Source organism: Primulina tabacum, chromosome 17 (genome assembly GCF_025594145.1).
Source record: "Primulina tabacum isolate GXHZ01 chromosome 17, ASM2559414v2, whole genome shotgun sequence".
Classification (NCBI taxonomy): Eukaryota; Viridiplantae; Streptophyta; class Magnoliopsida; order Lamiales; family Gesneriaceae; genus Primulina; species Primulina tabacum.
Genome location: NC_134566.1, coordinates 30,249,632 through 30,393,810, shown reverse-complemented (window position 1 = coordinate 30,393,810; position 144,179 = coordinate 30,249,632). Strand labels below are relative to the sequence as shown.

At 34.0% G+C, this 144,179-nt stretch overlaps 14 protein-coding genes, 2 long non-coding RNA genes and 2 pseudogenes across 39 annotated transcripts; 7 read left to right on the top strand and 11 right to left on the bottom strand.

The window, feature by feature from the left end:
- Positions 1 to 2,916: 2,916 nt before the first annotated feature.
- LOC142531552 (uncharacterized) lies at positions 2,917 to 9,809 on the bottom strand. The gene is made up of 16 exons (XM_075637729.1): positions 9,493 to 9,809; positions 9,229 to 9,390; positions 8,579 to 8,758; positions 8,351 to 8,408; positions 7,916 to 7,966; positions 7,464 to 7,546; positions 7,049 to 7,136; positions 6,537 to 6,578; positions 6,374 to 6,448; positions 6,156 to 6,224; positions 5,563 to 5,678; positions 4,965 to 5,077; positions 4,154 to 4,233; positions 3,851 to 3,971; positions 3,306 to 3,372; positions 2,917 to 3,210 (listed from the first exon to the last, which is right to left on the bottom strand). Exons 1-16 carry the CDS (start codon positions 9,792 to 9,794, stop codon positions 3,078 to 3,080), a joined length of 1,740 nt encoding a protein of 579 aa, XP_075493844.1. The 5' UTR covers positions 9,795 to 9,809; the 3' UTR covers positions 2,917 to 3,077.
- A 1,267-nt stretch (positions 9,810 to 11,076) lies between these two features.
- Positions 11,077 to 16,573, bottom strand: LOC142531120 (succinate dehydrogenase [ubiquinone] flavoprotein subunit 1, mitochondrial). Its single transcript, XM_075637162.1, has 16 exons — positions 16,307 to 16,573; positions 15,744 to 15,911; positions 15,260 to 15,347; positions 14,702 to 14,848; positions 14,484 to 14,624; positions 14,120 to 14,205; positions 13,921 to 14,013; positions 13,740 to 13,803; positions 13,482 to 13,625; positions 12,762 to 12,949; positions 12,516 to 12,690; positions 12,260 to 12,430; positions 12,092 to 12,161; positions 11,875 to 11,995; positions 11,749 to 11,786; positions 11,077 to 11,431 (listed from the first exon to the last, which is right to left on the bottom strand). Exons 1-16 carry the CDS (start codon positions 16,400 to 16,402, stop codon positions 11,329 to 11,331), a joined length of 1,893 nt encoding a protein of 630 aa, XP_075493277.1. The 5' UTR covers positions 16,403 to 16,573; the 3' UTR covers positions 11,077 to 11,328.
- A 2,775-nt stretch (positions 16,574 to 19,348) lies between these two features.
- LOC142531597 (cholesterol 22-monohydroxylase CYP90B51) lies at positions 19,349 to 24,222 on the bottom strand. Its single transcript, XM_075637792.1, has 8 exons — positions 23,889 to 24,222; positions 23,462 to 23,786; positions 23,234 to 23,386; positions 22,907 to 23,143; positions 22,289 to 22,372; positions 22,120 to 22,198; positions 21,855 to 21,961; positions 19,349 to 19,874 (listed from the first exon to the last, which is right to left on the bottom strand). The coding sequence occupies exons 1-8, from the start codon at positions 24,080 to 24,082 to the stop codon at positions 19,602 to 19,604; spliced, it is 1,452 nt and encodes a 483-aa protein (XP_075493907.1). The 5' UTR covers positions 24,083 to 24,222; the 3' UTR covers positions 19,349 to 19,601.
- A 16,688-nt stretch (positions 24,223 to 40,910) lies between these two features.
- LOC142531556 (uncharacterized) lies at positions 40,911 to 44,744 on the bottom strand. Its single transcript, XR_012816323.1, has 2 exons — positions 44,480 to 44,744; positions 40,911 to 41,173 (listed from the first exon to the last, which is right to left on the bottom strand). It is a non-coding gene; the product is annotated as an uncharacterized LOC142531556 (long non-coding RNA).
- An 8,765-nt stretch (positions 44,745 to 53,509) lies between these two features.
- On the bottom strand, positions 53,510 to 58,102 carry LOC142530912 (proline-rich receptor-like protein kinase PERK15). The gene is made up of 9 exons (XM_075636833.1): positions 57,963 to 58,102; positions 56,912 to 57,628; positions 56,142 to 56,702; positions 55,956 to 56,042; positions 55,360 to 55,430; positions 55,171 to 55,247; positions 54,543 to 54,690; positions 54,306 to 54,467; positions 53,510 to 54,018 (listed from the first exon to the last, which is right to left on the bottom strand). The coding sequence occupies exons 2-9, from the start codon at positions 57,564 to 57,566 to the stop codon at positions 53,734 to 53,736; spliced, it is 2,046 nt and encodes a 681-aa protein (XP_075492948.1). The 5' UTR covers positions 57,567 to 57,628; positions 57,963 to 58,102; the 3' UTR covers positions 53,510 to 53,733.
- A 268-nt stretch (positions 58,103 to 58,370) lies between these two features.
- Positions 58,371 to 61,040, bottom strand: LOC142530913 (plant-specific TFIIB-related protein 1). The gene is made up of 3 exons (XM_075636834.1): positions 60,385 to 61,040; positions 59,360 to 59,518; positions 58,371 to 59,262 (listed from the first exon to the last, which is right to left on the bottom strand). The coding sequence occupies exons 1-3, from the start codon at positions 60,964 to 60,966 to the stop codon at positions 58,474 to 58,476; spliced, it is 1,530 nt and encodes a 509-aa protein (XP_075492949.1). The 5' UTR covers positions 60,967 to 61,040; the 3' UTR covers positions 58,371 to 58,473.
- A 2,930-nt stretch (positions 61,041 to 63,970) lies between these two features.
- LOC142531483 (uncharacterized) lies at positions 63,971 to 69,065 on the top strand. Of its 3 annotated transcripts, XM_075637614.1 has the most exons (4): positions 63,971 to 64,508; positions 64,970 to 65,198; positions 66,865 to 67,003; positions 68,094 to 69,065. In XM_075637614.1, the coding sequence occupies exons 3-4, from the start codon at positions 66,956 to 66,958 to the stop codon at positions 68,955 to 68,957; spliced, it is 912 nt and encodes a 303-aa protein (XP_075493729.1). In that variant the 5' UTR covers positions 63,971 to 64,508; positions 64,970 to 65,198; positions 66,865 to 66,955; the 3' UTR covers positions 68,958 to 69,065. The 3 variants fall into 3 exon arrangements, with proteins under 3 accessions (XP_075493729.1, XP_075493731.1, XP_075493732.1); XM_075637616.1 differs by lacking the exon at positions 64,970 to 65,198; XM_075637617.1 differs by lacking the exon at positions 66,865 to 67,003.
- Positions 69,066 to 73,423: 4,358 nt separating this feature from the next.
- On the bottom strand, positions 73,424 to 78,091 carry LOC142531604 (uncharacterized). Its single transcript, XM_075637803.1, is given in 10 exon segments — positions 73,424 to 73,586; positions 73,589 to 74,004; positions 75,075 to 75,168; positions 75,543 to 75,629; positions 76,278 to 76,343; positions 76,544 to 76,606; positions 76,756 to 76,812; positions 76,908 to 76,996; positions 77,193 to 77,241; positions 77,890 to 78,091. Coding segments are annotated over 10 exon segments (1,086 nt in total). The 5' UTR covers positions 77,995 to 78,091; the 3' UTR covers positions 73,424 to 73,526.
- Positions 78,092 to 79,014: 923 nt separating this feature from the next.
- Positions 79,015 to 83,884, top strand: LOC142531164 (phragmoplastin interacting protein 1). The gene is made up of 5 exons (XM_075637228.1): positions 79,015 to 79,273; positions 79,908 to 80,528; positions 81,738 to 81,906; positions 82,827 to 82,873; positions 82,945 to 83,884. The coding sequence occupies exons 2-5, from the start codon at positions 80,002 to 80,004 to the stop codon at positions 83,693 to 83,695; spliced, it is 1,494 nt and encodes a 497-aa protein (XP_075493343.1). The 5' UTR covers positions 79,015 to 79,273; positions 79,908 to 80,001; the 3' UTR covers positions 83,696 to 83,884.
- A 1,113-nt stretch (positions 83,885 to 84,997) lies between these two features.
- On the bottom strand, positions 84,998 to 93,096 carry LOC142531738 (uncharacterized). Of its 22 annotated transcripts, XM_075637975.1 has the most exons (17): positions 92,605 to 93,096; positions 92,414 to 92,482; positions 92,170 to 92,277; positions 91,775 to 91,843; positions 91,533 to 91,691; positions 91,156 to 91,191; positions 90,138 to 90,244; positions 89,970 to 90,044; positions 89,241 to 89,292; positions 88,174 to 88,781; positions 87,435 to 87,644; positions 87,211 to 87,331; positions 86,521 to 86,651; positions 86,192 to 86,406; positions 86,018 to 86,045; positions 85,623 to 85,688; positions 84,998 to 85,528 (listed from the first exon to the last, which is right to left on the bottom strand). In XM_075637975.1, exons 1-13 carry the CDS (start codon positions 93,004 to 93,006, stop codon positions 86,577 to 86,579), a joined length of 2,091 nt encoding a protein of 696 aa, XP_075494090.1. In that variant the 5' UTR covers positions 93,007 to 93,096; the 3' UTR covers positions 84,998 to 85,528; positions 85,623 to 85,688; positions 86,018 to 86,045; positions 86,192 to 86,406; positions 86,521 to 86,576. The 22 variants fall into 22 exon arrangements, with proteins under 22 accessions (XP_075494090.1, XP_075494085.1, XP_075494093.1 ...); XM_075637970.1 differs by having other exon boundaries at positions 84,998 to 85,688; XM_075637978.1 differs by lacking the exon at positions 85,623 to 85,688.
- A 275-nt stretch (positions 93,097 to 93,371) lies between these two features.
- Positions 93,372 to 96,069, top strand: LOC142530684 (uncharacterized). The gene is made up of 7 exons (XM_075636499.1): positions 93,372 to 94,386; positions 94,466 to 94,636; positions 94,717 to 95,371; positions 95,468 to 95,566; positions 95,628 to 95,724; positions 95,785 to 95,866; positions 96,058 to 96,069. The coding sequence occupies exons 1-7, from the start codon at positions 93,394 to 93,396 to the stop codon at positions 96,067 to 96,069; spliced, it is 2,109 nt and encodes a 702-aa protein (XP_075492614.1). The 5' UTR covers positions 93,372 to 93,393.
- A 23-nt stretch (positions 96,070 to 96,092) lies between these two features.
- LOC142531841 (uncharacterized) lies at positions 96,093 to 97,051 on the top strand. Its single transcript, XR_012816386.1, has 3 exons — positions 96,093 to 96,233; positions 96,323 to 96,784; positions 96,880 to 97,051. It is a non-coding gene; the product is annotated as an uncharacterized LOC142531841 (long non-coding RNA).
- Positions 97,052 to 98,085: 1,034 nt separating this feature from the next.
- Positions 98,086 to 99,381, bottom strand: LOC142530683 (uncharacterized). The gene has a single exon (XM_075636497.1). The coding sequence runs from the start codon at positions 99,379 to 99,381 to the stop codon at positions 98,086 to 98,088; it is 1,296 nt and encodes a 431-aa protein (XP_075492612.1).
- Positions 99,382 to 107,030: 7,649 nt separating this feature from the next.
- Positions 107,031 to 110,639, top strand: LOC142530682 (zinc finger protein GAI-ASSOCIATED FACTOR 1-like). The gene is given in 5 exon segments (XM_075636496.1): positions 107,031 to 107,862; positions 108,614 to 108,781; positions 108,915 to 109,311; positions 109,416 to 109,650; positions 109,652 to 110,639. Coding segments are annotated over 5 exon segments (2,259 nt in total). The 3' UTR covers positions 110,279 to 110,639.
- Positions 110,640 to 110,753: 114 nt separating this feature from the next.
- On the bottom strand, positions 110,754 to 112,802 carry LOC142530681 (vicilin-like seed storage protein At4g36700; annotated as a pseudogene).
- A 1,103-nt stretch (positions 112,803 to 113,905) lies between these two features.
- LOC142531605 (pentatricopeptide repeat-containing protein At5g15010, mitochondrial) lies at positions 113,906 to 115,979 on the top strand. The gene is given in 2 exon segments (XM_075637804.1): positions 113,906 to 114,341; positions 114,344 to 115,979. Coding segments are annotated over 2 exon segments (1,785 nt in total). The 5' UTR covers positions 113,906 to 114,062; the 3' UTR covers positions 115,850 to 115,979.
- Positions 115,980 to 119,807: 3,828 nt separating this feature from the next.
- LOC142531169 (homeobox-leucine zipper protein ATHB-40-like) lies at positions 119,808 to 121,244 on the bottom strand. Its single transcript, XM_075637235.1, has 3 exons — positions 121,044 to 121,244; positions 120,599 to 120,927; positions 119,808 to 120,156 (listed from the first exon to the last, which is right to left on the bottom strand). The coding sequence occupies exons 1-3, from the start codon at positions 121,138 to 121,140 to the stop codon at positions 119,950 to 119,952; spliced, it is 633 nt and encodes a 210-aa protein (XP_075493350.1). The 5' UTR covers positions 121,141 to 121,244; the 3' UTR covers positions 119,808 to 119,949.
- Positions 121,245 to 135,230: 13,986 nt separating this feature from the next.
- On the top strand, positions 135,231 to 138,224 carry LOC142530906 (uncharacterized; annotated as a pseudogene).
- The last annotated feature ends 5,955 nt before the right edge of the window (positions 138,225 to 144,179 follow it).

Below are 144,179 nucleotides of genomic sequence, written 5' to 3'. Positions count from 1 at the left end.
ATAACGTAAACGTGTCGTGTAAAATCATATGCCAACATACCTTTCATGAACTTTAAAACATGAACATAAACGTGTCGTGTAAAATCATGACGTGTCAAAACAGCTCATCGTTAATCATCATTCATCATTCATCGTTTATCGTTCATTATTCATCGGTCATTATTTATCATTCATCGTTCATCATTCATCTTTCATCTTTCATCATTTATCATTGGTGAATTCAGTTCATTAGAGTTGACTATCGTACATCATTCATCATTTACGATGGATCCATCGTACATAGAACCGCGATACCCGGCGGCTGTCGGACATCAGTGACAGGATTACCCATCCACTATGCCTAGGCCTCATCATCATCATCAGCATTTACGTATACGTCTTAAACATTTACATATACTTCGATAGCCACAACTAAATCTCATTATTCAAAACATTACCATTTTCATCACTTATAAAAATCATGAATAAATGCAATTTTCTTAAATCCAAGCATACGACGTATATCTTCATAAATTCTTAAAATCATGATCATGATGCATAAACATTGAAAATATAGTAAATTTGTGCTCAGGACGCTGCCAGGACCAAAATCTCACCCCCGGTGCAAAATGACCATTTTGCCCCTGGAAACCCAAAAATTACTGCTTTGCCCCTAGATGTAAAATTTCACCTTTTTGACATTTTTTTAATTCCATTGACTCTAACATGTCCCAAATAATTACTTAAGCCTACAAAAATTTTTCCATATTTTTATTTGGCTTAAATCGATGACTTTTAAATTAATCTTTAACTATAACATATTAATTCGTTTTAAATCCCGAATTAAACCAAACCTTAGCATAAAATTCCCAATTTAAAAACTTAGACTTCTAATAATTATTTGAGCTTAAATATAATTTCCCATCATTTTATTAAGCTTAAATCTAGGCGTTTCATTTAATCCTTTAATTAACGTTTCGTGCGTTGAATAAATCCCGGATAATTCCAAAACTCATTATTTTGATCCGAAGCTTACCAAACTCCTAAAAATATCCCAAAACATATTTATAAGTATTCCTAGACTTAAACTCGAGCTCATTTCATAACTTAACCAAATTGTTTTAAAACTTGGACCGAAGTCTCAGTTTTAACCGGAATCGAACCGAAACTTAATCAAAATTTCCCCAAACTTTTTACCACACTTACTAACCTCATTTACAGCCTATAAACTTCGAGATCTAACCCTTAAGCTCCTGGCTAAACATCATCATGCTGTAAAATTTCAGCATTCCCCCTTGTACAATTATATTCCAACATATGGCTACAATCCTTAATTGCTTCGGTCCACCTTCAACCATCACGTGTCCAGCTATTAAGACTCACCATTAAGGCAATAATGCACCGCCTAAACCAAGCCTAATCCCTGAAAACTGCTGCTAATTTCCTCAACCACAATATTCGATCTCCAAACCCATCGCCCATACACGTTCTTGTCCCTAGCCCAAAACCAAGCGAACCATCTCTTGACCCACCTCTCCTAGACCATCCTAGGACTCTACTGGACCCAAAGGAACCACGGCTACACTCCCATGCAGGAAGCACAGCTCGTCTGCTCGAAGTTCCCCCTCAAGCTCACCTCGCGCCCAAACCCACTACCTCAAACCCGATCGGCTACAAGGCTTGTTCCAGCAAGGCTCGAGCCTTCCTAGGCAGTGGTTCAGACCCACCAGGACCTAGTCTAAGGCTCGGCTAGATCCCTGTGTTGCTGGACGGCCCTTGCACGCCGCTACTCCAAGAATCGAGCCACACCCGTGGAATAAAACTCTCGATCTACAACCCAAACTCCTTAAATCTCAACTCCAACACCACATCCCCTAACTCAAGACATGTCTTGGTCCCCTAGCAACGAAACTACAGCAGCCCCTTGCAACAAATTGGAAAAGAATGTGAGCAGTAACATAAGAATGCAAGAAACCCATGAAAATTTGATTATCCTCCCTGCACATGCTTGGATCGAGAGTTTTACATACATAAACACATATATATCAGTAATATAACGTGAATGATGCAGAAATAATGATACAATGTGTGCTTTGATGTATTAGACGCGAGAAGATCGAAGAACGACCGCCGGAAGGATTTCTTTTGCAAACACAAGAAGTAACCGAGGGACTTTCAGCTGTGGGAGGATAAAAATGATGGAACCGTGAGAATAATGAGGAAATAGAGAGGGTGTCGGTTGGTGGATAGGATAATTGGTGTAGGGTAGGTTTAGGTTTAATTTAAATATAGTTTAGGTTAATTAAAATATGTACTAATGAGCCTCAATTAAAATAAAAAAGGTTTTAAGCTTTAAAAGTTGGTCCATTAATTCCAAACACACTCCCGAAAAATATTTCGTGTTGAAAAGTTTTTGAAATTATTAACCAAACCCTCAAAAATTCCCCCGATTCGATAAAATTTGCGCACCGTTAAAAATTAAAATCATGCGGATAAAAATACCCAATAAATCTCAATTCTTTAAAAATACATTTAAAACATCTTATGTTAATTAATAAAAATTAATCGTGTAATAAAATAATTTTTTCTGAAAATTCTCCGGTCTCCGTTCCTCGTTCGAGCACGAAATGAAACTTAAAAATCTTTAATGCATAAACCTTTAAAATTTCGTGAAATAAATTCTATCATGCATGAATTAATGAATAAAAATAATTAAACACATAATTTATGAAATAAACATGCATTTAATGTTTTAAAACAAATTAATAAAATATCAAATAAATTTAATAACTTGCATGCATGTGATTTACGTGACCCCTCAAATTCTCGGGACGTTACATTCAGTCTTTGACTTAAACGTCGGAGGGATTACTAGACATCTTTCTAACAGTTTGCCCGTGATTTCAGATTTAAACCATGTCCGGATTGTAAGAATCGGACCCAACATTTTTAGTGAATATCAAATATGAAAATATGAATTGCGCATTGGAAAAGTAAAATAACGAACAAAACTTGTATATCCTAAAGTGGTTCCGACGGAGCACTTTAAGAGACTAAATCACAACGATGAAGGTCGCATAAGGGAGTTGACATGAACATCAAGACTGGTGTTTGATATCTTGAATGACCACATGTGCGGCATTGCGTCCTGGAGCACCCATTACTCCGCCTCCTGGGTGGGCACCGCTCCCACACAGATACAATCCTCTTAGTGGGGTTCTGTAATTCGACCTACATTCAAGTTGAAGCGAGGATTGTTACTGTTTACTGCCTTGAATGCATAGGCTCCTAAGCCAGAAGATGAAACAATATAGAGGCGACGTTACCATCTTTTCACGGGACGCATCAGAAATAAGGAATCTAATCCCATTGCACCATGAAAGATATTTCCTCCTGTCAAAATTAGCAAAGGCGGAGTTGCGGTAATATCAAGAAATCAGAATAAGCAAAACTATAGAGAAAATTAATTTAGCTAGGAAATTATTATTTTTAATTTAGCTAGGACATTAATTTTAATCAGAAAAAAGCGTGTCAATTGATACCCTCGTGCTGCTTCCAATGACAACTAATCACAACATCTAAGAACAGTAAGCCCATATTTTTAATCTGATGGCTATAGAGCAACCAAAAATACTGACTCGGGAGGAGACGAAATAGGAATGCCTAAATGAAGATTGAGGATGGTCATGATGCGCAGACTAATTAACATATTGACATACTAAGCTGAAGAGATTCTCAAAAGTTCAAAACATATACGTGCTTTGATGTAATACAGCATATTCAGAAGTCTGATGAGATCACACAACTGAATACTCATCTATTTATGGAAAGATCGTTAAGCCTAATTCCTGAAGTAAATGGCAGCAGTTACCTGTTAAACCAATTTCTCTTTCAAGATCTGGTGGAGTTAACATGTCATAGTCGATAACTGATGAACGAAAACCCGGGGCATATTCATCAACTAGATTAAAGCATCTTTCAGCAAATAATTTCTGCAGCAAATATTTGTGAAATGAGAAACAATTTCAAAGAAATGAGAATGATAGAAGATATATAGTGGCATAGGAACAAGCTGAATTCCAAAAAAATGGAGTAGCAGAAACCCGTAATTCCATGAACTATAATTGGGCTAAACTTTTGAAAGTCAAATACAGTAAATACTAAATAGACTAACCCGGTATGCGGGATCTTCCCAACTCCCATCCGCTGGTGTATAAGGTGTGTACTGAATAAATAGGTTAATGACATGTTTGCCTGTTAAGAATTGCTCATATTCAATTAACACAATTCTAACTGCAAAGTAAATACAGCTCGTATTTGTTGTTATTTGCTCATAAAATGGGAGGAAAGAGATTAAACAAAGAGGTGGAAGAGGACGGTTCGCAAAGATAAACTGAAGCTTTTAATCTCGAACAATACATAGACGTGTATACAAAAGTCATTATTGTGCAATATTTTGTGCAAGGCATGAGGCTAACCTGTAGCTAAATTGTCAGTTGACAACTAGCTACAATTACCAAAATGGAAAAGTTGCTCAAAAATTAATAATAGTACAAGTAAATATGACACACCTTGAATACCAACGAGCAAAGCATAAATGACCTACAAACTCCCAAACTAAACACTTTCTAGAAAGTTTAATAGAAGTACACTTGAATGATGTTACACATCCAAAGTCAAAAACCCACAAACCAATTCCATTTCGCAAGAAAGTCCGTGTAATTCCCCTGCTAAAACCTTTGTCATTTGCTAGCATTCCTATTAAAGTGAACAAATTTAAATGCACTATATGAATAAAAAATCCATCAGGAAAATATATATGATGGATTTTTTATTCATATAGTGATATATATATATATATTTTTTTTTTTTTTATTCATATAGTGATATATATATATATATATATATATATATTTTCCTGATGGATTTTTTATTATATATTTATATATATATTTAATCGGCAGTTGTCAAGGATATTTAGGTACCAGGTGGCGAAATAGTCTTGTCCAGCACAGAAGGGATTGTCATCTCAATTACAGGTCTTCGAGAAGGAATCCCATTCAAAGACTCCTGACAAGCAGAGTTGATCTCGTCCATACTGTTTGAGTGAAAAAAATCAGGAGATTTAACCATGTTCATCAACCAAGAATACTAGAACCATCCAATTTTCCAACTATTCCCAAAGTTTTGAAATTAATAAGACAAAAAAATGAAAAACAACGGAACTTATGTTTTAAAATACAGAAGCACTCCAACCAGGAAATGTGTGATACATACGTGAAACTTGTCACAAATACGAGGATTAACAATACTTGGAATCATCATGCAACAATAATTAGTTGAAATGACTCGGTATCCTCATTTGGAGTCTCATTCCTCAGCCCTTCATAGCGGTGAGTGCTGGACTTAAAAAATTGAACCAACCAAGGTTTTGGGCCATTCCAAGTAAATATCACGTTTAACTTGGCATCAAATGATCCATTTTCTTCTAGACTAATAACTTTTTTGGAGGACATACAACATGTGGCAATAGAATGATAAATCTGACATTTACAGCAGACAGAACTAGAATTAGTGAAATACCTCTCAGAACCAATGTGTATAGTACCCATATGCTGAGGACCAGAATCAGGACTACTTATCTTGCAGCATTGAAACTGAGGCAATTTGTCAACAGCCAGATTTATCTTTGTGGTTGCCTGTTACAAGGAATAATGACACCCTGAATTTCCTTTCACTTCATACAAACTTGCAAAATCAAAAACAGTGACAGAAAAAACTCCAGGGGAATCAGTTTCATAGAACTGCAATTGAGCTTTATCAAGAAGAAATTACGAAAACGTTTTATAAAGAAGATCAGTTTCTGGAAGATGCTTCAATGCTTTCAAAGATACAACTATGGTGAATTGCAAGAAAAAATTGAGAAAACAGTTCCAAGGAACTACTACTGAGCTTTTATAGAGACCATAAGTTGAAAAATATCCAAATTTAAATAGTTATGGATTTCTGACACAATCAATACACTTTTGCAGAAAAATCAACAATGAAGAATTCCATGAAAAGCATATAAATAGTAAATCCTACCAGCAAATAGGTAGTGTTAAAAGAAATCATGTGCATTTAGAACCTAGTTTAATGCCAATGGATAATCATTATTCATTGCCCAGTAAACTTACAGAACTGTAATCTGAATTCTTGATGGCACGAAGAAAATCGTCAGGAAGTACATCGTGTGGCACAAATTCCTGAGAGATAAATTGTAGTCCGTGTTATTATTCACAATCACCTTCAAAAGTTCATGAACATATCTATTGCATGTATTTCTCTCTATAGGAAAAATGAATGCTGGAACCACAATATGCACAAAAGATATAAATAAAGAATAAAAGTTCACCGTGAATGTTCTGTATGGAGTAGCATTTGAAAGAACGACTGAGGAATACACTTGTGTATCATCAGCCAATAAAACCTAAATGACCGAAAAAAGAACCGAATTTCAAAATTTGTTAGGATATAGTTTTGAAATGAAGCAACAGGAAAGTCATGTAGCAAACTACCCCGCACGCTCTGCCCGAGTCCTCAATCATCAATTTTGAGACCTAATGGTAGAGAAGAGTAAGAAGAACAAATTTTAGTACACCAAGGAAGGAAACATGATGATCCCAAAATACAGAACATGCAAAGAATTTAATAATTGTCACTGGTGCTGGTTTACTCATTCAATTCAGCAACAGAACAATGAATGCCATTCCATCAACCAAAATAAGAGAATGAAAGCAGTTGCAATCATTGGCAGTGGATGCAGCAACAACGATGCAAATAAGAAAGAGCCGCCAATTTTAATTCATGAACATGGTACTGTTATTGATCACAATAAGTTAAAAAAAAGGCTAAAAAAGCATTGTAGTGAGTTGTATTAAATTGTAAAGAAAAATTCACCAATAATTTTATGTAAATTAGGTCAATGATGTCAGATGTTACAAGACAAAAAAAAAAGTAAGTAATCATCTTAAATATGGTTTTTGATACAGTTCAGTTGAGGTACAGATCTAAGTCTCCACAAACTTACTTCAGCTTCTGTTACTATCGTGGCACCAGCTTCTCTAGCAGCCCTACTTATGGCCAAAGACACAGAGCCCATCCCACCTTCAACATAGCTGCAATATATCATATAAGAAGTGAGAAGAGAACGAATGCTAAACAGTGCAGCCGATTATAAATAACATCAGAAAATTTGGTAATTTTCGTTTTAATTCTAGGCAAGTGAACAGGATATGATAAAGATTAAAATATCTGACAAAATAAGTTATTCACTCTTAAAATATCAAATGTATCTTTCTACACTCTTTTCCAGAAAATGAAACAAAAATCTCATCTCAAACATAAAATACCACAACTTCCAGAAGAAACAAACGGGTGAATAAATCTTTGCAATATGTGTGCAATTTCCAGTGACCTCGTCATGCCTTTAAAGAGATACTCACGACCAAATTGCTCGATCACCATCAGTTTCTCCCATCACATGATGCAGCAAAACATACCCACTTCCGGGAGTATTGACACTTCCCTGTGATACAAATGGAAGGAACATATCAAATAAAGCTACACCAGTTTTATAATGCCTACATAGCGTGAGGTCTGTAATTGTTGAAAGTGAAGGGACGTAGAGGGATAACTTCAGAGAGGTTTTTATGTTTTATTTTCTCTTTATTAGAGAGAGGATTATTTTGAGATGAGCAGGAATCTTACTCATCTCACTTTATATTATTTTCTTGAATTTAAATGGCAAGGTAAAACTACTTCCGATGTTATATCATAAGACCCTTGTTGGTGATTAGGAAAAAAGAAGAATTGTAGGGATCCTTGATCAAACTAAAAGCCATTGAATAAATTGGCTTTGAATAATAAATAAGCAACTGATTAAAATATATCTTACTGTGGTCCCTATAACTGCGTCTGTTCCAAGTGTTGCCTTCAGGACATCACTCTGTAAATAATAAGTCAAAGTCAGGCATTTAATAGTGCGCCATAATTCTTTTGTTTCTAAAATAAAAATTACAAAAATCTTATATCATCATAGATATTTAAGCATGTGGAAATTCATAGGTAAGTAGCCCTTTTAGGTTATCAGTTACAAGATGTATAAATAAAGATACATAACAAGTTCAACCAGCCATCCAGGTGATTATCTTCTGAAATAAGGACATGGAAAGGAAACGACAGATTAAAAAGCACTCCATTAGGTAATTTTAGTATTTTATCATAAAAACTACACAATTTTGAGCAGTACCATGAACTAACACTAAATATGAGCACAATCATTCACAAATATAGAGCATTTTAATAGAGTGTGACATTATCATTTGACTACCTCAAACCAGTTGTTTAAAACCTTAGATGCAGGAGACAGTAAGAGGTCCATAAAATCCCTGAAATGGCCAAGAGGTTTGATTAAAGTAAGCAAATATGCTGGATTTGTTGTAATGGTTATCCAGCCTCTTCTCTTTGAAATGCGATAGGATCCGCAAAATGGAATGCTTTTATAATCGATAAACAAGGCAAGATATCAAAGAATTTGAAAAAAAGAATGTAGACTCACAGTAATTCCTGTTGCCCCATGGCAAGCGCTCGTCTCAGACAATGAGCCCAAAAAACTGATTTTTCTAATTTATTCTCCATTCGAGCATTAAAAGATGATATTTCTGGCAAATTTTCAGGTGGTGATGAATCCAGAAGTGGGTCCATGAATCTACAGAACTTCTCTAATTGATTTTCATACCTAGAAATTAAGTGTAAAGTTCAAAACAAATATAGCTTATATTACCCAAAAACAAAAATAAGAGAAGAGGATTTCAATTTACAAGATAAGTTTGCACTCAGTTAAAAAACAAAAAAGGAGTGAAAAGTTAATTCAACTTGTGAGTCAAATTACCAACGTCAACAAAATTAGTGACAACTAGGTGATTGAAAAACATAGCCGACCCATGATTTATGGGCAACTTAATCCGGAAAAAACTGACAATGTCACCTTTCTGTCAAACATAAATCGGGATTTAAGAGAGAACTGGTATGTTGACTGTTGTAGGCAGAATAATTTCATGAGACCTCCGTTTTCAGTGATCAAACCAACATAACTCACATTCCAAACAAAATCCTATCCTTCAGCTCTGGTAAACAGTATTTCATGGTATTGTATCCATCAAAACAGGACAAAAACTTTCAATAAAAGACGACAACGGGCAAATGTACCTAGGATAAGCCTCCGCATCGCGTTTGGAGAACTTGGAAATCTCAGAATAGTTAAGTTCCTTATCAGGACCAAGCAAAAGATAGCGCCCGTCGAGACAAGGAGTAAATGAAGATGGATTCCTCTTCAACAACTTCAATCCATGCCTCGCTAACTCCAATTCCCTAACATGTCAATAACAACTCCATAAATGAAAACAAAACAACTTCAAACAACAGAACAGAACAGAACAAAAATCCATCTGATTCAAGTTAAGCGAGAGAGACTTGATAACGGATGGGCGGAGGAGGCTCTGGAGGTAGCTACAGCGGGAGAACTTAAATCCAGGGACGAGTTCCTCGGTAACCGCCGCTCCGCCTATGACGTGGCGGCGCTCGAGGACTGCGACCGATAGACCCGAGCGGGCGAGGTAGGCCGCGGCGGTGAGGCCATTGTGACCGCCGCCGATGACGACCGCGTCCCATTTCTTCTCCCGCAACGCTTGCGTGGACGTCGCAGCCGTACTGAGGTGCCTCCACATTTCACCACACGCTGTCGCTTTCGTAAAATCTTTTATGTTTTTTGCCATTTTAGTCTATGGTAGTTTTTGTAATGGCTCCACAAAATTACGTAATTATGGAATATTTAGTTTAAATTGATTAATTTCGTCTTTTAATAATGGGATTAATAGTTATATCTCATGTTCATCACCCCAAGTAAACATGATCTTAAATTATTGATATAATTATAAAATTTATAATTATATTAAGAGTATGTCTCTTGTGAGACGGTGTGAGACGGGTAAATCATACAGATATTCACAATAAAAAGTAATACTCTTAGCATAAAAAATAATATTTTTTCATGAATGACCCAAATAAAATATATGTCTCACAAAATATGATCCGTGAGACCGGCTCACACAAATTTTTGTCTTATCATTAATAGACACACATGCATGTCATCAGAGAATTTTTGTTTTAAACACATGGTTATAAAATTTAATATAATAATATTAGTCATTTTATTATATGACTTAGACAAAAGCACTAAGACTAACCATTGACTCATAGTTACATAGTTACAGGAATATAATCAGAATTTCACATTCTTGGAACTATTTGATGTTTTATATTTTTCTATTTACAGTGTATTAAATTAATTTTGACTCTAAAACATATATACTTGAATAGCATATTCGAATTATGATTTATTGAGAAAATGTTCCTATTATCTAATTATTTTTAAAATATATATATATCATTCAAAATCATTATGTGATAATTTGAAAAGCACTTGAGAAAATCAATACCAAAAAAATAAAAATAAAAAACTTTTAGAATTAAATAATTTTTTTTTTTAAGATTATCCGATGGAAAAGTTATTTTATTCCCAAGGATGCAGAATATTTTGATCAAATGTATGTTTTTTTTGTTTTTTGAGAAATAACCCGTGTATTGAAATATAGGAAAAAGACTACTATTCTTACAAAAATGCTCCCCAAAGATATCACATTTTAGGGTACAGACGCTTGGTCAATGGCACTTTACTCTTCTGGCAAAGAAATGAATAATTTCATGTGAACAAAACTAAAATGAAATGTATGATCACTTTACTTATTTTTATAACAGCAATGTTTAAAAAAACAAAAATTACATGCACTGTTTTATTATTATTTTGTAAAACATCATTCAAATAATTATGAAAAAGACCCTTTACTCTCAGCCTCGATTTATTTAATCATTTATTAACATTTATCGATTCGTAAATTATTTGAAATTGCATGTGTCAGAGGTATATATATAGATACAGGTCAATCTCCTAGATTTCTACATAAATAAAACCATGTAAAGTGACCTTTCTATGAAGAATAAGGAAAAACACCTTTTTGCGCGAGAATAAGCCCATTATTCGTCTGCATGTCAAGTTAAAAGGGACAAAAATAGAAGACACACGAAACCACACTTAGCTTCGAGATTGAGGCTCACTTCATGCTGCAGCTGATCAGCACGAGTGAAAACAAATACCATGATTCGTCCTTTATTAATTTATTAAATTACATTATTGCGCAAACTCTGTCATCAGTAACAAAATCTCCGCTGTGCTCGATGGCAAATGGATTATCAGTACACTCGAGCTTTTGGTGGGAATGTTTCGATTTCGTCGTCCAGTGTGTTCATGTGAACTGGCCTGTAGTCCAGTCGAACTTTCTCATTTTCCCAGTATCTGCAAACCAGAGAACAAGCTTTGTTAACGAGAATGGAAACAAATCAACTTGTAGGCTATATAGCATATCATAAAGCATCTGGAGATGAGGGGTCAGGGGTGGAAGAGGAGAATCCTTCTAAAATGAAATTCTTCGAATTTTATTACTATGATTTTCAAATGACATAAGTTTCTGCCCCTCCCCCAGAATTTTTTTCGTGTCACGATCACGGCTTATATAGTTCATCAAGAAACAACGAAAAATGTGGACTCTGCAGTCAGATAACCTAAAAAGAAGTGCAGAAGCAAGCGAGGTTAAGAGAAAAAAAAAACCTCACCCTACTGTATGTTTCATCCAGTTCTCATCATCTCTTTTCTGCAAATTGGCATACAAGATTCGGTATTCTAAAATGATGAAGAAAAGGGAAAGATACATGCAGCAAAAGGTTTAGATTAGAACTAACCGTAAAATCCTCACGTGCATGAGCTCCTCTACTTTCTTTCCTGGCTTCAGCAGAGTGCATGGTGATGCATGCATTGATTAAAAGGTTTTCCAACTCAATTGTCTCTACTAAGTCCGAGTTCCTACAAAGGTTTAACCAAACAAGAAATGTAAAACATGAACACACCAGTATTCAGTTAAAACATTCAATATAGGCATATTCCCAAAAATTAATGTACCAAATCAAGCTTCTGTCCTTCAATTTCACATCATCAAAACTCTCCCATGCCTTATCGATCAACTGACAACCTGGAACAGGCAAAAATTTAAGCAACGAGAATGAGGAGTTCAATGTTCTTTGCCACTTGGACTTGCATGCGAGTGGAACTGTTGGAGATCTTGCATACCTTCCTCCAGTGTTTCCTGAGTCCGAAACACAGCAGCATTGTTTTGCATTATCCGCTGCATGTTCAGCCGGATTTTTGAGGTAGGGATGGAGCCATTTGAATTTCTAAGCTTGTCTAGCCATGCAATTGTCTTCTGTCCTGCATCGTTTTCTAGAGGGTTTTGTTTCTCTCCTACAACATCGCAAGTAAATGTATCTCAATAACATAGTCATGGAGCACAACTTATCGACCAATAGAGCAATGAAAGTCTGGGCACCTGGCCTGTGGATTTCTGCAACCCTGTTTGCACACGCCCGTCCAAAGACCACAATATCCAGGAGTGAATTTGCTCCAAGTCGATTGGCCCCATGCACTGATGCACAGGCAGCTTCCCCAGCAGCAAACAGTCCAGGAACCACGGCATCGGGATCATCACCTTTGATGGTAACAACCTATACAACACCACAAAATGTAGAAAAATTTCCATATTGTTGATGAGTTATTCAATGTGCTTCAATTGTACCTCTCCATGGTGATTCGTTGGGATTCCCCCCATATTATAGTGGACAGTGGGTAAAACAGGAATTGGCTCCTTCGTAACGTCAACGCCAGCAAATATAGCAGCAGTTTCGGAAATACCCGGAAGTCTCTCCTTGAGGACCTCAGGGGGCAAGTGGTTCAAGTGAAGGTAGATGTGATCTTTCAAGGGTCCTGTTTAGATGCAAGGTATAATGTATCAGACATATAATGGAGGTACATGGAATTCAAGGAGTATCAAATCATTTTCCTCGGCCAAATTTTCCTTTTCTTCTGCTGCTGTTCCACCTACCCACATAATGGCAATTTAAACTGAAACAATTTTGTTTAATCAGCAACCATGGGATCAGAGGTAGGCAGCAACAGCACTCAAACCAGAAAAGGATCTATAAATTGTTATATGACATGGAATCACATACACTAGTAAGGTTGATAGACTTCAACAGGGAATTAAACCTAGGGCTTTCAATTGATAAAAAGCACAAGATCAACTTTTCTTGCTTGTCTAGCATACAACATTCATCACATAATTTCAGAATAATGGAAATTGCTTCCTCTAGGTTAAACATAAAAAAATTTACTTCTAGCTATCATTAAAAGACTTGAAGCAAACCATTTGATCATGTAGTCTTATGCAGAAATGAAGTTATCCTGGTGTATTTTAAAAGAATTTAACCAGATTTTCTGCACAGTAACAATAACGTACCAACACCACGCCCTTCTCTGATCTCCATAGTCATAGATCTTGATACAACATCTCTAGATGCAAGATCCTTAGCTGTTGGGGCATAACGTTCCATGAATCTCTCACCTTCACTATTCCTAAGTATACCACCTTCACCTCGGGACCCTGACCATCGAATGGACAAGGTACATGAACAGATTTGAAATGTGAGGATAGAAATAATCGGTGCTTGACGCAATGGAAGGATTATATGTCATATAAAAGTAACAACATATGAACCTTCGGTGATCAGGCACCCAGCACCATATATACCAGTAGGGTGAAACTGAACAAATTCAAGATCCTGCAAGCGAAAAGCCAAAACAACAGTAGTTAGAGAAAAGATTATTTTTTTCAAATGAAGCTCCATTTCATTATCCTTCACACCAAGATGGCATCCATAACAAACATTTATACAGACCTCAAGAGGCAATCCCGCACGTGAAACCATAGCATTGCCATCTCCAGTGCAAGTGTGAGCAGAAGTTGCTGAGAAGTATGCTCTGCCATAACCCTGAAAGGAATACAACAAAAATATTTCTCGGGTGCTGTAATAAATATTATAAAAAGAATTTATCATGTATCACAATTATTTCAATTATGCTTCCAGAAAGAAGTACCCCAGTAGCAAGGATTGTGGAGGCAGCACGGAACCGGTGTAAGGTCCCATCCTCCATATTTAAGGCAATAACACCATGACAGCTACCTGATAGACATAAAGTTTCGAACACATTGATAAATAAAGAAGTGAGTGTGTTCATGTTGATTTGTTCAAATAGGATTAGAAGAAATTTAGAGGGAACAAGATCATGTTTTTTGTATTAAATTAAGTAAAAAGAAACTTGGAAGAATTGAATGCATAGAAAATATAAAAGACACAGAATAACCTTAGAAGTGGCATGAGGATAGGTATGAAAGAAGGAGATGCACATAATAAAATTAATGGTCTAGAGAAATATGTAGAAGGAAAACTGGGAAACCTACCATCTTTCCTCATGAGTAAATCAAGGGCAAAATACTCCACAAAAAATTGGGTATTATGCTTCATAGCCTGGCCATATAGTGTATGCAGCAAAGCATGACCGGTTCGATCAGCAGCACATGCACAACGATATGCTTGTCCACCTAAATAAAATAGAGATTCCGTTACTGGAAGAAAATAAAATCCTATACTTTGTTTCAGCTGTAGTTTTCAATCATACCTTTCCCAAAATCCAAGCTTTGACCACCAAATGCCCGCTGATAAATTTTACCATCCTCGGTCCGGGAGAAAGGTAAGCCATAGTTCTCAAGTTCTATAACTGCTTTTGGTGCTTCCCTACACATGTACTGAATAGCATCCTGATCGCCTAGAGAAACATAATAGAAATTTGTGTAAAGATAAATACCGCCATGGGTCCTGGGTTCATGTCAAACCAAATGTCCATGCATATTAAAAAGACATCGAAATTATTATTTTTCATCTTGCACCTCTTGAAATTTCGGTTCCGTTCAAACAAAAATTAAACATTTAATGCAGGACGAGATTATTATCATCTATCAGACTTTCTTCCTCACAAGACCCCTGCGTTTCCTTTTCCTTTTCCTTTGACTTTGAACTTAATCCACTCTAGAATGGTTTCAAGTATGGTTATATATCACTGTGGAAAGACAAAAAAATTGGTTCTACACTCTTCTCATAAACAATGACACAGAAATCAAACTTTGTTCTAGAGGACAGCGAGAGGAAGAATAAGTAATGTGACGTGAAGAAACTGTACCCAGCCAATCGCTTCCCTTTACTGTATCATACATGTGCCACCTCCAATCATCCTCAGTCATATTTCCCAGAGCAGCGTTTATACCGCCCTACACAAAATACAAGGAGACGTATACTAGAATCACAGAAGATGAAAGAGCATAAAGGTTCATCATTGACAGGAGCAGCAGAAATTTTGTCTGCACGGTAGCACAACACTGTCAAAGAAATCTATATTGTGAATGAGAACGCTTCTAATTTAATAATTTACAAACCAACATGCAGGTCAGAACAAAAAAATAAAACAATAACATCCCTAGATCTCGAACTAACGACATTAAACAGTCAACTTCTCATTCCAATCACTCTATAACAAACAGAAATAAAAGACATCGTCAAAAACTAAGAGAAAGATTGGAAAGAACATACTGTTAGGCTGGGAAAGTAAGATTGGCTTCAATGTACATGCAATTAGCTGAATATTAAATCGAGCCAAAATATAGTACCTGAGCTGCAACTGTGTGGGAACGAGTAGGGAAAAGCTTGGTAATGCAAGCTGTATTGAATCCATGCTCAGACAACCCTATTGCTGCCCTCAGCCCCGCACCTCCTGCACCCACCACCACCGCATCATAGGTGTGATCCACCACTGTATAGGATGGCCGTCCATTATTCTGTTCAAGAAATAACCTAACCTAAGAACTCAATCAAAATAGCACGACAAAAATAAGATCTATAACACCAATCCAACCAACCCGATGAACTGAATCTCAAATTCACCTAAAATAAAAGATTAAGCTCCATCTCGAACTCACAAATTGCAAAAATCAACTTTTTTCACGACAAATAAGCATCAATATTCTAAAACAACCAGGCACCAATTGAATACCTCACAAAAATCAATCGGATTCGAGCTGAACAATCAATAACTATCGCAATTATACCCCCACTCATCGATTCGCGCTATCCTTTCTCAAAGCTTATTCTACCACCAATCCAAAGTGAGGACATCAAGCCAAAATGGATAGAACAAGCAATCAAATTCGAGAAAGGCGATAAGAAAACGTGCCGGCTGCGTGGAAAAGAGACGGCGGATTGAAGCCGCGGAGGCAGAGGTGGATCCCTGAGAGTGAATGCGGAGGCCACGCGACACGCACCGCCACATCGCCGTTCAATTCCGGTAGCTGAATGAATCTATATACTTTATCAATCAGTGAGATTAATAGGTTTGAGTGTTCCAACAAAATTCGTAATCGAGATTTATCGTCTGTTTGGACTGTCACTAAAAGAGAAGAGAACGAACAAAAAATCAAAGGGAAATGTTCGATTAGTAGTTTGAGCTGCATGTTTACTTGGAATATTATTTAGTTTTTTTTTCCCCGCTGACTTTTTAAAAAATAATTATGTAACAAAAATAAATTCATATTATACACAAAAATAAAAATCACACATTCACAATTTTTCTGACTAAAACCAAAAACAGACTAACTTACAAGATTAAAATTAAATTTTTTCCGGATATTAACTAAGGAACGGGAAAAAAGGTGCATTATATTACCGAAATGCCATTTTCTTAATTATTTTTAAAAAAGTGTATTATAAATGAAAATAAAGTTTTATCATTAAAAAATACAATTTGTCAAATTTTACTAATTTGATTTGTTAGAAAATAGGGGTTTTATAAAAATACGGTAATTACTTAATCCAGTTTTATTAAAAATAAGAAATGGAAAGATTTCGTTGAAATTGTTCGAGATGCATTTTTTCTAGCTCCCGAGAAAGACATTATGTGGACATTGAACCTAGATTAAATCAATTTGTAAGTGTTAACAAATTCAATCTATTATATCTGATATGGATAAGGGGAGAACTTCCATCAAATAATTAGATTTACCTTTTAAAAACTGGAATGTAATTAATAATTTATTCATTAAAATAAATTAAATACATTTAAGAAAAATATTTCTAATTCGATAAATTGGATTTTCGGGTTAGAATTATGAGAAAATAATAAAATTTTAATGGTTACATAATTTTTTAATATATGATTAATTTTAATTGATTTTATAGTCGAAATTTGTTTTCTAATTTTCCCACTCGATATCACTGTTTTTAACCCCTTTCAGCCCACAACTTTTTTATTAAGCCTGACACGTGTTGGGCTATTCATGTGGCCAAGTAGTGGCCGCTGTTAGAATGGGCTCAGTCGCCATGCCCAGTTAGATTCAAAATTAGGGGTAAAAGAGTCTAATTATTTGAATAATGTATGATATAAATTATCACAAAAACATTTTGTGAGACGTAGTTATTAGTTAATTTTGTGAGACGATTATTTTATGTGAGTCATTCGTGAAAAAATATTATTTTTTATACCAAAAAATATATTTTTTTTTTGTAAATAATGGACATGGTCGACTGTCTCACAAATAAAAATTCGAAGACATATACATATTCATAAATTACAAGCCAATTATATTTGTATTTTTTTTTAGAAAGAAATTATATTTGTATCTTAAAAAAATAAAAGATATTTAATGAAAAATTAACATTTAATTTATATGTATGACGTGGAGTAAGATCTACAATCGTGAGCAAAGACATCTTCAATTTAATAATTAAAAATTAAAAATAGACAAAAAAATTGTCCTGCTTAAACAATTATTTTAGTTAATTATCAAAAAATCCGTAAATAAATAATTTTCAAAACTCTTAAATTGCAATACAATCTCTAACATTTTTCCACAAAAATCGCTTAAACTTGACCAAAAACATGTCACAATTCGCATAGTAAATATCTGATCAATATCCTTTATCAAATTATCTAAAATTCTTGCGGACGCGACATTTCAGTTTAATTTTTAGAGTAAGTCTTTTGTGAGACGATTTCACGAATCTTTATCTGTGAGACGGGTCAACCATACCGATATTCACAATAAAAAGTAGCATAAAAGTAATACTTTTTATGGATGACCTAAATAAGATATCTGTCTCACAAAATACGATCCGTGAGATCGTCTCACATAAGTTTTTGCCTAATTTTTAATAGTGTATGACACAATAGTTGTTTTCATATAATTAATATGATTTATACTTTATTTATTTTTTTGTGATTCACAAATAATAATAATAATATATAAAGTTGAAAAAACCTTTGTGGCATCATATCTATATTTATTATATATAAAAGTTGCGACTCTTATTAGTTTTTCTTTATAATATCAATTAGATATTCATTTAGATATCTAACCACTTTACAAATTCAAAAATTCACATATTATATCTACAAATCACATATTTAATATAACTGCAGTATCTTTATCCAGATAATAATTTAAAACTATAACAAAATTTTACGAAACAATTCAATCTATTAAAATAATCATAATCATGATTGATATACGTAACATCCGTTATTTTATATATGCATCACTTGTACATTATTAGCTGTTATATAATAAAAAAAATATGAGAAATTAAAAGACAACACACAAATTATGTGGAAGAATAATTATTATGCGCAATAATTACTCGAGGGGGTTAAAAGTGACACAAATCCAATAATTAATAGCACAACCCAATACCACATATTAGAATTGACATTATTGCTATTGCCTTAGTGGACGAGAGGAATTGTTTGGGTGGGCCTAAAAATTAACTATAGGAGATAAGAAATGAATTGTTGCCATTCTACTACACCAAGAGATTTCATAAATTTTTTCTTCACTACAACTAATAAGTTTGTGGCTTCAAGACTTGGAAATTGATAGGTCTTTTTGGTTTAGCTGGTAGGACGAGTTAATGAAATATGTATGATGACTCTAATCATTTTATAGAACCTGAGTCAATCGTTTGACGAAACAAATGTATATAATCCACTAATATCTCATCTTTCTCACCCAACAGATATATAATCGTATGATCACTTACAGGAGGACGACGTGTATCAATCAATGGCTATATGTGTGTGTGCCTATATATATATATTCAACATTAGGATACATGGTGTACTAATAATGATTACTTAACATGTACAACTCCACTCACTAATTTTTAAAAATACAAACTCCATTCATAAAACTAATTAATGCAATGTACAAAGGAGAAAAAAAATAATAAAAATAAAGATGGCTAATTAAAAATTTGATGATGGTTGGCACATACATATGTGGTCCTAATATTAATATACACACATCAATGGATCTTTACATGTTTCCTTCCATAATCAATCCCTCATGTGAACCTAAAAAGTGAAGCCAAAAGAACCGTTTGATAATCCAATAGAAACCTCACTTTCGGCATACAGAATCCTCATTTTATTCCCTCCCGCAACATCCATCCACCCCCCACACAATGCATTCATTCTATTATTCCCTCGATCTTTCCCTTTCCGCGGCGAAAGCGAGGTGTCGGACCCTTATGTGCAGGCCTCCGGGGAAATCGACGAATGGGAAAGCGACGGCGTGATCCGGCTCGGCTAAGATCCACCGAAATCTGAGGACTAAATGGTGAATGAATAAGGCCATTTGTAGCTTGGCCAGTTCGGAGCCCGCACACAGGCGTGGTCCTCCACCAAATGGCATGAATGAGAGATTGTTTGTGGTGCTTGAATTCGATGATCCTCCCTTGGTAGTGTTACTCTGTGACACAAAATTAAATAAATAAGAATATTATGCGGTTTCTGTTCGGCTATATTATGTCGATAGTTATATTGTCTTGGTGGTTTAAGACAACCGAGACACCAATAGATCTGTGTAATTAAATGAAGATGGCGACTTTCGCATTCATTCGAGGAAAAAGTGGAGCCTTGTGATTTTTTGTGGAATCGGTAAAACAGTCGGGACTCGGTTCATCTAATGGTTGTAAAAGAGTTACACGTATTAAAGATAGAATCGAAGTAACCAGTAAAATTTGAAACTAAGACATGTATCGATAAATAATAACCAAGTGAGTGATAAATGATGAACTTATTTGGTAATTTTATCAAATAGGAGTGATATATTAGAAAATGTTTTTTTAAAAAAAAAAAAAATAGAAAAAAAAATGGGTTAGAGTTGTTGGACCAGGGAGAAGAGGGCTCACTCAACAGAGAAAAGCAATCGTGCAAGCGCACGTGCAACCCCACAATCCACATGGGGACTTTAATTATCGGTCTTCCACTCCCCCCGCCCCACACGCACGTGTGGAAGGCAATGATTGTCTATGTTCGCACCCACTGTTTTACGGTGGGCCTCTGGCTCCGTACGCGTTTTTGCAACATCCATATTGATCATGACTGTTCATTATGTGGGAACCCTAATCTTCAAGGTATTCTATTTGGATACTACTATTATTATTATTATTATTATTATTATTTGTTAAATAAATAGATATCGAGTTCAAAACTCTACTTAAGTATTAAAATAACAATGATAAAAATGTGTGTGAGACGATCTCACGGATCGTATTTTGTGAGACAGATATCTTATTTTGTTTATTCATGAAAAAATATTACTTTTTATGCTAAGAGTATTACTTTTTATTTTGAATATCGATAGGATTGACCCGTCTTACAGATAAAGATTCGTGAGACCGTCTCACAAGAGACATACTCAATAACAATTGCATTCCGAGTATTATAGATAGTTAATTTTTTTTATAATTTATATTTGCAATAGCAAAAATATATATAAGGAGATGGATAATTTTGATGTGTTACATATATATCGTGCACATATATATGAGCTTCGAAGGGGGGACAATCATTTATTAGATGTACAATTTTGATATGTTTTATTACATCTAATAGATAAGTATCATCTCATCGATATTCGCGTAACACAGTGAGTGTATGTGTATATACACACCCCCTTAGGAGAAGCAATCTCAAACCAAGGGCTTTGGTGAATCTCTTATCCATTTATTTATCCACAAAAATAAAACAAGGGGGGAAAAAAGAAAGAAGAAAAAGATATTAACCATTCACATAGTGTTGGTCAATAACTCAATCTCAATTATTTTCATTGGCACCACATACTTTTATTCCAAATTCAACGTTGTATCTTATTTCCCATATTTGTCTATAATATTTAAGTACAAATCTAAAAACGACTAGCTAATAAATTTCATTTATTTTATAAATTATACCACGACAAAAAAAAAATTATAATATTATTTTATATTACACAAAATTATTTGCATATGTAATATATTTTCTACATGACAATGCACATGTATATCATGAATAGATATAGTCCAAGAATAGAATTCGCATGCTATTTTTGAGCTCTCCCATATCTCATATGTTTCAAGACAAAAACTTGTGTGAGACGATCTAAAGAGTCATATTTTGTAAAACATATCTCTTATTTGGGTCATCCATGAAAAAAATATTATTTTTTATGCTAAGACTATTACTTTTTAGTGTGAATATCGATATGATTGACCCGTCTCATATATAAAGATTCGTGAGACCGTCTCACAAGAGACCTACTCATGTTTCAATCATGGTGATATATTTTCACAAAATTAATTTATTATGTAGTTTCTAATTATTTAAATTAAAATCTATATTATCAAACATACATACATATATATATATATAGCATAAAATATAGATTTTTTTTTTTTGAATAACAAACCTGCCATCTCCATGGATTGAAGTCCGAGGGTTGGTCAAAAAGTGAGGGATCTAAATGCACAGCAGCAATCACAGGCAATACCTTCCACCCACATGGAATGTCATAACCTTTTCAAATATCACCAATTTTTGTTTTGTTAAAAAAAAAGTATATAATTTTATTTATTAAATATAAAAAGTCAAAGACAATAATTTTCTGTTTTTAAAAAATAAAATGTGTTTTTTTTAAAAAAAAATTTATAATCAACGAGAAATAATACTATCACCTTCGTAGCAAACGTCTTTCAGGGCTTTTCGATGCAAGAATCTTACAACATTTCCAAGCCTTAATGTTTCACTTATAACCTGAAATATTTAAGCACACATCGTATCTCTTTCGTTTGAACGTAAGCATATAATTCTGTCGATGAATAAAAGTAATCTAAGTAAACTTACGCATTGCGTGAATGTCATTTTCTTGTAATCGTCCCAAGTAAGTTGAGTCTCCATTTTTTCTCCAGCAATTTCCAAGTGTTCTTCCTGATGAAAATATGAAATACTTGAAAAATCATCGAATTGTGTAGTTTTTATGATAAAATATATATTTAATTAATTTTGTATCGAGGCGAGGGAGGTAAGTGTAATGGCTATGTTTTGAATTCATTTTCCATAACATTTTATATATCAAGAAATTTTTTAAAATTCGATATAAAAATATCTTATCATATTGTATGTTAATCCGTAATATGGTAACTATGATAAAAATTATGCATCTTCCGAAATAAAAAAATTATAATATAGATGATATTTTTTAAAATAAGTTCCAAAAAATGTTTGCCCAGAAAATTTATCTATTTAACCTTTCTGGAATTAATGTTTCCAGATATAAATTCGTGAGATGTCTTGCACTTAATATCTTATATTTTGTAGGGTAATTAAAAGGGCCAAAAATTATGGAGAAAAAATAAATAAATTTTAAATTTTAATTGGAAAGAAGACTGCTGACCAAGAATATATCAGAAAACCATGTTCATAATTAAAGAGAAAAATAAACTAACGACGATGATGCTTTACTCTTAATCGTTGAACTGCAGTGGGACAACTCTGCAGGAAGTAGATTGCCAAAGCTATCGCAACCGACGAAGTCTCGTGTCCTGCAAACAGCAAGCTCAACACAAGATCAAGAATCTGTTCTTTCGAAAGATTTGAATTCCTCAGCACCCACCCGAGCAAATCATTCTCTTCCTCGATATTTTTCTCCATCCTCTCCTCCATTTTCTCTTCGATGAACTTAAGAATCGTCGATCGAGACTGTGTATGTATCAGGAAAGACATGAACTTTAAGCAAAGCCGGAGTTATATGGTTTCGTGATTGTTTTGAATATGTATATTTTTTGGTACCTGTAATGCTTGTCTGTAAGCAGTCCCGGGGAAATTGAGAGGAGCAGAAACTACACCTTTCATGAATGTGATGTACTCTTTCTTGAGCTGTTCGGTCTCTGTTTTTCCGGGCTGTAAGCTCATTATATGCTCTGCCATTAGATTGAATGTGAACTGCGAAAACAAAAGCATCGATCTTTAAAGCAAGATTCGCGAGCGATTAAATTCTTGATATTCGATTTATTCTACCTTCTTGGCTTGATCTTGGGCGCAGATTACAGAGTCGTCCGTCCAAGAATCGAGAACCAACAGGGTGTGCTTTTCGACTTCGCGAAAGAGATGGGTTTTCAGCCTCGCATTGCTCAAGAAATTCAGAGAGATGATCCTCATATCCCTATGCATTTCTCCCACCAAAACCAACATCGACCATTTCCCGAGAATCCCGCCGATACTTCTCGGGTAACTACATTCAAACAGTTTACCTTCGTTCTGCAGAATGAATCTGTTCAGTCCAGCATCGGCTGACACAATTGTAGGCTCGCCAAATAGATGGGATTTGTAGATTTTCCCGTATCTGCATGAAACAGGAATCATCATCAAACCCGAAAAATCAAACCTTTTTGGCTGTTTAACTTGTGGGTTTCGTCTATTGACAGAAAATTTAACCAAGAATAACCTTGAAATATGTTCCTCCATGAATTTCCCAACTGTGGTGGCCGAATACGGCTCCAAATAGGCGATTGTTTCACCAAGAAAAGGCCAACCCATGCTACCTGGTGGAAGATTGAAAGGTTTTCGTCGTCTTCTACGGAAATTGAAGATAACCAAACCGATGCTTACAAGAAACAAAACGAATTCCAAACCAAACATGGTTTCTTGTCAAATTTTTTTTTCCCCGATGAAAATATATTGCTTTTGAAGCTTTGAAAAGGGATCTCCTGCTTTCTCCAATAGTTTTGCTACATCAAGCAGGCGGATTGGAGAGGAAGACGAAAGTATTTGAGTAGCTTTTAACCCAATAAGCTGCCATTTATAGGCATTAGTATTCAACCCTTATTCAATAATATAATAATAATAATAATAATAATAATAATTGTTATTATAAATAATTTCGAAATTTTATTATTATTATTATATATCAATCAATGCAGTAAGATTTGATCTCTTGTCTGTGCTTGCCGCTTACATCCAAAGGAGCGTAACATGTCAAATAATTAAAACTAAATTTTTTAAATGTTTTTTTAATAAATATAAATTATATTAATTATAATATAATCCACAATATCAAACTCTATTTGCTTGCTTATTCTAATTTAAAGTTTATGGAATGTTTAAGGCTTCAAAAATAAAGTGATTATTGATTTTTTCTTCCCATTTTTTGTTTACCGACAATTTAAGTTCGATTTATTCATTCATAAGATTCGATCAGATGACCTTGTGTAAATGGTAAAAACTTGTGTACACGGTCTCATGAGTCATATTTTGTGAGACGGATCTCTTATTTGAGTTATGAATGAAAAATATTACTTTTTATGCTAAGAGTATTACTTTTTATTGTGAATATCGGTAGGGTTGACCCGTCTCACAGATAAAAATTCGTGAGACCGTCTCTCAAAAAACTTACTCTATGTAAAAATATAGTGCAAAAGGAATGAATATGAGATTTTTAATGAAATAATTTTTTGTACAATAAATATATAATCAAGTACAAGAATCATTTAATGTTATTTTTTATGTAATTAATGTTATTTTAAATCCCGAGAAAATATACATTCTAAATCCAAGACTAAGAAAGGTGAATTAATGTAGGGAAGTAAATTAAAATGCTTGAGTTGCATTTATTATAATGAAATATTTATCTTCTGAACCAATAACAAAAATTCATATGAGACGATTTCACAAGTCGATTTTGTTAGACGAATGTCTTATTAAACCCGACGTATGAAAAATATTATTTTGTATGTAAAAATTTTTACTTCTCATTGTAGCTATGATTCGATCGACGTACATGTCTAACATATATAGGTTCATGAGATCGTTTCACTGAAAAACTACTAATAAATATTTATTTTATTATCAGTGATTTTTTTTTAAAAAAAACACCTTTTTGCTTTACGTTCGTGCGGTCTTTAAGACATCGTCATTTTGTCCATTCTATTATTATAATTAATTTTTTTTAGATTTTTAGTTAATTAATTAAAGAAAAAAACAAGTTGAACTCACTAAATAATTAAGAATATGTAAGAAGTATTTCCCATCGACTGTCAACTTAAATAAAATGTAAAATGATGAATGTAATATATATATATATATATATATATATATATATATATATAGACCACATATGCTAATGACCATATATATATACACACAAAAAATTCATCATTACTAAGAGGAATCATCCAAAGGATACATATTATTAAAAACAAAGACGAATATTTATCAATATTATCATAATCGAACCCGTGAATTTATAATAGTAGATATAATAATTATTTCCGTGCATCCATAAAAATAGCGTGAGATTATCGAAAAATGACACTGTGTAATATAAATGATAAAAAAATTTGATTGATATATATATTTTATAGTGTGATTAATTGTATGGTGTTTGAATTGTAAATTGAATGTGTGTTGATCAATCACAAGGTTTATATGGTGCAAGAACCTACAGAGGCAAAGTCGTCGGTTTCTTTTTATGATTTTTTGGCAATATTTAATTTATCTTATATATTTTTTTTAATGTCACATATATATTTATGCAAGATTTTCAATTTACAACGGAAAATATTGGATTTTATTTCTATTTGATTTTTTTTGCTGCATGTTTTTTTTTAGTTTTATAGACATTTATTTATGGGCAAAAACCTGTGTGAGACGGTCTCACGTGTCGTATTTTGTGAGACAGATCTATCATTTGGGTCATCCATAAAAAAATATTATTTTTTATGCTAAGAACATTATTTTTTATTGTGAATATCGATAGGATTGACCCGTCTCACATATAAAGATTCGTGAGACCGTCTCACAAGATACCTAATCTAATTTATGTGTTCAACATATCAAAACATCCACCATGTATACCTACGTGAGCACATATGAAGTGACATTCACCCATCAAATATATATATATATATATATATATATATATATATATATATATTGCTTATTATCCATTGGCATTTGGGCCCAAATTGCCAACCAATGACAAGAAATATAGGTAACCACTCGTGTGGGTGGCCCACTTGAAGATGAATACGTTTCCTACCCAATCATTGCCCCAACTATTTAATTTAAATGTTTCCTAATTAAATTAAAATCATACATTTATTTAATCCATATTTATTATCAACATTTCAAGTCGTCGATTCTTCTACACATGTCGATATAAATGAGGTACCAACTAATGTAGGCCCATAACTGAAAGGCCCATTACTACCAAACCCTTTGATTAGACAAGACTATCACAAATAATGAAAGCCCAATGGGACAAACATTCTTGATTCTACTATTTCCAATTTTAATACAATTTCTTCGTTTTGTATGGACCCAAAGGTCTCTATTAAAAATACCTCCTTTCCCATCTCTACCAATATTTGAAGGGACATCTCCGTATTTAATTTCTGGTTGAATTTTTCAAAGGCGCGTTTGTATGAATGGTTTTTTTTTTTAATGTATACGACAGGATGATATTTATCTCGTGCAAAAGTTCTGAATTTCGATTGGGAAGATTTATTGAATGAAATGATGGATTTCTTTGTTAAGATTGAGATTTTGAGCTAATTCAACCATAAAAGTCAGCTCAAATAGGGAAGATTCTACAGTCCATATGTACAACTCCTGTGAATTTTATGTAATCGACGTGGGACAACTAGCACACCTCTCACGCACAAGAATGAACATTTGGAGCGTGAAGTTTACAAATGACCTCAACTATGGACATAACGGGTGGTCTAATTATGGACAGTTCAACATATAACGATAGAAATTGAGTTCTGGTACCATGTTAAGATCAATATTTAGACCTAACTAATCCAGATTATCCAAGTCCATATATACAATTCACAGTGATTTTATCCAACCGATGTGAAACAACTAACACACACTCGTACGCCCAGAAATGAACATCTAGAGCGTGAAGTTTACAAATAACCCAACTATGGACATAACAGGCAGTCCAACTATGGACAATCCAACACATAACAGTAGAAATTGAGTTCTAATACCATGTTAAGATTGAGACTTGAACTTAACTCAATCCCAAAAACTAGCTCAAGAAGATAGGATTGTCAAGTCTATATATACAACTCTCAGAGATTTTATCCTATCGATATGAGATAACTAACATTCTTTTGCTTTGTTGGGATTTTGATTAATTTGATTGTCTTGTCTTGTCTTGTCTTGTTTTCTTATCATCCAAACAAAGCACAAGAAATTGCAAAATAGTAATTGTTTTTTGGGATGGAAGGACTTCAACCACACTTGTAACTTGAAGCTTGATTAAAAAATTAATGAAAAAGACAAGCAATCATTATAAATGTTAATGCAATTTTGATCACTTCATTAATTTGATTGATGTGAAACTATAAAATATCTATAGCAAACTCTTTCATTGATGGGAATTTGAGTCGTCAAATTTTTTTTAAAAATTATTTCAAATAATTGATTTAATGTAGTCTTACTAGCTGCTGAAAGCCCTTTCAAAATAACTTTTTTGTCCATTCCCAACAACTGATCATTAACCGGGATGAATATTAAATTTGAACAAAATTATGTAAAAAAAAATTTATCATGCGTTTTTATAAATTTTTCAATTATTCAAGTGCTTCAAAAGTGTATTTTCACAAAATTAAATTACATTTTTGTTTAATCAATTTTCCATATTATCAGTAAAAAAATTCATCACATTTATAGCATAGTACGCAAGGAAATTTTAGCAAAACAACCTATATTTGGTCCAAATGGAGTTTTTGTAAGAAAATTTTATGAAATGGATATTTAAAAAATAAAATAAAAATTGATCTCGTGAGTATTTTGGATAGCAACATTTATAAACTGAAATTAAATTTTGCGACTTCTAGCTTATATATATATATATATCTCTCTCTCTCTCTCTAGTTCTATATATTGGACATTTGAAACCAGATGAACTTCAAATAATCAGCTAACTTACTTAATAAAATCATATCAAATTTTCTTATATTTGTTAAAGCAATAACATGACACATCAACAAACTTGTTAAAATAAACATTTCTCAATTATCAAAACCAAATGACAAAAGAAATGCATTCATCTTATATCCATTGTTAAATTCAAAACAAGGCTCCTAAAAATAAGATCAAAATGATATATTCTTTATCTTTTTGTACCATTTGTCACATCCAAATAGAGACAAGAGGATGCATAACCAAACAAAGTAGTTCTACTTTGACTTGTTGAGATGGAGGATATATACTACTAATATATGGCACAATTAAGTTAGGAGACTCAATGTACATGAACAAAATCTTTGAACCTAAACTCCCCCAATCAATGCAAGTTCTTTGTTTGTTTGTGATTGAGAAGAAAATGACATGGGATTTTGGCATCATTATTATTGACCATATGATTAATTAAGATACTTGGAGAGTATTTACAATTTAGCAAGATTCTAAAGCAACACCTTATTTTAATCCTAAACTCATCATCTTTTAAAGCAAGTTAGATATGATTGGATTACATTTTACAATCTTATGATCATTATGAGTCATCTGCTCTAATTCATGTATCATTATGAGTCATCTGCTCTAATTCATGTATTCATGTTACAATTTGGTGATGGATCGAGTAGTCATGTTATTACTAGTACAAATTTTTGTTCACATTAGCCGACAGCTCAATGAAAGATCAATGTCCAATTAAGGTGCCAAGTTAGAATATCTATATGGAGAATTTTAAACAAGAATACAAAAAACAAACCCGATAAATATTTTTAGTTTTCGAAAATACAATCATTGTAAGGCCCGAGATGTTATCAATTTTATGATACCCCGAAAAAAAAAAATATTATTGATGGCAATTTTGTAATAAGTGGAAAAATACTTGATTTAAATTTGATGGCAATTTCGTAATTATTGAGGGCTGAATTGTAAATAGTGAAGAATTCAGGGGCTAAAGTGCAATATTGGATTGAGTGGGACACTTGTCACCACCATTCACTTTGATATATATAAATGTCCAATTTCCTTCATTTCTTCAGCCAAGAAACCGAGAGTTGTTCCTGGAAATCCTTGAAGTTTTCTTACACGTTAGAAAATTGATTTTGCCACATTCGGTTATCAGAATTTGAATCCGGACACAGTTCTGTACTCCTCTCGCTACGAGCTACAACTGGACGTAAGTTTTATTGAGTTCTGCTATCATTTGAAAATATGATGTTGTAGGAATTTGATATGATTCATATATGGTGTTTTGGATATGTTAAACATCGTAGAATCGAAGTCAGATCGAAGAACAGATTGATTATGGAATTGTTATGAATTTCTGATTATATGGACTGAAAACCAGAAAGATTTAGATTATTGATTGATTACAGATTGTATCGGATATGGGTTATGATTTTTAATTGCTATTTGTTGATATGGTATTTACGGGGATATTGAGATTGCGCCGTTATGCCGATGATTCGAATTAAATTCAGATTAATCAGATTCAGTATTGAATTGAGAATGGAAGGTTGATATTATTATTCTTGATATGTCATTTCAGATTTACAGAGACAGTCTTGAGTTCAGAACTTCCGTTTCTTCAGACCGAGATTACGAACGAAAGGTATAAGTCAATGTGGCATTGGGAGATCGACTCAAGTAGGATATACTTGGGTTTCCCGAAATCACATACTTATTGTTATTATATGCATTGATTTGATTATTATATGCTGTTCTATTGATTTATAGGAAGCATGTAATAGATGAGTATTAGACGAGTGATCTTGTGACAGAAGTGCCTGATAGTGGTGGAATCGCCACGAGCACATTGCACGATGTCACAAGATAGTGTGTTGGCGATTGTGCCACAGTCTGTGACGGATAAGTCAAGACACTGTATGTTTGGTTATATCGACGTGGATAGAATCGGAGTTCTTCTATTACTGTTGGTCGATATAGGAATGCCAACGTCTGGAAACCGGGATCCCTAGACTAGGATTGAGTCTAGTCTGAGTCGTGGAGTCACGATCATTGTCAACAGTTTTATATTGATTATGTTTCAGATTTTGATACATATTGCTATAATCTGTCCATGCTTTTATGTTTATCATATGATTGCATGTTCGTTGATTTATACTGAGATTATATTCTCACCGGAATTATCCGGCTGTTGTCGTGTTTGTATGTGTGCATGACAACAGGTGGGACATGATCAGGGTCGAGGAGATGACGAGAGATCATGAATAGAGTGGAGACCACGGACTTTGACGTTGCTGTAGATAGGGTTTGGGCACGTGATAGCTAGTTGTTGAACCTGAGTTTTGAATGATTGTATATAGTACCAAACTTGTGCTTGAATACTGATATGTATATTAGAATGATTTCCATTATAATTTAGACCATGTTTATTATAATTGATTAAATTGTCCCAATGACGATTATGAACTTGATTAGCGTCCGGGTCCCCGCAATCATTATATTTATAATTAATTTTCAAATATATATTTTAAACACATTTTTACATACTAGCAAGAAGCACGTGCGATGCACGTGAATATTAATTATTTAATAAAAATTAAAATTTGATTTTTTTAAAAATAATTTGAATAATTTTTTTAAAATTTATATTGTGTTGGTAGAATAAGATTCACAAAACACGTTTTTAGTAAAACACATTTTTCTTATTTTTAGTTTAGTATAAATAGTTCATTTTCTTCTTTTGGATACAATTTTGGAAGCCCATTTATCGCGGTAAACCGAACAATGAAACCTCTCCATTTTCTGAGAATGTTCTTATGAGTCTTAACATATTGGTTTAGTCTATTGTCATATTAGACGAATAAATTAATTAAGAACGTATATACCTTACTTTCAAAATTGTTTCTCAAATTAAAATTCAAGCAATTGATTTTATGTTATATAATAAATTATAATGAGTATAATATATAGAACGAATTTAACTGAAACAAATTTTGAAAAAATATATATCTAAGCACCACGTATAAGTTATAATAACCTAAAAATCAATCAAATTATGGATTTTATAAATACATATATAATAATTTATATAAGTGAAGCACACTAAGGACAAATAATTATCAATTTAAAATATTTGTGACTAACTCATCAAAATATTATCAAAACTAATGAAATAATAATATTGATAATAAAATATAACCCATAATATTCAATTTAAATATTATTTAACTTCATACAGAATTTTTTTACCTTTTGCTTTAGAATTATATATTATAGATAAATTAATATATATATATATATATATATATATATATATATATTATGTATTTGTATGTGTTTAGTGATTGTATATTACTGGGATCAGAAAAGAATTTAGTTGGGGTGAATAAACTCTTTTAAAAATATTTGCTTTTAAAATTTGTCTTCAATCGTTTTTAGGCGGTTGAAAGATTTTCTCAAACAGTTAGAATATGAACCACGTGAAAAGTGTAAAAAACGATTCAATATTTCTAATATTTTCAACCGGTTGGCAATCTAGACAACAAGATATAGTTTGAAATGTAAAAACTTGTGAAAAGTAAAGACATGAGAATTTTATGGATGTTCGGAGAAAAACACTCATACCCCTTCTTCCTCTGTATGAAGGATTCCACTAAAACACTTGTCTGATATATATATTTTTTTTAAAAATTGCTACTAAAATATTTAAATTTCTTATTATAGCTAGCTCTCTTAATTTTTCTATCAGATTCATATTTTATGATATTATTAGTATATTAACATTCATGATTATTAATATAAATTATACTAAATAATTTATTAAATTATTTACTTTCAATTCTTAGTTAAAAAATTATAAATATATTATTATTAAATTTTATATTATTATATACTTATCATGTTATTGTATTATTGCATATATAATTATTTTTTCTTATATCTTCTTGTGATACTATGATTTATTATTTAATCAGAACTACATTAAAATATAATAACAAAATTGCGTTAAAATCATAAAATAACATGTAGAAAGAAAATTAAAAGGATAAAATATTTAAAGTTAGTATAAAGATGAAATATTTGAGAAAATTAATATAAGAGTTACATTTTATTCTTGAAGTGATATAAATTATTACAATCAATGTATATTGTAGTGATAATTTATTAACATTTGTTAGACTATTAATTATATATTATGTGGAATAATTATGCTACTAATTAACTATATATTAGGCGGAATAAATAAAAAATTTTGATATTTCATTTTTACACTTGCAACAATTAGAAATTTACAAATATATCTTTATTGAATCTAGGATTTGTATTGATGAGGAGGTCATTTTTATTTTTTGACAATTGAAAAACATGGCTAATGATCTACACTTTTGTAGGTATATAGATAAAAAAATATTTTTTTATCAAAGATATATTAATTTTTAATGCATAGATTTCCTATAAATTGTATAGAAAATGTCCATGCAATTAATCTAACAACACACAATTTAAGGGGGTAGTAGAAAATTTACAATGAAAAACTTTGTTATTCTTTTTACACTTTTATAAGTATAATAGTTAAATATATATTCTTTTAATATTTTTAATTATTTTTTAAAATTAAAAAATCTATTCTTTTAATATTTTTTCTAAGAATTATGTATCAAGAAAATGTTATTTCTCTAATGTATTTTTATTATCAAATATCAATTCAATTTTTATGTAACATTATTTTTAAAATTTATTTTGTTACAAATTTCTATTAAAAAATAAAAATACTATTATGATCTTCATGTATTTAATGATTGTGTAGAAAGTTTTTCATACAATTAATCTAACAACACACAATTTATGGAAATAGTAGAAAAGTTACAATGAAAAACTTTGTTATTTTTTTACACTTTTATAAGTACTAGGTAAAGACACGTGCGGCGCACGTAAAAATATATTTCTATTATAAAAAATTGTTGTGAAAGAAATGAGATCAGAAGAGATTAATTTACAAAAAATTATATATTAATGATTTCATGCTATATTATTCGATAGAAAATGAGTAATGCTACATGTGCAACCAAATTTGTACAATAATTCTTACAATTCAAAAAAATTAATACATAAATTTCATTTATAAAAAACTCATGATAAATTAAATATAAAATCTCATTAGATAATAACAAAATCTCACGATATAATTGTTGTAAATATCGCAGTACGATATATTCGTTGTAAGTTTAGCATTATCCGTCATACAGAATTTTTTTACCTTTTGCTTTAGAATTATATATTATAGATAAATTAATATATATATATATATATATATATATATATATATATATATATATATTATGTATTTGTATGTGTTTAGTGATTGTATATTACTGGGATCAGAAAAGAATTTAGTTGGGGTGAATAAACTCTTTTAAAAATATTTGCTTTTAAAATTTGTCTTCAATCGTTTTTAGGCGGTTGAAAGATTTTCTCAAACAGTTAGAATATGAACCACGTGAAAAGTGTAAAAGACGATTCAATATTTCTAATATTTTCAACCGGTTGGCAATCTAGACAACAAGATATAGTTTGAAATGTAAAAACTTGTGAAAAGTAAAGACATGAGAATTTTATGGATGTTCGGAGAAAAACACTCATACCCCTTCTTCCTCTGTATGAAGGATTCCACTAAAACACTTGTCTGATATATATATATATTTTTAAAAATTGCTACTAAAATATTTAAATTTCTTATTATAGCTAGCTCTCTTAATTTTTCTATCAGATTCATATTTTATGATATTATTAGTATATTAACATTCATGATTATTAATATAAATTATACTAAATAATTTATTAAATTATTTACTTTCAATTCTTAGTTAAAAAATTATAAATATATTATTATTAAATTTTATATTATTATATACTTATCATGTTATTGTATTATTGCATATATAATTATTTTTTCTTATATCTTCTTGTGATACTATGATTTATTATTTAATCAGAACTACATTAAAATATAATAACAAAATTGCGTTAAAATCATAAAATAACATGTAGAAAGAAAATTAAAAGGATAAAATATTTAAAGTTAGTATAAAGATGAAATATTTGAGAAAATTAATATAAGAGTTACATTTTATTCTTGAAGTGATATAAATTATTACAATCAATGTATATTGTAGTGATAATTTATTAACATTTGTTAGACTATTAATTATATATTATGTGGAATAATTATGCTACTAATTAACTATATATTAGGCGGAATAAATAAAAAATTTTGATATTTCATTTTTACACTTGCAACAATTAGAAATTTACAAATATATCTTTATTGAATCTAGGATTTGTATTGATGAGGAGGTCATTTTTATTTTTTGACAATTGAAAAACATGGCTAATGATCTACACTTTTGTAGGTATATAGATAAAAAAATATTTTTTTTATCAAAGATATATTAATTTTTAATGCATAGATTTCCTATAAATTGTATAGAAAATGTCCATGCAATTAATCTAACAACACACAATTTAAGGGGGTAGTAGAAAATTTACAATGAAAAACTTTGTTATTCTTTTTACACTTTTATAAGTATAATAGTTAAATATATATTCTTTTAATATTTTTAATTATTTTTTAAAATTAAAAAATCTATTCTTTTAATATTTTTTCTAAGAATTATGTATCAAGAAAATGTTATTTCTCTAATGTATTTTTATTATCAAATATCAATTCAATTTTTATGTAACATTATTTTTAAAATTTATTTTGTTACAAATTTCTATTAAAAAATAAAAATACTATTATGATCTTCATGTATTTAATGATTGTGTAGAAAGTTTTTCATACAATTAATCTAACAACACACAATTTATGGAAATAGTAGAAAAGTTACAATGAAAAACTTTGTTATTTTTTTTACACTTTTATAAGTACTAGGTAAAGACACGTGCGGCGCACGTAAAAATACATTTCTATTATAAAAAATTGTTGTGAAAGAAATGAGATCAGAAGAGATTAATTTACAAAAAATTATATATTAATGATTTCATGCTATATTATTCGATAGAAAATGAGTAATGCTACATGTGCAACCAAATTTGTACAATAATTCTTACAATTCAAAAAAATTAATACATAAATTTCATTTATAAAAAACTCATGATAAATTAAATATAAAATCTCATTAGATAATAACAAAATCTCACGATATAATTGTTGTAAATATCGCAGTACGATTTATTCGTTGTAAGTTTAGCATTATCCGTCATACAGAATTTTTTTACCTTTTGCTTTAGAATTATATATTATAGATAAATTAATATATATATATATATATATATATATATATATATATATATATATATTATGTATTTGTATGTGTTTAGTGATTGTATATTACTGGGATCAGAAAAGAATTTAGTTGGGGTGAATAAACTCTTTTAAAAATATTTGCTTTTAAAATTTGTCTTCAATCGTTTTTAGGCGGTTGAAAGATTTTCTCAAACAGTTAGAATATGAACCACGTGAAAAGTGTAAAAGACGATTCAATATTTCTAATATTTTCAACCGGTTGGCAATCTAGACAACAAGATATAGTTTGAAATGTAAAAACTTGTGAAAAGTAAAGACATGAGAATTTTATGGATGTTCGGAGAAAAACACTCATACCCCTTCTTCCTCTGTATGAAGGATTCCACTAAAACACTTGTCTGATATATATATATATTTTTAAAAATTGCTACTAAAATATTTAAATTTCTTATTATAGCTAGCTCTCTTAATTTTTCTATCAGATTCATATTTTATGATATTATTAGTATATTAACATTCATGATTATTAATATAAATTATACTAAATAATTTATTAAATTATTTACTTTCAATTCTTAGTTAAAAAATTATAAATATATTATTATTAAATTTTATATTATTATATACTTATCATGTTATTGTATTATTGCATATATAATTATTTTTTCTTATATCTTCTTGTGATACTATGATTTATTATTTAATCAGAACTACATTAAAATATAATAACAAAATTGCGTTAAAATCATAAAATAACATGTAGAAAGAAAATTAAAAGGATAAAATATTTAAAGTTAGTATAAAGATGAAATATTTGAGAAAATTAATATAAGAGTTACATTTTATTCTTGAAGTGATATAAATTATTACAATCAATGTATATTGTAGTGATAATTTATTAACATTTGTTAGACTATTAATTATATATTATGTGGAATAATTATGCTACTAATTAACTATATATTAGGCGGAATAAATAAAAAATTTTGATATTTCATTTTTACACTTGCAACAATTAGAAATTTACAAATATATCTTTATTGAATCTAGGATTTGTATTGATGAGGAGGTCATTTTTATTTTTTGACAATTGAAAAACATGGCTAATGATCTACACTTTTGTAGGTATATAGATAAAAAAATATTTTTTTTATCAAAGATATATTAATTTTTAATGCATAGATTTCCTATAAATTGTATAGAAAATGTCCATGCAATTAATCTAACAACACACAATTTAAGGGGGTAGTAGAAAATTTACAATGAAAAACTTTGTTATTCTTTTTACACTTTTATAAGTATAATAGTTAAATATATATTCTTTTAATATTTTTAATTATTTTTTAAAATTAAAAAATCTATTCTTTTAATATTTTTTCTAAGAATTATGTATCAAGAAAATGTTATTTCTCTAATGTATTTTTATTATCAAATATCAATTCAATTTTTATGTAACATTATTTTTAAAATTTATTTTGTTACAAATTTCTATTAAAAAATAAAAATACTATTATGATCTTCATGTATTTAATGATTGTGTAGAAAGTTTTTCATACAATTAATCTAACAACACACAATTTATGGAAATAGTAGAAAAGTTACAATGAAAAACTTTGTTATTTTTTTTACACTTTTATAAGTACTAGGTAAAGACACGTGCGGCGCACGTAAAAATACATTTCTATTATAAAAAATTGTTGTGAAAGAAATGAGATCAGAAGAGATTAATTTACAAAAAATTATATATTAATGATTTCATGCTATATTATTCGATAGAAAATGAGTAATGCTACATGTGCAACCAAATTTGTACAATAATTCTTACAATTCAAAAAAATTAATACATAAATTTCATTTATAAAAAACTCATGATAAATTAAATATAAAATCTCATTAGATAATAACAAAATCTCACGATATAATTGTTGTAAATATCGCAGTACGATATATTCGTTGTAAGTTTAGCATTATCCGTAGGAAATTCAATGTAATATAATTTGTACTACATGTGTTATAAAATGAGTGCAAAAGATATTTGTTTAAAAATTTTATGTGTTAAGCAAATAAAAACAAATAAATTTGACATTTCTTATTATCAATCATAACTCATAAGGAGAAATTTTTTGTATTTCAATATTCTCAAATTAATATTTTGCGGAAAAAATATTTTCAATTCATCTACAAGAAAATAAAAACCAAAGAATTTTGTAGTTTCAATCTTCTTGACAACTTGATCATTGCCTAGCATACGTAGATTGATAATCTTGATATCATCATAATAATTGATTTTACAAAAATTTTCTCACCAAATTAAAGATAAACTTCTTGCATATATAAAATCATTCAAAAGATTATAAATCTACAAAATAAAATAAATCACATTCAAACAAATATTTTTGTGAAAAACATTTGTTCACTGCATCAACAAGTAAATAAAAACCAAATAACTTTGACTTTGTCTATGGACAAGTAGTGAGTATTGCAAATGAATAAATTTTATAAAAATTTATTTATCATAATTTTAAAAATTTACATTCAAATATATATCTTTTAATGTTACAAAAACTATAACTGATTTGTCAATATATATCTCTTATAAAAATAATCATTCGTTAATTGCAAGAATCTCTCATAAAATAATTGTTATAGTTTCTAGCCTTTAAAAAGAGAAAAATATAGTTAAAATTAATACAAATATATTATTCAATCTTATATCGTTAAATTTTCATAATAAACCAAGGCTTTGAATAATATTAGTTGACTTTCTTTTTGATAAAGAAATATTGATAAAATAAATATCAATGAAATATTTATTAGGATTATCTATATTAATATCTGATAATTCTTGTATCATTTTGTAAATGTAATTAAATATCGAACCTTCTTCATGACATCAACCTTGTTAAAACAAAATTAGTTTAATTATTTGGCTTCATTAGTTTAATTCTTCATTTTAAAATAATTAATCTTAATGAACGTAAAATAAAAGATATTTAACATCATATCGTTATACAAATTAAGTTTTTGTGGGAAAAATATTTTCATTTTATTTACAAGAAAATAAAACAAAAGAATTTTGTTATTTTAATCTTCTACAAATTAACTTTTTTGTGAAAAAATCTACAAATTAAGTTTTTTGTGAATAAATTCTTTTTCACTTCATCTATAAGCAAATAAAACCAATATATTTTGGTATTTCAATCTTTTCAAATTAATATTTTTGGTGAAAAAAGTTTGTTCAATTCATCTACAAAAAAATAAAAATCAAAGAATTTTAAAGTTTCAGCTTTTTTGGCAACTTGATCATTATCTAACATAAATGTAGTTTGACAATTATGTCCTTATCATAATAACTGATTTGACAAAAAACTCCTCACTAAATTTTTTCTGTATGTACAAACTAAGGACAAAGTTGACAATACACAATAGAAAAACTTTGACCCTGTTTCACACTTTTATAATATGTATAGATATCACCTTTTCTTGATTAAATTACTTAAAACTGATAGCCGGTGACAATTTTCTTAAATTGTATTTGGATGGATGGATTTGAAATCCGTTAATTTCGATTATAGTTTTATGTTTAACGATGAAATAATATATATGATCTTAAATCCATATATCACTTATTTACACATTAGTTACACAAAATAAAATAGATTTCAAATGCGTCAATATGGAGCTCCCTCTTGCATGAAGCGGGATGGACTAAATGAATCCTCGTGTCATTGTGCTGACTATCCCCTACTAAAAACGTGATTGATCGTATGATAAATGAAATACATAATATTGATATTTTCTATTCAACGTTCCCAGTTTGGATGGTTTTCGTGGCACTTCGATATTTTGTTTATTTTGTATAGCATTATCCCTTTCGATAAAGTACCATGAGCAAAAGAAATTTGCTTTTTGAGGGACTCCGGAAAGATATTATAGAGAACATGGAGCATTTTGGGCTGGCGATGGGACTTGCTTTCAGCTGCGTAGCTGTGTGTCCCTGTGCGTGTCACATCTCAGTGGCGGTGACTTGAGATGAAACAAAGACAACCATTAATTGTGGTTTAACTTTAATCAAAAAATTTAGCCTCCAACTATGTTGTCTTAATGATGGCATTCACTTAGTTTAAACTCAGTGGAGTTTTAACTGGCCACTGATTTTGGCTTTTTAACACAACAATTGCTAAAGGAGCGAACACATTCAAACAAATACTTTCCAATCTTCTATATAACACTTGATGAAAATATGAGTTTTCACTTGGTTTTTTCATGTATTAGTGAGCTATTTTTTAGGTTTTATACCTCATGTAAGAAAATAAATAACCCCACTTGGCAAAATTCTTGAACATGCAACTTAGAAAGCAAAAGAGTAGTTTCACACAAATAGAGCTATAAACTTGAGACTCGAAAAATAAAAGAAAAAGATTGGTACCCGTTGCACAAATTTAAAAATCATATGAGACATCATGATACTATTTTATATCCCAATCAGAAAAACAGGACAAAAGAGTTGTTGCTTTCTTTTACCAAGTTGTATTCAAATAATAAACCCCATCCCATGTCCATTGTATCTAGCCATGATTTTATACATGCATTTGTCCCAAACTAGTCGAAGTCAACTAGAGATCTAGCTTCTCTGTTTTAAGTAGTTTTAAATTAAAGTTTCGTTGGTTACACTTCACAATTATGTGTTAAGTTTAAACTTCACCTCCCCATTAAACTCAAAAATGACTTTGTACCGGACCAAACCTCTTGATCATTCAACACCGCCGGACCATGTAGTGTACAGACGTATAATTTCAGTAGCACCATATAGGTAGAAGAAGAATAAGACAATGCAACAAAGAAGAACTAGATGTTGGCTCAATCTTGCAAGTGTTATCTAGGAGAAAGAAAGAATCTTGACTCTACTTGGCTAGAACTTGGAGTGTTTTCTTAACTACATACAAATGTCGAATTTCACAAGCTACATGTGATTTTTCAGACTGAAAAGTATAATTTCAAATAATTCAACATTGAGGCCCAAAAACTCGCGGATTTGCTCTAATGATCATCAATTTGTTGTTGGGATATTAATTAATTGTGAAAAGGATCCTGAAACTGCAGTATATTGTTGAGTCACGGAAAGGCAAAAAAAGAATAGTACCATTTTCTTGAGTAAGGCTGGCATGTTCACCTTACTGAGGTTGCAACTTTGAGCTCTGAGCATGTAATCAAGAACCCCTTGGGCCTTGTTAATATGGGTAAATATGTGCCAATTATCTGGGAATTGTTGATGATGAGAGGTTCACATAGATAAAGGCAGTAACAATCTTCTGTCCCTTTTTCTTGCAATTGACTGCCGTGAAATTCTTAGGATATATGGAACAAGAATTGCAAGGAACATAATGCCGAACGACATCCAGTAATGTTTCAAGTAAAGGGTAACATATGATGATACTAGAAGCACAGTGAAGAGAAAGGCCCAAAAAATAGCCACTGCAACATCAAACCTGAATGAAGTAAAACATGATATGAATAAAAGACATTGAAAAGTTATTGAATCTAGAGCAATAAACAGCAGAACTTGGCATGTGTAATATTTCAACCGAATTTTGACTTGGTTGAAATCTAAAGGAAAGTATCCTAACTGCTTTAGCATTCTCATATTTCCCATATCAACATCCTCATTCTGTTATTTTTTTAATTACTTTGTCCGTAAGTGACCTCCTTATAAACAACTCATTACAAGAACCAAAGATGAGACATTTTAAGACAATCTACTAATTGTCAGGTACCTTGGAAAATGTATCTATTAAGAGTTTTGCTACAGTTAATCAACAGAAAAATGATCCAATTTTTATCTATAATAATGTGCAAATAAATAAGTATTTTTTTTAAATTAACGCAAAGATATGAGTTAGATCTTCACGGTCAACTTCTAAATATGAGAAAAGTGAAGAATAAATGAGCATCCAGAAAGGATGAGACAGTCATGCATGAATCAAGTATTGACATTATAAGTGCAAACCAAAGATTTGATACACATGCTACAAAATGACTTCTCTGTCTTGGAGCCTGTTGGGTTGCCTGAAGAAGATATGATATAAGTTAAAGCTCAGCTCTTTGTACGAAATCACTTAGCTAAAACCCAATACTAATCTTATCTCCAACCATTAAAATTCTTTGACAAATCCATAGAGCGAACCGACAGGCCCATACAAAAGACACCGACAAAACAAATTCTCGGTCAAGATTTATTTCAGGAGAAGAAAAGGAGTTGTTGATACAGACCATCATAAAAACACCAAAAATACCTGCCATTTCATTCAATGGTAACAGGCTGACAGCAGCACATGGAAGGCTAAGGTTGAATAAGCAAAAATTATCATTTTGTGAACCATCTCGATCATTGCATAGAAGGCGATCATCCCCTTTTTATGTCTACACGAAAGAGATAATCTTGCAAAAATTCGATACCAAAGATGTCCAAAATACTAGTACTAGATTCTTTGGTTGCGCCACTTGCCTGGATGATTACTTGATTAGCATGCCATGCATTCGCTTTCCATTGTTATATGATATATTTCACTGGATTAAATGTTGAAGTCAAAGATGACTAACTTCCTTGAAGATATCAAATTTTTTTACCTAGGTCTATGCAAACCATCAAGTTTAGAAGTACATTCTAATACAATCCAAGATAGTGCACGAGAACCCACGCCAAAGTTGAGCTATATCAGCTACACTAGTTGCTGTTGTGTTGTTCCAGTATTGCCTTGAATAGTTTAACAAATTTATGTATAATGCTTATAGCCCAAAGTTTGAATGGATACCAGAATCCACAAGATGCCGCAACTGTTCAAATAAGATACCGGTACATACGCAGAATATTAAGAGTTTGGTGGCGGGCAGAAGGAATTTAATATTGTGAAAACCAGTGACTAGAAGCCCCTATATGAAGCACACCAACCTGAGGCCCTGTAACTTCCCTACCAATTTAAGGAAGTTGAAGGTCCTGTAATGAGACCTAATTGGAGAATAATGGCAGTATTTATCAGCCATTATCCAAGGTATTTATGCATTCCTTTAACATCGAAATAATGGGGAGTAAATGGAGGTTAAATTCTGGGTTAAATTTCACCCGTAGAAATTCCCCAGCAAAGTCTAGTTTTGAAGCTTAAAAAGCTTTACAAACATTCACTGCGTACCATATAACTACATAAGTTCTGGCACCATTTTTTTGCTAAGACACCATTTCCAGGAAACACAAGTGATTTCCGGCAAGGCACTTTGGACGAAGAAAAATTGGATACTCACACGACACACACTAATTGTATTCAATCACTTCGAAGTTACATTAGCTACATCGGCAAGTGTTACTGATTTCTTTTATTTGTTAAAATCATTTATTTATTATTTATACACACATACGCACATATATTATCGGGGAAAACATATTTATTCTTTTAAAATAAAATTACAAAGTTAAATCTGAAAAGAAATGAAGTAGCACAATAATTTTATACCAAATGTTTGGAAAATGTATTCCGAACTGTGGTATATTATAACCCTAATATGGTGAGATATAATAATCTTATTCTATTATGACATGGTGGAAAAGTATTGTTCTGTTATTTAGAGCTGATACGATGGATGAATCATTGTTCCAACCTCCTTCCTAGATAGGTTAGTTATAAGGAACTTAGCCACGAAAAACCTTAGTTTTTTAATGCAAATAAATCATTTTGACAGATTACAATTGTTTCTGTTTTTCAATGTATGCTTTACGTCTGGAATTGTCGTTGAAGTTTATGTTTTATGCTTAAAACTACACTTTATTCTAACTGTTCATACCGAGAAGAGATTCCTATCACTCACCCTTTATACCACTCCCAAATGAGACTGCAATTGAGTTGAAGGGAGACTGATATCGAAGTGAAGGAACATTGGGAATGTTAAGTTTCAGACAAGAGATGCGTGTCTGTTGCTGCTGTTTGGAATAAGAAGTTTATAACAGTTGTTTCGGAAAATAGATTGATTTTGATATTTCAGGCTTAATATTCTTGTAAATTTCTTTCTGAATTTTTGAAAACATTGCCGTTAACATGCTTCGGGATTCAGGAGTGACAAGTATTAATGAAAAAAGGTATTGGAAATTGCAAGGGAATGTTGGTTTATTGGTGGACATTCTAGACGAAAAGGACTCAAATACAAGGAATGATCCCTTGTTCAAGTAAAGTACTTACTGCATCTTAGCAACTGTTTTTGGTTAAAAAACTGATCAAGTTAGATCAATTAAAGATTCAACCCAAGAAAACTTCAACACCCGGAGAAAATAAACCGCATAGTTTGCTCAAGATCCTACATTTCATTCTGCTAGACTTCATTTCGATTGAACAAAATTAGCCACATTTTATTTAATCTGCTGAGCAATAGAGAATTGTCTAACCAATAACATTATCTCCATTTCATTAGAACCACGCAGCAAAAGCACAAACACAACAAATATGTTATTTTTAGAACCAATAATCTGGAGAAATGATTAGCAGTAAACTCAAGTATTCCTCTAAAATAGGATACAGTACACGCTACACGGAACAAAATTTAAACAAGTGTGCTTACACATTTCATGCTATCAATCATGTAACACATCACAGGCAATTCTAACCCAAAGTAACACCAAATCACACCGAATCTGTTTATAAAACGTCACTGATCAAGGAAACTCAAAAAATCATGTCGCGACATCAAAATCCTCGTCAATGATCTCAATTACGAACCAGATTAAGATAGAGAGACGAATAAGCATGGCTTACCAGGTAGAGAGGGAAGGAGTGGGAGAGAATACAGTAAGAGCGGGGCACTTGTGCTGCGATCGGATCTGGTAATCTCTGAGCTGCTCCACCAATTTCGATCGAGTTATCATTGGATTTCTCCCTCCAAATTCCTAAGTTTCAGATCGATTTCCTATCAATCCTGTTTTATTCAGAATTTTCCAACAATAAACGAGTGCCTGGGGCAATCCTACTTCTCCCCGAGCATTTCGCGGCCGGGTGCTATATTTGACTTTCCGCATCTGTATCTATGTTTTTATATATTATTTTGTCTCAACGTAAAATGATATATATATATATATATATAATTTTTATATATTATTTTGTCTCCACGTAAAATTATCAATATATATATTCGAAAAAATTATAGTTGAATTACGATAATCTTGTCGTGAAAAAATAAAAATTTATGATAAAAAGTAAAAATCTCAAACTCTCAAAATTTACCAAACTACACATTTTATAATATTTTTCTCTCTACTCAATTGTGATTTTATTCACAAATGAGATATCTATTTATAGGAAATCTTTACAAATAATCCAAAAATAAAATACATCATTACCTACATCATCACACACTAATTTTCAATATTTACAACTCTTATTTTCAACATTCAAATATTCAACATTCAAATATTCAATACACACATTTTAAATATATTTTTCAACACTCCCCCTTGTGATGATGATCATAATGATTGTCTTCATTACGTGTTTTTATACTGCCTCGTTAAAAACCTTACTAGGAAAAACCCAGTGGGATAAAAACCATAGCAAGGGAAAAAGAGTGCAGTCACGTAAACTCCCCCTCATGTTGACACGAACAATTCTTCACAAATGTCGTAGATTGCGCATCCCAATATTATATATATGCTTTCTGAATATTGACGTAAGCGCCTTTGTGAAGAGATCTGATGAATTTTCACTTGATTGAATGTGACGAACATCAATACATTTATTCTTCTCAAGCTCCTTGGTGAATGCGAAGAACTTAGGAGGAATATGTTTAGTTCTGTCGCTTTTTATGTATCCTTCTTTCATTTGAGCAAAACATGCAGCATTATCTTCATATAGTATCACAGGCTTCTCGTCGAATGATAATCCGCATGAGATTTGGATATGTTGGGTCATTGATTTTAACCACACACATTCTCGAATTGCTTCATGTAGTGCAATAATCTCGGCATGATTTGATGAAGTTGTTACTAGCGTTTGTTTCTGTGAACGCCAAGAAATTGCAGTGCCTCCACGAGTAAAAACATATCCAGTTTGGGAACGTGCCTTGTGTGGATCAGATAAGTATCCAGCATCGCCATAATCAATTATACTTGGATTAGCATCTTTTGAATACAAAAGTCCCAAGTCTGTCGTTCCTCGTAGATAACGGAATATATGTTTAATTCCGTTCCAGTGTCTCTTTGTTGGATATGTGCTAAATCTTGCCAACAAATTTACGGCAAAAGATATATCAGGCCTTGTACAATTTGTAAGATACATAAGGGCACCGATAGCACTTAGATATGGTACTTCTGGACCAAGAATATCTTCATCTTCTTCACATGGTCGGAATGAATCCTTTTCTATGTTTAATGATCTAACAACCATTGGAGTACTTAAAGGATTTGATTTATCCATATTAAAACGTTTAAGGATCTTTTCTGTATAATTTGTCTGGTGAACAAACATTCCACATTCTTTTTGTTCAATTTGTAAACCCAGACAATACTTGGTTTTTCCAAGATCCTTCATTTCAAACTCTTCCTTCAAGTATGACACAACTTTTTGAATTTCCTTATTCGTTCCAATGATGTTTAAATCATCAACATATACAGCAATAATTACGCATCCAGATGTTGTTTTCTTAATGAAAACACAAGGGCATATTGAATTATTTACATATCCCTTTTTCATCAAGTGATCACTTAGTCGATTATACCACATTCGACCAGATTGCTTTAACCCATATAATGATCTTTGTAATTTCACAGAATAACATTCTCTGGGTTTTGAACTTTGTGCTTCAGGCATCTTAAATCCTTCAGGGATTTTCATATATATATTACTATCAAGTGATCCATATAAGTAAGCTGTAACAACATCCATAAGACGCATTTCTAAATTTTCAGATACCGCCAAGCTAATCAAATACCGAAACGTAATTGCATCCATGACGAGAGAATACGTTTCTTCATAATCAATTCTAGGCCTTTGAGAAAAACCTTGTGCAACAAGTCGAGCTTTATATCTCACTATTTCATTTTTCTCATTTCGCTTTCGAATAAAAACCCATTTGTATCCAACATGTTTTACACCTTCAGGTGTAAGGACTATAGGTCCAAAAACATTACGTTTATTTAGCGAATCCAATTCAACCTGGATGGCTTCTTTCCATTTTATCCAATCCTGCCGATTTTTACATTCACCAAAAGATTTTGGTTCATGATCTTCATTATCATTTATGATGTCGATTGCCACATTATAAGAAAATATATCATCAATTTCTTCTATATCTTTTCAGTTCCATATTTTTCCAGTATTAATGTAATTGATAGAGATTTCATGATTTTCGTCAGTTTGTGGTTCTGACAGAATATTTTCATCATCATGTGTTTATTCAGGAACACCATTCTCTATTTTGTGATCATCATGTGTTTCTTCAGGACATCATTCTTTATTTTGTGATCATCGTGTTTCTCTATAAATTTTCTTTTTCGATGATTTTTATCCTTGGAACCAACTGGCCTTCCACGCTTCAGGCGTTTAATGACATCATGAGTATCTTCAATTTGTTTCTTTGGAATTTCAATTCGAGCAGGGGCATTTGCAGCATGTATATATGATTTAGTTACCCCTTTTGTGTCAGCAAATGCATCTGGTATTTGATTGGCTATTCTTTGCAAGTGTACAATTTGTTGTACATCTTTTTCACAATGTTTTGTTCTTGGATCCAGATGTAACAATGATGATACATGCCATGTAATTTCCTTTTCGGTATGTTTCTGTTCTCCCCCTAACATTGGGAAGATTTCCTCATTAAAATAACAATCAGCAAAACGTGCTGTGAACACGTCGCTTGTCTGAGGTTCAAGATATCGAATGATTGATGGACTATCATAACCGATATAAATTCCAACCTTTCTTTGAGGTCTCATTTTCTTTCGTTGCGGTGGTGCAATAGGCACATACACCATACATCCAGAAATTCTCAGATGAGAAATGTCTGGTTCTTTACCAAATGCAAGCTGCAATGGGGAGTATTTATGATATGCACTTGGTCTGATGCGAATTAATGAAGCAGCGTGTAAAATTGCATGTCCCCATATAGAAATAGGGAGCTTTGTTTTCATAATCATTGGTCTAGCAATCATTTGCAGACGTTTAATCAATGATTCAGCCAATCCATTCTGTGTATGTACATGAGCAACAGGATGCTCAACAATGATTCCCATAAACATACAATAATCATTGAAAGTTTGGGAAGTAAATTCACCAGCATTATCAAGTCTAATTTTCTTGATTGTATAATCGGAAAATTGATTCCTCAATTTTATTATTTGAGCAAGTAATCTTGCAAATGCAACATTTCGAGTTGACAATAAACATACATGTGACCATCTGCTGGAGGCATCAATCAATACCATAAAGTATCTGAATGGTCCACATGGTGGATGGATTGGTCCACAAATATCACCCTGAATACGTTCAAGAAACATTGGTGATTCAGTTTGGATTTTGGCTGGTGATGGTCTTATAATAAGTTTTTCAAGAGAACATGCTTTACATTGAAACTTATTATTCTGAAAGATCTTCTGGTCTTTCAGCGGATGACCATGTGTATTTTCTATAATTCTTCGCATCATTGTTGAACCAGGATGTCCCAATCGATCATGCCAATTGGTTAATATTGAAGAATTATCAACTACCATGTTTGATTCAATCGGACTTATATGTGTATAATGCAATCCAGTAGGGAGCATTTGTAGTTTTTCAATCACATATTTCTTTCCTGATTTATATGTGATAAGACACATATATTTCTTATTCCCTTCATTCATTGTTTGAGTATCATACCCATGAGAATATATATCATTAAAACTCAACAAATTTCTTTTCGATTGTGGTGAATATAAAGCATCATTGATAAAAAATTTTGTACCATTAGGTAACAAAAATTGTGCTTTACCACATCCTTTAATCAAGTCTACAGGACCTGATATTGTATTCACCGTTGTTTTTATTGGTTTTAGTTCCAAGAAATATCTTTTATCTCGGAGGATAGTGTGCGTTGTACCACTATCGGGTATGCAAACTTCAGCTTTGCTCATAGCATTTTCCATTTTTTGAACTTCAAAAAAATATGCAATGAAATAAAATTACTGGCAATATATATTTAAATATAACACATATCATAATTATACAATAAAACATTATATGGATACATGAAAAATAAATTATTGTACATTTATATTCTACCACTATATTGTTCATTTTCAGAGAAATCATTGAGAAAATCTGCAGCATCATTATTGTTCATTTCTATCCCACCAACATATTGATCATTTCCAGAGAAATCATTCATAAAATCACCAGCATCAAAATGAGTTGAATCACTCAAATGGTCACTGCGTTCAGTGAAGTTGGTCTCCTTTTCTTTCCCCTTTAATGATTCTTTATAAAGTTTACAAAGGTGTTCAGGGGCTCGACAAATTTTGGACCAATGTCCTGGAGTACCACATCTGAAACAAGAACTTTCATATCTTTTTGAGTGATTCTCATTAACACTTGTATTCTCATGATGCCTTTTCTGTGGATGGTTTGGGACGCTCTTTTGTGATGAATTATAAAAATAACTATCTCTATTGTTTTCAAAACCACGGTCTCGACCACGACCACGACCACGTCCACGTCCACGTCCACGACCACGACCTCAACCTGGACCTCGACCTCGACCAAAACCTTGTCTTTGAATTTGATTTTGGTTTCCAGGTTTAAATTCATTTTTACTTACAGCATTTACTTCTGGAAATGCTGTTGATCCAGTGGGTCGGGACTGATGATTTCTCATTAATAGCTCGTTGTTTTTTTCCGCCACAAGAAGACAGGCGATGAGTTCAGAATATCTCACAAATCCACGTACTCTATATTGTTGCTGTAGAGTAATATTTGATGCATGAAACGTGGAAAATGTTTTTTCAAGCATTTCCGATTCTGTGACCTCATGTCCACAAAATTTTAGCTGCGAGATTATTCGATACATCGCTGAATTATAATCGCTGACTTTCTTAAAATCTTGGAATCTTAACATGTTTCATTCATCACGGGCGGTCGGAAGTATAACTTCCCTTATATGTTCAAATCTTTCTTTCAATCCTTTCCACAAAGCCATGTGATCTTTTTCAATTAAATATTCACATTTCAATCCCTCGTCGAGATGTCGACGCAAAAATATAATGGCTTTTGCCTTTTCTTGTGATGTCGATATGCCATTTTCTTTTATTGTCTCACTTAGACCCAATGACTCAAGATGCATTTCTACATCGAGAGTCCATGGCATATAATTTTTTCCCGTGATGTCGAGCGCAACAAATTCGAGCTTTGTCAAATTTGACATGGTGGTACTAAAAAAAATTACGATGCATTTTATTAGTTAATGAATATTGCAATACAAAGTAATGGATAAACAACAAGTACAAGCATTTGTAAAAATAAAGAAAACACACGAGGAGGATATTCTCCGATAAATAAAAGACTCGTGAGTATGATAACCAAAATAATTAAAAATAACCTTGAGAAAGCCATCTTCTTTTTTCTTCGAAAATTTAGTGAAGAATAATTTTTAGAGAAGAAGAGAAAGTTGGAGTGATTGAATGTGTTTATGAGATCATATTTATACGGCAAAAACTAGCCGTTTTGTTATCGTTTATGACCGTTGGTGTATAAAAAAAATAAAGGTATGTATTTGTATAATTTTATGGTAATAATATGGTGTATATAATATTAGACATATTTAAATAATTATGTATATCATATCATATTATTATAATGATGTGTCATAAGATATTTTATTTAAAAATCTTATAGGCTTTTATACTTGTCGTATCCCTTACCGGGAGTGTGGGATGTCGTCTTAACATCCTCCCAGGATTTATAACAAGTTTTTGAAAAATTTATTTTTATTATTAATAATAACATTATATTATATATTAAATATATACACAATAAATAAATAACAGTAAAATAAATATTATTACTTTTGTTACCTTTTTCTTCTGTTTGGAGATTGGAAAAGGATGGAGGACTTTTAGAGCTTCGTGCTGATAACGTGTTGTGAAAAAGTAAAAATTTATGGTAAAAAGTAAAAATCTCAAACTCTCAAAATTTACCAAACTACACACTTTATAATATTTTTCTCTCTACTCAATTGTGATTTTCTTCACAAATGAGAGATCTATTTATAAGAAATCTTTACAAATAATCCAAAAATAAAATACATCATTACCTACATCATCACACACTAATTTTCAATATTTACAACTCTTATTTTCAACATTCAAATATTCAACATTCAAATATTCAATACACACATTTTAAATATATTTTTCAACAAATCTGTCATAATTTAGATTTGAGTAGGTTTTTATAAGACGGTCTCACGAATTTTTACCTGTGAGACGAGTCAACTCTACCGATATTCACAATAAAAAGTAACACTCTTAGCATAAAAAGTAATACATTTTCATGGGTAACTCAAATAAGAGATCTGTATTACAAAATACGACCCGTGAGACCGTCTCACACAAATTTTTGCCTTTAGATTTTTAATGATGTAAATTGTTAATTTTTATTTATTGATTTGAAATTTTTTTTTATCGTTTTTGTAGAGTTTGATGATATCTAGACTCAACTGAGCCCCACGATTTATCACTAATCTCTCACACAATATGGTGTCTGATCCAACTATCTATTTGCTATTATTTTAGAAAATTGCAATTTTAGTAAAGTAACGATAATAATTCAGATTTTAATTATGTTACTTATCACAATTTATTTTTCATCTGTTATCCTAGATTTTTTTTTTTTTGTTTTTCCAAATCACTAAATTCATCGAATGATGCTTATTTGACATAAATACTCTCATATGTGACTCACGTAGCTCATTGAACAGAATAGTTTGGGTTTACCATTGTCGGCCGGGCTATCGAGTTTGTTTTGTCACTAGCACGGGTTAAAAGTTAGAAGCATCCGTTGTAATGCAAATGTAACATTTTTTTTAGTTATGAATATAAGTTTTGAAAAAAAATTGAATCTTCAATTCTAAATTTTGAGAAACAGAAAAATACAAGGACAAAAAAGGAAAACAATTTCAAAAAAGATACGAGCTGTTAACCAAAAAAAGTCCTTGATCACTGGTAGAAAAGAAATGCATGAACCCATAACAATGAAGGTAAAGCCAGATTGGCACTCATTTGGTAGCAGTAAGAAATAGGAACATTGGCATCAATCCCACGGACTTGAAAACCCTTTTCTAGAAAAATGGTACTCCATTATCTCCAACATTTTGGTCCAATAGGAGGCGTCAACCAAAAAAGACAGGAACCTGAGATTTTAGTTCAAGTTGACATGTTTTGAGATTTAGTCAAGTTGGTCTGTTTTAAGTTTTAGTCATGTAACTTATCAAAATTTAGTTCTCATCCAGTAACTTGGACTTTTGAAAACAAATTTTTAACAAGTTGCGGGACTAAAACTCAAACATGTCAACTTACCGGACTAAAATTACAATTTCACACCATAATATTTAGGCTCGATTTGGACAAGTACTTATAATTTTTTTTTATAAAATACTTTTTACAAACCTTTTGTAAAAGCTTTAAATGTTGTTTTGAAAATAAATATGTGTTTGGACAACTATTCTATAAAAAAAAAGTCTTTACAATTAAAAAAATATTTGAACAACTTCCTCTACTTCTCTAAAAACATGAAAAAAAAACACATCTAATTTGTTTTTAAAAAACTACACTTGAAGAACATTTTTTTAAAAGTATTTTCATAAGCTATTTACAAAAATCTCGTCCAAATACAATACATCGAATATTAAAACTAATACATAATATATTATAAATCTAGACGTGGAATATATCATGTATCAGACAAATATTTCCAGAAGTAACGTATTATGATCGAGTATCAAGACATCGACTCCAGTAAAACAATGTCTTGGTTTCAAATATTATTTCCAAACCCAAGTAATTCGTATTTTAGTTTCAGGTACTTGATAATCGTAGCCTGGCACAAATATATTATGCAATAAGATCATAAAGTTATAGCTTTGCAACTTCACGATTAAGTCCGGCATTTTAATGTATAATGGTACTTACTACAAGTACAGGGTGTTATATTATTAACATATTTACTCAAAAATATTATTTTTTTATTATTCCATTTTTTAAAATATTTGTACTATTCAATTTCCACTGAATTAGTCTCATAAATAAATCATGATAATTACATTTTTGGTCTTGTAATTTGCACTTTTCTAATTTATTGATCGTGTTAACAATGAATTTGTATTTTTAGTTATGTAACTCGATTTTTTTATATATCATTTTTAGTCATGTTAAGATGAATTTACATTTTTAGTCTTGTAACTTGCATTTTTTTCCATTTTAGTCTCTCTTTTTGCGGACGAGGATGTTGACATGTATTTTTGGAAGAAAACTTCCACAAGTTGTCGTGATTTTTGTAGAATATTATTTTGAAAGAAATTCGAGGAACTCCCGTTAAAAAATGACAAAAAAAAAAAAGTAAGTTACATAACTACAAATACAAATGCACCGTTAACATAACAAAAAAATAAATAAACATGTAAGTTACAGGACTAAAAATGCTAATTTATCCAAACATGATCAAAAATAAAAAAAATATACAAGTTACAAGCCTAAAAATGCAAATTTATTGTTAAATGGATAAAAAATGGAAAAAGTGTAAATTAGTGGGAAAAAAATTTAAAATTTCCCCATTACTTACATTCAAAGAACCCGAATCCCAATTTTTATATATGTTCATGTAATTGTAATGTGTGCATATATATGTATATCAGGAAAATTAGTAAATGACCGAAATTTTTTTCATGTATGTAGCAACTACATATATATCCTCGAATATTGATTATTCCTAAAGGTAACTTGTGCTAGATATATATATGAGATGTAGCAAAATGAGATCAAGTGAAGAAATTTCTATGGTTTTGATCCCTTGGGACCAGGTGTCGTAACATCTTCCGATGAGTCGCTGCTGCTGGATGACGATGGGTTCAGCCCGTACTCACTCGTGGCTCCACATTCGCTGCTGCTGATATCCTGGCTCGTCATCACCATCTTCCTGAATTTCATCATGTCGGCATTGTATGCACCAGTGTCGTAGGTGTCGATATTGCTTCTCGTGTTAAAAGCAGCTCTTTGTCCAGGTTTCACGCCTTCATTCAAGTCCTCCAGCAGCGAATTACCATCCAAAGCACGTACAATCTATGAATACATATGTTTATAATTAAGTATATATTATAGTCATGAGAAAGTCTATGGGAATTGTTTATCGAGTGATCGATCATTTTCTGTTCCATTAACTTTTTCCTCACTTTTTTTTCTTAACTCGCATCAAATATTTGCTGACATAAAACATTTTTTCGTTTATTGTACTAAAATTAAACTTTGATAACTCGTGATTGGAGAAAAACAAAAATATGCGAGTTGCACGACAAAATTTATATTCTTCGCATAAAAGAATACGAATATTGGCATTATTTAGAACATACCTGGCTCATCTTAGGGCGTCTTCTGGCAGAATGGCGAATGGAAGCAGCTGCGCAAGAAACCATGCGAGCCATCTCGTGGGGAACATAGTTTTCTTGGAGGCGTGGATCCACTAAACCATCGTATTTCCCTTCTTCCGATGCTTTTGAAAGAAGTGGTCTCGCCTGCATGCATGCATGCATGCATGTAAATTCAACGAATGTGAAAATTATATATTTGGAAGCAACTAGTGTACGTACCCAGTCGACTAAGCTGTCTTCCATGGTTTTATTGGTATGGTCTACCGGTCTCCGCCCCGTTATCAGCTCCAATAGCATCACCCCGAAGGAGAAGACATCCGACTTCTCCGTTAGCTTTCCGCTTGATGCATACTCCGGAGCCAGATACCTGCGGTATATACACAAATATTTCTTTTATAGGAACTCAAGCAAACTTTAAATATTTAACCGTCCTTATTGTATGATTCTTTATAATTAGGGTAGATCAAATGATAACAGTAAAATTTAAATATTTTAAACCGTAGATAACCAACCATCATGTTTTGATCGCAAGACAATTATCACCCCACAATTCATACATTATATTAATATATTAATTGGCTAACAAAACTCACTAAAATATAAGAAATATATCTAGGCAAAAAATTGTGTGAGATGGTCTCACGGATCGTATTTTATGAGACGGATCTTTTATTTGAGCCATCCATTAGAAAAATATTACTTGTTATGCTAAGAGCATTACTTTTTATTGTGAATATCGGTAGGGTTGACCCGTCTCAGAGATAAAGATTCGTGAGACCGTCTCACAAGAAACCTACTCATATCTCTATACATAATTAAGAACTAATGCTAATGAAAATATTCATACCCGAAAGTTCCCATGACACGTGTGGAGACGTGAGTGTAATTTTCACTAGAGAGTTTAGCCAATCCGAAATCAGCCACCTATATTATATGTGTATAGTAGGAAACAAAATTAATATTGGTAATCATATGTATACCTTCATAAAAAGAGATGATTCTTGGAAAATATTTCGAAGATTTCAGGGATACATACCATGGCCTCAAAGTTGAAGTCAAGTAGTATATTTGCCGTCTTGATGTCGCGATGGATGATTCGCGGGTGGCCTGCAATTACGCAATAAGATTCAGATAAACTAATACTCAAATACCAAAAATATGGTGTTGCTATAAATTGCAACTATATTTTGGATTATTTCATTTTAATTGGTTTAATAAGAGTAATTAATGCATTAATTATGTGTGAAATATTATTTTTATAGCCCATGTATTCTTGATTTTGCCCCGATCTTTAAGGGAATATATCTTAGCTCTATGTCTCTTCCCAATTTTAACAATTTTAGTTATTTTTTATCAAGAGTTTTAATGTGACACTATACATATAAGCGCGGCAGTAATACACATCGATACTACTTCGGAAAGAGGAATAAAATTTCCCAAAAAACAAAGTTAATAAACTAAAACTGAAATTTGACGATGTAAAATACCAAAATGATAAAGAATCGTAATTACAAGCAATTTTCGCTTAATTTGAGTTAATATATTATCAAGAAAAGTGTTAATAAAGTTGTGGTCTGAAATGTATACAATTTACACTGAAAAAGTAAGATATAACAAGCCAAGAATTCTTACAATCTTCATGCAGGTAAGCAAGCCCCTTGGCCGATCCCACCGCAATTCGAAGCCTAGTCGCCCAGTCCATAACTGGTCGACCTTTTGCTGCAACAAGAAACTCACATTTTCACCATCAAGAATCTTACCACAAATATAAAACACTTTCAAGATTCTAAACATAGCAGAAAATTTAGAATACGGCACCATGAAGATGGAATTCTAAGGTCTTGTTTGGCACGAACTCGTAAACCAGCATCCGCTGCTCTCCAGCAATGCAATATCCAACCAGAGACACGAGGTGCCGGTGATGAACTCGGCTGATAATATCAACCTCAGCTTGGAACTCGCGTTCGCCTTGCCCGCTACCGGCCTTGAGACTTTTAACGGCAACCTCCCTCCCGTCGTGTAAGACTCCTTTGTGCACGAAACCGAACCCGCCTTGGCCTAACAAATTGGAAGGAGAAAACCCACCTGTTGCAGCTGCGAGCTCTTCGTAACTGAACTGGCTTCTGGGTCCCATATTGCCATACACGTTTGGAGATGCAGGTGGCAGGGAAATGGGATGTTGCCCTGAATTGTTGTAGCCAGGAGGACTGAACTCGTTGCTTAGGTTTGCATGGGGCGGGGGAGGAGTTGTGCCCCAGCCGCCCCCGTGGGCGGCGAGGTTGCCCATGACGCCGGGTGGTGGGGGAAGCTTGACGATGTGATCCTTGTTCTGAGGGTTGTGCCAGTTTGTGTTGCCGCCATTGTAATATTGATCTCCGTCTTGAACCAAAAGCATTTTGCATGAGACAACTTAAATTCTAAAATTCATTCTTAGGCATTTTCTTTCAGGAATATGTTAAAATATAAAGTCATTATCCATCAAAATTTTTTTTGTCCAATCTCTCATTTGCAGTTTAAAAGGTTTGCTTAAATCAGGTGGAACGATAAATGAAGAACCATTGAAAATGCAATGTCTTATATTTGCATACCTTTAGTTGGACGCCCATGATCCTTATAATACGGCAAGTTCTTCCTCCTCCTCTTCGCACATATCAGAAAGATAATCAAAATGGCAAGAATCAATATTCCTCCAACAACTGCACCTGCAAAGACCGCTATACTCTCTGTTGAATCAGACGGCGGCGAAGACGAAGCACCTGTCCCAGACGATGAATCCGGATTCCCGTTTGATGGCCGCTGAGGAGATGGAGGAGCCAAAGCAGATGGTGTTTGTGACCCACCTGTTGGAGAGAAGTTAGGTGCTGGAATACCGCCGCCAGAAGGAGAAGGCGTGAGGTTATTGTTCGATGAAGCGGGCGTAGATGGCGCCGACGACGATGATGGAGGAGGCTGTGTAGCTGGATCTTGAGGTGCTGGCGGGGTTTGAGGTTCTGCGGGTGTGGAAGGCACTGGGGATGAAGAAGGGTCGTCTCCGGGTGTGGGGGAGTCTGGAGGAGGAGGGGAGGAAGCTGGCGGCTCCGGTGGATCTGGAGGTGACGTTGGAGGTGCCGGCGGTGATGTTGGAGGGGCCGGTGGAGATTCCTGCTGCTCGGGTGGAGAGGGTGGCGAAGTATCTGCTGGAGGAGCTGGCGGAGATTCTCCGGGCTTATCGCTTGGTGGAGCAGTATCAGGAGATGAAGCCATATGAAAATAACTTTCCGGCGAAGATTGGCTTCGGTTTCACCGCCGGAAAATTCACCCGACGACTGCTCATCAAGGCAATGTAATGCAATGCACATGAATATTATATCCATCCTCAACCAAAAAAATATCACATATGCAAAATTTTTAATTTCACACAGCATTACACCAAAGAAATGATTCTTTTTTTAACCCAAAAAAAAACCTAAAATATGAGTAATCTTTCCACCCTTATATATTTGTTATGAATTGCACCTTAAATTTTTTTAGAAATTATTTAAAAAAATCTTTAATGTTGAATAGACGACCGTCACGACATAAACATAGGTTAAATTTTTTTAATAGTTTATGTTAAATATTACACAAATCACTATTAGGCATAAGAGAGAATAGGCATACCAGAATTTAGCAGTTGAATGTTCCTCAAATGTAAGAGAGAAGGAGAGGAACATTATTGAATTGTGTTTTTTCAGGTTATGACAAAGAGGAGAATCTCGACCTTTGACTTCCTACAAACAAGGACACTCTCATATGCCTAAAATCATTTAGCCTCTCGTATCACATTTACCGGAAAGGAATATGAAATGATGAATTAATTAGGAATTTTATAAAGTAATGAATATTTTTTTTAAACAAAAATTGTCAAGCAACTGGGATTACGGCGCACCCAATCCAATCGGCATATATTGCTATAAGATTTTTCTGTGCTACAGTGGCAAGTATTTCTCTCTATGATACGATGCTCCGAATGAGGAAAGACCAACTCTTGCCATAGGAGCCAGTACCCAAAGACAGGGGAAGCATTCATTATGACAAAGGAAAACATAATAATTACAAAATATTAACAATTCCACAAGGACCGTAACATACAAACGTGAAAAAGTATTGCTTCGATCTTCAAATTACTACATTAGCTGAACTTTTCATTTAGATTATGTGGCATAGGTTGTTTATCTACCACGCCAGGGGATATCTTCGTTGGTTGCACAAATTGAACAGATGGAGAACCTGATGACGTCACAGGAGGGCGAAACGGCCAAGGCAAGACACCAGTACCGACTAGAGAAGGGGGCGTAGGAAATTGAACCGGTCGTATGGAACTAGAAGAAGCAGACTTTGAATCTGTATCGACCCTTTTTTCCTCCCTCGTCTTGTACTGTAAATCGATCTCCATATTCTGAGTTGAGGTTTGCTTCGTGTCTGGGGGTTTGTGGACGGAAGCATTTCCACTCGGAACCTGTGGTTTCCAGAAGGATGGTGTTCCAAGAATCGGAGAGTTATAAGCCTTGTGGAAATTATCCTTCTCGGTATTTTCTTTACCTTTGTTTTGATGGGATGCACTCAAGATTTCACTTGGTTTTGCATGCTTGTCCTTGTCTAACAAAACCGCTTCGACTATATCCGCTTTGGATGACGAGCGACCGGCAGAAATAGAAGCAGTTGGAAACGCTTTCTCTGGAGGGACGACTGGATTATAATTTGATGGAAGAAGGTCATCCCAATTTTCCAATAGCTCCTTGTACACTTTGCGCAGAGTTACTTCTGTTAGGCCAGTCACTTTACAGATTTCGGCCTGTGTTTTACGTTTATCTTCTAACTGGCAGGCCAAATAAATGGCAGCTGCAGAGATACTGATGGGGTTTCTCCGGGTGCAGAAGCATTTGTTTATAACAACTTCGCCTATATGTGTTGCCAGCTCCTTTGATCAATCGTCGCCAAAAATTACAGACAAAAGTGTTACAAGTTTAGTGCGTTTTGAGAACATTTATTTACCATGAAAGGCCATTGGGAAATACCTGAGCAGATTTGTTGAGTTGGAGAAGTGTGCAAAACCGTGGCATGTGCACAGATATGGAGTTGCTATTGATTGGCTGGCTTAGTTGTAGAGCTTCTCCAAGAATTTTGATGTACTTTCCTATCTCCTTTTGGGGTAAATTTGCAGCAACGGATATTTCCTGAAAACAAGAAATGAAGAAAATCACGTGATAGAAAGGAAAACCCCCAAAAATGATCAAATCATATGCAAATTGCAAAGTAGTAAAGTCGAGACAGAAAAAGAGAATCACAATCAACAAATCAAGAAAGAACAAGCAATTGAAAAATAGCCTAATAAGCTATAAGTGAGAAAACAAATGCATTTACGAGGATGATTCTACAGTTGATTCGAAGATCTAGCAAAATCATAATACATTGCTCAAGTTACTGGTCAAAGCAATAAACATTAATAAGAGCAAAAAAAAGCATAGACCATCGCAATTCCACCTCTCACCGATTCCAAAAGAAAGGAAAAATGTGATAAAAAGACAACGAGCAATTCAATGTAAACAACAACTCCGTCAACCAGGGGATCCAAATAGCAAAGTATCTTGCTCTTGTTACAAACATTCACTTAACAGAGAATCCATTAAATAAATTTGCTCCCTGCACTATTAACTCGCTGTTCAATTAACCACAGATGTCACCTACCATCTTCAAAGATCACCAAACAAGCACTGCGGGGAAGCCTTCCAAACATGTAAATGTTGGTATACTCTATACTCCGTAGCTTCTAAAACACAATTTGGAGGTAAATATTTGTACACTTTTTTTCGGAAACATTACTAGTAAGGTTGGCCTTACACGTTCGAGGACCCATTGGCCGCTGCTCCCGCAGTCATCCATCCAAAATTTACAACTAAAAGGGATGAAATTTTCTCACTTCATTTATCCACGTTTCCATAAACGTGGCAACTAAACAACTTACACAAGCCCAATTTGCGCACTATCTCCAAGAATCGAGCCTAAAAATTAAATCTTTTTCACTCAAAAATTGTATACATACCTGGAGAGTCCTGGGTTCTTGAGCTTCTCTGATGGCCTGCACCAAAGCAGCAGTAGCAAGAGCCTCCACGCTACGATTCCTCAAGCAAGTAGCAGAAGAACAATCCCTGAACAACTGAAACGCGTGATCTGTAATATCACAATCTAGCCCTAAAATCGACGCCACATCAATAATCTGCAGGTACGCCCTTAAATTGTCCACAACCACCGATGGCCCTGAAGGGTTTGCCGTAGAAGACGTAGTTTCCAGGACCCGTTCCAGCTCGGCTAGGTGCCCCGAGAACGAGAGCGAAGAATGGGCGAAAACAGGGTAAGGCTCGAGGGACCAAGTTGAAAAGGCAGTGATGAACCCGGTCGGCTCGAATGGGTCTTCGTCGGAATTTTGAGGGGCTGTCGGTACGGGGGGGAGGTCGGAGGTGGCCAAGCAGAGAGGGGAATCTTGCGCTCGGATGTGGAAAAGATGGTGAGGTAGTGTCTGCCGCTCCTCAACCACGCGCCCACAGGAGGTGCACTCCGTTATGTTCCGGCCGGAGGATGTGGTGGCGCAGCGGCCTTGCTCGGATGAGCAGTAGGGGCACCGCATTTCGGCTGCGGCGATAGCGGGTGCGGTTTGACGCTTACTGGAGGTAACGAGGTGAATGGTGATGTTGCTCGGTAAACTTCTTAACTTTGTACGGCGAAAAATTGCAATAAACACCTCTCAAAACCTAAAATTACATTTGTAAGCATTTCTAAACATCGCTTAAAAATAGACAAAATGGTGACTATATAACATCCCTTGCTTAAAGATACTTTAGAAGAAATCGAAAATTTCATAACTTCCATAGGCCAACTATCACAGATTCTTGTAACAGGAAGGAAATTCGTCATCTTTCCAAAATACATGATTGGAATAAGAGTAAGAAAATTTAATCGGACTATGGACACACGACACTAATACTGAATCCCAATATTATCATAAGCTGAAATGATATTTGAATTTGAAAAATCAACGAGGACCCAAAGTCGAAATATTCAACAGTTGGAGTCACGATTTTTATTACCTCCAATGAAAATATCACAACGTTGGAAATATCATTTTGATTAAGGAAGTTGAGCTCATGTAAAATAGCAGCAAGTTTACCCTTTAATACAATCTTGAATTATGGATTTTGTTTGTCATGGTTGTCCCTGTCAATCTCGAATAATCGTCTATATCGTAAAATCAAATTTTTTATCATTAAATCCTATATCTATATCATACCTAAATTATCCGTGATTTTATCCATTAGACTGCAGTTCAAAATCTAGAGTTCTAATAGGTGAAGGGGTAGCCTTGTTGGATTAAATGTGAGGTTTATGGGTTTGAGGTTTATGGGTTTTTTCATGTAAGTGAATGGAAATTTGAAAATGTATGTTTGTCTCACATCGGAAAAATAAAGTGGTATAGTTAAGTTTATATTGTGTTACAGTTTATGGAGGTGTAACAATGATTGGTCAAGAGACTCTCTATCGTGCACGCCGGCGCAGGGGGTGCAAATCATGGGCCCGATTTGCAGTCGAAAAAGGCTTAACTTGTGTGCAAGCGTACGAGCACGACCTGGGTGCGTCGAATGTCGGACCGATCAAGGCAAAAAATCGCCTAGCAGTCTATGCCATCTTTTGTTATTTTTTTTTCGGTTGAGACCTTTCACATGCCCTTGAGACCTTTCACACATGACTTGGCTTTTGGTGCTTCGTCTCCCCACCTTTGGCCTTTCGTATGGATGGTATTGACATGTACAAATAGAGGATGTGCCTAGCCAAGAAATACACACCGAAATCCAGTTTCTCCTGCCACTCTGCATTCTACTTCTGCCTTGCTGCTATTTTGTTCTGTCTTCCTGTTGTTCTCCTTCGTCCCCTGATAAAGTTCAGGTAATGCTTTAGTTCGCTAGCATAGTGCTTTGTGCTGCATCTCTGCTAGTCTGCCCGTTGTATCCTGGGAAACATACCGGAGGGGGCGAATTTGTTTTAAGGAAACTGTAAAAGCTACATGCATTGGTTTGGTTTTGTTTTCTTTCATATGATAGTCATACTGTAAACAACACGCTTGTTTCGATTACTGCTTTATCTATATGAGTTCATTTCTACTCTACTGTTGTTAGCATTGGGTTTTCCAACAAGTCTAACATGCGTTTTGAAATTCAACATGCAATGTGGTAGCCCAAATTACCACGATGAGTTGATTAAGTAAAGCTACATATGTTTTCCATGACAAATTTCATCACATACTGTCCATGATAATATGCAAAATATATCCAATGATTCTATTATTGGCTTGTTTGGTAAATCCATTTGACCATAAATTTAGAGAATGTTTGTATTGAAATCGGTGCATTGGAAAATAAGAAATATAAATTAGAAACATTTAGTTTTAAAGTTTCAAGTAACAGATAGTTTGGATAATAAAGATATTAGAAATATTAGTTTAGGATATGTTAGGATGATTATTATTTAATCAAAATAACTTTGGTTTATAGATTTTAATATTTTTCAAGACTTTTGTCTAAGTGATCACAATTAAGCTAAAGATCTCAGGTGCATATACTCCTATTCCGACATTATTCGCAAAAGCTCCACAATAATGACTTTAGATGCATATTGTTGTTATGGATGCTTTATTGTTCCTTATTTGTTGGAATTCTGTATTTAGTTATGTTCTGGTGTTATTCTGGATGATATGTATGTTATGTGAGCCACCTCTTGGTTCCTGAGGGTCAAAGTGCTGCATGTGAGATGCATGTTAGCCACCTCTTGTTTTCTTATGGTCAAAGTGTTGCATGACGGGGTCCCATTGTGGATGTTGTTCTGTTATGTCTGTCATTTGAGCCACCTCTTGGTTCATGCGGGTCAAAGTACTGTATGTGGGGAAGCATGTGAGCCACATCTGGTTTCCTTATGGTCAAAGTGCTGCACGATAGAAATTCTTATCTGGATTATATTATTATGTTATTCTTGCATTTTGTCATCCGAACTACATATGTATTTATTATTTATTTTTGTGAAAGCTTTTGTCGTTATACTTGAGATCAAATTAGTGGCTAGATGCAAGAATGTACTCAATAATTTTGGTTTTAGTTAATAATCTAATTGAGAAAGACGAATATGTATAATATGTAGAAGAGATCAATGAGAATGATGATGACATGGAAGATGTTTCATAGACTTTGGAGACTTGAATTCTTTAATTTGAGTTTTTTTAGGATTTTTGGATTATTTCTTTCTAAATATTTTGGCTAGTTTTTTGGAAGACTAATTTATTTACTCATTAATATAATTGAGAGATTGACTCATTGTTTCTTTTTAATAAATAAATTAAGATCCTTAATTTATAAATTTTAGGTCTTTTGTTTATTATATGGGTTATCGGTACTTTAAATAAGGTCATACTTCTACAAATATTGTGTGTGTTTTGGTGTGCGAAATCCGGGGTTACACATAATCTTTCATTATAAAAATTTATTTCGTATTATACAGTTTCTCAATATTATTTAAACTTAGGAAGTAAGCTTGTAGTTGAAATGCTGATAGTGCCCCAAATTAATATTTTAATTTTTAGGGGATGATAGTGGAAAAACTCAGCTGCAATTTGGCAACCCAACATCTTCGGCTACCGGTTCTGAACTTGACCCGCCAAAGGGGCCCATATTATTCGGCCGGCGTTACTCTACGCCTCCGTTTCCCACCAAATCTCACTCCCCCCATGCAATATCCCACTGGAAATAAGCTTCCAAAAGTTTATTTTTTTAGCCAAAAATCAATCAAAACAAGTCTGAATTCATACTTGATCGATCAATTTTTTTTTTCTTTTTTAGCTTAAGTTTTGATTTTTTTTTTGAATAGGTATGAAGGATGATGATGCCCTACCTGTATCAACGCCTCCATCAACATCGGTTCTATCATCGTCGTCCTCGGGAATTCCGAGGAAGGAGATTTCGCCGTATTCGTCGATTGCTTTTGGTTGAGGCCGGTATAAATTCTGGGCGCTTGCTGGCATTCTGGCCAATGCTAACCGGAACAGTCAATATCCGGTGGTCTGCTGGAAATATTGACCGGTTCTCCGACGATTTTCGCTCGCACGCTGCTGAAGATCTCGACGCCCTTGTAATTTTCTATTCGCTTTTGCGCATTATATATGCATGGTTTTTTTCCCGAGTCTATTAATTGTAGAAGAAGGTTCTCGGATTTTATAATAAAGATTGTGATCATTTGAAGTAATTGAAATAAATTTAGCTTAAGATGCAATCGGATTGATTTTTTAGTGTCGTGCGTATGGTAACTTCGGAATTTTCTTCTCCGTATGGCTTCAGCTAGCAGGTTGCTAAGCTGTGCTAAACACGCTCCGTGATTTTCCATCACACACACATGAAGTGCATGTCAATTGTGAAGGAGATATATTGTTTATTTGTTTTGGATATTTGTCATAAAACGAAATAGATGGAACAGAAGAGTTGAATACCTTTTGAATCATGATAATCAAACATGGGCAAAACATGTCTTGATCTATGGATGATCTTTTTTTTTCTTTTTTCTTTCTTTCGTTTTCTTTTATATTTTTAAATTAGGATACGGAGGGGAGGGAGAAATTAGTGAAGCACATGTGGGATGTGTACATGAACAGCAAGCGGGTTGCATTGCCTAGTTTTTGGAAGGATGCATTTGTTGCTGCATATGAGGATTTGACTAGTGAGGTGCCTGAGGTTCAGGAGGCTGCCATTACAGAGATAGCTAGGATGTCCATTCACTACAACAAGATTCTTCCTGCACGTGCACATTCTTCATCATCTCTGATCGGTTTGATATTTAATTCCCTAATTCTAAAACACTTACTGGATTTTGTTGACGTGTATTGATAGCCTGTCATATTTTAGACATGTTTTGGACTTAGTACTCCCCGTTTTAATAGAATTGGTTTAGTCTAACATGGGTTTGTTTTTCGGGGAAAGCTTTGATCATTTTCCATTTTGGTGATACCGTATTAGTAATTTAACATGATAAGATAAATTAAATATACTCATACATTTTCAACTTTGCAAATGGGAAAATCTTGCGGGCAGATCAACTCCCCAAACTCTTTTGCCATCATTAAGTTTAAATATGTATTCAAGGATAAAAGCATTGCTCAAATTTGAAACAGAAGAAAAAGATATGGAAATATGTATAGCCTTGAACAAAATGGTAGAATATTATATTTTCTGTCTGGATTAAATCTTGATATTGTGGTCCAAATGTTTACAGAAATTGCACTGGTAGCCAATGATATATTTTTTAATGTTGGTGAAAGTCAAGGTCATCATGGAAAATGATATAAATAAATAGGAGGAAAGGGAGAGGAGATTTGATGTGTAAAAAACTCTGAAACAGAGTAGAAAAAGGAAAGAGGCAAGAGGGACAGAGAAAGTGTGGATGGAAAGAAACGTGGGCGAGATTATTTGTATGATTCAAGAAATCATTATTGAAACTATGACTCTTTAATTACTTTTTCTTCCATTTTGATTTTGTGAGAGAGAAAAGTAAGAAAGTTTAGGAATGTGATTGGTGATGAGATTTGCTCGGTTGCGAGTTGCTGTAGTTAATATTCAGTAGTTGATTGGCCCCTAGGCTCGTTATTGGGCTCTCTGAGAAGGAAGGGGGGAAAGGTTAGTATAGAAGACGTTGTTTAGATACATAGCCATTGAAATTTAAACTTCTGTTTTTCGACAACTTAATTTACTTTCAGCAGAGCTTTGCAACCTCTTGAAGATTGGCTTTTACAGCTCAGACTCTGTCTGTTTAATTCTTCTTCTTTGTATAACTTAAAGTCCTGATCCGTGTGTTTTTCCAAATGACAATGAAATATCACGTTGCAGAAATTACTGTCCTGTTAAGAATAAGCACATAAATTCTCTTATTTCCTGCAAATAAGAGAAACTGTTGTTGAGCAAAATGAGATTTGCATGAGGCAAATTATGTAGTGTGTGAACTTTCTTTCTGCTGATGAGTCTCTTAGCTGTGAGTCGAGAGCCCATTGATTTTTCTTTGGCCTTGTCTTTTGAATTTTCATAATTCCTCAACAGCTCTTATTGTTCGATTTTATTTCTTTCGATGGGATGGAATTATTGGATATCATGGATTGATTTCCCTAGATTGCATACTTACTGGCTTACAGTTCTTCACTTTACTCATGCAAAATTTTCTATTTATTGTATTTTTCCTCAATTCAAATGAACATTTTAGCTCAATATGGCATTTTCTCGCACTATGGTGTATTCAGTTGATTGAAAAAATGAAATTCAGTGCCACTTTTCTTTTTCACGACTTTGCTTCGGCTTTATGATGTCCCCCCTTAGGATTGATAATGTTTTTATTAATTCTCTGCCATTGGTAAAGCTAAAAATTATATAGGTGAGGAAACTAAGTGCAAAAACCTAGCATTTTCTCAGAATCCTTAGATTCTGCCTTTTTTTTCTTATGGTTTCAGGGCAACCGAGATTTGAAGCTAGAGGATAGAACAAGGCAATGAACTCAAAACGGAGTAATTTATGAGTTGAAGAACATGGAGGATCAGAGACATGCTTAGTCTCATGGAAAAAGTATTATGCTTCTGCTTCACTCGAAAGGTGACATCAAGGAAATCACAATTAATTGCCATACTGTTTGAAGAGAAAAACAATCTGTAACTCTTTTCATTCATGATAAAATCTTTTGTTTGTTTTTCTCGAGTCCTTCTGGAATCAGTTGCACTAATATTCCACTTAAAGAATTATGTGGACAAGTCTGAGCATTGGCAGATTCTTTTTGATAAATGATTTAATAATATTTTGCATTTGGTGGCTCCTGAAATATTTGTTTTCTTCCCATTCTGGCTCTTGTTTTGGATATCAAATAATTTGAATTTTATTTTTAAAACTCACTAGACTTGTTTGGTTGTTATTTGTTTGTGAAAACATCAAATGCTTCGGTAGCTGATTTTTAGTTTTGAGTCTATTAAAGTTAAATTTCTCAACCATTTTCTTAAATGCAAATACAGTGCAAGGGTGTTTTTGGTTTATTTATGATATTTTATAAAGAATATTTCTTGAATGAATACTTGAACATATAAACTAAAATTTCAACCATTCATTCCTCAAAAAAGGTGAGAATAGGAAAAGGGACACATTCATTCATTTATAAATAATGTTGTTCACTTGGATTCCCACCTTTGTATGTGTTATAATTGCAATTGACTTTGATCTTCCTTTAGTTTAGGCTTTAACGACTAAAAAGTTGCGATCCTTATCTTAAGTTCAACCTAATTAAATAAGACAAAAATACTTGTGTGAGACGGTCTCACGGGTCGTATTTTGTGAAACGAATATCTTATTTGGATCATCTATGAAAAATTATTACTTTTTATGCTAAGAGTATTACTTTTTATTGTGAATATCGGTAGGATTGACATGTCTCACAGATAAAGATTCGTGCGATCGTCTCACAAGAGATCTACTCATTGAATAGTTCACAACACACTGCTAAATCCATCGCAAGGGCATATATCAAAATATTATCTCTTTTATTTCATATTTGTTATTTAAATATGATAGAAAGTAATAACGCAGGTTAAATTCACAAAATTTATTTCTTTAGGGACTAGAATCTAAATATTTACTGGCTTTTCATTAACTTAACTTACACTATAAATTAAATCAGTGGTTACACTGTAACACACAGAGAAAGAAAGGAAGTGCTGAAACAAGAATGGCCAAATGCCTGAAGCTTCGAATCTGCAGAGCAGTGGCCTCCACCATGCAATCTTGCCGCTCGAAAGAGCCTTCCACTCTCCCGCAAAACCCCGACCTCAAACACCAAATCCCCCGTGCTTATTTGAAGCATCACGTTTCCTCTTCCCAAGAGTTCGAGTGGAAGAAGGAGAGTAAATGGCACGTTGTTGACAAGATCTGCGAGAAGAGAACCCCTCGCCGGGAAATGAAAATGGGGCAGGACTTTCCGCCGCCGCCCTTTGAGGTGGATAGAAAGAAACGACGCGTTAAGAAGAGGAAGAACGTCCCCAGCAGGCTTCGAGTCAGCAACTCGTCGGGTGATAGCGGCTGGTTCAGCAGCGAAGGCGCTGGAGACGAAAGAGATGAAGAGGAAACAGAAACCTTGGTCTCCTCCAATTCCATGAACATTTCTCCTGCTAAAGAAAGTGCACAACCCTTCTCCTCTCAACACAGGAACAACAAAAGAAGACCAGTCGCCTCCATGCGGCGGCGGGGGAACTCCAAACCACCTCCTGAGGCGGACGGCGAGATTCCGGCGAGATTGTCCATGCTGAAAAAACTGATACCATGCACGGTGGATGGAAAAGTGAAGGAAAGCTTCGCTGTGGTGAAGAAATCAGAGGACCCATACGAGGACTTCAAGAATTCGATGATGGACATGATTTTGGAGAAGCAAATGTTCGAGGATAAGGATTTAGAGCAGCTGCTGCAGTGTTTCTTGTCGTTGAATTCCAGGCATTATCATGGGATCATAGTTCAGGCTTTTTGTGAAATTAGGGACACCATTTTCACTCCTTCCTCTCCGCATCAATAAGATTATGACATAGTTTGTTAAAGTTTTTTGAATGATTTCTCCCCAAAATTTGATCCCATTTTTAGTTCTCTAAACAATAATTTTTTAAAAAAAATCATTTCTTGATTTTTTTGTTGAATCATTAACAACATTGTTGTGATATAATGGTTATGTGGCCACATAATTTGCAAATTTTCACTCGAAAATAGTTATATTATACTAAATACAAAAGTAAATAAATACTAGTTTAATATATAAAATATCAATCAATTTTTTAAAAAGTGAAATTCAATAACAAACACTGGTGCCATGGTTTTTGTGAACCATTCTATGAACTCATTTTTTCCCAACTCTTTTTTAACAAGAATATTGTTGGTGGATAGAACAATCTAAATATGGTATCTGAGCTGTATACCATTTAAAATATTTGAATTACACCGTAACCAACAACTATAGTTTTTAGTAAAATAACGAGTGTTCGGTCCTACAAAAATAATATAATTATTAAGTGTTTGAGATGCACACTTTCTTGCCTGAAATTTTTTACATTTTTACATAAGTTTTTAAATATATATTTAAAAGTTTAATTCATGAGATATATTATAAAAATTTGCATTGCATGAAAAGGATCCCTATTATGATTTATGTAAAAGTCATATTTACAGGAATTTAATCAAAATGAGAATAACAAAAATATATGAGTAGGTCTCTTATGAGACGGTCTCACGAATTTTTATGTGTGAGACGGGTCAATCCCCCGATATTCACAAAAAAAAGTAATACTCTTAGCATAAAAAGTAATATTTTTTCATGGATGACTCAAATAAAAGATCCGTCTCACAAAATACAACTCATGAGACCGTCTCACACAAATATTTGTAGGGGTGTCAAAATCAGACATGACTCACCAATCCGACACGGTTCAACCAGAAAAAAATCGAGTTTGGGTTTGGGGTTTTCGGGTTCGGGTCAGATCGGGTTGGACCCGATAGCTGACCCGAAAAAAATGATTGGGTTAGGTTGGGTTCAAGTCCATCCAGGTTGACTTGAAAATTTTATTTTTTTAAAAAAATATAATTAATAAATATTGCCTACATTTTTATGTATTGTATGTCTGAAATTTTTTTATTGTATATTTATATCATAAATTTTCATAATTTAATACTTATTTTGAATATTTTTTTTATTTTTTAAACAATTGTTTGTTTGATTTAATAAATATACTTTATTTTTCTACAATAATACTTTCAAATTTAAATCATATATATCAGAGAGATTTCATTATTATGTGTTTAAATTAAAATATTAATATTATTTTTTTGAATTTTATTTAATTTTCTTTTAAAAAAATTTATAAAAAAATTCAAAATCAAGTTATACGGATTGATTCGGGTTGAGAATTTTCGGGTTGGGTTCGTGTTGAGCAATTTTTGAATAATACTATTGCTCAACTCGATCCAACCCATCCAAATTGACACCCCTAAGTTTTTGCCAAAATGCAAAGGACTACTTATTTTAAAACTTATATGTTTTAAATATTTATATATAAAATGTAAAATTATCGTTAAATTTTAGGTGGGGAAAAAAGAAAATCTTTCGTACAAGTTCTTTTAGCTTTAGTCAAACTTCATCATGCATGATAAAGCATTTTACTTGTTTCTTAATAATTGGATGTGCACTTTTTTATTTGGATAAATATTTTAATAATTACAAGTTAATTTAATAATTTTTTTAAAAATATCTAAAATTTATTCATGAAATTGAACCTAAGTAATTGGAATAATTTTTATTTGATTTGGTTTGATAACTTTAAATCAAATGAGTGCTTCACATGAGGGGAACAAATGCAATGATTTAAAAGTTAAATGTCCAAGTAAATAAAATATAATGCAGACGATCTCGCGGGTCGTATTTTGTGAGACGTGTCTCTATTTGAGTTATCCATGAAAAAATATTTCTTTTTATGTTAAGAATATTACTTTTTATTGTAAATATCGATAAAGTTGACCCGTCTGACAAAGATCAGTGAAATCGTCTCATAAGAGACTTACTCAAAATATAATCACCCTTTACATGTACCCGAAATCATTCATTTGGGTCCCTGTGGCTTTAGTTAATTGACCCAATTTTACCAACTAATTATATTTTAACCTCAAGTTCACATTTTCCTCTCTCAGATGATTGTGATTTGTGAGTAATCTTCTTTTTATTTTTATTATTATTATTATTATTATTAATTCTAACCATTTAAATTTGCCTATAGAATTTTATATTAAAATTTAAATATATTTATAATTATTTTGAAAAAAGTATGAATGATAAAACATATTTCCGATGATAAATATTTATATTTATTTTAAAATTTTCGGTCACTTTATTTAATATTATATGGTAAAGATTGGCTCAAAGAATCAAGGCCGTATATAATTTGTAGATTTCATTCTTTCAACTACACATTCCATTTTAATTTAAAATGAAAATTATAAATTATTATAAATATATATTATATTTTAAAATCTATCACTATATTAAGAGTGTGGACAATAAAGACAAGTTTGGTTTTTTTTTTTTTGCTATTCTTTCTCATCTCTCGATGACTTTAACAATTATGATATTAATCTTATTTGAATATAATCAAATAAATAAAAAAAACTATATAATCATGGCACGCGTGCACAGATACACTAATATTTATTAGGCAAAAATTTGGGTGAGACGGTCTCACGGGTCGTATTTTGTGAGACAGATCTCTTATTTTGGTCATCCATGAAAAATTATTACTTTTTATGCTAAGAATATTACTTTTTATTGTGAATATCGGTAGGGTTGACTTGTCTCACAGATAAAGATTCGTGAGACCGTCTTACAAGATATAAAGATTCGTGAGACCGTCTCACAAGAGACCTACTCTATTTATTATTGGACATTGACGAGTGACCCAAAATGGAAAAAAAATTCAAGTAGCATCCAATTTCACGGTATCAGAGACTCTTTACCTATTTTACCTCACCATGATTCAAGGGTTAGCTCCCAGCTAGAGTTAAAAGCGTAGCACGACTTTTAACATAAAAAAGGAACAGCTGAACGCCACTTTTATTAATCGCATTTACCATCAGTTGCATTTAACTTGTAGCATCTGGGCTCTGCCCACCTATTGACTAAACCTTAATTCTCATCGACTTTTGAGCATCATCATAAACAAAAAAATGCCCACAATTTTTAAGATTGGAATACTAAAAATTACTAGGAATCCATTTGAGGGGTACTAAAATTTCAAATCATACCATGAAATTTGTACATGATTATAATTCGAACCGAGCTCGTAGCTACACGCAGTGTTCTATATGCATGAATCGGATCGATGGATGCAATAAATATGTGGCAGGTTGGAGCTTTGGAATCAGATGGTAATAGATAATACATGAATTGGGGCAGAGGAGACAACAAAAAGAATTGATCGTTTTTAAGCAGCACGCCTCGGTGCCTCACCAATTTAAGTTGAGACATACATTTAATACGTATTATATGTCGCATGCAGCAGCATAGATTTATGTAGATTTCTGGGATTTAATGACAAAAAGTGTACCGAGTCAAATACACTATACATCTAAATGTTAGCAGGAAAGTGCATTTTTTTCTTTACTATTTTGTATACATACCATGTATTTGAGAATGGTAAATAGGTCGACTCGGTTTTCGATGGAATCGAATAGTTTATTTTATGAGATCGGATCGATCCGATCTGTTCTTGAAAATTGATTTAATAGTACGAATTTGTGATGAATTAATAGATAAAAAAATAAAGTTATTTAAAATAATCCGAATGAGTTTTTTTTATTTTTTTGAAAGCTAAGCATTCATAACATCAAGTCGATAAATCTCGAGTTACAATACAAAAAAGCCAAAATGTAATATTTCCATCTAGCCAAAGTAAATTGAAGAGCTATTGAATGCTCTATGAACAAGAAAGTGTGCCACAGTATTGGCCAAACAATACATTTGCTTGATCGACACAAAAGACAACCTTGAAAATATTAAGTTACTAATTAATAAAATGGACATATGAGTTGAAATCTAAATAAATGGGCATATGAAAACATTAAGTTACTAATTGAAAATAATCCGAATGAGTTGAAGTCTAAATAAATGGACATAAAAGGCAACCTTGAAAATATTAAGTTACTAATTAATAAAATCCATCCGGTTCGATTTAGCTAGATTTTCTTTTTTTTTAAAAAAAAAAAAAACAATGACATCCCAATGTTTAAAAAAAAATTAGAAAATCCTTTTTGCAAAACATTACTTAGTAAATTTATCCTTTTTCAAGATAAGCAACAAGATAAATTTTACTCATGGTAAAAACCTTGCATTGAGTGGGTAAGAAAACTAAGTATTTTTTTGTAACAAAATATTTAATCATAATGCAAGTAATTTTTTTGTTATGAAAATGTAGTATCATCCATCAAATCTCGTTCAGACACGGAATATGGTTCTAACAATAAACAATTTCCTTTTTTAATGTTCCTCCACGTCATACATGCTACAATATAGTAAAAAAAAAAATTTGCAATCCAGAAATTAATACATATATCACTGCGGATGTTGGGGCGGGGGCATAGGCATCTGGTGCATAGAATGTAGCCCAACACACCAAGCTGCTGGGGTGGTGGTGGTGGCCGCCAAAGGGGCGGAGCAACCATTCCTGCAGGAGGCGGTGGTGGCCTAACAAAAACTTGATTGACCTGTGGGGGAGGTGGTGGTGGCACGTTGGCAAAGTGCTGCATATGTGGAGGAATGCCAATTGGACCAGCGTTTGGTGGCTGACCCTGCCAAGATGGTGGTTGAGGCATCGGTATAGTTTGATAGACGGTGGTTTGTGGAGGTTGTGGAGGTGGTGGGCGGAATTGCTGGACTGGAGGTGGAGGAATAGTTCCATTTGCAAAAGGTCGTGGTGGCACAGGAACAGCAGCAGTATTGTTCGTCTGAGGGAGTGTTGGAGGTCCACTAGCAAACATGGTATGAGGTCGATTTTTCTGTGTAGTTGGATTACTCGCAGCCAACACTCGCTCTGTGGATACATTGATTGGTTATTAACGTTTTAAACTCAAGAACAAACACATCAGACAAGTGCGCATTCAAGAATAAAGAACATTTTAAACTCAAGAACAAACACATCAGACAAGTATAAACACTGTATATACAAGCATATCTTATCAATTTCTCAAAGCATGAAGTCCTGTCACTTTGAATCAACATCGGTCATTTTGTTTCAAAGATGTTTTGCATGTTGAATCATTGCTGACAAACAACAGCTAAAGATATGCCCTGTGACTAGTTTCTTTTGCGTGCCCTTAACTTATTCTCGGGGAAATAACCCACACACACACTCGATGTAACTATAAGCCTAACCTAAGTTATTGCAATAATGCAAAAAGTATTCATAATTACAAAGGCTAGAAGCTATACTCGTACTTTCCGAGAAGGGAATGCTGTTGCAGATGTCTTAGCAAATGTTAGCAAATGCATCTTTCATCGGAGATGGAACCAATTACTACTGAGGACATTCTTAACGTACACAATCGTGGACTATTCAGACTGGTTTTACAGATCAATGTACTTGCCCTAGATTTCACAATAGGCTCTAAGGTGAAATTGCTGTCTTCGGGTGTTGTTGGTCTAGTCATTCTCTCATGAATTGTCGTCTTATTGTTTTCGACAAAAGCGCACCTTCAACAATTGATTTTAAAAACTTAAGTTAAATTCAAGAAACCAAAGTCTAGGAAATCAAATGCTGCACCATTGAATTAAACTAATTGATTAAACCACGTATGCTGGTACTCATATCTTACAGAGGGCATGTGAGGTGTTTGTGTTCGATGCGCCATAATTACTTCTTATTTAACACAAGATGAAATGGTCTTTACTGTCTCATGCTTATGGTGAAGAAAGTTGGGTAAATGACAGAGTGGCAAAGGTTAGGCATATTTGGTTTCACTATCTTACGTGAGCATTACTATGAGAAATATTTGGAAGCAGCAACATCAATAGGCTCTAGCCCATCTAGATATAGTGTAGCGGCACAAACTTTAGCGCTTGATCAGAGGGAGGAAGGGAAGGAGGGCAATAAGATAATCATACCAGCCGGGGTACCATGACGCTCCCCCTTTGTGTCTTTCTTGTATGCATAAGACACAGTTATCTGACGATTGCACAGATACTGGCCATTCATTGTCTACAAAAAACAAAAGGCTATTAGCCTCTTGAACAATGGAAACGTTAACAATAGCATGCAAGCAGTGTGTCCTTTACAATTCATAAGGCACAATCTTTCAAAGCAACATCATCGTTTTTTTTTGTGTGTAACAACATCCACAACCTATTTAAATTTAGCAGCAGAAGTACAAGTAGTAGGTTATACCTGACCTCCATACCAAAGATTCAAGTGCAAAATACATCAAAATGTAGAATGATTTGTGAGTAACATCACAAGATATTATCAACTACATGCATGATAGATGTTACATAGTTTAAACAAGGCACTGTGCCATTTCAAGACGACATAGCCAGCCAAGATGAGGATTGGGGACAACAGATCGAAAAGGTTACCTCAATAGCAGCATCAGAAGCCTCAAAAGAGTCGTAACTAATAAAGCCAAACCCACGAGAATTTCCCGTCTCTGGATCTCTCATTATCTGTAAGGCACCAAAAATAATGATACAAAACCAGTAATTCAAAAATGAAAAAATAAGAACATCAATTTTACGTGAGAAATCAACAAAAAATATACCTATCGTTACAGAGCAACTTCGTAACGATCAATACAGCAATTAGTTCAATAATAAACATAAGTACATAAATAAGTATTTCTAAGAATATGCAATAAAATGTCTAATTCATCAAATTCACAAGATGCAGCTAAGAGTTAAGGAATATCAGATATAGAGCAGAAATTCAGGTAACCAGTAATTGACAACAAATGATAACCACAAAATTTTAAAAAAAATATCGCAGCACCAAAATTTTTCTTAATTAAGATTCAACCCCATACTCGCCAAAAAAGGGAGAAAAGGACAATAAGTAAAGGAAAATGAGAAAATGACAGAGAGAGGGGGGTGGGGCAATAAAAAAAAAATCCATGGTATGTTAATTGATAAATAGAAGCAAATGGCAGATTTCTGCAGAAAATGAACATTTCAGTTGCAAAGCACCAAAAGTGGGAGATGCAACATCATAAACAACAGAAATAGCATAAGAATATGAGCCCTCTCAGCCAGTCTTCTTTTGTCAAGAATCGAACACAGGAGAAATAGCAATGAGTAAAGTGCAAGACAAAACTTGACCTTCGGATTCGAAACGATGACACCAAAAGCACTGAAAGTATCATACAGAAGCTTCTCATCAACATCCTGGAAACAATACAAAGAGTTATGTTGCAACTTTTCTGCAATAAAAAGGTTGCTCAGAAATAGAATAATTTGAGCATCAAACTGTGACTGTGTCATGTAAGATACCATGTAGAATGGCAACATATGATAAAGAGTGAAAAGTAGAACTGAGAGAACTGAGAGAGAGTAATCGATAGAAATAAAAGGACCATAGCTCTTACAGGATCGAGGTTCCCTATAAAAAGGTTAGCTCCAACATCCACACTTTTCTTATCTTGTGATGCCTGGAAAAAACAGAGTAAACAAGATAATCAATGAGTACACGGTGTGTAGAGCAGATCCTGATAAAAACCATAAGGGATCTCATACGTAAACAAACGTAAAAACATTAAAATAATGGCAAACTTTCATCCAAACAAAACACAGCACATACCTTATTTACTCGAATGGCCTTCCCATACAACTTAATCATATTCAATACCTTGATGGCCTGGAAAAGGACCAAAAATTGAAATCACTGGACTTTACAATGAGTAACTTGAAAAAAGGTATGTTTCACAATTGTAACAGTAAAATTACACTTACATAGTCAGCATCTTCTTCACTTCTGAACTCAACAAAGCCATAGCCTTGACGAGCATTTGTAACTCTGTCCTTGGGAACATATACATTGACTAGATCATAAAAGAAAGTGTAAGGCAACACCATTGACTAGATCATAAATATATCCAAAAAAATATAGTAGAGGGAACTAAATTCTGTAAGCGCCAAGTGAGTCTGTAAAGCATTCAAATCATTCAGGTTCCCAACTATCACTTAATTAGGAGAAAAATGAAGTCCCGACTCCCATGGTAAAAGCCACAAACATACCTACAGGACCGGCTTGCACAAACAACTCCCACAATAGCTCCTCGCTTGCCTGTCAGTCACACACAGATAGGGAGCACTTGAGATTCGACATGACATTAATGACAAAAAGAAGAAACCCCAGCAAGACATTTAACACGAATGGCGAAACCAAGACAACATCAGGAGAGAAAAGCAGGAATTACAAAACTAAAAGCTAACAATATTAACACTGGGACAAGATACACTAAAGGTCTTAGACTGGCCGAACAAGTTAGTTAGGTGAATCCATCAAAATGAACCATATTCATTATTCCTCACCATGAATAAGTTGCCGGATATTTCAAGATTAAGCCACAAAAAAAAGTAAGTTTGCTGCTCTAAATTGCCAAAAAAAAAAAACATCAAGTGCCAACCATTCATTGTTCTATTTTACTCAAGAGGTTTACTCAGAATCCTAAAACTAGATTTCAGCATTTGATAACTAAATCATGTATATCAATTGTCGAGTCATTTAAGAACAATTCAAACAGACAAAGGAGGTTAAAAAAATCTCTTCTTCTTCCCCATTAACCACCGAACCCACAAGACATAATCAGTTAACACATACATTCAAGCAAATTAAACAAAATAGATCGAAAACCCAATGCATTTCGATTTCGACAGACAAAATCTAAACCCTGACCCAGAAGTAATAACATAAGGAAGGAAAAAAAAGTACTTTGGTTTCTAAATTGCCAACATAGACGGTGGCGTCTTGGTTGCGCTCGGCGGCGTGTTGGCCCAAAAGGTTCGCACCCACTCCCGGGGCAATTCGCGTGGTCATGATCCTCGCCTGAAATCCCACACACAAAGCAAGCTGGAATGCCCAAGGGTTTAGGAATTCGACCAGAACCTCTGTGTAATTTACATAAAAATCTCTGTGAAAAGTTAAATTACACTCTCTATTTGATAAAACATTAAAAAAAACTCATACTATTATTTTTAAAATTTTAACCATATAAATTTTTTAGCACAAAATATGAAAATTAAAAAAAAATTATTAAATAGCCTCGCATATTAAATTTTATAAGACAGATCTCAAGTTGACTCATTCATAAAAAAATATTATTTTTAATTGTAAATATAGATCGTGTTAATTCAGTTTTACTCATGAAATTTTTATTAAATTTGGAAGGCAAGAGAAAATCTTTGTAATATTCTGACTCATTCATAAACATCAGAGCAAAAATGATTAAAACATTTATAACTCATACATAAATAAGAAGCTGCACAGCAGCTACAAAATACGAATCGGGAATTTCTATGATATGAGATATATTCAAATTGGTGGATTATTTTATCGTGTATACATTAGACCTTTGGAATTTTTCCCAAGTATTTATTTATTTTTAATATTCATTTAAAAAACAAAAACATAAAATGATAAATATTGTGAGATTTATTTATAATGTTTTGACAACATGAGAAGTTGATCGAGCCCATATTTTAAATTGACGTTGATTATATTTATCTTTCTTAAAATTTTCAATAATTATAGAAAAAATGTAATTAATTTTAAAAATTATATGTACCAATCTTAATTTAAAATTTGAATAGAACTGTCATGAGATAATATCATAATTCTATATTTACAAGACTGATCGACTCGATCAGATTCAACTGATATTTATTATGAAAAATAATATTTTTTTAATGAGTTATCGTGAGATAATTTTATGTTAAATATTATATTAATATTTAGGTACATAAAATTGGAGAGAGGAAAATGTAACTTCACAGTTTACAAATTAATCGAATGTTTTTGTTAAACCGACATGAAATTACATAATCGTCCTCACTTCACTCAACCTTAGACCACATCACACCGCCGACCAAAGAAAAAGTCCAATCCCTTCCTCCATCGACTATAGAGCAATTCTTTTGAGCACCTGCGGCCAGCCTCCACAGCTGCTGCGCCGCCGGACTTGTTTCGGTCTCCACTATACATTCAGGGCGAGGGATGTACAGGGATTTGGAGCTTGACATGTTTACAATATTCTGTGTATGATTAGTGGTGAGGGGCGGCAGTTCAACGGCGGAACGGCCTTACTGGAAACACACTTGTAATGCTGAATTTTTGTATTCCGTGGCTTAAACTTTAAAGCATTTTATTGGAATAATTGGGCCAAAGATTTCATCTTGATTCGAGTTTTTTGCTATGTTTATCAATTTATCTGTGATTTGGAATATCTCGCCATGTTCTCAACATCATTTAGTTTATATTGTCTCGATTAGTGTTTCTGGTTATTTCGGGGCTCGTGTACTGAGTGACTTGTGATTCACGCCGTTGAAATTTTTGTACTTGTGGAACTTTCGCTATGTCTGATTTCTTTTCTTTTGTATTTGGTTTCTCATAAATTGGTAATGAGCATGTTTTACTAAATATGATCTGCTACTAGGTTGAAGGATTGTGAAGTCCAACCATGTAATGTTTGGACTTTGGTTGATGAAACTTTCAATGTTTCTTCACGGCTGAATGGAAGCTGTACAACTTCTTTTCAAATTTGATGAAGTTCGTTGAATAGCTGTCAAAATAGTTCATTTTAATTGGCATTGTTTTATTTCATTTATAAATACTTCTTTTCCATCTAGGATTTGGATTAAGAAAGTTTTCATACAACACTTACTACCATTCTAGATGGCTTTTGGCTAAAAGCATGGAATACTAAATTTTGTCCGTTTTTAAATATGATGCAGACTTCTGGTGATTTGAAATTAGGAGAAATCTGTAATTTTAGCACGTGCCAGATTTCCTTTTATTGCAACTAGAAGAAGGCGGAACAGAAGAAAGATGGTGCTGTCAAACAAGAAGTTGAAGCAAAAGCTGCGAGCTGCTAAAGCTGAACTTATTGTGGAGTCAGAGGCTCAGAACAAAGATGCTGAAAAATTCAGAGCTTTGAATTGCGAACTTCCTGATTCTACAAAGATGATCTTTAATACAGAATCCCACAAGCCAACATTGTCAAAACGAGAAAAGAGAAGGCAAAAGGTACATGAAAACTCTGATGTTCTAAAGCATATAGAAGTCGTTGATGGCACAGATAGAGAGAAAGACGTTGAGCTGAAGTCAGACAACATGGAGGTGAAGATGAAGAAGAAGAGGAAGAGAGATGAAGATAAGGTGAAGAGGGATGTTGAGAACAATAAGGCAGAAAAGTTGAAGAAAAAGAAGAAATCTAAGAATAAGAAGAAATCTAAAAATAAGAAGAAACCTACGAAATCGGGAAACGATCCAGTCAAAGAGGATGGGTTTGAGAAGAGTAGGAATGAAGTAAGCAAAGTGCAACTCAAGGCAGAGGTGGATGAGTGCAATAAGAGGTATGTGGTTTCTCTGAATGGAAACTTCTATTCTATTCAAGAGTAAATAACTTGTCCAAATTAGTGTCAGTGTAGTCATTCTTGGGATTTTTCCAGTTATTATTGTTTGCTGTAAATGTTTAACTGGCAGGACATTATCTTTTTAGGCTTGACTGAATTTTGATTGTGCATTGTTTTAAATGTATCCTTTTTGGTATAACAACTTGAACAGTGGGATAATATCTATGCAGCCTAGGCTGAATATTACCTGTATAATTCTTTCCTGAAATTTATATACATGTGCTTGGTGAGTATACCTATATAACTTTTTTAGGTGTGCCATTTTGTTTGTATAAAGACTTTAACTAAAGGAACTTTAGGGATGAATAAAACATGCTTTCTTTCTATAAGTTGGTGTATCTAGTAACACAATTGATTTCCTATTAATTGAGAATTGAATTCTATGGAATGGCATTTGACTTATTGTTGGGGAAACTGGAAGGATTAAATGCTAAATATGTCTACCCTTGATGGCTGAGTGCTAGAGTGATAGAGCTTTATGTGGTCCTGCTGCAGGTTAAATTTTATGGAACAGTGGAAGGTAGTTTTATCTGGTGGGGATTGGTGCCACCTTTAATATTGCTCATACCCTTTGGAATTATATGAACGTGAGAATATGTTAAAAGGAAATTACAGTGTGGGCAAGTTGAGCTCAGATGGCTATTTGCCAGGGAAGTTTACTTATTAAATGCAACTATTGTTTTTAAGACCCATTTGTGTGCATATTTGACGATTTCTTGGGAATCTTATTGATGTATTTGTATATGCTCTAAAAGTGCATGAGTTGTGCACCTTGGTTCAAAGCCTGGTGAGGCAAAGTTCTTGTGTTTAGGTTCGAGACAAGACACAACCCTTTAACATACACAAGCTTTGTGTGAAGTGCACATCTTGATGTGCCTCAAAGGTTCAAGCACGAGTCTTACAAGTCATGGTCTCTATGTGATGTTATGGTTGCCATAATTTAGAATAAGACCTTAGCGCATCTTGTTTCGATAATCCGTGCACCTCACCTTGTACTTCATGCGGAAGATACCTTTGCGCATTATTGTTGCTTTGATAACTATGTTACAGACACTTAGATGCGTGTTTGATGATTTTGAGTGGCTCTGAATACTTCTAAGAGTTGCATTTTCTTCCATTTTCACTGTTTAACTTGTATTCCTACCTCAGACAAGATGTGGAGGTATCTGCAAAAGTATATGTTGGGGGCATTCCATACTACTCCACTGAAGATGATATTCGGAGTTACTTTGAAGGTTGTGGTACGATTATTAATGTTGATTGTATGTTATTTCCGGACACTGGGAAGTTCAGAGGGATTGCCATAATCACTTTCAAGGTTTGTTCTTTGACTGGCTGGACTATCATTTTTCATCTATTCTCAAATATATATGGTTCATGACTTCTTGTCCTTCCATGGAACGTGGACGTTGTCCCTGTGAAATTAATATCAAGCTAATGAATTGCAATATACATATTAAAAAGCAACTTAGAAAAGAATTTGAATAACGATCATCTCATTAACTTTTGATTTGAAATATTTTAATATCCTGCCCATTCTCAACCTCAATGTAAAGTTAATTTGCAGATGATTACGTTTACATTCTTGTTATTGTTTTGTTTGTGATTTGGTTGTAAAAAACTTTGAAAATTCATTCTTCAATCTTCAGAAATGATTTTCAAATAAGCGGAAAGTCTCATGTTGTTTGAGATGCTTTTATGTCGGACAAAAAAAATGTTGTTTGAGATGCTTTTATGTCGGACAAAACAATGTAACTGACTCATATACAGTTGAGAATGTTCGCTTCTGAAAATGCACAATAATAAGCTGGCCAAAGAAGAAAATAATTCTCTCTCTCTTCAAACTCATACAAACCATGGTAAGAGGTGGAGGTAGAGTAGAGCTTTGAACTACTATGGTAACTCTCAAATATCATGATGGTAGTTTTCAACCTTGTGTGGGTTGCAGGGAGACCAATGTGAGGGAGGGTTTTGCACCGAGGTATGGTGAAGCTATCCATTTTGAATTCATTGACAAATCAATGTGGGATAGAGCTCAATTGAACTTCAAGTAGAATTTAAATTACTTTGAATGTTCATTCTATAAATTTGTTCTTCAATCTTTGGAATAAGGATATCACATAAATATTTTTCACAAGAACTGACGTCTAAAAGAAATGAGCAAGTTTCTTATTGTTATTTCGGCATCAAATTTGACATGAAAATTTATCAGAGTTTTATCTTTTGTTCCTATTGCAGACTGAAGCAGCTGCTAAAAGAGCGTTGGCTCTTCATGGTTCGGATATGTAAGTCGCTTCTTTAATTCTAATGCTTGACTTTCATGAATTTTCATACTCAACTTTTTACCATCTTCCAGGGGAGGGCTATTTTTGACAATCCAGCCATTCAAATCATCTAAACACAGCCAATCGTCGAACTTTTCCCCTTCAGTTTTGGAGGGATACAACAGGATCTATATTGGTAATTTGTTGTGGGATATAACTGAGAATGATTTGAGGGAACTTTTCTCTGATTGTTCGGTCACCTCTATACGATTTGGTCAAGACAAGAATACAAAGGAGTTCAAGGGTTATGCCCATGTGGATTTTGCCGATAGTCTTTCCCTGCACATTGCTCTGAAATTAGATCAAGAATTTGTCTGCGGAAGACCTGTTAGAATAAGCTGTGCTGTACAGAGAAATGGAACTGCGAAAAACTCAACGTCCATGGCAAAAGATAGTAAAACTGACGATGGTGTAGTCAATATAGCCATTGAAAGTAACAATGATATCAGTGAAAGTAAAACTGATAGCATTGAAGTAAGTTCAGCCAGTTCAAAGATTAGGAGGCGGACATGTTACGAGTGTGGAGAACGCGGCCACCTCTCATCTGCTTGCCCGAAGAAGCAAGCCATGGCAAAAGAAAGTGAAACTGATGGTCATGAAGTCAGTCTCGTTACTGAATGTAACAATAATATTAGGGAAAGTAAAACAGATGACGTTGAAGTAAGTGCAGTGAGTTCAAAGATTAGGAGGCGGACATGTTATGAGTGTGGAGAACGCGGCCACCTCTCATCTTCTTGCCCGAAGAAGGCAGCAACTGAGTCGACGAATCCTGATGAAGTATGAATGTAGAATGGTCGAGAATTATTAGATTTCTTTGTCGTTTGAATTACACCTTGTTTTGTATTTTTTGCACGCCAGCTTATATCACCCCACTTGAGTTGGAAATTTACTGTTTTCGAATTTTTCTTGTTTCATTTTAGTATCCTTCTTTAATTACTGGAGGTGATGAAATTAAAATTCAGATTCATTGTGAATTACATATGAAGATAAATATCTAAAATCGATCAATATGCCAATCGATCGTGTAACGATAATTTATTCATTTTAAGGCAAATGAATTGTACTAAATATGTGTTAAAAAAAATTTGCGCTATATAAGATTACAAATTACTGTCTCATGATCTTAAAGTGGTTAATCAATTATTATTCATTATCACAAGAACACTATTATGATTTTGTTGAAAAATAATAGTTGATATATTTGAATGTTGAAACTAAGAGTTGTAAATATTGAAAATTAGTGTGTGATGATATATGTAATGATATATTTATTTTTGGATTATTTCCAAAGAAATTCTATAAATAGGTCTATCAATTTGTGAAGAAAAACACAATTAAGTAGCGAGAGAATTTTATAAAGTGTAGTTTGATATATTTTGTGAGTTTGAGATTTTTATTTTTTTAACGTAAATTTTTACTTTTAACAGATTTAATATTTTCGTAATGTTATCGGATCAAATTTGATCCCACCTTACGCCTTCGGCATAAATTGATGCCGACTCATCAGAATTTGTTAAATTGAGATGGAAAAAATATCAATTCAAAGTTTAAATAATGTTACTTGATCTATGCAAGGTTATAAATTTTATCTTTTTCATCCATTAAATAAATAATATTTAATTATTTGTCCAATTGCAAATAGTTATTTACCAATATCTGCTCATAATCAAGAAAATGATAAAATTAATAAACATTCGCAATTAAGAACATCTTGTCTTTGTAGCTAATCCCAAAACAAGTGTATGTCAAGTACTTCCGCCTTCAACAAATAGGACAGTTGGAATCAAACTTCAGGCATAAAACCATTGGAAACCAAGATATTGCCGATGAGTATAAAGAGCATACAATTCATATTGGGTCTTTGAGTTCAAATTCAACCATTTAGTTAAAATAATCAATTCAAATTTGGGGAAAAATATTGGATTCACAAGGTCAATAAGCAGCTAGTTGATGAACATAGAGCCCAAACAACAAATACAAATCACGCCCAACGGGTAAACTTCCTATGAAACTCGGTCTACAAATGGGCAAGCAAGATTACGAGTCTATGACAGCATAAAAGGTAAAAATATCACATGTTTCCACAATATTTCTCAAATATTTGATATTTATCTTTAAGCAGATTTTCAAGAATTCTTGACACGAGAGTACGTGAACTTTAACAAGGTAATATGTCGAAGAAATCGTATCAATTTACATTTTTCCTATCCAAAAATGATGGAACGATTTCTCCACTACAAACTTGCAACATCTCCACATTCCAAGTCATGCAAAAGTACATTTGGATGGCAAGATTTATCATCAGACAACCTAAGAGAATCTGCATTGCACATTGGACATCAGGATTCATATTGAAGCAGCATCAGGGAGAAAGTAAATTATTTGAAATAGCCAGATTATATCAGACGACCAATTGATTCATACCCAAGTCCATTTCAACTTAATGCTAATCACCTCATGTCTGCATCTAAATTTCCAAATGACACATCAAACTAAAAAAATTAATTGGTGCGAGATAATTTATCATACAGACCTTTGTACTCCGAACATTTTAACTTTGAACGAAATTACCAGGCTGTGAAACAGTTGGCATGGAAGTGTTGGAACAGGCGGCACCTGCAAAACTATTTGGTTATCATGGTTTAGAAAAGCAAGTTGTGAAGAACAATTGGCTGGTGGAGTCTACAAGGTATATCAAGTAAGACTGTACGAGAAACATCATCGGGTGCAACGTATGCCCAAGTCTTGATTTTCAATTTTTACTGAAATTCAATCCCTGAAACAGAATGGGAAGAGTATATTTAGGTCGTGTCATTTAATTCCCCACGTTATAGTAGCTAGGTTTTAGGGTGATGTTGAAACTAAATACACCATGTCAATGGAGACAACAAAAAAAACCATCAGTGACAGGCTTTTCTGGTCATGATCAATGAAAATCTGGGACAACCGTTCATATTCTAGTCTAGTGTAAATACTGCCAGCTTGCCTCAGGGACAAGGTAACTTGACAATGGTCTCAATTAACTTCAAATTTTCTCTCATCCATCGATATCACATAGCATTATTTTGGATTAACTGAACCATCAATCACCAAGCCAGAACGCACCATTCTTGCCAGCATCAGGTGGGACATCCTACACAAGAAACCAATATATTAGTCAGTCCTCGAAGATACTAGAAGAAAATAAGGGGATGCATAAATGATGCTAGCACAATGATGATCGTCAAGGAAGAAACAAAGGGTGAGAATCAAACTCGATAAAAAAGCCTAGAAACTAACGACCAACATGTTCAAGCCATCAAGTGTAACCTCCAACAATAAAACCAAGACTTCACTATCCATTGAGTATCTACTAAAAATCAAGAGAAGTTTTTGTCACGTGGATCCATGATGAAAGTTATCAACTACATCAATTTCCAATTCCAGTTTTTTCAATCAAGCGGCTAGAGTTATAACAATGACAAATGATTTATGACTACAATTTGCATCCATCCCTGTTCACGTGAAAATTTGACTACGTAAAACTAAACATAATCAAATAGCCTAAATCTTCCTATTTTATAGAAATTAAACAGTGATCCCTTTAATGAGGATCTCAGAAAGCATACATGCTATAGCTACATTTTTCCGCAAATACTGGAGTATGAATTTTCCAACAAAAACTTTAATGTATCGGGTTTCTGTCACCGCTCCTCAGTACCCAAGCAGAACCTTGAGTTATACACAATTCCGGCAAGACCTGTAAATCAAATCCAAAAACAAATGACAGAGAGATTAAATCAAACAGTAACACTTGGAGGAATTAAGAAAATACAGAAGCATTGATCACTCTGAATCTCAACAGTTGGCAGGTAGAAAACATGCTTAGAAAGTTAAGTTAGCTACAAAGGCTTCAGCATATTGTCATCAGCAAGATACAAGGTATTTTCTTTTCAGCAGTGAAAAAGTTGTAAAGGATTACAATAAAGGCAACTTCACAAATAAAGAAACCCAGAGACAGAGTTCAACAGTTGCCATGAAATATAAGGAGTCATGCCATTTTTATCTCTTTCCTTGACATATGTGCTAGCTCAGGTCAGCATAAAAAACCAAAAAAAAAAAAAAGAAATGAAAAAAATGAAGCTCTCTCTACATAGGAATAAACTCCGGGAACTCAAACATGAAATGAAACCAATTCCCATTTCCAGGGAAAGAGTTAGACATAAGGGCAGGGGAGAGGGAGTATAATCTTAAACCTGGATATACAATCATCATTGCCATTATCTCAAGGTCATCAATTATATTAAACCTATACCGACCTTTTGATACTCGATTTGCGTTATATCCCTCTTAAGTTCCATCTTGGCAGCCTCAAGTATAGAAGCCTTTTTAAGCTTAGCATTTGGCCCTTCCGCAACAAAAAGATTAATGACAACTTTCCTACAAAGGCGACAATCACGTTATTTGAACACATGCAAGGACATTTTTCAATAAAAACAAGTTGAATGTTCCTTAATAGAAAAAGGTCAAATCCAAATGGAACCTGAATGGGTCATACTGTGGATGATCTGGTGATGATTTTGGAACGCAAACGCCATGAATATTAACGGCTACTTGATTAATGATTTCCTGAAGCTCGGTAGGAAAAGAATCGATGCTATTCGCTGCAGCTACAGCCTCTTTAGCAAATCCCTTTGAGCGCGCAGACTCAGACACTGCCATGTCCCGTAACCGTTGGCTAATTTGTTGAAAACTGTCATGAAATAGCATAAATTACAAGTAATTTACCTAGCAAAATCAAAATGAAATTCCTCAAGAAAACTCTCATCCTAGATCGATGTAAAGCATAGAAGCTCAAAAAAAGTCAGGTTAACTCAAAAGTAAGCAAGAGCCAAATAACTTGATTCGAGACTTCTAGTCCACCAACATTTCCCCCAATGCTCAGTCAAGCAATTAATGAAGAAAAAGACTACATACAAGTCCTCAGTCTGAGAACAAACAAAATAGTGTCTCGAACTTCCATTCAATTTGCTCCACCAACTCTACAGTTAACATCATTTCCATTTGTGCGTACATTTTAGAAGGTAGAAGGCAAAGAAAAAAAGAAATATTGACTCAAAGCATATACTATGTCGCTTCAATCACATTAATCCACCCACTTACAGATAAATAGCATCTGTATCACACAGGGAACAAGAAGTTACTACCTGGAAGATGGCATTCACACTCACAAGTATAATTAACAGCTTGAGAGAAATAATTTGTATAATAGAGTTACTCACCTGCAAACTTTGACACTTTTAAACAGTTTTTGAAGTGCTTTTGCAATAGCCTCTCGAGCTTCTTCGGACATTTGGATCCTTGAGTTTGCTCCAATTGGGGTCCTTGTACCTACTTTATCGGAACCTTTTGCGATCGAATTGTTTGTGGTGTTAGATTTTGAAGAAGCCATCATAGCAGGTCCACTTTTTCCTCCAAAAAGAAGACCATTGATTTTATTTTCTAAGCAATCCCACTCTTCTTGTTGTTTTTTTACAACAGAGGAATTGAGTTTCATGAAACTAACATCTGGGAGCTCTTTCAGTTTCCAATCACTAAAGGCAGGTCTCTCAACAGCCAACACATTCAGGACATCTTTCATTGCTTTAGCAAGTTGAGGTCGTCGAGGTAATTGGGAGCTGTTAATGAGAGGATTCTTGGTAAATAAAAGAAGAACATAATCCCTGGCTAAAACTTCTATGCCTTGATCGGTTCCATACACCAAAGAACTTTTCGGAACCCAAAGTCCCTGAACTAATCGGGCATATTCCTGCAAGACTACCAAAATTTCTTCTATGGATTCATCCAAAGCCAGGTGCTTCAGAGCATCAAATCGATGAACTGGAGGCCCCTGTTCCAGCAATTTCACGAATCAATTGGAAGAAATATTTTAACCGTCGTCAGAGCTCCTTCAAATACCAGAGCTAAAAGAAGACATGACGGGTAGATAGATGTAAAGAAATTGTTGGCGATGGTGAAGGCAAGCAAGACCTAGAGTGCCCCAATAAAAAACCAAGCACCAGAGGTAGGGAGGGAGAACAGAAATCTAAAAGTTAAAGGACATCACCATTCACTTAAATGTCTATATCAACCCTTCCCAGAAAAGATTACGCCATGTCAGATAGTAATGCTTCACTTGCAAAAAGTAAACATAAAAAATAAAAAAATAAAAAATTGCCCACCTAATTTACAGAAAGCCAAGCAAAGTGGGCGTGAAAAGATAAGGACATGTAAACTCTTGACAAATACAATAAATCGCAGAAATATTTGGTGAACACAGAACTTTGGAACAACAAAAGCGGTAACAGACCTCAAGAAGCCAAGTTTTAAACCGTTCTTTTAGCGGTAGAGTCAGCAACACCCTAAAACAACATCCAAAAATAAGTTGACCATCTAAATCCCAACACGAGGAATCACATAACAGTGATTAATATTTAGAAACAAAAAACAAAAAAAAAAGAGTGTGCACACATGAATGCAAAAAATTAAAAACTTGGGAAAAAATTATACATGCAACCATTTCTATGCCCGCATTCTGTTAATAATGGAGCGGAGCAAAATAGGAAATGACTCCAAAGATGGGCTAGGATTACATCTGAAGATGTGCTTCAATCAATAAGGGGATTTAAGATAATATGTATCCATATCAGCAAACATGAAATGAAAACATGCAGAATCAAAGCAACACGTCTAGGGAGCTTACGAGTTAGAGAGAACAAAATATTCTTATTAATTAATATTATCACAAACTAAAGATCCATCCCTCCATTTATAAAGATAATCGACCGAGCTTAGAAAAGCTTTCCAAGACAATTAGAATAATGTCTGAGTCCGACCAATTTAACATTACATATTGTATTTCCTAAAATAAATCTACGATAGCGAAAGTCAAAATCAGATATACAAGGGTGCTTTTACTACCCTTTGAGCACAAAAAGAGATTAGAACAAAATTTTGAATTCTCTCATCAGCATAAACAGAGACAATCAAACAAGCTCGTCTTTCATTGAAAAGACAACAAGGCGGTGTGAACGGATACCTTCTTGAAGGACCGCTGATCTGACCATTGTCATTAGAAGTGCTGCTGGGATACAAGCTACTCAGATAATCATACCTTCATATTTAAACAAATAAAAAGAGATAAATGTGAAAATATACATACAATGAACAATATGGAAATAAGCAGTGGCGGCATTCAATAACATACGAGCTCACGGAAAAATGAATAGGTGAAACTTCCTGAGCCACCATTTTGTGCGAGTATCTTGATGCCATGTCACTTCTTGCACCATGGTATGTGAGAGGAATCCAATCCTGAAAAAGTAGCAAAAGAGTAAGAAACACTTGAAATCCAATTAAAAGAAATGGTAATCAACTCTACTGGATTAAATCTTGGAAAAGAGATTTTTTTTTTTGGAGGAATGGAAAAGAGATGTTTCTTAACCACATAAATGGGATAAAAATAGCACTGAAAAATAGGTATCTCCACGTCAACAAAAAGTAAACGTTATACAATGTCTGCAGACCGTTGGACTTCTTCCACTTCACTTTGAAGCAGAAATTGACTGTATGATCCTAAAACGTTAAAAAACTCTCTAAAACCCGCGCTAAATAGACTTGAGAGCCCGTTTTTCAAATAGTTGGATCATCATGCAAAATCCTATGTGCAGTCTTTCTTTCATCTTACATACAATAGCTTCAGCAGTAAGTTGCAAAAGCTCTATGAATTTGATTTTCCTGACACATTAGTATCGGAAAAAGTTCTTTACAGCTACTCAAGCAACTTAAAAAGCCTACCGCACAGATAATATTGTGAATAGTCAAAAAGTATCAAACATATAAACATGCTCCTTAAGAAAGTAGATAGACTGCCACAACCAAGGGCTTTTGGTATTTATTAGAAGGATGACTCCTTGACAGAACCCTCCACAAAACACCAATAACCTTCTTCCACAAAAAGAAAACTGCAAATACATTTTGAGCCTGACTTTAAGTAGATTCATAGATGAGAGCATGATTTGCAGCCATTTAGTGGTTAATGTTATAGTGAGTTTCTTTGTTTTTGTGTAGTAACATACTGGTATTGACAGCACGTAATCCTCATTTTCAAACAATAATCAAGAACGATAGAGTCTAAAAAACGTATTAGATTTCAAATGTTACACTATTAGGGATGAAATTAATAGATGGCATTAAGAAAATCCGGAGAGCCAAGGTATGCATACTTCTCCGCTATCCTTTTCCTGCCCTGAAGGTTTGATCTGCAAGGAAGTAGGGTCTTGATGTAAAAATTGAATCTTCCATAGATAAAATACATAATTGTATATTACAAGACATCAGAACTGAAATTGCTTTGCCATCCACTTAACTAAGAGGAGGACATTTTTGATACACATTTCTTATGCCCATGTACCCACCTGTTTAAGATGGCTTTATATTCCAGTCCTAGTTGACAATCAAGAGATGATGTATGCCGAGATATAAGACAGTATCATAACTAACTCAACCACTTGTTTAGTATGCCTAGACATATAAACCAGTAAAAAAGAGGTGTGATAAAGAAATATCATATTGGTTGAAGATGGTAAAAGAGACAACTAACCAATTGTTTTGATGCACCCGAAATATTTCCCTCCTTGGTCTCTTCTGCCTTCACTGTATCTTCCACTCTGGTATCAACCTTCCTTTTGGACTCCCTAGAATCAAGATGCTCCATAGAAGGTCGAAGTTGTACCACTGCATGGATAGGATTCAAGTGTAACTGCATGATAAACAACAGATTCTGATTGTCCATCCGCATTCAAAATGGGAAATAGAAAGATTCTATGAGCTACAAAAGCATGCCTTGTTTCCGGTAAGAACCCCGACAGCATAACCACTTGTGTGAGGTGGCTTCCATGATGAAGCAAGAGTCTACATAAGGAACAAATAAAAGCACATAACGCAAAACTTTTACACCCTAAAAGAAAAACGAGCTGATAAAAAATTTGAAGTAAAAGAAGTCTGTATCAATGTTCATTGATACAAGAACAATTCGTGTTAGGTTATGACTGTCATCAATTCTATTAACTGACAACAGATGCCAAAATGCCTTCTTACTATAATTTAAACATAAATTTGATAGTTGATAGAGTTCATGTCACCAAACTTTTATAGAAACAAGTATGGTGCATTTACCTTATCTCCATCGATTAACTATATGAAACATACATATGTAAAAATAAAAGAATAAAACAAACCTGTTTTTTCATCAAAACTGTAGAACCAGCATCTCTATCATAATTTTTGGATTCAAAATCAATAGCCAAATCAACCTCTACTTCGTTGCTTCCAGGTTTCACCCTCACCTGAAAAATCATCACCAAATCTCACAATATGCAAAGTTCTCCACTTAGCCTAAGGCATATTTTCTTTTAGCACAAAACAGTTGCCAGATCAAACTTGTTAACGAAATATTAACGAGCAAATGGAAACTATGAATACCTCTTCACATCTTTCTTCCATTTCATACGGCCGCCACAAAGGTCTGAGCGGATATTGCAACACATACAACTGAATAGCAAAAAAGGAAGGAAAAAAAAAAGTAAATGTTCCATTATCTCGTGCTCCATGATCATACATTATTCACCTCGCAAAATTCCTAGAGAAGATTTAAAATTAAAACCCACTAATACCCGAGTATTAGGATCCAGAGAAGAAGTTAGATACACATCAATTTCTCGAACAACTTCGTCTTCGGCTTCCCCATCTTCAGTTTCCATTAAATCTTCAGTCTCTTCTTTCTTCATTCCGTTTTCAACTATCCCCCCACGCTTCAATTCAATGTCCATTTCAACAACATCGTTTGTAAATTCGGGTTTGATTCCAAGTTCCTCTTTTTTGGGTAAGGGAATGGAATCCGATTCCTTTCGCATAATTTCAGCAGAGTCAGACGACGGTACTGGCAGCTGTTGAGATGGCTCGATTTTGGCCCTGGGCTTGAATTTGGAGCCCTTGGGATTGAAGCGTGCGGATCGAACGGGGGCCTGCGCCGGGCCGCCCAACAGCTCGTCCAGGTCCATATCAAGGTCCGCCATCTATCCTCACCTTCCCTGATTCTGAAGTGAAATCGAATATCAAAGAAGACAACAGGGTTTAGGGTTTCAAACAATTGAGTTCTATGCTTAAATGGGAGGAATTAGTGGAAAGAGAGTCTGTTTTGTTTTTTTTTTAAAAAAAATCCATAATGAAAATTATTTTTATGCTCAGTGTTTTAAGTTTAAAATCTGTGAAACACACGATTAAACGCACTCTTTTGCCAAAAACCAGCAAAACCCTATTCCGAACTCTAAACCATTCGTTCCTGGAAAAAGGTCTCCGTCGACTCTTCAAAATCTCAACCGAAGGAATGGCAGACGAAAATGTGGTAATTTTCGCGTTTATTTCGATATGTTTCTTCTGAATTTTAGTCGTATTTTTTAGTTATGTTTGCTGCGTGTGTGTGCGTAATCGACCATGGTTTTCCACCATGGTCGACCATACAAAGTATACGTTGTTTGTGGTCGACCATACAAAGTAATGATTTTATGGTCGACCATGTTTTATTTGGTGGACTACGTTTTATGGTCGACCATAAGACGAAGTCGACCATAAAACATGGTCGACCTTATTTGTTTGTATGGTCGACCAAATGTGGTTTTATGGTCGACCACAAAATTTTTCCTAACCTTACTAATAATTTTTTTTTGTCACAGGTCTATTTGCCGAGAAAACTAGGCAGGGATGCCATTTTCCGATGTAAGTTGACAATTCAGTCGAGATATAACGAGATTTCTGAGAAGATTCATTTTTATTTGAACAACGAGAAGAGAACCCATTTTTTCGAGCATTCGCCTTTTGGTAATTTAGTTAGGTATTATAGAGATTTTAAAATTTCCAGCCAAATTCTATGGTATTTAATGAGTAACCAGATACTTGATAGTAGTAGTGATGATTTGTGGATGGTGGTGCGCAGAAAGCCTGTTAGATTTTCTTTGTTAGAGTATTGTTTAATAACGGGTCTCGATTGCGCTATAGAGCCCGAAGATTTACCAGATAGAGGTGTATTTGGCACCACACACTTTCCCGGTAAGACTGATATTGTTTTGGGTGATTTGGAGGGAAAAATTATTGTCCAAGAGCATAACGAGACTGGTCTAGACATGGAGAAGATAAAGATGGCTAGTCTATACTTTTGTTGTGCCGTATTTGGTGAGGCGACGAGGAAAAAGACAATGAAGATCGACCCTAAATACTTGAGGCTCGTAGATGATTTGGATAGGTTCAACCATTATCCCTGGGGTAGAGTAGCCTATCGGGATGCGGTCCGATGTCTGAAGAAGGATCTTTTAGGACGATATAATTACCTCGCCGAGGCACAGGGCCGGAAAGAAGTTGAGGGCAGCTTCCTTGTCGGTGGTTTTGTTCTCCCTCTGCAGGTATATTATTTTTTGAATGTTATAGTGGATTTGTTATCTCTATTTATACCAGTAACACTGTTTGAAATTTATGTTACAGATCTTCGCTTATGAATGTTATCCGAGCGTGGCACAGAAGTTAGCAAGGAGAAGAGATGTGAACGGTTTGATGTTGCCCAGGATGTTTCAGTGGGTGACTAAGACGTGGGCGTCAAACCGTGCCCCAACTGGTGTTGAAATCGCTGCAGCCTTCGGTGATTGTCCTATATATGTAAGTAATATGAATTGATTTAGTAAAATAACCGTGGACATTAATTTTAATTAATTTGATCTTTTATTAATTATATGCAGGATTGTCTGGGATTTTTGACTCCTACTCCTGAGGAGCTAGTTGCACCGTATTATACGACCGAGCATTTTGTTGATTCTGCGCCTGATGCGGTGATCACTTGGGTACTCGAGCTCTGGAGGCAGGGTCAGACAGTCATATGTAGCGAGCACCCTGTGGAGTCTCCCTCAGTCCAGCCCACGCATTCTGCACATTCACCTCCCTCTGACCAGCCCACGCATTTTGGACATTCACCTCCCTCTGTCCAGCACACGCCTCCTGCACATGCATCTCCTGACGTTTCTGGCATCCGTCCTGGTGAGCTCGATAGATCCAGCTCTAGGACCAGTTCTCCTATGCGTACGGGTCCTAGAGTCCACTTTGGACTCAATCCCTCCCGCCGCCCATCACCCTTGGAGCATCGTTTCGAGCGGCGATTGACTGCGTTGGAGGATTCCGTTACGTCCATGCATGTGAAGATTGCAGAAGAATTTATTGAGACCAGAGCGTTTATGAGGAGTATAAATCAAGCTCTAGTTGACTTGAAATCGAGTTTGACTGAACAGATTAGAGCTGGTTTTGCTGAGATGAGGTCTAACATGCCAGTGCGGGAGGACAGAGATTATAGCATAGTCTATAGCAGAGGGCGGAAGAGGAAAGCATCTGAGGCAGATTTTGGTGAGTTAATTTTATTTATTATATTTATGTTTATGTAGTATAATGATTTAGTACAATTCTCATAATTATTTTAATTTTTTTGATGTGCGCTTTTAGGTGTGGATGATAATCTGGCTAGGAAAATTGCGAGTACTAGCCAAACACTAAATATATTTGAGCCTAACCTTCCGGTGATTATAGAGGAGTCCTCAGAAGGTGAGTAATGCACTTTTTTGATTTGATATTGTATATTAAACAACAAAGTCTTTATTTTTAGATATTCAAGTGACTCCGGTTCCGCGTAAGTCAGGTGGTGAGGCGACCACGTCTAGAGGTTATTACAGTAAACCTTGTCTATTCATATTTGCATTAAAGTTGTTATTATTTTAATTTGTTGAATGTACGCTGTTAGGTGTGACTGATATTTTGGGTAGGGAAATTGGCAGTGGTAGCCAATCCCAACAGATATTTGAGCCTAACCTTCAAGCCATTCCAGAGGAGTCCGCAGGAGGTGAGGTAATGCACATTTTTTATATTTATATTTATTTATAGTATATTAAACAATATATTTTATGTTTTTAGATATTCAAGTGACTCCACATGCGCGTATGTCAGGAGGCGGGGCGACCACGTCGAGAGGTTATTAAACTATACCTTGTTTATTGTTCATATTTGCATTAAAGTTGTTAGAATTGATCATTTTATAGATGCCGGTGTGAGGCCACTTGCGGAGACCGTGACACTGAAGGTAAACAACTCGCTTGCGCGAGTTAGGGCCTCGATGCTCGACCGTTCGCCCAGTAGGATTTGAGGTTTTTATGCCGAATATGAGAAGTCGTTCTACGGGCCCATGGCTATCGTAAACTCGCGTGTCACTTTCCTTGTAAGCTTTTAAATAAATCTTTTATAAAGTTTAAATTTGTAGAGAACTTCTTTTAAAACTTTGAAAACCTTTTGTTATGTTGAATTCAGCACATCGGCGAAGCTCTCCGTGGATTGCTTGAGATGCAGATCCGACATCCTGAAGTGATGTCGACAGATGATTCGTTGATGGACAGAGATTTTTACTCTGCGATATCAGTTTTGGCCGAAGCTAAAGATATCGATTTCAACAAATCTGGCACCGATTGTGAGCAAAGTCAAAGGTAGTGATCCAGAATGGCCGTGTCTCTCGTGGGAAAAGGCGCGAAGAATTCTCATCCCTGTCTACACAGATGGGCGCTGGTTTTTGCTAAAACTCGTGACAGGGGTGAATAAGTGCATTATATATGACTTGCAGCGAAGGCACGATCCCAAATTCAAAGATCTGAATGAAGACATAGAGCCTATACTTATAAACGCTGCTCATCTGCTATCCATTGTTGGGAACAACCCACACCCCGAGAGGCCATGGAATATAAAACTACATGATGAATTCCGTGCCAAGATTATACAGTACGTTGTCAACTTTCTATTTAAAATATAATAACTTCATTATTCTTTTTTTTAATGTTAACAATAAATATTAACTTCTCATTTTTTTTTCACAGCGAAGATTCAGGAGCGTTTGTGTTAGCTGTTGCCGGATACTCTTTGTCCAGGAGTGCGCAAGTAGTACTAACTTTAGATGATAGATTAGTATCTGAGTTTAGATACTTTTTAGCTTGTAATATGTTCCTTAATGATTGGTGATTATTGTGATGTATCGGACAATTTTATGTCATTATTGGAACATGGTTTTCTTATGTAATTTTTGGTGTTATTTTGTTGGTCGACCACTCTCGTTTTTGGTTGACAAAAATTGTCTGATCGACCACAAAATTCTGTTAGTCGACCAAAAACGAGTTTGGTCGACCAACGAGTAATGGTCGACCTTTACCTTTTATGGTCGACCATTATATTGTGTTGGTCGACCACCACTGTTCTTTTGGTCGACCATTGTTATTTAGTTTTAGGGTTTAGGATTTCAAGGGTTTAGGGTTTTTTAGGGTTTATGGTTTTTCATCTCAATCTCAGTATTTTGCCACGATCTAAAAAACATGATTATGTTATATGTTTCAAGTTAAATTTGAATCATGGAATCGACAAATTTATTTATATTTTTTAAAAAATATAAATCGTAATTTCAAGATTATGTTATATATTTTAATTTACATATGAATCAATTCATCACAATCTCAGTATTTGGCACGATCTAAAAAACAGGATTATGTTATATGTTTCAAGTTAAATTTGAATCATGGAATTGAACTATTTTTTTATATTTTTTAAAAATATAAATCATAATTTCAAGATTATGTTAATATTTTAATTTACATATGAATCAATTCATCATAATCTCAGTATTTGGCACGATCTAAAAAACAGGATTATGTTATATGTTTCAAGTTAAATTTGAATCATGGAATCGAACTATTTTTTTATATTTTTTAAAAAATATAAATCGTAATTTCAAGATTATTTATATATTTTAATTTACATATGAATCAATTCATCACAATCTCAGTAATTTGCCACGATCACAATTATGTTACATATTTTGGACAATTATTAATATATATTTTAAAAAAACAAAACTCACCAACAAGCTAATGGTCGACCATGAGATTGATGGTCAACCAAAAAAACTAATGGTCGACCATCAAGCTAATGGTCGACCATGAGATTGATGTTCGACCTAACAAAGCTAAGGATCGACCATCACCCTACCGATAGCTTGATGGTCGACCAAAGAAAAATAATGGTCGACCATCAAGCTATCTCTTGCTGAATTCACCAATCGAAGGAAATCTGTTTTGTTTTCTTCTGCCAACTCTCTTCTCTAGCAAAGGAGGCAACACCAATGGAAAATTAATGTTTCGTGGCAATTCATTTTCTTCTGGAACGGGATAAACAGTCTCTGAGTAAGCCATGCACCATGACATTGTAGAATAGTACTGTGAACACATATCATATAAATCAATATTCGCTAACCAACTAGCTGCGATGACATGAGCACATGGGATTCTATCAATATCAAAAACTCGACATGTGCATCTTTTTGATTCGAGGTCCACTATGGCCGAATGTCCACGACTCCTAACATCAAACTCCATACGTCCTAATTCAAAAACTTGCATTCCTTGGGCATCTGTGAACCTGCTACGAAGAATCCCCTCGATCGTAGGGGTCAAGTTAGTGTTACTTGCAATTGATGCGTGGCAATATCGGGCAAACCAAGATGAGGCTAGTTTCTGTAAAGAATCTAAGAGTGCAATGATTGGAAGCTTCCTTTCTTCAAGTAGTCTAGCATTGATCGACTCAACCCTGTTTGTCGTCATAATATTGTAACGGGTCTTTGGACAATACGCTCGAGTCCATCTATCAAGTGAGTCTCTCTCGTCCAAATATTGCGCTGCCTCAGGATATCTATTCCTAAAATCATTGTGTGCAATATCAAACTCGAAAGTTTTATAAATTTTTGCAATGTGCAAAAACATTTCGGTTGCACCCTTCTTTTTGCATCTAGTCTTCATGTTTTGGGATAAATGCCACGTACAATGACCATGATGCGCATTTCTATAGACAGTAGAAACCGCATTAATGATCCCCTGATGCCTGTCAGAAATTATCACCAATTCATCCTCATCTGGTACTACTTCTAACAACTTCGTTAAAAACCAACTCCACGAAGAAGTACACTCGACATCTACGATTCCCCACGCCAAAGGATATTGGTGATAATTTACATCTTGTGCCGATGCCACTAGTAAAACACCATTATATTTGTCCTTCAACCACGTACCATCAATTGATACAACTTTTCGCATACTTCGATATCCTCTAACGCATGCACCAAAAGCAAGAAACATATACTTGAATCGATTTTCCTCGTCGACAAATATGTCTGTTATGCTTCCTCGATTCATCTGCTCAACCATGTGCAAATAACAACTCAATTTATTAAAACTCTGCGTAGGATCACCTTTCATCATATTGTCTGCTAGTTCTTTCCCTTTCCAAGCCTTGTAGTATGATATATCAGCATTCATACTATTGTGCATCATCGCCATCACTACTTTTGGTACAATTGGCACTGGATGACCTTGGAAATTATCCACTAACATATCACGAACAACAGCAGAACTTGCTCCACGGATTCTCTTTTGTCTCCCAGTCAAACCACATGTATGTGTATTACAATATGTTCAAATGGAGAATGCACGTGAATCATTCTTAATCAAAGAGGTCCAGATTTTCCACTTGCAATCAGACACTACACATTTTACGGCGTACACCTTTTGGCTACTTTTAACCGTCTCAAATTCAAAGCAAGCTTCCAAACTTATTCTAATTAGCTCTTTTTTCACCGCTTCTCGGTTTGGAAACTCTTGACTAACAAACAAGTTTGAACCATCCGTGAATGAAAATGAGTCACTGTCAATATCCACATCCGCATCCAAATTTGCGTCATTGCTTTGAACCAAATTTGCCTCGACCTCAATTGCATCATTACATGCTTCATCATATAACTCGTCTGTGTTACTACGATCCACATGCATGACATCCACGTTATGCGCTTCGTCGAAAAAATCACTGCTATTATTACGATCCACAGAAACAATATTCAAGTGAAAATAATCATCAAAATGCCTCTGTTCGTTAATATTGCAATTGTTTTCATCAATACCATACCCGTGCACATTATCAAAAGAATCAACAGAAGCAACACATTCAATTTCTACTTGAAGCACCGGCCTACTTCTCGGATAACCAAGATACAAATATGCTTTCAAATCATGGTCATTCTCTATATGAATTGGTTGAATGTTGCACGACAAATCTAGAAGATAACTCAACCTCAAGTTGGCAGTGTCTTCTACTTTTCCAGCTCTATATAGTTCACTTTTTAAATTTTCAAAATAACAAATATCATCATCCACTGGAATAGCAACAAACTTTGCATTGGCCCCTGGGGATTCCATTTATAAACCAGCCCCTCCGTCACTTCCCATTTCCCATCAAAATGAACAACAATAACTGTTGGCATATCTACAAAGTGCACAAACAAATATGATAATTAGAATGAGCAAAATTATTTAATAACAAAATAAAAACAAAACCGCACATGGTCGACCAAAAATATGTTGGTCGACCAAGAAATTAAGTCGGTCGACCATGATCATCACGGTCGACCATTAAGAGTGTGGTCGACCATGAAAAAATTTTCATTGGTCGACCAGGAAGAACTTAATTTCTCGGTCGACCATTAAGAGTGTGGTCGACCATGAAAAATTTTTCATTGGTCGACCAGGAAGAATTTTTCTTGATCGACCAACTTAATTTTGGTTGGAAAAAATTCTTCATTTTAATTTTGTTCGACGAAGAAAACAATGAACGACACAAATTATTGATCTTCAATTTGGTCGATAGCTGCATGAAATGAAGAAAACAATGAGCTGGTTTTCAGGAGCAAACTTACTTTATTTTTCTTCGTCTTCAAATACAGAAGAATGGGACCAACATATGTGGGAGTAGATTTAGATCTGAATCTGAGGAATGAGCGCAACAACACCTGAGCAACAATAGTGTCAATTTCGATTTAATGTGACGCGGAAGTGGTAGATGAGGAAGATGAGTTCTTTAAATTTGGGAAGCTTACAATTGGGGAATTTTGTGGGGATTTTGTGCGTCGAATGAGAAGAAAGAGAAGAGATTAATTAATTTAGGAAGTTACAAGTTTAATTAAGGTTTAACATACTAATCAAGAGTCAACTCCTTCTTTTTTTTAAAAAAAAAAGTCACACTCTTTGTTTTTTAAATCATTCGTGAGGGGATCCCATTTTTTTAATTGGCCCGCTTAAATCGATGTCATAAAAAAACCTGAAAAAATAAATAAAATTAACTCCTCGTCACACTCGTACGTCTTTAAAAAAATATATCACATATTTAATATAAAATAAGGTAACAATTTGTGTGAAATTGTTTCACAGGTCGTATTTTGTGAGACATATCTCTTATTTAGGTCATTAATGAAAAAATATTACTTTTTATGCTAAAAATATTACTTTTATTGTGAATATCGGTAGGGTTGACCCGTCTCACAGATAAATATTCGTGAGACCGTCTCACAAAAGACCTATTTTTTGAACTTACTCATTTCGAATCTTATTCAAAAAATATTTTGAACATTTGTTTTCTTGACCCAAATTATCTATATTTTTCTCAACTCGATATCGGGAAAGAAATCATGTATATAATATATTCATGTTAAGATTTTCATCCGGACCCGATTATATTAATATATTTTTTTTGAAAAAATATTATAATATTATTAACACGTTGGGTTGAATATTATAATTTTAAATAAAAAGTTATTGATTTGAAGACAGTATAGAAATTGGCTCACACGTGTTAAATGGTCGGGCTTTTTTAAAAAATAATATAAATTTAAAAAATATTTATTAAATTATTGCAAAAGTGAAAGATTTGTAAAAATAGTGCAATCCGCGTAAACGGTTAAGAATATGCTATTTTAACATTAGTATTTTTTGCTAAACAAAATAATGATTCATAATTAATTATTTCTCAAAAATGCTAATTTATCTTGTACAACTAACAACTGTCTAAATAAAAAATTTTATTTATCTAATAATAATAACACAAAATACAAAAAAAAAATTCAATATTATCAACAAAAATAATAACGTTACCTTTTAAGAGTCGATCGTATGAAATGACAAAATCAATGAACAACATTATCACCTAACAATGTTAAAAATTCTTATCAAAAAAATAATATTATAAAACCAAATTATTTCAATAATAACAAAAATAAAATTAATACCTGTAAAATACTTCAAAATTACTGATGCTCGATAAACCAACGCAGCGTAGTCGAAAAACACAACCGGAAATAAGAATCCGTTAAAGCCTTTAAGTATTTTGTGCAAGCGATTCGGAGGAAATGCGCGCAATAGGATTCATTTTGAATCCGTGACAGCCTGTCACGGATTCAAAATGAATCTGTCATACTATTCTCTAATTTCTTTTTAAAAGTTAGAATCCGGAGCATGTTTATGTGGATTGCACTATTTTTACAAATCTTTCACTTTTGCAATAGTTTAATAAATACTTTTTAAATTTATATTATTTTTAAAAAAAGCCCTTAAATGGTCTACCAATTGATAACCATTTTAGAACTTAAATAAATTAAATAGTTGATTAATCAATCCAAATAAAAAACCCATATATGCAAATATTATATTATAATTCAAATAAAATTATACATAGTTTATCATCATTTTTTCACATTCAGTCTAAATCAAGTATAGTGCAGGGAACACGTTGTTATGATTAAGAAGGACCTGACCTATGGTTTTTATATTTAATCATAAAATATTATAAGTGGATAAATATAATAATTAAAAATTATTCGACTAGGAAAATAATGATTGATGTCAAATAAAGCTTGACAATGTTGATTTTTGTTTAGGAATTACTTGTTTCAACTTATTTTAATGTATTATCAGTTATCAAGTACTTGATCGAGATACTCCTTCTTTACCAGACAAGATCCCGAACATTCGAGTCCATCAGATGTCAAGCACTTGATCGGGAGATAAAAATATTCTCAATTCTTATCGAGACATGGATTAAGTATGCGTGTTATGGGACGGGTCTCTACCCGATCTACCTATGCTCGACGTTATATTTACTAATCCAATATTACATTCAAAATGTACAGTTTTGAAAAACGATATCAATTATATTTTCAACACTTAGTTTTGTCTTAATTGAATCACATATTGAAATTCTATATAATTTTACAAAAAATTATTGTAATATAAAGTTTTTTAAAAATTATTATTAATCAAAACTAAATGTATAATCTGTGAAGAGCCAAGAAACCAACTCATAAGACTTTCGGGTTTCGAACATTCCAATTATCATCATCCCAAGCTCTCTATTTCTCTCTACATTTCTTCGCCCTCACGGTCAGTCGGAAGCCATTCTCGGTCGGCTCGTCGTCGGTATCACCTCTGGAGGCGAATCTCCGCAGCTACCTCTTCGGGCCGTTGTGTCGGAATCCGGGCTAATGGGGATTTTCCCACAAATGCAACACTTGAACGCCATAGCTCGACGTCAGCATCATGTTTATATCCTTTTTAATTTTTGTCCAAACTCGCAGCATACTTCCCAGAGTTTATACTTTTGTCAACAATTTCTTAAGGAGTGTTTATCTTTGGAAGGAATAGGATTAGTGGAGAGAAAGTGAGTGTTAAAATCAGAGTGTTCTGAGTAAAATACTTTGTATTCTCAATTTTCTTGTCTTCTTTGTTATTAATAAAGAAGTGATCTCCTTGAGAAGTTTAGAGTGGACGTAGCCCAATCTTGGGGTGAACCACTATAAATATTGATGTTCATCTTATTCATTGTTGATATCACTTATGATGTTCCGCTGCGATGTTACCTCGTATATTTCCCTGATATCCCAACAACTGGTATCAGAGCTAGATTCTCAAATACTATAGGAAGTCCTTGTATGCTCTGTGGTTGCAGCTTCGTCTGAACTTCCACATCAGAAAAGGCTTTCTAGACAGTATTAGAGAAGTGGTTCTTTTGTGTTCAGGCTTTGACGATTAATTCGTTGGTAACAGTCACAAAAGATGGAGGTACGCACAAGCAAGATGATTAGCCTTAATGGCTCTAATTATCAACTTTGGAAAAGTAAGATGAAAGATATTCTATTCGTCACCAAGATGCACCTATCGGTGTTCAGCGAGTCTAAACCAGATGATAAATCAGATGCTGAATGGAACTTCGAGCACGAGCAAGTCTGTGGATACATCCGACAATTTGTCGATGACAACGTGTATAATCACATCTCTAACGAGACACATGCTCGTACGCTTTGGACGAAGTTGGAGACACTATATGCCTCCAAAAGTGGCAACAAAAAATTGTTCTATTTGAGCAAGCTTGTCCAGGTTCGATACAAAGAAGGAACTCTGATCGCTGATCATCTGAATGAGATTCAAGGATTCGTGGAGCAGTTATCAAGTATGAGCATAAAACTTGATGACGAGGTGATAGCTCTGATTGTGCTAACTTCATTGCCAGAGTCTTGGGAGACTCTGAAAGTATCACTCACGAACACAGCACCAGGAGGAGTCGTGAGTATGGACTTCATCAAGAGTGGCATCTTGAATGAAGAGATGAGGCGGAGATCTCAAGGGTCCTCTACCTCACAGTCAGATGTTTTGGCTGCTGAGTCAAGGGGGAGAAGTAAGATCAAGAAAAACACAAATCAGAAGCCAAGAAGAAGCAAGTCCTCGGGGAGATATGCCAACGTAAAGTGTTATCGTTGTGGAGAAAACTGGACATATTAAAAAATACTGCCGAAAACCGAAAGACAAACATGAAACCGATGATGAGCAAACAAACGTCATTGACGAATTCAATGTTGTTCACGAGCTAGAGCAGGAGTCCGTAAATTTGGCAACTCAAGTAACTAGTTGGGTGATCGATAGTGGAGCAACAGTCCACGTCACATCTCGAAGAGAATGCTTTACATCCTACACACAAGGGGACTTTGGTGTGGTGAGGATGGGGAATAACGACTTATCCAGAGTCGTGGGAAAAGGAGATGTGAGCTTGACTACCGTGGAAGGCTCTACACTGATCCTGAAAGACGTCAGGCATGTGCCAGAAATGCGCCTGAGTTTGATATCGATCGAAAGACTCGATGAAGAAGGTTTTTGTACAACCTTCCGAAATGGGGTATGTAAGATTTCAAGAGGATCACTTGTGGTGGCAAAGGGATTAAAGATGTCAAAGCTATATGTACTTCAGGAAAATCATTCTGAAAGAGTGAACTACGCAGGGGAAGAAAACTCAACAGAGTTGTGGCACCGACGTCTTGGTTACATAAATGAAAAGAATCTTACATGCCTTGTGAGCAAGCAAGTTCTGCCCGGTATAAAGCAGGTTCATATGAAACAATGCACAAACTGCTTAGCCGAAAAACAAAATAGGATATCATTCAAAAGTTCACCTCCTAGCAGAGCCGATAAAATTCTAGATCTGGTGCACTCAGATCTATGTGGTCCGATGCCATTGTCACTCGGAGGAGCGAGGTACTGGGTAACTTTTATCGATGATCATTCTCGAAAAATTTGGGTGTGGACACTCAAAACCAAGGACCAAGTTGCGGAAACATTCAACAATTTTCTAAACTTGGTTGAATGGCAAACATGCATCAAACTCAAATGTATTCGAACGGATAATGGAGGAGAATACATTGGATCCTTTGATGAGATATGCAAAAAGAACGGAATCAGACATCAAACAACACCACCAAAGACACCACAACTCAACGGATTAGCTGAGAGGATGAATAGAACTTTGGCAGAAAGAGTCAGAAGCATGCTCTCACATGCAAAGCTGACTAAGGAATTTTGGGGTGAGGCCGTGGTTGCTGCTGCATATATATTGAATCGCTCACCTTGTGTTCCTCTCAATTATGATGTCCCGGAGCAGGTGTGGCAAGGCAAAGAAGTTTCCTATAATCATTTGCGGGTATTTGGTTATGTTGCTTATGTTCATATACCAAAGGATGAAAGACAGAAGTTGGATGTCAAAACAAGAAAGTGCATATTTATAGGCTATGGCGAGGATCAGCTCGGTTACAAGTTTTATAATATAGATTTCAAAAAGCCTATAAGAAGTCGTGATGCCATATTTCAGGAGAATGAATTTTTGGGGACTGCGGAAAAGGAGAATTCTGGATCTGAACAAGATCTGGAATGGTGGCCTTCAACGGTAAATCCACAACCGATTGAAGATGAAGAATTGCAAAATGATAATGAGGATGATGATGAGATTCGTGTTCACAGTGAACCACTAGCAGAAAGTTCTCGTGGTACAATGACCACACGTTCTGGAAGAGAAGTGCGACCCTCAACCAGATATTCCTCAAATGAATATATACTACTAACTGATGGGGGAGAACCAGAGAGGTTCGAGGAAGCTATTACCAGTGAACACAAAGATAAGTGGATGGAGGCTATGCAAGAAGAAATGCAATCATTACATGATAATGAGACGTTTGAGCTGGTGAAGTTGCCGAAAGGCAAGAAAGCTTTGAAGAATAAGTGGGTGTTCAGATTAAAGCACGAAGAACACAGTAGTCAACCAAGATTCAAAGCTAGGATTGTCGTCAAAGGTTTCGGACAGAAACACGGGGTTGACTTTGACGAAATATTTTCACCTGTGGTGAAGATGACATCCATCCGGATTGTGCTAGGGTTAGCAGCTGAGCTTGATCTGGAGGTGGAACAAATGGATGTCAAGACCGCATTCCTTCATGGGGATTTGGAGGAAGAAATCTACATGGAGCAACCAGAGGGGTTTGCAGAGAAAGAGAAAGAGGACCTCATGTGCAGATTAAAGAAGAGTTTGTACGGTCTCAAGCAAGCACCAAGACAGTGGTACAAGAAGTTTGAATCGGTGATAACTCAACAGGGATTCAAGAGAACCACTGCAGACCATTGTGTGTTTGTCAAAGATACCTCTGATGATGATTTGATGGTGCTTCTGCTCTATGTAGATGACATGTTGATTGTTGGCAAAGATGCTTCTGAAATCAAAGGCCTAAAGAAAGCAACTAAGCAAGACTTTTTCTATTAAAGACTTAGGGCCAACAAAAAGAATTATTAGCATGGAAATCAATCGAGACAGGTATGCCAAGAAGACCTGGTTGTCGCAGGAGAAGTATATTGAGAAGGTACTTCAGAGATTCAACATGGACCAGGCCAAAGCGGTTGGATGTCCTCTTGCCAACTATTTCAAGTTGAATTCAAAGCAGAGTCCTATTACAGAGGATGAGGAAGAAGAAATGAAAAGTGTTCCATATGCTTCAGCTGTTGGAAGTCTGATGTATGCCATGGTATGTACTCGGCCAGATTTAGCTCATTCAGTAGGTGTAGTGAGTAGATTCCTTTCAAAATCGGGAAAGGAACATTGGGCTGCAGTAAAATGGATATTCAGATATCTACGGGGAACCTCTAAACATAGATTGAGTTTTGGAGGATCCAGACTTGAGCTTGTAGGCTACACAAATGCAGATATGGCAGGAGATGTTGACTCCCGAAAATCCACATCAGGATACCTGATTACATTTGCAGGGGGAGCTGTGTCATGGCAGTCAAAGTTGCAAAAATGTGTAACATTGTCAACCACTGAAGCGGAGTTCATTGCAGCAACTGAGGCATGCAAGGAAATGTTATGGATGAAAGGTTTTTTGGAGGAATTAAGATTTGTGCAAGATCAATGCAGGTTGTTCTGTGACAGTCAGAGTGCAATTCATCTTGGAAAGAATCCTTCAATGCATTCAAGATCAAAGCATATTGATGTTCGTTATCATTGGATACGAGATGTATTGGAGAAGAAGAAGTTGAAACTTGAGAAGATTCACACAGATGAAAATGGATCTGATATGATGACCAAGACATTGCCGAAATGGAAGTTGGAATACTGTAGAGCTGTTGCAGGTTTGATCGAATTCACAAAATGTGCTTGAGGGGGAGAATTGTTAAACAAATCAAGCCAACACTTTGAATTCAAGGCACATCATTTTTGACAAATAATTAACACATGTTTTGTTGATTAGTCAAAAATTATGAGGTAAGCCATGATGTTTTATTTTTTGTTTTTTCCCTAAACTTCACCTATAAATACCCATCCATTCTTCATTTCAAAAACACACCAAAAACACAAATCCTCTCATCTACAATCATAAGTGTAGAAGTGAGATAAAGGATTTAGTGTGAGATTTCTTAAGGAGTGTTTATCCTTGGAAGGAATAGGATTAGTGGAGAGAAAGTGAGTGTTAAAATCAGAGTGTTCTGAGTGAAATACTTTGTATTCTCAATTCTCTTGTCTTCTTTGTTATTAATAAAGAAGTGATCTCCTTGAGAAGTTTAGAGTGGACGTAGCTCAATCTTGGGGTGAACCACTATAAATATTGGTGTTTATCTTATTCATTGTTGATATCAATGGCGATCGATTTATCAGTGATTGATTGTGTCATTCAGCTGATTTTTAAGCTATTAGTTAATTTATTCATTTAATTTTTTTTTGGTCGTTGTAAACTGGTAGTTGTTGGCTTCTATTTATGCAGGATTGACCAGTAGATGAATAATTTCCCGAAATTTACTAGCATGATACAATGTTAGATTTTTTTTTTCACGGATATTAAGTCTAGTTTAATACGTAAAATCCCCGATTGATTTTCTTCTCTAGCAACCCAGATAATTGATAATGATATTCCCATCATTTCACTCCGCTTTGAATTTGACAAGTGCTCAACAGTGAATGATCCAACGGCTGCAGGGGATTCTTGTTCGGGTAATCCGACATGCCCTCCAAAGTTAACTTCCAAGAAGAAGCGAAATCTTCTGGGAATGCCAGGTAAAAGTCTAATACTTGAAAATCGTGCATTTATTTTTATGATGATTTTTCATTGATCAAATAGTTGAATAGATGCAATATTGATAGTGGGTTTAATCTTTTGGTGCGCGCCATGTGTTTGTGCAATTACTAGATCCTGATTCAGAAGTGATTGCTTTATCCCCGAAGACTTTGTTGGCAACAAACAGATTTGTTTGTGAAATATGCAACAAAGGATTTCAAAGGGACCAGAATTTGCAGCTGCACAGGAGGGGTCATAATTTGCCCTGGAAGCTTAAACAAAAACCAAGTAAAGATGTGAAGAGAAAAATCTATGTTTGTCCTGAACCGAGCTGTGTTCATCACAATCCTTCGCGAGCGCTTGGCGATTTGACTGGGATCAAGAAGCATTTCTTCAGAAAACATGGGGAGAAGGCATGGAAATGTGATAGGTGCGCGAAGAAGTATGCCGTGCAATCGGATATGAAGGCACATTCAAAGATTTGTGGAACTAGAGAGTATAGATGTGATTGTGGAACTTTGTTTTCAAGGTTTAAGTGGCGTATTTGTTACTCAATTTCAATCTCCTTTTTTTCATGTTATGGAGTGAATTAGGATATCTTTCTTGGTTTGAATTTTAAGATTCATTGTGCAGGAGGGATAGTTTCATTACACACAAGGCCTTCTGTGATGCATTAGCAAGGGAAAGTGCAAAACCACATGCAGAAGCTGAGTCTCCTGTTGATGACGAGGATGCCAAATCGGAAATTGGTCCTGCCACAGCAGTATCAACGCCACAAGATCCAGCATCTGTTGTTCCTACTTCAACTACTGTGGATACTCATGTTTCTCCTGTCCTAGATCAAGGTATTTTGGCTAGAACTTGGATTTGCCAGCCTACTTGCTTCTTCAGGAAGTTTACAATCTCAAACTACTGGATTTACCAGCTTATTCCGAGCCGTAACCTGTCCAGATCACATACCTGAACTTGCACCATCTTCATCTTCTGAACCCATATCTCTTTGCCTCTCAATGAATCAAGGATCATCAATTTTTGTATCACCAGGGCAAGAACTTAGACAGTATGCTCAAGCCCTACAGCCTTGTATGTCTGCTACAGCATTGCTACAGAAGGCTGATCTGATAGGTATCTCTTTGTCAAACACATCGTTGCTTAGAGGGCTAGGGATCGTGTCCTCATCCTCATCCTCATCAACTAACGTCCACCAGAGTGGACCACAAATCAAGCCGGATGGCACGTCTTTAGCTGAAGGCCTTGCACTTGGACTGGCATGCGATGGAGTGTCTGGTTTGAAGGAATTGATGTTTGGAACTCCATCTGTTTTTGGTCCTAAGCACATTACCCTTGACCTTCTTGGTTTGGGAATGGCTGCCAATGGCGGTTTGAACGGAGGGCTAACGGCTTTAATGACTTCCATCAATGACAGCCTTGATAATGGGGCAGCAACACCACCACCACTTCGTGGAGGCCGCAACGCCATGTCAGGAAGCTCATGATCTGATATCGGTGGGGAAATCAAGAATCCTAGTCATTTATAGTCGGATAAGATCTTGAGGCTACATTTGTCATCTGGTGATTTTGTCACACCAATGCGGGTACAATTGGACTCGGGAAAAAATTCACTTACAAATGGAGGTGGAGAAGTAGGTCCAGCTTTGTAGTGGAAATGGCGATTCTGTTGACCATGACTGTAGTTATGTTTTGTTTTCTACCCCATTATTTAAATTCATGCATTGGGCACATTAATGTCAAGAATAGTCCATATAAGCAATAAAACTCGAATTATCATAAGGAGTGTGGATTCAGACTTGTTATATATAAAATTGCTGTGTTTAGAGGAAAGAGTGAAGAATTCAAAAGTATTTTAGGTCATGATAAATATGATCTTTTTTTATGATCTTTAACCGAGACAAGACAAAACGGGAAAAGTTTTGGTAGACATTTGATGCCCTTTGCTGTTTCTAATTTTAATCAATCATACATTTTATTCTGTTGACCATGACTGTAGTTATTTTTTGATAAATTACATTTGTGATTGCATGAGATACTATCCTCCTCCTCCCTCTCTCTCCTTCCTCCTCTTTTTTCTTCCTTTCTTCCTCTTCCCTTTGTCTTTCTTCTTCTTCCTCGTGCCTTTTCCTCTCCTCTTCCTCCCTCTTAGCTTCCTCTTCTTCCCTCTTTCTTGCTTCCTCTTCCCGCCTTTTCCTCTCTTCTTCCTCCCTCCGAGCTTTCTCCTCCTCCCTCTTTCGTGCCTCCTCCTCTTCCCTTTGTCTAGCTTCCTCTCGCGCCTTTTCCATCTCTTCCTCCATCACCCTCAACTCCTCCTCCGTACACGATGTACAACCTAATATCACAGCCCCTCTTTGCAGAGCCAAAAGCTGATCCATTGTTGCCTTCGGGACATTGAAGGACATAGACACAACCTCGCTGTCCAAGGTTTTGAGAACAGAAGCCTGTCCTGCAAAAAATTGAGGATGGTTCCTCTTTGCTGAAGTACTAAATCCTGCAAAAACAAATGTATCATTCTCGAAAGCCATCTGAGCCAATGGATGCAACCTCGGAACTGCAAAGACATCCCCTTCCTCAACCTTAAACCGCAAGCTTTCACAGCCTGTTTCTATTGTTGTACTCGAACACACAATCCGCACAATTCCCCGCCCTTGCCACACTATCCCAATCTCATTTGCCATCGGGTTCCAATGCGGCCCCATCATCGATCCCTTCACAAAAATTATTTGATAAAAGAGTCGAAATTAGCTACAATACCAAGCCATTACCATTAAAATCATCTGGTTCTAATAACTTACTCGGGTCAAGTTCACCATGAACAAACCAATGTCACTATCCTTTAGTACAGAGAACTTTTTCCCCGTTACGGTAGTGCTCCACCCATTATCATTCTCGAAATCTTTCTTCTCCTCGAGGAAGTTGAATAGTTTTGTCTTCTCCCTCTTCTTCTTGTTAACCTTGGATGATATTATTCCCTCTGCTTCTCACAAGGCCGCTGATGAACCTGAACTTCCATCTCGAATGTCTTTTTCTTAGTTTTCGGAACCCCGTGTACAATGGCAGGTGGCTTTGCTCCATTCAACAGTTCCTCCATCAGTTCTTCAGAAACCTTAAAAAAACCATTATGACGCGCGAGGATTCAATAACATAAGCTCGATGAAGGAAAATAACAAAGTGGATAGAAAGAAATTACAAACTTAAATGCTGCCTGCAAAACATTTTTATCAAAGCCCAGAACCATGTCTCGGATGCTGGAGTAAGGCCCAGTTTTTGATTCCTACTAAAACCATAAATAGAATTTAAAAAAGAAAGAAAAAAGAAGATAATATTTAAGGCCACAGATTACGAGTAATGAGAGTTGAATAAAAACTTCAAATCCGAAGCAAAATATACTAGCGGTTCATCGTTTGAATCAGCAAAAATGGCATGAATCCTGAGTTTGTCTCTCTTTGGTTCGGTTTCCAAGTTGCTCTGTATGAAGAAAACAGTTCCAGCCTGCAATCTGAAGACATCTCCAGGCCTCAAATCTATGCCCTTCAAATCATTTTCCTCTGCCCAGCTCAACTTTCCATCCCCTGTTAATATTTAATTAACACGTGATGTTTATGCAATTGACCATAACAAACATCGTAGCTTAAGCACCCATTAATGGTCATCTAGAGAGCAACACAGAGTACCTGTTTGGACATAGAAGACCATATGGTCATGCAGAAAAACGGGAAGAAACAGAGAATTGGGCTCCAGAGTGAAGAAATGAACAAGACACGTGGCACCGATGTCTTCGTGGCCCATTCGAACGGCTGAGATCTCTCCATATTCACTCGAAAAAAGAGATGTCCTGTCTTCCCTTTTCACCAAAATCCCCGAAGTCCAAACATCTCGGATTTCTTCTTCTCCTTCCCAAGATTCTGCGCGCACCACAGTAGCACTGACACCTGAAAATATAGACAGAATAATATTCACACAGCACAGAAAGAGCAGTACAGGTAGCATGCTGGGAATGGAGTCTTTTTCCATCGCCATTTCTGGTTTTTCAAGCCGAGAAACGTACTCGATAGGACTCAATTATTTGAAAATTTTATAGTGGTGTGTTGGTGGAAGAGGATAGGAGTGAAGAATACGTGGCATTTGCATGGAGTGAAAATGCGACACGAAGAGTGCTGCCCCCGCTTCATGCATGCATGCATGCATGCATGGGGTTTATATTTATGAACACTATTACCTCCGTCTGTACAATTTTTTTTAACAAAAATTATTTAATTTTTAATTATTATTTTAAAATGAATTTGGTTTATATTAAAATAAAAATAATATCATAATCATTAAAATTAACCAAAATATTTCTTTATTGCCATAATGCGAAATAAAATAATTTTTTGATTTAATTCTTTGTTTGAGTCGTTATTTGGTTCATGAGAAGTGCATATTTAAATAAGAGTGATTCTCGGAATTTTATTTTTTTTGAACGTAATTCAATAAACCGAAAAAAGATTTTATATAACTAGAAAGGTGCTGTTGTGGGGATCTTAATTATGATCAATTCTCTTGTTTTTCAAAAAGTCCATTTGTATATCCGATTATTATTTTGATGTTTTTGCTCGATCAGATCATGAAAGTCTCATATATGATTATGAATAATCGAAGGAGATTTTCACCTATCTCAACAAGTAAATATGTTCCTCCCTCCCCATACCAATATATTGTGAGATGAAAGTCTCGTATGCTCGCCTATCTCGACAAGTAAATATGTTCATCCACATACCAATATATTTTATTATTTAGGGACCAGACATCCGGGAAAAACATGAAAAAAGGTTGAATAATTTTTTAGTTGTGTAAGCCAAAGACGATCTATTTTTACTGAGACATATCAACTCTATTCATATTTAAAATTAAAAAATAATATTTTTAATGTAAAATACAATATTTTTCGTGAATTGATTAGTTAGAGATTCGTATTACTAAATGACTTGTAAGACGGTGGCAAAGAAGGTTTTTGTGTTTAAATATATCAATTATTAATCTGATATCAAATAGTTTGTCTTTATAATTTATTGTCATTTTACTAATAAAGTTATTTTAGTATAAGATAAATACAAGCCTAGAAGAATGTTTTTGGCGAAATTTTCTTGAAGTGATCTTGATCGTCGATTCCGTTGGAGCTTAAGAATCGAATTTGACCAAAAATAGCATATTTATTCAGTCATTTTCTCAAACACATTCTCCTCACATGCTACGCCGTTGGATTTCGTCTCAGGAATTGCGTAAAAGATGAGAAGAAAGCTCACGGGTGTATCTACCATCATTCTCGCGCTTCGAAAGAACGTTGGTTTCAATCAGACGATGGGGAATGTGGAAAGCCCTCCTCGTTTTCTTTTCCGACAGCCTTGTATCAGTACCAGTATCAGAGTTTGCGATTACTACCTTTGCGCTAACCCATTGAATGCAACTTATGCTGCTAAACCCTTCATTTTCAGATCTTTTTCATCCTCGAGAGATGACCAGAGTGATGTTGACGCTGGATTCGAGAATTGTACCGAGTGTGGTTGTTAGATTGCAAAGATACTGTAGATCAAGGTCCTTCTTGCGATGCAAAAACTATTTTGGACATTTTATCGACATCCCCTGCTCAAGAAAAGTGTAGTAAACTCGACCGATGTGGAGTGAAGGTGACGCACCAGTTAGTTTCTGATGTCATTTCGCGAACACGGAACGATTGGGAAAAAGCATTCACCTTCTTTCTGTGGGCCGGCAGACAGCCAGAGTACGATCATTCTTTGCGGGAATTCCACTCGATGATAGCTATCTTGGGTAAGTTCAGAAAGTTCGATACAGCTTGGAGTTTGATCAATGATATGCGAGCTGCATCTCTTTTGACTCCACGTACAATATTGATAATGATCTGGAAATATGCGGCTGTGCACGACGTGGCAAAGGCGATTGGCGCTTTTTATGCACACAAGATATATAAGTTTGAAATCGGATTGGTAGAATTCCAAGCCCTGCTCTCCGCTCTCTGTCGGTACAAGAATGTGAAAGATGCTGAACATTTACTTTTCTGCAACCAAACTGTGTTCCCTCTTAACACCAAAAGTTTTAACATTATTCTTAATGGATGGTTTGGTGTGATTGGTGACTCGCGTGAGGGAAACCGAATTTGGCGGGAGATGGAGAAGAGAGGGATCAGGCATGATGTTTATTCCTATTCTAGTATTATGTCTTGTTATTCAAAAGTTGGTAAGTTGAATAAGGTGCTACGATTGTTTGACGAGATGAAAGCTTTGGGCATTGAACCGGATAAGAAAGTTTATAATGCCGTGATTCTTGCTCTGGCCAGAGGTGGGCTTCAGAAAGAAGCTCGAAATCTTATGAAAACAATGGATGAGAAGGGTTTTACTCCTGATTCAGTCACTTATAACTCGCTTATTATGCCTCTTTGTAAATCCAAGCTATTTGATGAAGCTAAACTCGTGTTTGATGAGATGGTTGAAAGGCGTTATTTGCCTACTATCCGCACTTACCATGCTTTCTTTCGAATTTTGAGGACGGGGGAACAAGTGTTTGAGCTCTTGCAGAAGATGTATATAACTGGATGCCACCCGAGCCATGACACATATATAATGCTGATCAGGAAGTTTTGCCGCTGGAAACAACTTGAGAATGTCTTCAAACTGTGGAGCGAGATGAGCAAGAATGGACTTGGTCCTGATCGAAGCTCATACATTGTGCTGATACATGGTCTTTTTTTGAATGGGAAACTAGAGGAAGCATACAATTACTATCAAGAAATGAAGGCAAAACAGTTTTTGCCAGAGCAAAAAATAGAGGAAATGCTTCAGGATTGGGTGAGAGGCAAAAAGAACGCAGAATTTCCTGTGACTGATTCAAAAGACAATCAATCTATTTCTCCTGTGACTGATCCAAAAGGCGATCCTACCTGTGTTGAGTCACAGCGACGGCTAGATTTAAGTTCGAAAAAATCAAAGGAATGCGGTTTTCCACAACCGGAATTGAGAAGCTTTATCAGGGAGCGTGGCTTTTCTTTCCCAGATAGTTAGTATTTTATCATGTTGCAGCATTTGCTTCCATGGGTTCTTCTACACTGTTTATTTTGAGAGTCGCCTATGAATAGGTAGGTGCATGGACTACTTGCAATTTGCAAATTCAGTGCTTAAAAGCTAATCTTACTCATAAGCTGCTGGATAATATGAGATGGTACTGCCTTTCCTTTGCCATTTAAATGGCCCGTAAATTGCTGGTGATTTTATCCTAGATAGTGTAGCACAACACATTTAAACTGTCCGTCTGATGCGATCCCGCCCACGAGATCTTTAATTTTTCCCGATCTTTGAAACAAGTAATTGATAGGTGTGAAAATCGCCTCTAGATCACGCGGTCTAGCAACAATTCATCAACGATAGAAACAATCTCGTTCAAGAGAACCTCCAAAGAACCCGTCCTTGGCAACCCTCGTGATATTCGATTGACAAACGCCACAAAAGATAAATCTTTTGATAAGTTTGATTTGATACAACGCAAAAGTTATAACGAAACTTAAGCTTGTTTTTGAGAGAATTCTCAAAGAAAGTTTTTATAAACTCAATCAATAATGAACAAAAGTTGTTTACAATGATGAAACTTTCGAGTATATATTGTCTCAAAAATCAAAAGATATCAAATCTACTTGCCAAAATAATTAAAACTCTAAAATAGGAAACTAGGATTCTTCCCTAAACTGACTTGCGCTCGGGCGGTAGAATATTACCGCTCGAGCGCCAAGGCTTCTGTACTACTCGCGCTCGGACAGTAAGTATGGCGCTCGGGCGGTAATATTTGACCGCTCGGGCGCCGATGCTGCTGGACTCAACTTCATCTATCACTTGAATAATGTTCTTGTGACTTCCAAACTCACTTCCATGCATCAAAAACCCTCCAGCACTTTGCACCTCGCTTGTAAGACCTTCTTCATTGCTCATAAGTCCGTGCAACGCTTCCTTGAACTTCTTCAATCGTCCCCTCGTGATTGGTCCCTCCGGCAACTCCAAAGGGTCTCATGCTTTCCTTAGCGCCTGACCATCCGTGTTCGCATCACCGTCATTGGTCACCGACAAGGACAACATAGTGATCTCTGCGTTTCGTTAAAATTTTTAGTTTGTCACTTCTTGGTGAGCTTTATTTGCCCCTTGTGTAGCTGTATTACTTTAAAGACAGTCTGCTTTTTTGAGTTCACGTTTCTCGCATTCCGGCACTGAAATTGAACCCATCAATTGATAAAGGAAAGGTGGAGAGTCATGCAGAAAAGTTCCCAATGGACAAAATTACTGTCATGCACCTTAGCCTTGTAAAATTATGGATAACCACAAATAGCTGCAGTAACTCATATTTTAGTTCTAAAATTCCTTAGGATCTTGTGATGCACCCAAGTCTTCTGGTCCCTACATTAAAAGTAAACAATACATACTATTCTTCATCAAGGTGCCGAAAAACCTCATTCAACACAATCTAGTACTGTGATTAATGTCATGATGAGATTAAAAAAACTTTTTAACACACCAAGAAGCCTGAAAGGTCAGTCCACTTGTTTCTTCATTTTTTTCATTAATGCTGCTTTGGATGATTTACAGGCCCTTTGTGTGTAATTTGTGACATGGGGTAGAATTTATTTGCTCAATTATTAAAGATGGATCTCATGTTCTCTATATTTTTTTCCTATTCTTACATTCTGTAGCAGGTCTCTGTTGGATCATGGATGGAATCCAAGAATTCAAGTTCATTTCGTAGTGGCAAAATCTAGTCTTACATTAAAAGTTCCCTCCTCGACGTTTTGGCTCTGGTCGGACAAGTACTATAATTTGTTTTATAAAAAAGATTTTATTAAAAGTTGTTTCAAGAACAAATATGTGTTTGGACAACTATTCTACGGTTTTTTTTGAAGTTAAAAAGGCATTTTGACAATTATTTTAGTAAAAACACTTTTAAAATTAAAATAATTAAGCAAGTGTTTGAATAATTTTTATATAAAAATCTTTTAATTATATTTTTTTTTTTCTAATTATTTTCTTGTCTGCGATTGAGATCGAGGTTTCTTATTTGGTTTTAATTCTATTAGGTTCTGATCCAAACTGGAAGGAATTTTATTTGTTATCACAATAATCTCTTGGGAATACGTCATTGAAACACATGTGCTACCTAAAATAATCATAATTTAAACAAAAAACAATAAACAAAAAAGTCAGATAATTTTCTCAGACTATATATATATATATGAATAGGTCTGAGATGGTCTCACGAATCTTTATCTGTGAGACGGGTCAATCCTACGGATATTCACAATAAAAAGTATTACTTTTAGCATAAAAAGTAATACTTTTTCATGGATGATCCAAATAAGATATTTGTCTCACAAAATACGATCCGTGAGACCGTCTCACACAAATTTTTGCCTATATATATAATAATAATAATTAAAATGAAACTCGATTTCAAAAATAACTTTTAATTTCCAAACAATTAAACTCTCATAACTCACATTTTTCTTTTTTATAAATTAAAGGAAGGAAAAAAAAACTAATTTCTTCTCTAGAGCTACACATTTTAAAAAAAATATTTCCAAGAACCCTTTACCAAAATACTGTCCGTACACATTCTAAAAGTTTTTTTCAAGTGTTTTTATAAAATATTTGTCCAAACATACTTATCGTAATGGTAAAACTTGTCTTGCATTAAATTCTCCAAGACTTTGATAAACGTATTGACTACGAAATTACACAAATTTTTATTGTTACTTTGAGAGTGAGACAAACTGAGATTGCAATTGTTGGGCACCCAAGTTAGGCAACGATTGACAATTTGGTTACTTCTTTTCAACTAGGACGTGTTTCAAAGTTGCGGCGGCGAATGCGCAAAGGAATTCAAACTTCAATATTTTTCAAAAATTACATATTTTAAACTTTAATATAGATTTGTTCTACTAATTAAATTTTTTTATTGGAATTTGAACGTAATTAGTATATATAATTCTATTTTTTCGGCTAAATTTGAAATATTATTGACAAATTATACGCTTGTCAATCCTTATTTATACTAGTTACTATGCACATATATCGCATGTGTGTACAGTCTTTTTTATCAATATCGATGGACTAAAGTGAAATTTGTTAAATTATAGAGATTCTAAATTAATATATAAATTTTTGAAATAAAAAAATTAAAAATAAAAGTGTGTTGATATTTTTTAAAAAACAAAAACAAAAAACAAAAGTGTAATATTAGTATCATACAAAGGTAAAGTTATAAAAAATGTTGATGTCCTTTTTAGATAGTTATTATTAGGGGTGAGCGTTTTTTTCCGGATATCGGGTACCCGATCCGACCGATCGGGTTTTATTTATTTAAAAAACGGGTTCGTTAAGTACCCGATACCCGAAAATAATTTTCGGATTCGGATTCGGGTATTTTATCGATACCCGATCCCCCGAAATTTTTTTAAAAAATTTTATGGGTCTATCCGTCTATTTATTTAAAAAATACATGTATTTTTTTGTGGTTAGTCATAACCCGATATAATGACAAATTACTAATCAGAAAATGATATAATGACATGATATTTTGTGAAATGTGAAAAATACATGTGTTTTTTTAATTTACTAGTCATAATATGATATAATGACTTGATTTTTTGTGAAATGTGAAATATATATATTTTTTTTCAAAAAAAATAAATAAAAATTAATTTTTTTCCCGGTACCCAAAAATATCCGATCATTTCGGGTACCTGACATGATCGGGTTGGTGTCAGGTAGTAAAATTTACTTCCCGACTTTTCGGGTACCCGAAATTTCGGATACTCGAACCCGAAAACCAACCTGACCCGCGCCTACTCTTAGTTATTATCATATCCTCGACTTTAATAAAATAAAATAGATGTTGTTTATTCACGCAATACCCAAAATTAGTAGGAGTTTTCTAATTAAATACAAGAATCACGACAAAATGTACTAGCAACAAAGTCAGTTCCATTAATTATATTAAATTTACAATCTTACATGACACTAATTATTAATTAACATGAAAAAGCATGAAGACAATATACATACACTAATTGTTTGACTATTTTACATAAAAGGAAAGTCCCACTCTAATTATCTAAATAATTAAATTAGACATAGTAAAATTTATCCCATTGCATGCCAGGAACAAAATCGTTGGTTGGCAAGTAAAACACGCTTTCTAATCCTTGTGTTCCGAATTCCCCAAGATAAAATGGATCCATGGCTTCCATTGAGAAGGATGAAGTTGGACTATTGGTTGATAACCTCTGTATCTCTTTCTCTGCGTCGTTTAGTTGTTCTTTGAGCTTTAGAAGCTGCCCATAATTCGTCCGAAACGTTACGAAAATGTGTCGATAACATGAATATATATATATATATATATACTGGTGTTTAAACTTTATGGAAACATTATAAATCTATGCATGATATATACTCGAACTTAAAAATCAAATTGAATATATTTGTGAAATGTGCAAGTTTTTGTCTCGCTGATTTTTTTTTTCTCGATGCATCCTTAATTGATTGACCCCATCGAAATTTAATAGCATTGTTGAACTTTTGGCCATGAATCTTTAATAATTGAGAGTGCAAACAAACCAAGAAATGCTATTTCTTTATGTGGGTTTTACGTAATATGGATAAAGACAATTTAAGTATATGATATAATTTATTTTTAATTTTTTGTTTACCGCAATTTGGTGCCGATATTATATTTCAAGAAGGAAAGAAATTTCTCTGTCTTTTGAGAAAAAATACCTCAGTTTCAAGGCAGCATTTTTCTACTACGGCGGAGTCATGTTGGGACTTAAGCTTGGAGTATTCCTCCTCCAGCCTCTGGCTCTTCCACTTAGCCCGGCGGTTCTGAAACCACACCGCCACCTGACGTGGCTGCAGCCCCAGCTCCGCCGCCAGTCTATCCTTCCTCTCCGACTCCAACTTATGTTCACTCCCGAAATTCTTCTCCAGTATATCCACTTGCTCTTCCTTCAGCTTCGTCTTCCTCAACATCACCCCACCATTTTCTCCGTAGATATTCTTGCTCTTCTTCTTGCACCTCCGCCGCGCCTTTACCGTATTTTCCTTCCCTGCACACACAGACACACACACTTGTAACAACAGAAAACTTTTATGCATATACCGATCTATATATGCAACAATCTTTATCAAGAAACTTGAGCAAAAAAGCATGTTCGATCCTGACCTTGTTCTTCTGGTAGGATTTGGCTGTAAGTTTCAGATGAATAGAACTGAGAAATGTCGAGTAGCATTTGAGTATCATACTCAGACTCGGGGTCCATCGATCACCTTTTCGTGTCTCGTTTGATTTCTTGTGTGTGCGCTGTAGGAATCTCGGAAGACTTGGGAAATGAGTGAGTGGATGACTTAATTTATAAAGGTGGAAGCTTGGATATGGATCTAATTGGTATTAATGGGATAATTCATTTACAATTAATTAACGTTTATTGGTACACATAAAAGTACGTATTTTATGAAATTACTTTATTTTCTTCTTAAATTTTTTTTCCCTGTAAAACCACTGAATCTATCGGAGATTACATCGAACTCTCTTACGTTGCAAAAATAAACCCTACACTATACACATTAAAATTTATCAGGAAAAAAACGACACTCTCATTTGGAAATATTGTGTGACATTTTGTTTTATTCTTCCTTTATTTTGCTTAAACTGATTTCAATGCGAGTAATATAATTTTATTTTTGTTACATGAGTCACGTGACAGATGATCAAATAAAAAATATTTAATAAATTTAATGGTTTCGAGAGAAGAAATGATTAAAATCTAAAAAAATAAAAATTTTGATAGACAAAAATTTGTGTGAGACGGTCTCACGGATCGTAGTTTGTGAGATAGATATCTTATTTGGGTCATATATGACAAAATATTACTTTTTATTGTGAATGTCGATAGGATCGACCTGTCTCACAAATAAAGATTCGTGAGACCGTCCCACAAGACTTATTATTTTGATTTGGTGTATAATTAAAATCCAAAACAGATTAAAGAATAAAATTGTGATTTTTACTAATGGAACATCATAATTACTCTTTTGTCAGAAAATTAAGTTGAAATTGTAAATTTAAGGGAGTTCAGGGTCGAATGATATGTCAGTGGAAAAGATGGGAGAATTATTTCGTTGAAAACATGATTGATTTGATGGGGTGGAATAGAATGTGCGTCGATTGGTTTCTTGTGTGATCCCAACTGTAATTCATTGTATGAACCAGACTTCTGGAAGGGTATAATAATGAAACAAATTGGATGCCTTTGATTTTTTGTCGAGTGATCATAGTACGTATGTTCTTATTGAACTGATGTCGCCACAGTGTCGGTATTTTAGATCAGAGCGATTTGGGTTATTAATTCTGTAAATTTTTTTTAAAAAAAATACCTAAATACGTCTGTAATTTAAGATTAACTGCTTATGTAAATTTTTTTTACGAATCAATACTTGATAACACTACAAACGTTAGTTTTAACTCACTACAAAGAAAAATGTATATTTTTGCGGTTTTATTATTTAAATAAATACGTAATTTTATTCACCAAAATAGTTGTGTCTTCTTCATCTATCAAATTATTTTATATTATGGGGTTTCAGATATTTGATTACGCTATTTGAATACTCTAAATGTGTAAAAAAATATATATTATATTTTCGAGCAATCACCATAAATTCAGTTGTTGTTGGTCTTTTAATGAAAAATGCATTAGAATGACTTATTCTTGTCATTTTATTTTTTTAGAAACATAGTTCATCACTCATCATGAAATAAGATTAAATACTTATTTTGACATATAAAATATATATTTTGGAGTTCCAGATGTTTGATTTGGTTCTTTGAATACTCCAAATGTGTAAGAAAATATCGAATCTTCGAGCGATTACCATAAATTCAGTCATTGTTGGTCTTTTATTCAAATAAATTAAGATGACTTATTTATGTAATCTAGTTTTTGAAAAAACATAGTTTCTCACTCACCATGAAATAAGAAAAAACACTTATTTTGACTGATAACATACTTATTTTGAGGTTCTAGATTTTTTATTTGACTATTTGAATATTCCAAATATGTGAGAAAATACTTGATTTTCAAGTAATATTAAGTGACTTTTGATTGTGTTATTTGCGAAGTTAAAATGTATACCTAAATTGGTACAAATAATAACTAATTCGAGTCTATAAATACTTTATTTTACTTCATAAAAACTCATATCCAATCATTTGGGGATGTCAAAATATAGTTTGAAGTTAATATTGAGTGGCATTAATGATGACATTTGTGAAGTAAAATGTGATACCTAAATTAATATAAATAAGATATAATTCGAGTCCACAAATATTTGATTTTACTATTTAAATACTCAAATTCGATTATTTGATGATTTCAAAATATATAGTTTGAAGTTAATATTGAGTGTCATATGATGATAAGATTTGTGAATTAAAAATGTGATACCTAAATTGGTACAAACAATATCTAATTCAATCTCATATATACTTGATTTTACTCTTTTAATACTCAATTTTGATTATTTTGGGATGTCAAAAAATATAGTTTCAAGTAATATTAAGTGATTTTTGATTGTGTCATTTGTGAATTAAAATATGATACCTAAATTGATACAAATGGTATATAATTTGTGTCTATAAATATTTGATTTTACTCCCTAAATACACATATCCAATTATTTGGGGATGTCAAAATATAGTTTGATGTTAATATTGAGTGACATTGATGTTGACATTCGTAAAGTAAAAATGTGATACATAAATTAATAAAAATAATACATAATTCTAGCCCACAAATACTTGATTTTATTTTACCCTTTAAATGCTCAAAATCGATTATACGAGAATGTCAAAATATACAGTTTGAAGTTAATATTGAATGGGCTTTGATGATGAGATTTGTGAATTAAAAATGCGGTATCTAAATTGGTACAAATAGTACCTAATTCGATCTCACGTATACTTGAATTTTCCTTGAGAGAATCGTTTGGTTTTCTGTTCTGAACTATTTTCTCAACGAGAGATATAATAAGAAACGTGATAACCCGCAATCTTGGGTTTATAACTCATATATAGATAATATTTTATCATTATTTTCTGATATTTTCGTTGTAACTCATTATTTATGTCTCTACCTATTAAAGTATCATAATCTATTAGATGCATTAAATCCCAATAGCGATAATTTTAACCGATCACTTTAATTTTGGGTTTATCTTAAAAAAACAACTCACAATACATAATTATTCATATATAAGCTCATATAAATAGTTCGTAAGGGACTATTGGACTCTTATAGTGATACGAATTAATCATTTCCATAGAATGATAGGTACTATAAGAACACGTTATGTAATTACACTTGTTAAGATATGTCGTGACAGAAAACTTTTTTTAAAATTATAAATAAATTGAATTACACAAGTGACATGCAGCTATTATATTAATTTAATTATCACAATATAATATGTTATATTCATGTACCCTTGACTATATCTACCAATCATCATGCCTGGGAATAAGGTAATAAATAAATTTATAATTAGCATCACAAAGATGAAAGCTCATGGATGCTCCAATCAAGAAGTTTCCATGTGATGATTAAAGAGGACAAATAAAATTAAAGGAGATTAATTTATTTATTTAGAAAATAAATTATTTTCAAAAAAAAAATTTTGCTTTAAAACGACATAGACTTGCAAATGATTTAAAATTATATATATATATATATATATATATATATATATATATGCACACACTTATTCGATCTAAACGAATATTTTGTAGTATCCAGACTAATACCAATCCAAGCAATTTCATGAATAAAATGTGATCAATTAACCAACGGAAATACTTATTACAAACGTCTTGTTGTTGCATCGAAACATATAAATGTTGACTAAGTTGAACTTGGCAAAATGAAATGGTTGAATAATTGAAAAACGAGATTATTCAAGAATTCGCATTGAATGCTGAAATTACGCATTGAATTTGTGATCATGTGAATGCGGAGTGTGAATGCGATAAATATAGTTAATTTTGTAATTTGAAAAGGCGTCGGAAGAACGTATGGAAAATGAATTAGTGTATCTTGTTGCTACAAATGAAACAATTTTCCCACCGATAAACAATTTAGATAGACTTTCTTGGATAAGTAAAGCTTTAAAGTTAGGTAATTTTACTCAAGGGGTCTCACAAACTAAACATGGAAACCAATAATACTTCTTTTCATGCTATTGTCTCAAAAAAAAAAAAAAAAAAATAGGGTCGATCTCTATCATGTGTGCATCCGATTGATAACGATTGCAGGTTTTCGTCAGGAAAAAAAGATGGTTGAACTACAAATAAATTTTATATAAAAAAAATCGTTTTTTTTTGTGATTTTTAATTTCATGTATGATTCATATGATATTATATTTACATTACGATGCGAATTCATGTGGTTATGCTAGCATTATTTGCTTTACCAAATTTGCATTTTGGTGAGGATATGATTAATGGTTCGTAGATGATTAAGGTTGTAATTAATGACAATTAATGAATTATGGATGATGTTTACTATATATTAAGAGGTTAATGATGGTTACTTCTTGTCCTCATACACTCCAAAAGTTAAAGTACTTTATTTAGGGAATATAAAATTACCAAGCAAAACCAATGAAGCAACTATAACGCTTTTAGTTCTTTTTCGAACGCACGCTTTCTTAATCTTTTATCCATAATCGTTAATCATGGCTAATGGTAATTGATTTTTTTTTTATAGTTAACACACGTGTGAATCTATCGACTATATATAATGACAACTTTAGCACTAAAATAGGAAAAAACATTAATTAAAAATTAAAAAAAAATAATTTTAAATATTATATATAATATTTTTTGAAAGGGTATGTCTCTTGTGAGACGGTCTACGAATCTTTATTTGTGAGACGGATCAACCCTACCGATATTCATAATAAAAAGTAATACTCTTAACATAAAAAGTAATATTTTTTCATGGATGACTCGTATAGGAAATATGTCTCACAAAATACGATCCGTGATATCGTTTCACACAATTTTTTGTTTTTTTGAAATAGTGATAGCACATGCTCGTTATACTTGTATTCTGTATATCTATATATCCAATTAGAGATGATTCATCCTCAATTTTTTTTTAAAAAAAGATATATATAAATTTTCGTGTAATTTTAATTCGAAAATTCTAATTTCATTTTCTTGCTGATTTAATTATATGATGCAGAATCAATAAGATGTCAGCCTTAGGGTTTTTAGTTTTCTACAATCCATATTCATTATTACATGTGTAATTAAAAAAACATCACGAACCCTACAGCTTGTAAAAATAAATGTAATTGTTGGATATATACTTGAGGTAATGTCTTAACGATAGGTTGAACTCAATAAGCCTTTTCGTTGGTCGGGGATCTACGTAACAAACGAAGGCATTTCGTCAATCTTGAAGGAATTTGATGATAAAATTGTAGGAATGTTTCATACTCCGTTCGGACAAATATTTGTAAAATCTTTTATAAAAGGTTGCGTTATAGAAATTTTTACAAAATGTTTTAAAAATTATTTAAGAATATATATGAATTTGGAGAGTTATTCAATAAAAAAAGTTTTTTACATTTAGAAAGTGATACTCCATAAAATCGTCACATTTGGACAGATCGAAGCACATTTCAAAAGTAGCCATAGCTTATTAAGGTTCAGACCTCATTGTTGATCCACGGGCTCGGATTCCAAACCCAACCATACAGTTAGAAGTCCGAGCCCACCAAGGGGCTGGAAAATCCGAGCCCACCAAGAATTTATACAGCTAGAAGTCTAAGCCCACCAAGAGGCCGATAAATCCAAGCTCTGATGCAGTTAGGGAATGTGAAAACATTCTCATTAATAGATAAGAGGTCTCGATAAATACGAGATTCGATCAAATCTCTTCGAGATAAGGCAAGAGTCATAGCCGCTATGGTTAAAGAATCCTATTGTCTGAGGTCTCCTATCTCAGGTGGGATTCTATCCCGATAAGAATCTTACTCCAACAAGGTAATTAACATCTTATGCATCTATAAATATCATGTATTAGACATGTTTTTTTGCTTTCACTTCCTCTTGTTCACATAGCTTTAATATATATATATATATATCTATGTCAAGTTTGCTCTACGGATTGACTTAAGTATCGTAGGGATCACGTCGAAAAAGTCTCAAATGCCCCTAACCTTATTTCTATCTGATACCTCCATAGGAGTGCGGGTCATGAATGACCCGAGAAACTAAATGGATATCCCAGAGCAGAGTCAATATGCAGAGTACTTTCCTCAGCAGCCGGGCATGGTGATGCCCGGGATATTCTTTCCCCGGGTAATGAAGAGCCCGGACCCTTATATAAGCTCCCGGGAACTTCTACCCGGACTACCTCGAGAAGTGTGCCACACTCGAGTGCATCAATATGAGCTATCTTATCTGTCAGAGCAACATGAGTTTGGCGTGTTAGAAAAGTCATCAGAAACAGGTTATGAGCAGCCACCTTACCATACTTAGCAGGTAGGCACTGAAAACTAGGTAATGATGAGATTTCCTACTATAAATAACATATATACTTCTCATTTACAGATTCTGGATTTTGCCACTCTCAAGCACTCACGTATATTCTGTAATGCCCGAGATTTTATACCGTGTTAAATTACGATTATTGATTTTTAATCGAGATTATACCGTGTTAAATTACGATTATTGATTTTTAATCGAGATAATTATGAAATGGCTAACCGAGACACGAAATGAGATCGCGTGTGAAAATTGATGTGCGAGGACAGTAGCATTGGCGCACATGCGCCAAACAGGCAGAAGACCTCGCGCATATGCGCGGAAGATGTCGCGTATATGCGCAAGCCTATGCAAGTGAGGTCCAGAAGACATCGCGCATATGCGCCAGTAATGTCGCGCATATGCGCGAGCTGCCAAGGTCGAGACCAGTAGGTCTCGCGCATATGCGCCTATGACACCGTGTTCCTAGCAACGACAGCTACAACAGGACGTAAGTTTTGTTACGTTTTGTTAAGATTTGAAATTATGCTATGTCTAGAATCAGATACGATTCATATATAGTGTTCTTGACATAGTAGACATCATAAAATCGAAGTCAGATTAAGAAACAGATTGATTTTGGAATTGTTATGAATTTCAGAGTTAAATTGACTGAGATGTGATGTCAGATTCGTACGGTGGTTGATTATAAGTTATTGGAATTAGTATATACTGGTGTGGTATCACCGGTGTCGCAAGGATTGTACTGTTGTACCGTCAGAATTTGATAAGACGGGGAGGTTTTGATTTGAATAGAATATTGATACAGTATATTGATATTGTCATTGCCAGATTGAACATTGACAGGCTTTGAGTCGAGACTTCGATTGTATCAGAGCGACAGAATAAAAGGTATAAATAAATGTTGATTCGGGATTGCACAACTCGAGTTAGATTTGACTTGAGTTTCCCAAAATCACATACTTTATTTTATTGCATTGATATTTGCAAATTATCAGATTGATATGTTTAGTCTATTGAATTTATAGCAGAGCAAGAGTCCGAGTCTAGGGCAGATCAGCCTAGCTAGGGCAGAACCGCCGAGTCTTTGACATAACAGCTAAGACTCTAGACTTACGGTGTATCGATGAGCTTAGATGTAGATCGACTTCTATTGTAGACATTCGATACAGCATGCCAAAGTCTAAATTAGATCGGGATCCCTAGATTAGAAATAAGTTGAGAAGAGAGAACGAGTCATTGATTTAAATACATATTTGTATTGGTTCATGTAGTCAGATTAGATACATGTTTTAATGTTTGTTTATGCTTTTACATATGTTTTATATGATTGTATTGATACATTGTTTATACTGGGATTTTATTCTCACCGGAGTTATCCGGCTATTGTCGTGTTTGTATGTGTGCATGGCAATAGGTGGGACATGTTCAGGGTCACAGAGGTGAAGAAAGATCGAGATTAGAGTGGTGGCTACGGACTTGGACTAGAGACAGGGTTTAAACACTTGCTTTATAGTTGTTAACCCTTAGTTGAGACTGATTGTATATAATGTAAGACTTGTATTTTTAATACTGAGATGTATATATATGTTTTATTTCACTACGTTCCGCATGTGAAAAAAAAAATTAGACCATGTTTATTATAATTGATTACATTAGTCCCAATGACGATTAAGAAGATGATTAGCGTCCGGATCCCCACATATTCACACATATACAAGTCATTTCATCTTTCTTCTTCACCTGCTGACTTAAATATCGCAGTGGATACGCCGGACACTCCTCCGGCTCTCATTCACGAGTTCATTCCGTGGTTTGCAGGTCACGGTAGAAGCTCAAGACTACATAGATATATTTTTCTCACAAAATATATCTTTTCCTTACTCATTTTTCCTAAACATTATATCATCACCCGGTGATTCGCCCCGACTTTGCTCACCCGATTTACACGGAATACATCACTATCTGTGCAAAACTAAGAGTCCCGACCGGATCCACCCAGCCGCGAAGATTTGAAAACCCCTCTTCAGACCGAACTCGAGATAAAATTTTAATATCATCAAAGATTTAAAAAATATCAAAAAACACATCTCGATTATTCTTTAATTACAAAAATCTTGTCCAAACACATATTTTTAGTTTTTTCATTTGTAAAAAGCTAAAAACGTTTTTAATATGCTTGTCCAGACAATACTTTGGTGAAAACAAGCTATCAAAAAGAAAATAGTTGGTACACCACGACCTGCAGTATTTCTTAGATAAATTCCATCGTTTAGGCATTGGATAATGTTTTTTCCAATTTTGGTAATAAATTTATTACGAAATTCAGAATTCAGATTCTGTCGATTGTAATTTTGTCCAATAAAATGGTTGTAATTTTGACTAGTAAAGAGAAAGTTAAATCCGATTAAAAAAAATATATTTTAGTTTTACTTTTTGGTATTTGATTTATAATATTTTGCAAAAGTTTTTTCTTTTTAAGTATTATTATTTGAGCAGTAAATTCCGCAATAGGATCACGGCATCGATTTAACTAGGCTGGCGGTGGCAGCGGGAATCGAGGCCTTACAAAAAATAATAAGGTGAAATTGTTTATTAGATAGCTTAATCAAGAAGGATATAAGATATTTTAGAAAATTATAATTTTAGTTTGGTATACTTATATATTTTTAGTTTTAGTCAACTGACTGATTTTTATATGATAATTTGGATTTTTTTGGTTTTGTTTTGTTTTGTTTTTTGTTACAAATCGTTAAATTCATAACTGATTTTCTTCTATGTGACACATACACGAGAATTAAGCTGATATTCACTCAAACTAAAATTCATCTCATAAAAAATAAAAATAAAGCAAATCTAACTCAATACTTCGAAATTGAAAACAAAAAGTTTGTCGTTTCTTATTATTTTTATTTATGTATATTTAATGTATGTGATATAAGTTCTATTCTTATCACATGAGCTACGTAGAAGAGGATCAATACCTATTAAATAATATCCGGAGAATTTAGTGATTTCTGACAAAAAAAAAATCAAGTTATTGAATGAAAATCAAACTTTTACAAGTTAAAAGACTAAAACTCAAAACATATCGACTTATCGACTAGAATTACAATCTTTTTTGGGACATCGGATTTAATTTTTTTTTAAAATAATAAGTGATAATAATTAATCGTGTATTTAGAATTTTTTTTTTGTTGAATCGATTTTAGAATCTTAAATGAAGTAAAAGTTGTCAGAAAGGATAAGAACAAACTCAGTCATTAAATGAACTAATTTAAAATTAGTTTAATATGACTTAAAATCTTCTCATCTTTTAAGGAGATACAATGATAGAAATATTGTTGTGGCCGCACATTGATCCATGTATGGTCAAAATAATCTTGACATTAATCTATTCCTAAGTTACACTTTTTAGTTAGTTGGATATGATACTTAAATTTCGAGTTAAAGTAAAAATGAAACCAAAGATGCCAAAAACTTCATATATTCATGTTGTCCATTTACTCGATCCAAAGGTGCCAAATGTAGAGACAGATCCAAAGCTATTTAATCGAGATCGAGTAGCGGATCCACATAGAGATCGGAACCCCGTTCCGGATACACCCATTTTATTTTAGTAGTAACTGTCTTAGTGTCTTAATACACGAATGGTAGGTGAGATGGGAATTGAGATTGAATTCTACCGTCTAAAATCTTACTGTTTCAATAATGTTAAGAATGAGGTTATAATTTTTAGTGGCATCTCAGCTATTTGAGTTTTTGTTGATCGTTTCTCTTTATCATAAAATCTTTACTAAATTATGACCGGCCATCGTATTAGCAAATAAATGTATTCCTAAGAGGTTCATTGAAATAAAGTTCCACACGAGTCAGGCCACCAAAAATGATTTCTCCGATAGGAGAACGTATATAACAAGAAATGATATATTATGTTAAAGAGAGTTCTTCACGTAAGTTCTCTAACTTCAAAAAATATATTTGAATCTTTTTTTACTCTAGCGTTGGATTGTCTATGCTAGACAACCCCCGACACCTCTGACATTCTCACAACATTTGTTGTTTACTGGATACTCGGACACTTTTACGAACCTTTTGGAGTATGATATACGATTATTTGAATCCGTTTACGAGCTCATAGAGTGATACGGATGATTATATATTTTTTTTGCTACATCGACTTGGCCGTGAAAATCGAACTCATGACTACATGACAGCACGAGTTTGTGGATTTGATTTCCATGGTTAAGTTTCAGGGCCATGAAATACCAGTAAAAGATAAAATCTCCCTTGTAAAATTAAAGTTATTTAAAAAATCTATATTAGGTAAAAGAGATTCTCAAGATCTAGAAAACGAATTTATTATTGCCTTAAATTCTTTTTTCGGGGATTATTTTAGTTGAAGGATTCCTTACGCTTTGGATAATGAGTTGTTCGATACGTGGATTCATTTGGTTCCTTCTCCTTGTTAAGCAAAAGCTCGATTTAATAAATGGATGTCAAATCTATCCCGACAACTCAAGCTCTTGTTTCCCATCTTCCAACTTACCTCGTATTTGCCAAAACACAAATTTAATTTATTGTTTTTATGCATTATTAATATATATTAAATCCCATTAATTATTTCTTGAAAGCTCATTTGAAGAACACTTTACTTGCGTTTCATTGGACAGCCATTTCTGTACTTTTAAGAAATATCCCATGATTTAAGGGGGAAAAATTATAGAAAAATTAAAGTTTCAGACATTGTATATTTAAAACAAGTAATATCAATGAAGAACATGTAAACAGAAGCATTCCACCTTAAGAATAGATACATCAGTTTCACGAGGATTTTTCTACGAGTTTCTTCGACCATGACATATTAAAATTTTAGCCATTTCGTATTAACACATGATATTAATTTCCGTAAAAATGTGACGAAATAAATGATCTACCAATGTTGAGATACAAGAAGAATTATTCCGATCGATGAGGCTAACTCGTTCCATGATGTCAAGAAAAAATAATCAATATGAATAACACTTTGATTAGGAAAAAATGAGTAAATTTTCGTTGAATTTTTTAACATAAAAAGGTAGCAAATCTAGATTTATAATTTATGTAAGCCTATATTTGTAGAGTATGCCTCTTATGCAGAGCCGGATCCTCTTATGAGGCCAACCAAGCGGTTGCCTCAGGGCCCAGCCCAATAAGAGGCCTAATATATATATATATATATATATATATGGTATATGTTATTTATTCTCTAACACACTCCAAATCTCAACCCTAATTCTTGTCCACATTCAACAAATAAAGTTTACAGTCCCCTACTTCTCTTAAGCCTGAAGTTAAGTAATTTTTTTCATGAATTATGCTTTATTTTCATTTTAAATCTTCTTTATGAATACATATTTATATTTATATTTGTATATTAATCTATCAAATGATCCTCAATGAAAATAATTTACTTGCAATATGGGCACTGTAATGTGCTTAGAGACCATGTTAATTAAATATGTAACTAAGCATGCATCATATGATTTAAATTCTTTAATTAGTTATAATTGAATTATGAGTTTTATATAAATTTTATGTGCGATTTGTGTAATTAATCAGTGGATCGTCTGATAAAATAAAATAAATTGTAAATAGAGCTTAAATGTTGAACCATTGAAAGATTAAATTCGTTTTTTTGGGATTTCTTTATCCTTTAATTTTGTAATTTGTTATTTCGACTCAAGGAATTATTTGATTTTCTAGTTTCTACAATTATAAAGACTAAAAGTGCAGGGATATTTTGGTTAGACGCTTGTTAATTTGATTTATATTATTTTAGAAATTAAAACTTGTAAGTGATTGGTGAATTGGTTCAGAAAATATTTGTCTTTAATATATGCAAATTACAAAACTATAATTTTTTATTCTATGTGATACTGTTTGTTTTGATTTTATATGTTAATTGAGAATGATTGATTTTGTTTTAGGTTTTTAAAAAATTTTAATACATAGTTTAATTTGTTGTTGATTGAAAATTTTGATAATTATTCATTTTTAATCACTTGTAGATACAACAAAATGAAATTTAAAATGCCTCCTAAATATAGGTAATCATACCAGTAGCAGTTCCATCGGCAGAAAGAAGCTTTTAGAAATTGAAGTTGATCAAGAATTATCTTCAATCAACAATGTCGTAAGATAGATTAAATGGACTAGCTATGTTGTCGATTGAGAAGGAATAGTCCGACAATTGGATTACATAGATTTGATCAATATTTTCGCCTCTAAAACAGCTAGAAGAGTAATATTTATGTAGTTATGTTAAATATTTATTGAGTTGTTATGGATGTAATATATTGGTTTCGGTATATTTATGTATTTATTCAGTATATTTGTTATTTGTAAATTGAATTTTATATTTATTACTGCAAAGAGGGCCCTTTTTTCAATTTTTGTTTCAGGCTCTATTCAACACATGTATGACTCTGCTCTTATGAGACGGTCTCACGAAGATTTATCTGTGAGACGGGTCAATCCTATCGATATTCACAATAAAAAGTAATTCTATTAGTATAAAAAAATAATATTTTTCATGGATGACCCAAATAAAAGATTCGTCTCACAAAATACGACCCCTGAAACTGTTCACACAACTTTTTGTCATATTTATATTGGAGGATTTTGTTTGTTTCAAGGAAAATCAAAGGGCTGAGATAATTAAAATATGTTACACGAGAAAAAAGGCCCCCAAAGAATAGAGGCCCAATTTGACCCAAAGATGCACGTTTTTTTTAGTCAATTCTAAAATTATCAAATTCCACTTCAAACCAAAATAACTTTAAATTTTTTTTTAGAGAAAAATAACTTTAAAGTTCAGTTAATCTTTGTGGAGAACAACTAATTTCCAAATATATAACAATTCATGCGTGTAATCAACTACTACAAATAATAATAATACCTAGTAACAATGGCACACGCTAGCTATACGCATGTAACTAAAGATTGAGTATGTCTCTTGTGAGACGGTCTCACGAATCTTTATATGTGAGATATGTCAACCCTACCGATATTCATAATAAAAAGTAATACTCTTAGCATTAAAAGTAATATTTTTCATGGATGACCCAAATAAGAGATCTGTCTCACAAAATACGACTCGTGAAACCGTCTCACACAAGTTTTTGTATTTACTTCATTATTCTAACCAATCCAATTATTATAGTGTTTTCAGGTAATTTGCATTCGGCTCTTTTGTATTTCATGTATTTGACTGTCACCTCATGTTATAAAATATTATAATTATTACATATGATAAAAGAGGTAAGTATGCGAAAATAAATTTTAAGAACCCGTTTTTCCTCCAAAAAGTCATAATAATTAAATTAACAGTTTACAAATTTCAAAACAATCAAACTTAATTCCAAATAAGAATAACTAATCAAAGTGATACGAGCCAACTAAATAATCAACCAAAGATTCATATAAAAACGATTTTTTTCTTTTATCTAATTAGTGTTGTTTGTAGGTTATTTTCTGAACTCGTGAGTTTACTCGATAACAATCGTAAATTAGCGACAACGAATTCCACTGTCATAAAAAATGATTTTTTTCCCTTAATAAGTTCGATTTGATCGATTTTGAGAAAAAAAAAAAAATCGAAGTCTGCATTAACCAAGCTAACTAATTTCTTGCATACAAAAAATATTTATTAAAATATAATGTAAAAAAAAATATAATCAAATTTCCGAAGTGACCCTGGAATTACGTTAATGAAATAATGATAATAATAAATGAAAAGAATGATGCAAATAGACGTTACTTAAAAAGCTCGAAAATTCTCACATGGCTTGGTCAATGCTTTACACGAACACATCACACTGCATCTTGACAAGGGCCGCTGGCCAATCGAGATCAGCCGCCCGCCATAAATCCCAGGATTTGTAGCAGTTGACTTTTGAGTGTTTATGGGCCTTAGCCTGAGGGCATCAAGAGTTCGCGGGGCTGCTTATTTTCGATCCAAGAATATGCTTCCGACCAATCTTGGAGCCATGAAGTTAGTTTTCGATTCCCCATGTTATCCTTTCTGTTATTCACTGCTGTCTGCTTCCTGTTTATGATTCGTTGATTGGGTGTTAGTTTCTTGATTGGTTGTGCAGTTGGGATGTGATTTAGATTCGGTTTGCCTCTCTGGTCTCTTAAAGATTGTAACTTTATGAAATAATCGGAAATATTGACTTTTTTTGGCTCATGGGTAGATTATTGTGATTTTGTTTGAGTATATGGTTGACCACTAATCGGATTCTGTGATTCATTATATGGGATTACATACATTTCGAGGAAAGATTTTGAGATTAATAATCATTTTCTCAGATTTATGAATCCTGAGTACTGGATAAGGGAATAGCGGATTGGTTTGCTGGTGGTGTTGCTCATTATATTTTACACAACTTTACTTGTTGTTGGGAAATTAGAAGTGCCTTCTTATTATTGTCGATTGGGAATTAGCGTTTGCTTTTGCATTGTATCCATGTGTCATTCGATGATGTCTCAGTAATCTTTTAGTAATGGAGGAATCAAGATCATGGAGCCGTCGAATATGCCAAAAAACATAGAGTTTTCTTGAACCTCGCGATCTAATTCGATTCCCAATTTCTTATCATAAGATTATTATTTATTTTTGCATCTGAATGGTTATAGCGTATTTCTTTAGCAGCCATACTTGAAGGTGATCCATTATTTCACATGTGCTGCAGTACTGCCTTTGAAATGTAGCATGTAACAAAGTTGTCTCTCGTCAAAACCTCAAACTGAATCTGCTCAATAAGTTGATACACGCTTGACTCTCTTTTAACTAATTTAGTGGTTTCCAAAAACAAACCAACTATGCAATTCCTTTGTCTTGATTTTACATGTCAGTAACAATTTATATAAAAAAATATTTTGCAACGCTCGCAATCTAGAGGCTTCGTCAACTAACCTATCTGTTGTGTGTATAATATACTCAACCTTTGAATTCAACCCAAATTGTATCACTGATCGGGACAGTTCTCACTCCATGATTCTCTTTGGTTCCTTTGAAGAACTTTTGGGGTAAATTTCATCTGACTAGTTGTGTTTTACATACTACAGAGCAAGAAATTTTTTTGGGATTTCTCTTTCTTTAATTATCATCAATATGGCCGCTATAATGGAGCGTGCTGATGAGAATCTCCTTCCCGCTGTTTACAAAGAAGTCAGTGAAGCCTTTGAAGCTGGGCCATCGGATCTTGGATACCTTACATTTATACGAAACTTTGTGCAAGGATTAGCATCACCTGTTGCAGGTGTATTAGCTATGAATTATGATCGCCCAACTGTTCTTGCAATTGGAATTCTATGTTGGGCATTATCTACAGCAGCAGTTGGTGTAAGCAAATATTTCATTCAAGTTGCATTTTGGCGAGCAGTAAATGGCGTTGGACTGGCAATTGTTATACCCGCACTTCAGTCGTTTATTGCAGATAGCTATACGGATGGTGTGAGAGGTGCTGGATTTGGGTTTTTGAATCTTGTTGGAACAGTGGGAGGTATAGGAGGTGGTGCTATTGCAACGGTTATGGCTGGTTACAATTTTTGGGGCATGCCCGGATGGAGATTCTCATTTATTATGATGGCAAGTTTAAGTTCTTTCATTGGGTTTCTTGTTTTTCGTTTTGTTGTTGATCCAAGAAGAGCTAGTGGCGGTCATGATACTATCAAGTTTTCTGATAGGTAAAGATTTGTCAACCATCTGTTTTTTCTTATCTCAGGATTTAAAGATGATTTGTAATTTGGTTTTTCTTTGATTTAGGGAGAATTTAATAGAGAAACTCAATACAAGTTCGGGAACTATATGGTTGGATTCATGGGCGGCCATGAAAGGCCGTGATGAAAGTGCCAACATTTCGGTTCATTGTTTTACAAGGTCTTGTTGGCTCCATCCCTTGGACAGCCATCGTTTTCTTCACATTGTGGTTTGAGTTAATCGGTAAGATTTTTCTGTGTTCCATGTCAGCGAAATTTGCACCATAGATTCAGGATGAAATGAACTGAAACTTGCTGCAAGACTAGCTCATGTATCCCTAAATTTTTTCTCTCAGGATTTGATCACAACAGTGCAGCAGCTTTGGTCGGCCTTTTCGCTGCTGGATGCGCTCTAGGTTCGTTTCTTGGAGGTGTAATAGCCGACAAAATGTCCCAAATATATCCTTTTGCTGGACGTGTCATGTGTGCTCAATTCAGCTCATTTATGGGAATCCCATTCTCAATATATCTTCTCTGTGTCATCCCACAAAGTGTAACCAGCTACTATATATTTGCTGTCACCTTATTCTTGATGGGACTAACCGTAAGTTGGTGTGCAACCGCCACCAACGGTCCTATGTTTGCTGAGGTTGTCCCTGTCAAACACCGTACCATGATATATGCGTTTGATCGTGCTTTCGAGCTGTCATTTTCCTCGTTCGCCGCCCCCATTGTGGGGATCCTTTCGGAGAAGATATACGGTTATGATGCTAAGTCCGTGGATCCGGTTCTTGGGTCACCTAGAGAGGCGTATGCTTTGTCGAGAGGGCTTATTTCGATGATGGTGGTTCCTACTGCCTTGTGCTGCTTGTTTTACACTCCTTTGTATTGGACTTTTAAGCAGGATAGGGAGAATGCTAGGTTAGGTAGTTCCAAGGAAACTGAGATGCTATGATTTTTGATTCGGCTGGACTTGATGTTTTGTCTTGTTTTTTTTAATTCAGTTATCAAGAAAATGGTGAGATTCACCATTGGTTGTCTCTTTCTTTACTTTGTAGCAATCATATGATATGTTTGTACGAGGAATTTATCAAACGAACCAGTTGAACTTTTCATACACACCAAACTCTTTGAAAGAACACATAATTAGTTGAAAGCTAAACCCAATGAAATATGTAAACTGATATGTCAAAATTAAATATAGCATAAAAGGGATATTTTCCCCAATATTTATCATTTTCCAAAACCGACCGCAGCAATAGTTGTTTTAAAACTTAAGTTGCATTTGGATCGATGGATTTCAAATTCATAAAATTAAACATATTTTTGTTTTTTCGGATAAACAAAACCATGTACTTCAAATCTATTCTTGCATGTGTTAAAAGTCTCGCATCGGTTGAGTTAGATACTTGAGAGTTGCATTTATAGACTTACACAATCCTCATTTCGCTAACTTTTGATATTGAATTAGATATAAATCTCAATCTTAACATTTTTGTATAATGTTTCATGTTAATTATAACGAATTTCAAATTAATCAAAAAACAGTGTTATTCAAAATTCATTTTACTTTGTATACTAAATTGCAAATAAGTAAGATATGAATTTAAAATTTGATATATTATTTCTTTGTTAATACTAAAATTATAATCTCAAACCATAAATTTTAAATCATGTCCCGAGATGCACCCCCTAGTGTTTGTTGGGGCTAATTGAAAATCCCACCCCTATTGTTTGTTGGGGGCTAAATTGGAAATTCCACCCAATTAAGAGGGCAGCTCCAATAGAATTAAGCTTTTAATCAATAGACCAATTGAATATGCCTACTTTAGAAATCTTTCTATTTGCGAAATCAATTATATTGTAGCAGAATTTTCTTAATTTCTATTTTCAATCTTCATTTTAAAATTGATACTAACGGAAAATCTAGAGTCCGCTTCCCGCAAGTATCACTAGTCCAGACGCAGGTTTCGAAATTATCCTGAGCTTGAAATCACGAATAAGACCGTTAGAAGGGAGCCGGGAGAGTATCCCGACGTAGCCCTCAAGTCAGAAACTGAGGATATAAGAGAGAGCAGCTAAGGGTCTTGCTGAAAAATCGTGTAGTAAATGAATGAATTAAACACTCAAATATGATATTTATAGAGAAATACATGGACCCGTCATGGGTCTGCCTTTCATTTAGACTAAGGATGAATCAGGGGCAGTGGGCCTTTCCGTTGTATGAAAAATGAATTATTTTGATTCTTGGTGGTATGATAAATATTTATGTCATGTTGAAGAACTTTATTTGTGGACCTTTTTTTTTTCTTCTTTGAATAGTATTTTGTTTGTTTGTATTTTATTCTATATCCATTCGGGAGAAAATTTCATGCTTCGTTCGGACAATCTCCAAATAATGTATCTAAAATTGGATATTTATTCACACATATATTGATTAATGTTCCAACTAAGAATTTAAATCGTATCACTTTTAGAAATTATAAATTAGGTAGTATTTAATTGGTATATTTGTATTTGATGCGCCAGTAATTCAAAATTTGGAGCTTATAACAATGATTTATTTATTTTTATTTTTGAAACCACGAGTGATTGATTTTTTTTTTTTTTTTTTGACAGTACAAATGATTTATTTTTTTTAAAAAAATAGATTAGTCAAATTAACAAATTAAATAGATATAATTTGGATACCTTATTATATTTATTAATTTTTGCAATAATGCAAGCGGCATTAATATTTTGTAGTAGCTACTATACAGTTACTTAATGATCATAAACTGACTATATTTTTTTTTTAAATTTAAACTTGTTCTTTAATAACTCCAAAAAAATTTGTCGGTTTTTCTACAATAAATATATATTAAAATTAATATAATATACAAGATTATATAAAAAACAATATAAATATATATTATTGGAAGAGAAAAGAAACTCCATTTTCAAAGGCATGATCAGGCATATTATTAAGTCAACTACAAACATTTTAACTTGGGAGCTATTATAAAGTTCAGAATATATATATATATATATATATATATATATATATATATATATATATATGCACAGGTGACTTTAAAGTCAAAATTTAGGGTTGTTAGTTTGGCAGCTCTAACATTCAAACGCCAATTTATATTCAGTTTCTGTATGAGAAAAAAGTTTATGCAATCTTTGATTCATAAAAAAAAAGGTTTATGCACTCTCTAAGTCCAGATATCTTTTCATGGATGAAAATAAGTACAGAAAATTGCAAAAATGTTTTTAATTATGATATTTGAGTACTAACTGTTTTATCTGGTACAAAAAATAATATTTTGAGTATAAAATTGGAACAACTACATTAATGTAAGATTTTTTATACTTTTTTGGATACTCATATATCATATATTGGTATTAGAGCTGAAAAAGTCGACTCTCGAATATCATATAATTAGTATCACATCTTCAATGTATTGTACCGATTTTAATCCGAGAAAAGACATGATCATTAATATCAATACTTGTTATACATGTTTGGATACTCAGAAACCATATATTAGTAGTATTTTTTGAATATTTGGTACTCAAATATCAAATATTAATACCACATTTTCAATATTTTGTACTGGTTTTCATCCGAGAAAAATACATGATTTGTTAATACAAATACTTGTTATACAAGTTTGGGTACGCAAAAATCATATATTAGTAACAGATTTGAAACAGTTGATGATATTCAAATATAAAAAAATTAGTATCATATTTTCAATGTTTTGTACCGATTTTATCAGAGAAAGACATGTATCATTAATATCAATACTTATTATACATGTTTGGTTACTCAAAATCTATATATTAGCATCATATCTGAAATATTTGATACTCAAATATCATATATTAATATCATATTTTCAACGTTTTTTTTAATCAATTTCTATACGAGAAAAAATGTGGACACAAAGAGTGCATTAACATTTTTTTTGGATAAGGCAATACAAACACTTATTTTATCTGAGAAGAGATTGATAGCAAATAAAAGTATGATGTTAGAGATTTACTGATATTTCCTGTTATTAGGTTTGTATATATGACATTAATTGTTCAAGCAAGCACGCCAAAATCACAGATCAATATTGGTGAAATCCCAAAAAATTAGCACAAGATAATGAGTCTTGTCAATCCTACTACAACATGGGCACACTTGAAACCTTGCAACAACGCTAATGTTTCAATGCAAGAAATCAAGAATCGCATGCTTTAGCTTTTGTCATTCACTCGAGAACAATCTTCCCATCACTTTATTTCTCCCAAAACCTACTCCAAATCCCTCAGCTTTTTCCTTCATTCCCATATCATCCCTCCACGACGAAAGGGCGAGCAAAACGAGCTTTGATTTCGTCTCCTACATGCTCGAGAAGGCGAGTCAAGTAAACAAGGCGTTGGAACAGTCAATATCACTCGAAGAGCCATCAAAGATCCGTGAATCCATCAGGTACTCGCTTCTTGCAAGTGGCAAAAGGATCAGGCCAATGCTTTGTCTCGCCGCGTGCGAGCTTGTGTTGAGGAAATTTAATCCATTTGTTTTTACATGTTTAGGTTGTCCTAGTCTTTAGGAGTATCAGTAAGTTTGTTTTCATTTACCTAGTCAATAGGAGTTTGTTTTGAACATTAGTTTCAGTTATGTATTAGTCTATATATATAGGTTGTTTGTTTATGGATGAATAAGGAACAAGCATATTTATCCTCTGCTCCTTCAATTGGTTTTATTACATCTCCTCCAGCTTTTTTCTTTTCTTGCATCAGTGGTATCAGAGCTTGGTTGATTTTCAAGGAAGAAAAATTGATGGCTTCCGAAAGTTTTGTACAGGCAGCCATTCCACGCTTTGATGGTCACTATGATCATTGGAGCATGCTCATGGAGAATTTCTTGAGGTCCAAAGAATATTGGACGGTTGTTGTTTCTGGAGTAGCAGAACCAGCAACAAATGTTGTGTTGACAGATGCACAAAAGGCAGAGCTTGAAGGGCTGAAACTAAAGGATCTTAAAGCAAAGAATTATCTCTTCCAAGCTATTGATCGCTCAATCTTGGAAACCATTCTTTGCAAAGACACAGCCAAGCATATTTGGGATTCCATGAAGAAGAAGTACAAAGGTACAGCAAGAGCTAAGAGGCAGCAGCTTCAAACACTTCGTTCGGAGTTCGAAATACTTCGAATGAAGTTGGGAGAATCAGTTACAGATTATTTTTCAAGAACGATGTCAATCGTTAACAAGATGCGGATCCATGGCGACAAGACTGAAGATGTTCTCATTGTAGAGAAGATTCTTCGATCCTTGACACCAAAATTTAATTTTGTTGTCTGTGCTATAGAATAAGCAAATGATGTTGGTTTACTGTCAATTGACGAATTACAAAGTTCTTTGTTAGTTCGTGAGCAAAAAATTAACCAACAAGAAAAAGAAGAACAAGCATTGAAAGCTCTATCAGAATATCACTCCACACCTAGTAAAGCTGATAGAGGACGAGGAAGAGGTAGAGGAGGAAGAAACAACAATGATCATGGGAACCAACAACAAAATCATCATCATCAAGAGAGCCAATTTCAAGGAAGAGGTAGAGGACGTGGAGGCCACCATCCAACAACTTACAGATCAAAGTCAATAGACAAGTCCAATGTTGAATGTTTCAGATGTCATAGGTATGGTCATTATAAATCAGAATGTCAAACTGATTTGGACAAACAAAGTGTAGGTCAAACTAACTTCGCAGAAAAGGAAGAAGAGGTGTCTCTTTTGATGGTATGTCATGTGAAGGAAGAAACTCAACAAAACATGTGGTATTTAGACACTGGTTGCAGCAACCACATGTGTGGAGAAAAGGAGGCATTTTCTGACTTGGATGAATCCTTTCGCAGCTCTGTTAAGTTTGATGACAACTCTAAAATTTCTGTTATGGGAAAAGGAAAGGTAACAATTCAAACCAAAGGGAATTCAACCCACACTTATCGCCAATGTTCTTTTTGTGCCAGATTTAAAGACCAACTTGCTTAGTGTGGGTCAGTTACAAGAAAAAGGATATGAGATTTTTATCAAAGATGGAGTATGTCAAATTCAAGATGCAAAGTTGAGCGTAATTGCTCAAGTTAACATGACTGCGAATCGTATGTTCCCACTTTATCTCCACAATGCTACTCATTCATGCTTCTCAGCAAAATTAGAAGACGAGGCATGGCTATGACACTTTCGCTACGGGCATCTGAATTTTGGCGGATTGAAAATGCTACAACAAAAGAACATGGTGACAGGGCTTCTTCAAATTACAACTTCGTCTCAAGTTTGTGAAGAATGTGTTGTTAGCAAACAACACCGTAATCAATTCCCACAAGGAAAATCCTGGAGGGCAAAGAAGACATTGGAGCTTGTTCATTCTGACATTTGTGGGCCAATAGCACCACATTCTAATGGAGGTAAAAGATATTTAATCACCTTCATTGATGATTATAGTCGCAAGATATGGGTTTATTTTTTGCAAGACAAATCTGAAGCTTTTGTGGTTTTTAAAAGTTATAAAGCACTTGTTGAAAAAGTAGTTGGCAACCCAATAAAAGTTCTTCGCACGGATCGCGGCGGGGAATATAACTCACATGAATTTGTAAATTTTTGTGAGAACCATGGAATAAAGAGACAACTCACAGCAGCTTATACACCACAACAAAATGGTGTATGCGAGAGGAAGAACCGCACTATTATGAATATTGTGCGAAGCCTTTTGACAACAAGTGACATTCAAAAAAACTTTTGGCCCGAAGCAGTAAATTGGAGCATCCATATATTAAACAGAAGTCCCACTCTTGCTGTTCAAAATATGACACCAGAGGAAGCATGGAGTGGAAGAAAACCTGCTGTAGATCATTTTCGGATTTTTGGGTGTATTGCCTATGTCCATATTCCGGATGAAAAAATGAGGAAGCTAGATAATAAAGGAGAAAAATGCATTTTTCTTGGTGTTAGTGATACGTCAAAAGCTT

Coding starts and splice junctions, on each gene's coding strand:
- LOC142531552 (XM_075637729.1), bottom strand. CDS start 9,794: ATGGCAAAAAACATAAAAGATTTTACGAAAGCGACAGCGTGTGGTGAA. Junction 4,234..4,964: donor CAAGACTATTTCGCCACCTG/GTACCTAAATAT, acceptor AATTCTTAACAG/GCAAACATGTCATTAACCTA. Junction 3,972..4,153: donor GGGAAGATCCCGCATACCGG/GTTAGTCTATTT, acceptor TATTTGCTGCAG/AAATTATTTGCTGAAAGATG.
- LOC142531120 (XM_075637162.1), bottom strand. CDS start 16,402: ATGTGGCGGTGCGTGTCGCGTGGCCTCCGCATTCACTCTCAGGGATCC. Junction 15,912..16,306: donor GTCTCTTTTCCACGCAGCCG/GCACGTTTTCTT, acceptor TTTCTTGAACAG/AATAATGGACGGCCATCCTA. Junction 13,804..13,920: donor GTGCGGGATTGCCTCTTGAG/GTCTGTATAAAT, acceptor TTTCGCTTGCAG/GATCTTGAATTTGTTCAGTT.
- LOC142531597 (XM_075637792.1), bottom strand. CDS start 24,082: ATGTTTGGTTTGGAATTCGTTTTGTTTCTTGTAAGCATCGGTTTGGTT. Junction 23,144..23,233: donor CTTACAGACAAGCATTACAG/GTACCAAAAAAT, acceptor ATACATACACAG/TCTCGATCGACGATTCTTAA. Junction 21,962..22,119: donor GAAAGACGTTTGCTACGAAG/GTGATAGTATTA, acceptor ATATTTGAAAAG/GTTATGACATTCCATGTGGG.
- LOC142530912 (XM_075636833.1), bottom strand. CDS start 57,566: ATGGCTTCATCTCCTGATACTGCTCCACCAAGCGATAAGCCCGGAGAA. Junction 54,691..55,170: donor CGTGTCATGGGAACTTTCGG/GTATGAATATTT, acceptor TATATACCGCAG/GTATCTGGCTCCGGAGTATG. Junction 54,019..54,305: donor GACGCCCTAAGATGAGCCAG/GTATGTTCTAAA, acceptor ATGTATTCATAG/ATTGTACGTGCTTTGGATGG.
- LOC142530913 (XM_075636834.1), bottom strand. CDS start 60,966: ATGCGGTGCCCCTACTGCTCATCCGAGCAAGGCCGCTGCGCCACCACA. Junction 59,519..60,384: donor AAGAACCCAGGACTCTCCAG/GTATGTATACAA, acceptor TCTTGTTTTCAG/GAAATATCCGTTGCTGCAAA. Junction 59,263..59,359: donor AACTCAACAAATCTGCTCAG/GTATTTCCCAAT, acceptor GATTGATCAAAG/GAGCTGGCAACACATATAGG.
- LOC142531483 (XM_075637616.1), top strand. CDS start 66,956: ATGCTTAGTCTCATGGAAAAAGTATTATGCTTCTGCTTCACTCGAAAG. Junction 67,004..68,093: donor GCTTCTGCTTCACTCGAAAG/GTGACATCAAGG, acceptor TGTAACACACAG/AGAAAGAAAGGAAGTGCTGA.
- LOC142531164 (XM_075637228.1), top strand. CDS start 80,002: ATGGTGCTGTCAAACAAGAAGTTGAAGCAAAAGCTGCGAGCTGCTAAA. Junction 80,529..81,737: donor GTGGATGAGTGCAATAAGAG/GTATGTGGTTTC, acceptor TTCCTACCTCAG/ACAAGATGTGGAGGTATCTG. Junction 82,874..82,944: donor GCTCTTCATGGTTCGGATAT/GTAAGTCGCTTC, acceptor ACCATCTTCCAG/GGGAGGGCTATTTTTGACAA.
- LOC142531738 (XM_075637964.1), bottom strand. CDS start 93,006: ATGGCGGACCTTGATATGGACCTGGACGAGCTGTTGGGCGGCCCGGCG. Junction 92,278..92,413: donor TGGAAGAAAGATGTGAAGAG/GTATTCATAGTT, acceptor ATGATTTTTCAG/GTGAGGGTGAAACCTGGAAG. Junction 88,782..89,240: donor TTAAAACTTGGCTTCTTGAG/GTCTGTTACCGC, acceptor TTGCTGGAACAG/GGGCCTCCAGTTCATCGATT.
- LOC142530684 (XM_075636499.1), top strand. CDS start 93,394: ATGTTTGCTGCGTGTGTGTGCGTAATCGACCATGGTTTTCCACCATGG. Junction 94,387..94,465: donor GTTTTGTTCTCCCTCTGCAG/GTATATTATTTT, acceptor TTTATGTTACAG/ATCTTCGCTTATGAATGTTA. Junction 94,637..94,716: donor TCGGTGATTGTCCTATATAT/GTAAGTAATATG, acceptor AATTATATGCAG/GATTGTCTGGGATTTTTGAC.
- LOC142530683 (XM_075636497.1), bottom strand. CDS start 99,381: ATGGCGATGATGCACAATAGTATGAATGCTGATATATCATACTACAAG.
- LOC142531169 (XM_075637235.1), bottom strand. CDS start 121,140: ATGGACCCCGAGTCTGAGTATGATACTCAAATGCTACTCGACATTTCT. Junction 120,928..121,043: donor AATCCTACCAGAAGAACAAG/GTCAGGATCGAA, acceptor CTGTGTGTGCAG/GGAAGGAAAATACGGTAAAG. Junction 120,157..120,598: donor AATGCTGCCTTGAAACTGAG/GTATTTTTTCTC, acceptor AATTATGGGCAG/CTTCTAAAGCTCAAAGAACA.